Genomic DNA, 143,037 nt, shown 5'->3' on the forward strand with positions numbered 1-143,037 from the left:
TAGTGTGTGCTCCACTTGTTGCTGAGGGGTCTTTTGGCTTTTTGGTGGTCTTTTAGAGGAAGGCTCACCGTCTTCCTCGCTGCCCTCTGAATAACCTGGCAGGTTGTGCATGTGCATTAAGCTTTGTTTTATGGAAGTAAGCATTATGTTCCAATTAAGCCTTATTATTTCATAGATAAGACTGCTACTTTACATTCCCTATCTGGAATCATCCCAACTTTATTCATCCCAAGTGTTGGGGAAGATGAAATAGCAAGGCCCTATAAATATGAGGGCCTGGCAAAAGAATCAGAGAATACAGATATCGAGATGAAAACAAGGTTTGAAATACCAAACCTTCATTACTGAGCATCCCGAAAACAATAATGCAATCCCCCCTTTCTGATAGATCCTAAGGTCAAATGGAATGTCCTGTCTCACCCCCCAATGTATGGTTCATCCCTCACCTGTAACCCTCCCCTGAAGTATCCGATGTCTGTAACCCCATTGGCCCAAGTCCTGTCCCAGCCCACCTTGAAGCCCCCTGATAAGGTGTGGCCGAGGGACCGGACGCTCTCTCTCTTGGACCTTCCTGCTGGGACACCCACCTGGCACCATCTCTCCCCCCGCTCTCCCTGGGCCTGCCACGAGTTGCGGCTAGCAACTCTAAGCAAGGCCCTTCATCCTTTACAATAAACCCTATGCTCTAAAGACCGGGCCTCAGAGATCCTTCGTTACCACCCACCCACATCGTCCTGGAGTCCAGCAATCCCCGCAGATTGGCGCCCAACGAGGAAGACCGACCCCCACAGACCGGCAACCCCACGTGTCTGAAGACCTCTTCAGCTTTTCTACCTGTGGGAGACTTCTCCATGGACGGTAACTAAATAACCAGTTGTAGCCTCCCAATCGGTGTCGTGAGCACGGCGTATCGTTGCTGAGCAACGTGGAAGCCGGAGCTCTATAACTTTGCCGAGGCAATCCTCGAGCACGGGAATTCGTTACAAGGTAGCGAGTACCTGGAGCTCTTGGAGGAATTCGCCTGGCAATCCTCGAGCATAGGCGGCCGCTGCTGCGCGGCAGCTACCTAGAGCTCTCTGAGGAAACTCGCCGTGGCACCCCGCCACGTGCACTGAGCACAGGCGAGCATTGCTCTGCACTGCCCGCACTGAAGCTCTGAGTGGAGTCTGGAGGCCCCGAGCACGGAAAGACGTTCCTGAGCGACGCCTGAAACCGGAGCTCTGAGGGGGACCTCAAGCAGAGTCCTGAGCGCCGACTGGAGTGCCTGGCCAGCCCCCCACGTCGGAGTTCTGAGTGAGGACCCTGCCCCTGCGATATCGAGGTGAGCTACACTGGTGTAAAAATGGGACAATCCCACTCTGCCCCTGATCGGGATCTCTATAAGGAACTTAAGCATTCTTTACGCTGCAGTAACAGTACTTTACCTAAGCAAGAGCTTAAAAACCTTTTAGAATGGACTTTACTTAATTTCCCGAATGCGGACCGTTCAGCCGTCTTTACCAGAGACTTTTGGGACTCAGTTGGAAATAGACTCTTTAATGATATTTCACGCCGGGATTTGACTGGCGTTCCCCTTCTCCCGGCGTGCAGAGCCTTGGTTGAGCTGTTTGCTGCACAGCAAACGCCCGCGGCAGCCGCTCAGCCTGGCCACGCTGTCCCTGAAAATCCCCTCCACGCTGCCGCGAGTCCGCAGCGGGGCACGCCCCCCGCCCCCCCCCCGCGCCACGCGGCTGCGGCGTCCGCGGCCCCTCCCCCCGCCCATGCGGTCGCGGCGTCCGTTGCCCCAGCCCCCCCACCGGACCCCGCAGCCCCTCCCGCCGCTCCCTCCACCCCCGCACCCCCCATTCCACTAACCTCTGCTGTTCCGGTTGCCGCGGTTCGCCCCCCCCGCTCCAGGTTGGGCCCCTCCCCTGCCTCTGCCCCAGCGAGCCCGCCTACACCCCCCGCTGCTGGCGCTACACCGGCCCCGGCCCCCCCTCCCCCCGCGGCCCCGGCTGTACCCCCCCTCCCCCCCGCGAGTCCCGCCGCTCCCCCAGGCATGTGCTGTGCCTCTGTGACTACTGCCATCGCCGGCCTCCTGCAGAGTCACGCGGCCACGCTTTTGCAAGCAGCGCAGGTTCCCCTCGCTGCCGCGGCGCTGCCGCTGCCTGACATCCCGCAGGCATCCGCCGCTTCTTTGCCGCCGGCGCCTTTTGCCGACTCCGCATCTACAGTGCTGACCACGGCAGCGTCCTCTGTGCCGCGGGACGGAGCGGTCCAGCCGGCCAAGCCGCCCCGCGCCTCCTGCGCGGTGGCTCCCCCACCGTTGTCACTGCCCCCCTCAGACACGCCCACCGCCATGGTCCCTGTTCCAGCCCAGACTGCGAGCTACCAGCGGCTGAGCTCCACGGCACATACGCCGCCTAGCCCCCCGCGCCCTGTCCCCGCTCCGCGGCGATCACTGGCCAGCCCTCCCCTTCCTACCACCGCTGCAGCTGCGCCGGGGACTGCGGCCACCGCCGGAACCGCGAGAGCAGCCCAGCCCCCTGCTTCTCAGCCCCCCAGCGCACCGCTGTTTGCGGCGCCGCTGCCGGCTCGGAGCGCCGCGGTGCCGCCGCGGCCCGACCCGCCCCCATCGCGCAGGGATGCTCCGGGGCTCCACGCCGCGGCGCTGCCACCCCCTGCGGGCGGCGGCGCCCTGCCGTTCCCTTCTGTGGCCACAGAGACGGTCCCTGCTGCGCTCCCCGAGGCGGCCGCCATGATGCCTCACCACGCGGACCCCGTGACACGCCCCCCGCATGCGCAGTCCCTGCGACCCTCGGAAGACCTGCCTCACGCCGCGACACCGCCGCCGCCCCCCCACGCCGCCTCCGCCACGCCTTTGATCCAGCCTCCCGGCGCCCACACGCTCCATGCTGCAGTCCACCCCCAGCCGACATCACCGTGTTCTCCCACGCCAGCACCATCGCTCCCAATTCCAGCTGCAGGACACCCACCCGTGTCGCCAGAACTTCAGGGATCACCGCGTCTACAAGTGTCTCCGCCCACACCACCACCCCAGCCGGAGCCTGTTACAGCCTCATCACAAGTGGCCCCCACTGCAGCCCGCCTCGCACAGCCTCTGGAAACTCCAACGCTACAGCCACCAGCAGTTCCTGCGCAGACGCAGCCTCCAGCCGCTCTTCACCTGCCTCCATCGTCACTGGGTACCGTGCCACAGCCACCGCACCCTGCACCTGACCCAAGCAGGACTGGACTACAGCCAAGCACGCAAACCGTGCAACGAGAAGGGGGAGGGTCAAATGTGACACACATAGAGAACTGTATTGCATTTCCAAATGCCAACTCTCTTAATGCTGAAAAGTCACCAGCATCAATCACAAATTTAGAAAATCCCCAGAAAAGTTTTGACAATCTTCAACTGACAGACTGGAATCAAATCACACGTGACATTTGCAAAGAAGAAAGCCTAAACCCTATAGCACTGCCTGTGATATTCAGCCAGCAAGCCGGTGGTCCCAGAACTTGGACAGCTATCCCATCTCATGAGGTGAAAGAATTGCGAAAAGCAATAAAGGACAATGGTATCTCCTCTCCATATTTTAGACAATTGCTGAAAAGTACCCTGGAAGGACATACACTCACACCAAATGACTGTAAAAATCTTGCTGCTATAATTCTTACAGACTCACAGTATATACTATGGGAACTTAAATGGAAGAGACTGCTTACAGGGGTACTAAACACTTATAGACAATGTACTGATGCAGACCTTCGCGCCCTCACCCTGTCTAAATTAATAGGTGACCCACCGGATGACCAAAATGAAAATCAAGTGAATTTACCCAGAATGGTGTTAGATGACATCAAAAAGATGGCTCGCAAGGCTTTTTTGCAAGTTCAGCCTGCAGGAACTTTTGAAAAAGCCTACAATCTAATTAGTCAAGAGTCATCTGAACCATTCACCTCATTTGTGGACCGGGTGATCCAAGCAGCAGAAAGACAATGCGGTGATGATATAGCCCGTCCAATAGTGATACGGGACATCATTGAAAATAATGCAAACTTGGAATGCAAGAGAGTCATCAAAGCCCTGGGAAAAGAAAGACCTACAGTGCCTGAAATGATTGATGCCTGCAGCAAAATTGGGAGCCCACAGCATGTAGCAACAGTTCAAGTAAATGAACTTGGAGAAACTCTGGGAGAGAAAATTGAAAGGGCTCTTACAGCACAGGCAGCGCAAGCACAAGCACAAGCAGCACAAGCAGAAGCACGAGACCAAAAACTTACTGAAATCCTAACTGCCTTGCATCTAAGTTCCCAGCAAAGAGACAACACTGTGGCTGTCATGCAAGCTGCTGCACCTCCAGGACCTTGCTACTTCTGTAAAAAACCTGGCCACATCATGAGGGATTGCCCAGAGGTCACACGAAGTGCACAAGCCACCGATCGCTGCTCTATCTGCAAGAAGGGAAAACATCTTGCCTGGCAGTGTCGATCCAGACAAGATGTAAGCAGGAAATACAATCCAAAAAACTCCAAGGTGAGCGCGCAGCGCCATCGCGCGATGAAACAAGTAATGGCACCCCAAGCTCCCGAGGCAAAATTTGTGAATACCCCGACCCAGAAGCTCTTCGCTTCATCACCAGCACAATCCCAAGTTATGACCCAAGCCTACTACCCCCAGGGACCTGGTGCACTTTGGCAACCTCCAAGCCAACAACCTTTTTAAAGGACGATGGCTATGACTATATTTCAACAGGGATTACTGGGCCTTCACAACAAAGACAAGACTTTTTAGTTGTTGGTAAAGAAAGGAATAGCATCTTGGGACTGCTTGTTTTGCCTTGTGTAATGTCTGTTAACTGCAGTGAAGAATTACTGGTGCTAGCCAATGCCTGCTACCCCCCATTGCATATTCCACCTAGAACCCCTATAGCTATTGCTATAGCACTGCCTATGGGGACTATGGATCAAATGCCACCACGCTGTTTCCCAGTTGCTTCTGAAAATCCTGAAGTTCTATGGGTTCAACACATAAGTCAGCAACGACCAATGCTAACTTGTGAATTGTCAAATGGTGGGGTTCAAGTTTACATCAAGGGGATGATTGATACGGGGGCGGATGTCTCTGTGATCTCTTCTTACTGTTGGCCAACAGACTGGAAGTTGGTCATTCCCCCAGGTACTCTCACAGGCATTGGAGGTGTCACTCCTTGCTTGCAAAGTGAATCTGTGATCAACATTACAGGGCCTGACAAGAAGAGAGCGTCAATCCGTCCCTATGTAGTGCAGAAACCCATCACAGTGTGGGGAAGGGACTTACTTTCTGAATGGGGAGCAAAAATTGAACTGGGTTTTTCGTAGGGGCCACTAAAGCACTCAGCACCCTGAAACTGACCTGGAAAACTGACACCCCTGTCTGGGTCGACCAGTGGCCCCTGCCAGACAATAAGCTGAGTGCCCTCAAAAATCTAGTGGCCGAACAACTGCAAAAAGGCCACATTAAGCCCACTAACAGCCCCTGGAATTCACCTGTGTTTGTGATCCATAAGAAAACTTCTGACACTTGGCGATTGTTACATGATCTCAGAAAGATCAACGCAGTGATTGAGAATATGGGGCCTCTCCAACCTGGCCTGCCCAACCTTTCTATGATCCCGAGAAACTGGCCACTTGTCATCATTGACCTAAAAGACTGTTTTTTCAACATCCCACTGCATCCGGATGACGCTCCTCGTTTTGCCTTTTCCGTTCCAAGCACAAACTTACAAGAACCACTCCAGAGATACCATTGGTTAGTTTTGCCACAAGGGATGAGAAATTCGCCGACTATCTGCCAATATTTTGTGGCCCGCGTGCTGTCTCCAGTCCGTGCACAGTTCCCACAGTCAGTTATTCTCCACTACATGGACGATTTGCTCATTGCAGCACCAACACAAAAACAGATGGAAGAGACCCGTGATTGTACTGTTGCTGAGATCAAAAAGGCTGGACTGGTAATATCCGAATCAAAAATACAAGAGACTGCTCCCTGGAAGTATTTAGGTTGGAAACTAACAGAACAGTCTATTACTCCTCAAAAGATACAAATCCGAACTGATGTTTGTAGCTTGCAGGACTTACAACAGCTTTTAGGGGAAATTAATTGGGTTAGACCTGTCCTTGGAATCACTGCTGATGAACTTTCCCCACTTTTTGAGTTGTTGAAAGGAGACAATGACATCAGATCCCCTAGATGTCTCACTCCAGAGGCTTACAAGGCCCTGGAAAACATTACTGATGCTCTGCAGAACAGGCAGGCGCATCGCTGTGCTCCTGATAAACCCTTTTTCCTTGCGATTTTAGGAGAAAAGCTGAGACTGTGCGGTCTCATTTTTCAATGGGATTCTTCTCACAAAGACCCATTGCTAATAATTGAATGGGTTTTTATTTCTTACAGGTCGCCAAAGACAATCCTCACACCTCTAGAAATGATGTCTCAAATCATCATCAAAGGCAGAGCAAGGCTTCTTTCTATAGCAGGTCATGAATTTGCAATTATATATTTGCCCATGAAGAAAGCCTATTTTGACTGGGCAATGCAAAAATCAGAAGATCTGCTGTATGCTTTGCTCGATTTCCCAGGCACTTGCTCTATTCATTATCCATCACACAAAATGATCAAAGCTAAATTATGTTACAAAGAAAAACCCCTGATCAGTGAAGAACCCTTAGATGCGGTCACTATCTTCACTGATGGGTCAGGGCGAACGCACAATTCGGTTGTTACATGGCAAAATAAAAATACTAAGTCCTGGGAACAGGATGTTCAAAAAGTTGAAGGTTCCCCTCAGATTGTCGAATTGGCAGCAGTTGTAAGAGCATTTCAGCTCTTTCCAGAACCTTTCAACTTGATCACTGATTCGGCATACGTTGCTAATATTATTAAGAGAATTGAAGGATCTGTTCTAAAGGATGTGAACAACGACAAGTTGTGTCTTTGGCTCACCTGTCTCTATCAAACCTTATCACACAGAATTAATCCTTATTTTGTTTCTCACATCAGAGCTCATTCTGGTCTTCCAGGATTCATGGCAGAGGGAAATGCACGAGCTGATGCACTGGCATCAGCAACGTCTGATGAGGAAGGTACAGCAGGCATTGAAAATTCCACCTCAGTGCTTGCTGCAACCACCTTACCTAACATTATTGAACAAGCCAAATTGAGTCATGCATTTCTGCATCAAAATGCACAGGCAATCAAACGAGACTTTCGCATTACCCTAGAGCAAGCACAAAATATTGTACGGGCTTGCCCAAACTGTCAGCATGTTCAGCCGGTCCCCTCTTCAGGAGCCACCAACCCACGAGGGTTGGAGAGCTTACAGAAATGGCAAACAGATGTTACTAAGTACCCCTCTTTCGGGAAATTCAAAAATATCCATGTCTCCATTGATACATTCTCAAACGCAGTTTTTGCCTCTGTACATACAGGAGAAACAGCTAAGCATGTCTGCCAGCATTTTTCACAAGCTTTCTCCTATTTGGGTGTCCCCCAAGAAATCAAAACAGATAATGGCCCTTCATATGCTTCACAAGAAGTAGCTGCGTTCCTGAATGACTGGGGTGTTCGCCATACATTTGGCATTCCTTACTCTCCCACGAGTCAAGGTATAATAGAAAGAACACATCAAACCTTGAAACGCATTTTAGATCAACAGAAAGGGGGAGAAGACCAGGCTGCACCTCAAAGGAGGCTGAATAAGGCTCTGTATGTTTACAATTTTCTAAATAGCTCTGCAGAAGAGCCTGACCCCCCCATTTACAGACACTTTTTGAACAACAAAAAAGCAAAACTAAAAGAGCACCCCCAGTTTTGATTAAAAACTTAGATTCAGGACAAATAGAAGGACCATACAATCTTATAACATGGGGAAAGGGGTTTGCATGTGTTTCCACAGGTGGAGGACTTAAGTGGGTCCCAGCAAAGAACGTGAAGCCCTACTACACATCGAAGCCCACTGACACCCTCACATCAGCCAGTACTTCCACAAGCACAAACCAAGAAGCAAGCACCCAGACCTGAGCTGCGCAGAATCATCAGGAGAAAGTGATCTGCCAGGAACAGCTCAAGAAAAAAATGAAGTTTTACCGTTTGCGCGCGTGCATGTTGCTTTTGTTCTTTTGTTTTAGTTCTTGTAGTGAAGCTTTACCTGTAAGTCAACCAAAGACTAATGTCTGGGTTGCTTTAGCCAAGTCCGCAGGCTCTGATACCATCTGCCTATCTGACACAAGCCCTGACAAACCTTTTTCAACCTGCTTAGTTGGGGTACCTCTTCCAGAAGGTTTTGATAATGTTACTCTTGACAAATACTGGCCATATGACGATCATCACGTATCTCCCACTCCTAGCCAAAGACACCAAACTTATATTGATAATTCTAAAATTGATAAATCTGACCTTCAAGAGCTAGAAATCCTAGGCTCATTAACTATGGACATCTGCTACTTCTTTCATTTCCTAGGTGAAGGCGGCCCTTATTTAAACGTTACCCCTTATCACCCAGTTTATAGCAATATAACCTCTTGGTGCAATCAAACTAAGCTTCTCATATATGATGAGCCTTACGCAGATCATTTTAACAAACTTCCTATTCAATTTCCTAAAGGAATTTGGCTCATCTGTGGAGACAGGGCCTGGCAAGGTATACCTTCAAAAATAGATGGTGGCCCTTGTGCCATGGGGCAACTTACAATAATTGCTCCTAGTGTAAAAAGGGTGGTAAAAAAGAAAGGCAGGAGGATTAGATCCTCCTGGGGACATCAATATGAGAACGACTGTGATAGTGATTTTCACCCTTGGAGCTCAGGAAAATCAACTCTTATAAGTGTTTTTCTACCTCAGATAAGTTCCTCGATTGCATTGAAACAGTTAAACAAGTTAGGGTGTTGGCTCAGTAAAGAAGTAAATGCTACCTCTACTATCATCAGTGATTTGCTAACAGATGAAGAAGCAGTGAAACATGCCACTTTACAAAATAGAGCTGCTATTGACTTTCTTTTACTAGCACATGGACATGGCTGTGAAGATTTTGAAGGATTATGTTGTATGAATCTGTCTGACCATTCTGTTTCCATTCATAAACAGCTACAAAATTTGAGGGATTTAGCTAACCAAATTACAACAGATAGCCCATCCTGGCTAGACGATTTGTTTGATGGTTGGAGCTGTGCACCTTGGCTAAAGGAACTCTGTAAAGTAGGTTTGATTATTCTGATAGTGATAATTGTAGTTTTAGTAGCAGTACCCTGTATACTTCAGTGTGTGCAGAACATAATGAGTAAGACAGTATCTAGCATCTTAGTTGTTCATCAGAACGGGGGAGATGTTGGGGAAGATGAAATAGCAAGGCCCTATAAATATGAGGGCCTGGCAAAAGAATCAGAGAATACAGATATCGAGATGAAAACAAGGTTTGAAATACCAAACCTTCATTACTGAGCATCCCGAAAACAATAATGCAATCCCCCCTTTCTGATAGATCCTAAGGTCAAATGGAATGTCCTGTCTCACCCCCCAATGTATGGTTCATCCCTCACCTGTAACCCTCCCCTGAAGTATCCGATGTCTGTAACCCCATTGGCCCAAGTCCTGTCCCAGCCCACCTTGAAGCCCCCTGATAAGGTGTGGCCGAGGGACCGGACGCTCTCTCTCTTGGACCTTCCTGCTGGGACACCCACCTGGCACCATCTCTCCCCCCGCTCTCCCTGGGCCTGCCACGAGTTGCGGCTAGCAACTCTAAGCAAGGCCCTTCATCCTTTACAATAAACCCTATGCTCTAAAGACCGGGCCTCAGAGATCCTTCGTTACCACCCACCCACATCGTCCTGGAGTCCAGCAATCCCCGCACCAAGGCTTTGTTCCTGCTTTGGGATATTGCTTATCTCAATACTACATCCTGTATCCTGTTTCTCACATTTAATATCTGCAAAGAAACCCATCTGCTTTGTAACACTAATCACATATACTTTTCCAATTATTTTCTAAAATATTGATATAATTACAATTTAATTAGCACAAATCATATATATTTATCACAGTAGCATCAAGTAATTCCTCAACTCATACCCTCTTCTATGCCAACAATGGGAACTTGTTTTACATGTATGTCCATATTTACATCAAAGATGTATAACAGTTTCACGGTGAGTTCATTTTTTGCTTGAAGTTTCACATAACTTTCAGAAATCAGTAAGGTATCAACTTCATCCTTCCATCTGCCTCATTTCATGACTACTTTATTAAATCAAAAGTAAGTTTCACAAAACAATTCTAAAATATGATCCCTCCCAAATCTGGGTCTGTCAAGACGTATAAACTTGGGCTGTTGTGAACAGATCATATGGCTTGACCTGATATGCAGGAGGATGGTGATGAACACAACTTGCTATTGTTAAACTACACATGAATAATGCATTGGATTTGGGACCCGTCAGCTCTTCTGGTTTTAATCATTCATTTTCTTTTCTTCCATTTTGTAACTGGGCTGTTGATGTAATCCTACCCCATGTGAATGCTATGTTGAGGGTTTCACAATAAATAAAATGCCATCTAAACCAGCGTGAAAGAGCCACACAGTGTACTTTAAGGTGCCCACAAGAGCTGGTAGAGGATTGGGCTCCTGATGTAGCCAGTGGAGTTTTCAGTAATTAAATAATAATTAGCAATTAAATTGTCAGCAAAACATTTTAATCTTGCCCTTGGTCTCCTTGCTTGCCTGAAGAAAGGCAGTGGGTTTTTTCAGTAGAGAGAGGATGGACCATGCAACAAGTAGGAAAGCAGAGGAGATCTGGCTAGGACTGGGTGACATCAGACTCCTTGCACTGAGCCCTCTGCCATGGTTTCACCAAGAAAGGCCAAAAAGAAACATTAGGTGCGATAACTGCATAGTACAGGCCAGGAATTTTATCAAGAAGGGGTTTTATCATAATTAAAAGCTCTATTTGAGAACTTTAAAACAGTCAATCCTCATCCAATGGCTGCACCTTGAGAATCTAAATATTTGCATTCAAGATAAGAGCAAAACCCAAGGGCAACATCTGTGGCAGGGAACAAAACACTTCGTTTTCAAAGCTGGTTATGTTACTGCTTGTGGGGAACAATCCTGGGGTCGTTTAGCCAACCTGTGCCTGGGAATGCCAGGACAGTGCCAGCTGGTCCAGCCCAAATCAGTGCCAGGAACTGTTCTGCGAGTTTAGCAAGGTGAGCAGTCAGATTCCAGCCTGTTTGTGGTGATCTGGCATTGTTTAATTTACCAATACAATGGGTTTGTGTACTGGATTAAGTGACAGAATGTGGCAATTTTCTGCTTTCTGCCACAGGATTTGTGTCTTTTGCTACACTACTGTCGTGGTTCTGTCCAGGTACTATAGAATCACCTCCAGGTCCTGGCCATGCCCCTCCTGGCTACTGTAAAATTAACCCTGTCCTGGTCAGAACCAGGACACTCCCTCAAAATGCTATCAAATGGTAACCTCTCTTCCTTGCACAGACTACACTGAATTGACCAAGCTGCTTGAAACTCCCTGTACTGGGCATGTTTTTGAGACAGCAGCACCTTTTCCCTTTCTTATTCTATTCTGATAGAAGAAGAACTTTCTGTTATGATTAGCACTGTATATATATCCTACTTTCCTATGCTAAATTGAGTCTTGCTTATACACCCATGGCTCGAGAGCATTGCAACAATCACCCACATTCTTTCAGCTGAATCTCCTCTGCTGAGGAACGTTCAGTGAAGGACACCTGCACTGAGCAGCTCATGAGCAGCTGCTGGATTTCATGGGTTGGGTGGTGTCTTTGTTCCTGAACTGTGTGAGACTTAGAACAAAAAGGCACTGGAACAACTGTTGTGGAGTCTCCATGCTTGGAGATACACAAAACCCTGCTGAAACTAAAGGTTTTTAAAGTCTCCCAGATTCCTAAGTTTAGGCTGTTGCTGCTATACTTGAGCACCTAAATTCCACCTAAATCACACCCGAGATGCCTCCACGCTCTTGTGAATTTTAAAATTCCTTATCTCATAATCACAGAATGGTTTGGGCTGGAAGGGACCTTAAAGACCATCTAGTTCCAGCCCCCTGCCGTGGGCAGGGATGCCACCCAGTAAACCAGGTTGCTCATTATGGTGATTTGAGGCTCAGATATTATAAGGAGAAGGAAAACACAGAGGTGAGATGTTCCTGTGGCTGCTTGCCAAGTCAGAACTCTGGAGTGTCACAGAGTGACCTCAGAGGTTCGTTCTCTTCTGGTACACTGCACTGGACAGAGCATCCTCTAGTTCTGCACTGGAGCAGCTCAGACAGTCCTGTCTCCAGTGGTGTGACTTTGACCCTGCTAAGCCCCTGCAGCAAACACCTTTCCTCTTGCACTTCAACTCCGGGACTCCTGCCCCAACCTCATGTCTCCCATACTCAGCCATAAATCTGGAAAGCAAAACTCCCAACCTTCCTTCCCTTGCTTGCCCCCTCAGCCTGGCTTTATTTCCCAGGGTTGCTGATGGTTGAAGAACAATTGGTTTTTGCTCATCTGAGGGGATTTGCATTGTGAATCTTCCCGACAAGCCAAGGAGCAAAAGGGTGGGAGAGGAGGGGTGGGAGGAGAGATGCTCTGCCAGCCAGGCAGGCGGGATCGCTCTGGCAGTGGCTCTTCCTGGCTTTCACTCTGCCTCCCAGGGGAAAATCCTTCCTCTCACTCCAGGCTTCTGCCCTGCCACACCACAGGCAGGACAAGGAGGCAGCAGAAGGGTCCCTGCACTGCCAGCACCCAACGCCAGCTCCCACCTGCAGCAGGCAAACCATGAGGACAAGCTCTTTGCTCCTGCAGCATCTTCACCTTTGATTGAAAACCTTCACCCATCTCCACAAGGGACCATGGAGGAGCAGTACATTTCCAAACTCCACCCAATAGTGGATTATGGAGCTGGGGTCTTTCTTCTAATCATAGGTGAGTTCACAGCCTGCTCTTTTGCTTGGAGCCAGGGAAGAGGATACAGGGATTCCCTGTCTGTGCTATGGTCAGGCAGAAGGACCTGGAGGGAAATGGCAGCAAATATTTCCCCACAGGTTCCCCTATTTAGTGCCTTGGAGTTGGTTGGCAGCCAGGATTAATCTCCACTCTTGGATTTGGAATATTTTTTTTTTGATGCTGAAGAACGGCTAGCACAAGTCTGCCTCTGTGGCATCACAAGTATTTGAAATAAGTTGTGTGTCACTTTCTGTGGCATTTCAGCCCTGAGAACTGAGCCAGGGGAGCTCAGTCCATGGGACTGGTCAGGGGAAAGCAGCTGTGGGCTGACCCTTGGTGGGAGAGATGTCATTCTGCTTTGTCTGGGTAGGATGCACTGCTACAGAGCAGCAAAGTGTTTCCAAATAGCAGTTCTGGGTTTTGCAGCAGCCTGCTTGTCCTGCTGCAGGCAGATTGAAAGTTAAAAACAAGTGGAGATAGCTACCAGCCCATAGCTTCAGTTAAGTTTTTTCTTCCTTGTCCGCTTCTTGCATGTACACAGGCATTTGTTTCCTACCCTCGTAGATTTGGAGAGGAGTGGAACTTGTTTAGGCATACTTTCCACCTGAATTTTTCCTAAGATGCTTTCCTTCAGCTCTCTTGAAAACTCTGGTTGACATAAGAAAGACAAGCCTTTATTTTCATGTGCTTTAATACTGAAGCTCTGGGCAGAAGTGCTGGACTTTAGCACTTTGTATTTCCTTTTGTTCTGCACAGCAGAGCACAACTCAGGGTGAGAAAATCCCTGTCTACAAAAAATGAAGGGCTTTTTCAAGTCAGGATGATAGCTCCCATCTCTCAGAAATGCAAATACATAGATGCAGTTAAGGCACAATGGGAAGGGGCAGCAAAAAAGGGCTGGAGGCCCCCATGTTTAGTGTTCCACCATGCTGCAGTCTCACACCTCTCCTAAAGGACTCTGAGGCACTGAAACTCCAGGCACAGCTTCCAGCACCAGATCCAGAGCCCTGTGTGGTAGCCAGGTTCACTGCATCCTGCAGGGACTCTCAGAAATAAAGCAGTGAGCTGAGCTGGAATCAGGTGTTGTATTTATCCATAGCTTTGCCACCTCACTGGGCTGCACGTTTGTGCCCTGAAATGATGTTTTGATTAGGAACAAGGCCGGGGCATGGGCAGCAGCATTCACCAGCAGCTGTTTGGTTACTGTCCCACAGTTACAGTTCTGTCCTGTCCTGCCAGCTGCCCACAGGCTGTGGGATGGAGGGGAAGAGCTTCTGTCAAGGGGAAAGAGAGGCTGGGCCTGGATGTCACCTCTGATGACAGAGCTGCTTCCTGCATCTTGTGTAAGGGTTGGGCTCTTACAGAAGAAAGTGAACTGGGTTCATTTTTCCTCCTGAAGCCTGAGGATGTTCTGTTTTGGGACCCTCACTTCGAGAAACAGAATGACTGCAGAGTGCTGGACTCCATGGAAGGGAATGGAGCTGGGGAAGGGTCTGGAGCACCAGGAGGGGCTGAGGGATCTGGGAAAGGGGCTCAGCCTGGAGAAAAGGAGGCTCAAGAGGGACCTTCTGGCTCTGCACAGCTCCCTGACAGGAGGGGACAGCCAGGGGAGTTCAGCCTTTGCTCCCGGATAACAAGTAACAGGACAAGAAGGAATTGCCTCAAGTTGCACCAGGGCAGGTTTAGATTGGATGTTAGGAAACATGTCTTCATGGAAAGGACTGTGAAGTGTAGGAACAGGCTGCCCAGGGCAGTGGTGGAGTCACCATCCCTGGGAGGATTTAAAAGCTGTCTGGATGTGGCATTTGGGGACATGCCTGGTCAGTGCTGGGGAATGGTTGGACCTGATGATCCTAGAGGCGTTTTCCAATCCAAAGGATTCTATGATCCCATGGTTCCATGTCCCAGCCTGTGGAGAGTGCTCTGCCCAATGAGCCTCAGGTTGCTCTGCCAGCAAATGGCCAAGCCCCCATGGGCATCATCCCATGAGTGCAGACCCAGAGATCCTGAGAGCTCAGGGAACCCTTCAAGGGCATCCAGAGGTGGCAAGTGAATGTGTGTGGTCAGAAAGTGAATTAAGGAGGGACATGGGGTCTCAGATTTGTGTCCCCATTTCAGTTAAGCCATTCTCTTGACGACATGGAGGATTATGTACTACTTATGCCAATATATTTATTCCATTTTATTGCATGTGCCTCTGTTAAGTCCTCTGTGGGCACTTTAAGTGGCATCTGTGAGCAAATGCAGCCTTCCTGCATTCATAGCCACAAAGAACATGACAGAATCTTTTTCTGTCTCCCTCTTTCACATCTGACTTTAGAGGACACCTTCTCAGGAAAACCTTTCATCAAAATGTTGCTACAGCACCATGTTCACTTGAAAGAATAGAGAAAATTAGTTGTTTGGTGCATGTACTTGTGACACTGCTGTCACCAGCACTTTGAAGCCCCGTGGCACACCTGAATAATGTATGACTGACAGCTCCTTTTGCAAAGCAAGCTCTGGGTCTGTTGCACCCCTGGCTAAAAAACTCCCATGGTCCCACTACTCTCAGAGACCACCAGAGCAGTCATGCTAATTCTCAGGGATCAGCAAGGACTCTGAGCTGCCCAGCCAGCACATGCCCACCACCCAGGCAGTTTAGAGCCCAGTGCTGGGGCTCCAGTTGAAGATGAAGGAGGTCACACAGAGGGAAGGCTTTGGGAAATGCAGGGGAGAGGTGGCCAGGATGGCTGGAGTACTTCAGCAGGAAGGAGAAGTGAGGATATTCTTTCTCAGTGCAAGAAATATGTGGACCTGCTAGAGTGGGTCCAGAGGAGGCCACAAAGGTGTTCTGAGGGCTGGAGTGCCTTCACTCTGGAGACAGGCTGGGAGAGCTGGGGGGTTCTCTCTGGAAAAGTCTACAGGGAAACCTCATTGTGGCCTTCCAGCATTTAAAAGGGGCTTAGAAAAAAGACAGGAAGTGACCTTTCACATGGGCAGACAGTGACAGGACATTCCAAACCCTGCCATGGGCAGGGACACCTTCCATTAGCCCAGGTTGTTGCAAGCCCCGTCCAGCCTGACCTTGGACACTTCCAGGGATGGGGCAGCCACAGCTTCTCTGGGCACCCTGTGCCAGGGACACCCCACCCTCACAGGGAAGAACAACTAATATTAAATCTAGACCTGCTCTCTTTCAGTTTAAAGCCATTACCCCTTATCACTACATAATCTTGTAAGAAGTCCCTCCTCAGCTCTGTTGTAGCCCCTCTCAGGCACTTCACATACATCCAGTGCATTTTACAGGTGTGATAACCATGTGATATTCCTGTCTGTGCTGATCCTTCCCTTCCAGCCATCCTGACAATCCTTGGCAATTCAGCCGTCCTTGCCACGGCTGTGAAACGCTCATCCCTGCTGAAGTCACCCGAGCTGCTCACAGTGAACCTGGCAGTGGCAGACATTGGGATGGCCCTCAGCATGTACCCGCTGGCCATCGCATCCGCCTGGAACCACGCCTGGCTGGGGGGAGACGCCGCCTGTGTTTACTATGCCCTGATGGGTTTCCTCTTTGGGGTCTGCAGCATGATGACCCTGTGTGCCATGGCCGTGATTCGATTCCTCGTCACCAACTCATCCAAATCCAACAGTGAGTAAATCGCCCTTCTGGTCACCTGGTGCTGCTGTGTTTGGGCTGGGCTGCTCTGGGAGGTGCTTTGTAGAATGTGGCGTGGATTATCAGGTCAGTAGCAGCAGAATGAACCTCAACTTTTAGAGCAGTATCAAATCCTGGTGTTCCCAGAAGGATCTGATCAAATTCTGTATGAAACAGTGGGATTTTTCACTTCTCAGTTTAACCAAGCGAAACTACCTGAAAATGGAGAGCACAAATGTTTTCCTGGACTGCCTTCCCCTCCTATTTGTATCCAAGCAGATATACTGGAATTTAAAAGGAAGGAATATTCTTCTGGCATTCCTGGGCTGGGACCACTGCACATTCAAGGTGAAATTGATCTTGTAAATCTCCCTGCCTTACTGAGCTCTAGATGAGCACTGAGGGCTGTGTTCAGGTCTCATCCAACCCTCTGACACTCTGTTTCTCTAGAAGCCCGAAGGTTAGGGACCTGCAGCAGCAGCCCAGGTGTGTCTGGAGCCACCATCCTTCTGTCTAAGGAGAAGTTATGGCAAACCCCCATGTGGCTGGGATGGGATCCATATATGCTTGCTCTTCCTCTTTCTTGCAGGTAACAAAATCACCAAGAACACTGTCTGCATCCTGATTGCTTTTATCTGGCTCTACTCCTTGCTCTGGGCCATCCTGCCCTTGGTGGGTTGGGGCTACTATGGCCCTGAGCCCTTTGGCATCTCTTGTACAATAGCCTGGAGCAAATTCTACAACTCCTCCAATGGTTTCTCCTTCATCCTGAGCATGTTCCTCCTGTGCACGGTCCTGCCTGCGCTGACCATCGTTGCCTGTTACTTGGGGATTGCCTGGAAGGTTCATAAAGCATACCAAGAGATCCAGAATATTGACAGGATCCCCAACGCAGCCAAACTGGAGAAGAAGCTGACCCTGGTGAGTTATCCCTGTGATGGGGAGAGCATGCAGTAATCAGGAGCTGGCAGAGAGCTGGCTCTGCTCATGCACAGCCCACAGAATCATGGAATTACAGACACCTACACAGAAATTCTGTGTGGAAACAGGATTTTAATATATTAATATTAAATATTTTTTTTTTTTCAAATACGGACTTCAGTGCATTTCTTGTGGAAAAGCAGAATTGATCCAAGCTTTCTAGAGGCCAGTCATAGAACCACTGAATCATTAAGGCTGGGAAAGGTCTCTAAGATCATCAGGTCCAACCATTAATTCAGCACTGACAGGCCCACCACTTAACCATGCCCCTAAGCACCACAGCAACACATTTTTTTTTAATATTGCTAATGACAGTGACTCCACCACTGCCCTGGGCAGTCTGTCCCAATGACTGACAACCCCTCCTGTGAAGAAATGCTTACTAATATCCAACCTAAACATCCCCTGATACAACCTGAGGGCATTTCCTCTTGTCCTTTCATTTTTTACCTGGGAGCATAGCCTGACCCCCACCTGGCTTTACCCTCCAGGGAGTTGTAGAGAGTGATAAGGTCCTCCTGAATCTCCTTTTCTCCAGGCTGAGCTCCCCCAGCTGCTCCTCATCAGACCTGTGCTCCAGACCCTTTCCCAGCTCAGTTCCCTTCTCTGGACACACTCCAGCCCCTCAATGTCTCTCTTGTCATGAGGGCCCAGCAAGCACAGCTTCAGCTGTTGCAGTTCAGGTGTGGTCCCACACACACCTCGTGTGCCAGGGCATCCAACCCTGTCTGTGCCAGCTGCAAACAGCTCTGTTCCCTTGCAGATGGCCGTGCTCATCTCAGTGGGATTCCTGAGCTCCTGGACTCCCTATGCAGCCACCAGCTTCTGGTCCATCTTTAACTCCAGCGACTCCCTGCAGCCCGTGGTGACGCTGCTGCCCTGCCTGTTTGCCAAGTCCTCCACGGCCTACAACCCTTTCATTTACTACGTCTTCAGCAAGACTTTCCGCTGCGAGGTTAAGAAGCTGCAGTGCTGCTGTGGCTGGAGGGTTCACTACTTCAGCTCTGACAACTCCGTGGAGAATCCCGTGTCCACCATGTGGAGCGGGAGGGACAACCTCCGTCTGTCTGCGGCGCCGCAGGTGCAGAACCCGGGAGCTGCAGCTCCCTGAAGTGCAGCCACAGGGTCAACCTGGCCTCACTCCCAGGTCCAAAGGAGCAGGGATGCAGGAAATGAGGTTGTCACTGCATATCTTATGTCAGTACAGAGATTTAAGTATATATTTTTAAGCAACTCTCAAATATTGTCTTTAAGCCTCACAGAAAGAAAAAAAAAAACTAAAAATCTATTTTTTCCCCAAGAAATTCCACTTTAGGGGAAATAGATTTATGTACCAAATATAAAATCATGTAAATTAAACTTATTTTCAAGTAAAAAGAGATTTATTATTTTTGGCGTTTTTTTCCTATACTTTTGATTTTATTTAATGCAATGTATCTGGCAACTGTTGGCCCTAGCAATAGGTAAAATAGCCATCAGAGAAAACCATAGGTTGCACAGAGTGTTACCAAATAAACACAGCTGATTGTGTATTTTTTCAGCAATTCAGACTGAAAACCATATGGGGAGCAAGAAATGTTCACTGCCAGGAAAAGGTGAGAATGTGGCTGCTCCCAAAATTAGAGATCTCTGGTTCCTTGCTCTCTCAGAAGTGCAGCTCCAACTCCTCCAAGCTGAGGAGCTGAGCAGCCTTGGTTGGATGAGGTTTGGTGTGAAGGTGGCAGTCAGTGAAGGATGCCTTCTGTGTGTCCCAAATGGCACAGTGGGAAGGAAAGGAAGCTCTCAGCAGGAGGAACTGTGACCTTCAGCTGTTGCTGGCTGAGGTACAACAGCTCTTCTGCCACAGAAGCTGTTGGAGCACTTTGGGATCGGAAACGTTAAGGTTGGAAAAGACTTTTAAAATCATGTCCAACCATCAACCCATCACCACCATGTTCACCACTAAACCATGTCCTCCAGTGCCACATCCACATATTTTTGGAACACTTCAGGGATTGTGACTCCATCACTTCCCTGGGCAGCCTGTTCCAGTCTTTTACCACCCTTTCTCTGCAGCTGTTTTCTGTACAGGATGACACAAGGCATTCCCCAGGTGACCTTCCTAGCAGCGTCACCCTGCAGATGCAGTCCTGGCTCCCACGGCTTCCATGGGAGCTCCTGAGATCCCAAATTCCCCCCTGGCTAGAGCACTGACATGACTGCAACTGAGAACAGAGTTTGATGATTCAGTACAACCATAACACCAGGTTTGTTTGGTGGTTTTTTTAAGTTCTGAGAAGGTAATTTATGGTCAAATTGTAATTCAATGGTTATTTCCTACCCAGCCCTGGACTGTGCTGTCTTTTCAGGATGCAAGCACTGAGTTCAGGAGTGAGTCTGGGCACCTCATGTTTGCAATCACCAGTGCAACCACCTCAATACAACCAAAATTTAATCTAAAAATGTCAACAGATCAGACCTCTCACATAGTAGTTTTTTCACCACTCTTAGGAGGTTTACAATGCAGACACTCAACCTGAGCCAGCCACCTTTGGCTTCCTTCTTTCCAGTGAGAATAAATGGAGCTCCCTACTCAGATGATGACATATAAAGTTAGGTAACACAACTAAAACTCTGATATGTATTGAAATAAATTTAATTTCAATGCCTTACTTTGAAAAAGCTTCTAGGCAGTCTCTGGCTATTGAGGCATAGGAATAACTTAGAGATTTTTTATAGAAAATTTCTGTTAATGGTCAATTTTCCATCTGTAAAATTAAATGTGACTCACTTCAGAACAAAGATCAATTATTTGAGACAGGTCATTATTCCAGAAGTTAGAACATGACGATAACACTGCAAAGGCTTGGATTCCACCCCATTACTTTGCCAGTAATACTGTGCAACTTAAACTTTGTCTTGGGTTCTTCTTTCATACACAGAACAGTTTTGGTGCTCATTAATGTAAAACACAAGCTGTTTTATGAACAACTTCACAGAATCACAGAAACACAGCATCATAGGGTGGTTTGGGTTGGAAGGGACCTGAAAGATCATCTTGTTCCAACCCCCTTCCACTATCCCAGGTTGCTCCAAGCCCCATCCAAACTGGCCTTGAACACTTCCAGGGATGGGACAGCCACAACGTAACTCTCTTTATAAAATTATAGTTAGATAAACCATAATTTTTGAATTTCATGGCTTAATAAGATACAAATGCTGTAGATGGCAGTAGCCTGTATAGGAGCAGCTGTGCACTGTGCTCTGTCCCCATCACTGCCCTTCCCTGAGAAGCCACCATTTCTCAAATCAAAGTGCTGCTCGATTCAATCCCATCTCTGCTGAATGTGTGATACTGCTGGAAGACTTCTAAGTCTACTATAACTATCAAAAAATCCAAAACAAGTTCTCTGCATGCAAAAGAGACCAACCAAAGAGCTGCAGCAGTTATTTTATTTATCAGTATATCTGGAAAAAAAACCCAAACTCAGTTATTTGAATTCCCTTCACTTCCTGAAATCATAGTTCTAGAGATAAAATTTTCTTGTGGGTACCTATATAAATAATCCTCAAATAGAACAAGCAGAGAGTTTAGAACTTTCTTAGAAAGCACAAAACACGAGGCCAGGGGGCAGTGGGAGCAGAGGTTTGTGGTTGGCCATCCCTTGCTGACAATCAAGTGGTCAGTGTAAGGCTGCTGAGTTGTGACATTTCAGAGTCACATGGATTGCTGCCTCTTCTCCAGGCACTTCTCAATGTCATCCAACACCTGCACAGCTGCTTTTGGAATACGAGTGCCTGGACCAAACACATTGGCAATGCCGGCTTCATACAGGAAGTCATAATCCTGTTGGAAAAGAGATTTAAGATTTATAGTTAATAGTGAAACAGAAATTTGGTAATTGATTTATAATTGGTGATTGCTCTGTCCTCTATGCTGGGCCTGCGAAAGCCAGAGAGAGAGACGCAGCACAATTTCAAGGAAATGGGAAAAGGGTGGAAGTTAGAAAGTAGAAAAAAATACTAAAAAAATATCCGTAGGAAAGGGTTTATTTCTTTAGAGTCAGACTAATGGCAATCCTTGGAAAGTATTCAAAAGTCAACTGTATATGAGTCTGAATAACCTAAACTAAATTTGATCTAACTTCTAATTTTGAAAATACTACTTCAAACAAGGGCTTGGAGCAGATGACTGCCAGTGGTCTCTTGCAATCTAGAATGAATCTAATTTTATGACTGTCCTGAAATTTCAAAAATACTTGGGAAGCAGTTCTGTATTCTCTCTTTCTTCTATACAGGATATATTGTACCTTTACCAACCGTAGGGTATTAGCATCCCATAGAGAGATACTGGACAGAACACAAATTGTCTCCTAGAAAAATACTATGAGTTTTGTTTATTCAGTTTAGAATTCTGTCAATCCTGAATACTTACTTAAACGCCTAGAAAAGGGAGAGGTGTGGAAAAAGGGAATAACAGGAGATTTATGTGCAAAATCAGTTTGGATCATTATAGACAGAGAATGGCTGTAAGGTGATGGAGACAGGCAGATTGTGCATTAGCTAAGGAAAATTTAAAGATGAAAGCACAGATCTGACTGCAAGGGAATTCAACAAAGTGGTCAACAGTTTAGGAGAAAGCAGAGGGAATGAGAGGCAACACTGCCTGATGATGGGGAAGGTGAGGAGAGGCTGAAAAGTGAGTGAGATGTGCAGCCTATGGGTGATGGGACCTGCCAGGGCCTTAGTCACTGGCTGTGGCTATCCCAGCCACTGCTGGAAGTCAAAAGACCTCTTAAGACAGAAGCCAGCCTGTACCAATGATATGCAAGGACTGGTGATGTGAAACAACAGAGCATAAAGAACATCTCCCTGAAGCTCATCTTCTCACAACATAACTGCATAGTCCATCCCACAAACACTCAAAGTTAAACCAGGGCATGGTGTGCAGAAAATCAGATCAGGGGGATCCCACCTGGCCCTGGTGACTGTACAGAGAAGCTTTCAGTGCTCTGACATTACAGAACAGGGGAAACAGCTCAACAGCTCAGAGATAAATCAGTCTCTTAGCTCGATGGAAATGATGCTGCCCATACCTGAGGGGGGATGACTCCTCCACACATGACCAGGATGTCAGGCCGGCCCAGGGCATTGAGCTCCTTGATGAGTTCAGGCACCAGGGTTTTGTGCCCCGCGGCGAGCGTGCTCACCCCGACACAGTGCACGTCTGCATCCACGGCCTGCTGCGCCACCTCCCGCGGGGTCTGCGTGCACACAGGGCATGGGACAGGGCACGGCCACAGCCCGGGGGCTGAGCACGGCCCAGGGGGAAGGGATGCGAAGGGAATGCTCTGGGTGCTGCTCAGTCCTACCTGGAAGAGGGGGCCTATGTCCACGTCAAAGCCGATGTCTGCGAATCCGGTCGCGATGACTTTGGCCCCTCTGTCGTGGCCATCCTGGCCCATCTTGGCAACGAGGATACGAGGCCTGCGGCCCTCACGGTCCATGAACTTGTTAACTCTGGTTGAAAACACACATTCTGTCACTGCAAGTCACAGTGCAATTCCACACAAAAAAAAAGCACTTGCTGCAAGTGTAGCATAATTTCAGCAAATAAAAAAATCTTCTAAGTCATGGTTTGGCTGTGCAGTCTGCACACTATGTTAATATTCATGTTATGTTATTACTAACTCACTTCTTGTACTTAGCAGCCTCAAAAATAAAATATTATTTATTTTAAAAAATCTTCCCTTATTCTTTTCCTTTCTAACAGGTAAAATACTGAATTCTCGGAGGGTTTAACGAGCTGAATTACAACTCACCAAAACACATTTTTTCATTTTTAAGAATAATTATGCCCTATTATTTCAAAAGTACTTGCACAGAGATGGGTCCTTGACATCACATTGTGCATTATCATTCCACTGGGTAAAAATCTGTCCATGGAAGGATTACTGTATCTCCTATTCTGTGCACTCGTTCCACTGCCCCTCTTTTTTTGGATAGTGGCAGTTCATATTTCTGTTGTATTGATGCTACTGTGTAATCACAGACTCAGATATTAACCTGTCATCATACTGCTCATTATTCAAGCACCACCAGCATCTATCAGTGGTTACAGACTGGACTTGCTGATCTTAGAGTCTTTTCCAATCTAAATGGTTCTGTGATTCTATGTAAGAAAGGGAGCTACATCTTGATTTTCAAGGGTGAAAATCAAGATTATTTCAGTTCTCTTTCACATAAAAGCATAATTTAAAATAGTTAAATTTAAATAGTTAAAATAAAAGAACAATGGTGACATTTCCTAGCACAACTACTTTCAAGTCAATCTAATCATCACTACGGCAAAGCCATCAGCAATTCCCTTTCAGGAGAGCCTGAACTCTTTAACGAGTAAACCCCAACACAGCAGGGACTGATTTGTGCTGCATCATCTCCCACAGCAGCAATTCAGGCTCTGTACCCCTGAGGGCAGCAGTAAAGGCAGAAGCTGAGAAAAGACCCAAAAGGCAACTGTTTTCACACATACCAACATCTTGGGATGCCTTCTCCATCGGGGTATGAGTAATAACCAAAGACTGGAGGTTGTATGTGAATATCCAGACAGATTTTAGCATCAGTAAGAGTGAGATTGCAGGAACAATTTATGGGTAGATCAAAACAAGGTTTTGTAGTATGAACTGCTGGAAATATTTTAAAGATGACTATTACACAGCCTCTAAAAGAAGCAACCCAATGTACAGGGATTTCAGGCAATGTTTCTCAACTTCTTAATCCTGTGGCTGGTTAGGCTATTTGAACAAAACCCTCAAATCATAACTTCACCTAAGTGAATTTTATTTGCAAGTAAATACAAGTTCAGTTAAGCTTTGACTTTGTCTTATCCTTGACTTTGTACTTAATCCTTGTCATTCTACTTTCCTGCTTATGAGACTGCTGTTGCAGGTCATTGTTTTCCCCAGGGATGTTACTCAGGTTGGGGAAATGTTTTTTTAGGGCACAGTCAGCAGCACATGTACCTCCTGGATTAAACGTGAGGCTATTACATGTTTGGCTGTCGGGGAAGAGCTCTCACCTCTTGATGGCATGAAGGATTTCATCACTCTCCCCAAACTCCTGGCGATAAGCCCCGCTCACCATGCGGTCGCTGGCTTTGTGCTCCCCGAACACCTTCTTCATGGCATCTGTTATCTCCCCCACGGTGCACCTGAGGCACAGACAAAAACCATTCCTATCATCAGCAGGCTGAAATGAAAACAGAACACAGACATCACTGGCATGGGCCCAACCAATTACCTTGCTGCTGGACAAATTTACTTACATTGCTTTCCCTTTCAGTGCTGCAACTGTGAAAATCCAGCTCACCCCACTGCCACCCACTGGCAAAACATGCACAGGCATTTTTAAGAAAATACTTCATTGCTCATGTGAGAATTGATTTACAACTGGCAAGTCAATGGGGAATGGCAAAATGCTTCAGAAAATTAAATCAGATTTTCTGAATGTTTTTTTTTTTTTTTTTGGGGCTCAGACTGAAAGATCCTGCATTTGGACTCATGCTAGAATACAAAATATAAACCAAGAGGAGAAAAAAAAAAAAAAAGAAGAACACACAGAAGAGGCTGAAACCTAAAATTTTAACAGAAATTTATTTGCCTTTCCCTTGACGCTTTTATTTTAGTGTTTATTCTTCTCCTCTACTCCTGACACAACTCCTTTACCCAATAGATGCAGAAGGATCCAGGAAATTTATTTATGTGCAACTTGCAAGTTTTGTTTGCTACTGGACACACTGTAATTGTTTGAAATAATACTTCTGCTGTAGCACAAGTGAGAGAGGCAAACTAGGCTGTGCTATCTTCAAACATCAGCAATAACAGCCTCTATCCCAAAGCAATTAAAAAGTTTGTGCTGAATACAACTTGCTGCAAACTTTGTCAAAGGAAGGAAATAAAAATACTACTCTTCTAAACCACTTCAAAACTGTGCTTACAAATACAGACACCAAAGCAGTATTAAGTATATAACTAATTAAGCTAGCACATTCCAAACCTCTGGAATTCGTATTTTCTTCTGCCACATTATATTTATTCTCTACAACTCCCTGAAAGGAGGGTGGAGCCAGGTAGGGGTTGGTCTCTTCTCCCATGTAACAAGTGACAAGACAAAAGGAAACGGCCTTAAGTTGCACCAGGGGAGGTTTAGGTTGGAAATTAGGAAAAATTCCTTCACTGAAATGGGTGTCAGGCAATAGGAAAGGTTGGCCCAGGGCAGTGGTGGAGTTCCCATCCCTGGAGGGATTTAAAAGCTTGTAGATGTGGCCCTTGAGGACATGGGTTAGTAGTGGATTAGCAGTGCTGGGGGAATGGTTGGACTCAATGATCTTAAAGGAATTTTCCAACTTAAATGATTCTATGATTTAACTACAAGCTGCTCTGAGGCAAAATTAACTTAAGCATTCTCTAAAGCTTTTATATAAAATGCTCAGGAAGGACTGGAGAAGATGCACCTTGCTGTCCACACACCTCTACTGCAGTTTCAGCAGGTACTGATTCCTACCACATGCAACGTGCCACACATGACCCTAAAGTAACAAGACATGGATTTCTGCTGCATTCACTGAATCCTTCAGTAAATTTCAGAGATGTTTTACTTCTTGTGATCCCCCAACTAATTTGTTCTTTTGCTGGCTCAGACGCAGCAAACTTAGTTACAAATACAAACTATGCAAAGGTAAAATGTCAGAAATTCAGTTGTGATCACATATCTGAAATGGCCTCTTATCTCTGGTATCACTTTTCACAGTTGGCCAGCTTTGCCTAAAGACAGCATCACTCTGGAACACACATTTTTAACTCATGTTATTGATACTGTTTTGGCCATTTTTGTCATTTCTCCTTCCCTGGCTTTCTGGAATTCTGTTTGACTCACTCTTAATCGCTGTGCCATCAGGTTTTGATTTTCAGGACATCTAAATAATCTTATTAATATTATTGCTTTCTGTAATTACTAACGAAGAATGAAAAGTAAACTGCAGTAGTGCATTAGGTAAGGTGACTTCCCCAAGGTTAAAAAGCAAGTTTGCAGCAGACTTAAAAACAGTGTCTATAAATACTGACTCCTTTCAGAGTGCCAGACATCACAGATTGCAGCCCAAAATAAATACACCCCATGCACAAACACTGAGGGCTTACTCCTGGCAGTGTGGTGAAGGGCTACAGTGGCATAAAACATCTTTTTTTCTAGAGAAAACTAAGCTTAGATAAATCTTTCTCCTCAACTTGTGGAGAAGCAGTATCTGAGTATACCTCAGTATTAAATAAAGCTCAGCATGGCTGTGATGTGTTTTTCTGTTCTTATTATGTAAAAGTGTAAAATAAATTTTCATGTTACAAATGAAAAATAAATGAGGTATAACCTGGTGGCTGGGATGAAATTGTTTTTGAGTATTGTACAAAAATGAAACACACTTCTTTCTTCTAGACACTGCTTCTGAAATCCCTGTGTTTTGAAAACTGTGTCCCAAATCTCTGCAACCCTTTAAATCTAAAGCTTTTAAGTAATAACAGGAGTTTTGATTTTAAATTACTCATGAATACTTTCCTGCTGTTAACCAATAAACTTTTTTTTTTTTTAATCTCTGCCACATATGCATCCACAATGGAATAGCTGTCTCTGGAGTCAGGAATATAACCTCTTTTCCTAACAGAGTCATTTTTAATCAGTCTGTATTTGTGTGTGACTCTCTCCCAGTGGTTCACAACCAGCTGCAGAGCCTAAATACCAATCTGGAGGAAGTCAATGACCATAATGTGCCTGTTACAGCTGGCACCCTATGTCTGCTCAGCCTCAGCTGCTGCTGCTTCTCTCTGCATTTCCCCAGTAAGCAGAAGCAGCAGTGTGAAATCAGGTGAGGAACTACCATGAGGACACAGACTGGGCAGGAAAAGAAAAAGGAGAAGCACAAGCTGCTACACTGCATTTCTGCTTCCCTTTCCATCACTGAACTGCAAGTCTAGAGAGGAACACAAAAACAGCACAGCAGGTGAGGGAGAAGAGAAAGAACTTTGTGTAACCTGTCCCACTTTCCTGTAATGGGGTTTCTCAAGAGACATGAAGCACAGAAGGGAGGTACTGCTCTCATTCCCTGTAACTTCAGATCTGCCTTATTTCTTGTGTTAGAATAACAACATTAACTTTTCTACTCGTGTTTGTCAGCACTGAAATCTCTGTACTAGTCTATGGAATCTTTTCCATAGTTCAGCACTGACAATTCTGTGTTACTAATTTTATTCCAAGTGAGTTATAATACATCATGCTCAAAATTCATCATTTTCCATTGGCCAGGAAAGAGGCAGCTGTCCCTCTCATGCTGGTGACATGGATGCACTTGTTTACTGCTTGTGAAGGGTGAATGTGTTAAGTTTGAAAACTTTTCCCATGTTGCCCTCAGCAAGAAGGCTCCCTGTACATGTTCCCAGAGCTCACAATCCTCCTTCAAACACTCTGTATCAGATGCCATGACAGTTTCTTTCTGTGGTCACATCCCATATATAGTTTTGGGGCAGAATTAAGTTCTGTGGTTGGAACTTACAAAGTGCGTCTTCAGTCCATTAAAGCTTTTACAATTAACAAAAACAAGGTCACCAAGGAGAGAAACTAGGAATTAACTGGTCAATTTTGATACAGAAGATACGAATCCCTTGTAAATCCAACACTCCCCTCCACTGACCTTCCCAGTTCCAAGACAAATGTAGATATACTGCTGGAGATTCCTGACAGGCTGTGGTTAAATGGATTTAAATACAGTTATTAAGTATTCTAGGAATGAGAATGAAGGAATTTGAGACGTGACAGTAAAAACAGGGCAACACTCCAATAAGGAGTGAATTTGGTTTGCTCATATTTGGGCCATTTAGTTAATTAAGGAACAGACAGACACGATCTATTCTAGAGACTGACACTGACCTTGAAACAGGAAAGAAAACAGCCTCAAAAGCACCTTGGGTGAAAAAAAGGAACTGTTCCACTGGACTCTAAGGATGCCTCACACTGCTCAGGAACATTTTGACAACTTTGCCTGACTAAGCAAACTGATTTCTCCTTCAGCTAAAGAATGTTTTCACACCAATCTCTGGTGCAAGGAAAGATGAAGCAACAGAGCATGATAAGACTGTGAATATCCATTTTCACATCTCAGACACTTAAGCTCCTTCACCCATGAAGCAGCTGAGTGACAGAGAAACTCAATTATGTCCTGCAACTAGTAAGAATATGAGTTGTAAACAGCAGAATGTGTACAAGCAGCCTCATTTCATATCAGATTCTTTATATCCATAGTGTTCCTTGTGAGGAAATCAAAGCATTGTCTTAAGAAGTTGTAATATAACAATAGTGTGTCTTACAATGTGAAACTGCAGCCATTACCTCTGAACAAAATCCCCAAAACTCCAATCTTGCTGACACCACAGCCAAGAAAAGTTAAAAAGTGAAAATGAACCATCAATTTTTACATAAGAATTGGCTGTTCAACCCCACCCCCAGTACCTGGCACGTGCTGCTTCCACTGCCAGAGCAAGTAAGTTGCCTTCCCCAGTGGCAGCACATTGTGTGAGAGCAGCCAGAGACTGCTGGGCTGCTGCTTGGTCTCTGCTGGCTTTCACCTAAAGTGCAGGAGAGAGACACCCAGTTCAAAGAAACCACAAAGTGAAATGGGAAATCGAGTGTGGAAAACTAATTTCAAATATTAATTCTGGATGTGGAATTGTCAATATCCACTTCCTATTTCAATGAGATTAGAAGTCAAAAGGCAGCTCAGACCTTAAAATGTATACAAGTCCATAGCATAACCCTAAATCAATTTTATCTATTTTCACTGATTATGAAAGTGAATGTTGATTTCTGGTTCTGTAACCCTCAGTAGCATTTGACAAGAAGCACCCAACAGTGAGTGATTAAGCAATGTTACAGGCTTTTAGAGCAAAACATTGCATAGATCGTTTCTATCTTATTTTCAGAACATGTAAAGCTCTCAATTTTTAAAGATTGGACATACAGATATATATTCCAGTTTCTCCACCAATGACCAAAGTGGACTCTCAGAAATTGGAAGGTCAAACTTCTCGCAAGCTGTCTTTACTCAGTCTCTGTCTGCAATTACAATAAGATCCATTTTTAAGAAGGTTCTTCTCACCTTGTTGATTTTTTCGATCTGCTTGGCACGGACTGCAGAGTTATCAATGGCCAGAACTTCCACTGTCTCCTCTTTCTCTAGCTGGTACTTGTTCACTCCAACAATTACTTCTGACCCTATTTCCAGTGGAAACACCAGAAACTCAGAACACATTTGCAAATTACTGTGAAAAGATACAATGTTAACAGGACAAGAAAATTTTGAGCATTATTATGCATTGCTTTACTTATATAACCATACACATTTCAAATATGTAAAATCTGCTCTTGTAGAATGGATTTAAGTCTGTATTTTCCAGATTTTATGACGAAAGATTAAATGCATAAACATTCAACTCAGTGAATACTGCAGCAGAAAAAAAATATGAAATAGCACAATATTTATCTTGCAAACTGATTTAGTAATGAGTCCCTAAAATACATTGGCTATTTTTCTCTTTTTAAGCTTACATAAGTGTATCTGACAGAACTATGCAAAAGTGCTCGTCTCCTGCTCTGCATTTACTTTTCTGATTTAACAGAAAGTGAAGTTCCTACCTAAAACTACTCCATGTGCATAAAAATTAATTTATCATGTTGGAAAATTATATTTTAGGTTTCAAACATTATGGACTTATCAGATATTTTTATTTGCAGTGTCTGATAACATTAATACACTCTTTGAAGCAACATTAAGTAATTTACCTTACAAGAGAAAACACAGAACTTTACTGATTATTCTTTATTGGTATTAATTAAGACCTGCTTCAGATTTATCCTCTATATAAAGAAGTCCATATAACTTCTTTCATGTTTGAGTTATCTCTAGTTTCTGTTCCTGGATTACAACTGGAATGCAGATTACAAAAAGTGGAATAGAGTTTTAAGCACATATGTATAAGTATCTCCACAGATACTTACTCTATGAGTACAGATACATATGTATAGCAAACAGGGAGGTGTATAATCCTCTGCTATGATCTGACCATTCAGGAAAAACCGGCAGTTCTCCAGAAAACCCAGGAATTTTGCCAGTTAAGGTGAGTATCGCCATCTGGTGGCATTTCTGCTTTTAAACTCAGGAATCACAGCATAGCGCTCCTATCAGAAATCAAGCCATTCACCATTGAATGCTCTAAACACTCCTTTAAAATGCTGTTTCTACTGCTTTGTCTAATCTAATCTTGAACATGTCAAACAAGACTTTTCACACTGGTGCTGTATTTTGTACACTCTCTCTCTTTCCAGAGCTTTCACTGACATAAAACTGTCACCATTTGTTCTAGCACTTACAATATGCTACTCTTAAACTGAGAAATAAAAAAATCACAGTGAACATGTCTGTAAAAAACCTCTATACTGAAGTATTCTATTGGCAATTTTCCCTTCTTTCATCCCCCTGCTCTTACCAGAGTCAATCCTGGCTTGTCTCCGGGCTGCACACTCTTCAATACGAAGTTTGGGGATCCCCTCAGCAACAGCTTTGGCCATTCCACCCATTTCTTCTATCTCCTCAATAAGCTGAAAAATTAAGAGGATTGAGATAGTGAGTAGCAGCAAGGTTTAAAAATTGAGCTTTGTACCTGTGCTACCACTCACATTTTCATTAAACTTTTTATACAGTTTTGTGCTCTCAACTGTGTTTTGTACAGTTTATTTACAAAGACATCACTGAAGCAGAAGTGTAAAAAAATCCCTTGATTGGAAGTTACCAATTTATCAGTCACTTAGAAGACACTTCTCAAAACTCCTATCCCTAAAATTTTCCCAGAGAAGGTTTTGCAAACTGACCTTTAAAGCAGCTTCATAGACATCGTTGGTGAGGCACTCCATGAGGTAAGATCCCCCCCAGGGATCTGCCACTTTGGGAATCCCTGATTCCTCCTGGATTATGATCTGTGTGTTGCGGGCAATGCGAGCACTCTTCACTGTGGGCAGCCCCAAGGCTTCATCAAAGGAATTGGTGTGCAGAGACTGTGTCCCCCCGAACACTGCAGCCATGGCTTCGATGGTGGTGCGGATGACGTTGTTGAAGGGATCCTGGAAGGAAAAGGGGAGCTCTGAAGCTCAGTGGTTCTGCCACGGGGCTGAGGCAGGTTAGTCATCATTGCAAAGAAACAAATGCAAAATTCCCCACTGAAACATTGTAATCAGAACAAAAACTGAAAAAAACCCAAATCAAACTGATTTATCACTTGTCGATATCTTAACAAAGAGATTAATCCATAAAGAAAGCCAAAATTATCACAGTGTGAGTAAACTGCTCACAGTTACAAATAAAAGCCTAATTTTTATTTAGTGGTGTTTCAAAGAATTGAGTGAATCCAAATCAGAGAAGATGGAACAGTAGGTCTGATGTCTTCCATCCTCCAAATCCAGAATTCTTGGAGCAGTGAACAGTACATGTGACTGACAAATTACTTGTCAAGATGTGTTTTGGAACTAAATGTGCTTAAATATTTTCATTGATGATGGCATCACATAAGGTAATTATAGAAAACTGTGATTTGGATAGGTACGAATGTAAAACATAATTTATGAGTAGATACCTATCTAAAGGCATGTTAAGTATATTTGCCCTCTGAAACCTATACGGAGAAAATATTGCACACTGAGAAACTATACTAAGATAAACCACAATGTTTAGACAAAAAGGAAGAGTTATGATCTAGCCAGAAATATATTTACACTGCAATTACACTATATTTACATTGCAAGACAATTGAAAATAGTTTTGGTAATAAAAACATTTTTGCACTATCACAATACTTTTAGCTGGATGACCCACAGAGACGACTGTTCAGAAAATTCCATTGTTTTAGTTTTACTGTGTTGTTGTAATGTAAGTAAACATCCCATTTACTTAAAAAAAAAGAAAAAAAAAACCCAAAAAAACCAAGGCATAGAAGTCAACAATACTTACAATCATAACCTAAAAATAACTCCTATTGCATGACTTTGATTGAGCAGCAGACCTTGGGATCAGAATTGGAACCCAGCTCTGACCTCACCTGGGAAACTGTATGCACTCCAGTGATTTATCTCCTTGCTGTAAGGTAAATCAGCAGGAAGAGCAGAGAGTGCATGCAGTTTCAAAGGAGCAGATGAGCTGAAACCATTACTTCTGTTTTCAGCCCTGAGCATCACAGGCGTGAAAGACTCCCTTGGCTGCTCAAATGAATTCTCAAGCCAATGATCCTGAGAAAAAAGTGCCTCTATTTGCTGACTGCACTGCATTTTGGAAGGATAATTCACAGGACAAATCCAAGAGAGAGCCTCATCCTCTGAGTCCTGAATTGACGAAAAGGTGTATCCAATGCCAGTGTGTGCATTTGTCAGAGTGAGAGGACAGCTGCTGCACCTTTGTGAGTAACACCAGCAGCCCCCTTTAAGACACACACCATGAGAACACCTTTAAGTAAGGAGGTTGATGAGAGTCCAATTTCTAACCTGCTCAGTGAGTGACCAGCCCGAAGTCTGACAATGAGCTCTCAGCAGAAGAGATTTGGAATCCTTGGGCTTAAACATTTTCTCAATCAAGTGAGCCCACAGCCGCCTCCCAGCTCTCAGCTTTGCTATTTCCATATAGAAGTTCATGCCAATTCCCCAGAAGAAAGAGAGCCTGTGAGAGGAGAACATGTACAGAATATAACATCGAATCATTCAGATAACTCTGGATCAGTAATGTAGAAGCCCTACAGCAAGGTCTTTGATTAAATTACTTTCACAGACGATGGGAATGTTCCTATTTGCTTGTATGTGTAAAAATACTGAATTTGATATTAAACTCTATAGAGGTTTTACCAAAAGTGAGTTTTATACTTGCAAATTTCTTGAGCTCACCTAGGTGCAAATTCATCAATAGTGAGGCCAGCTTTAAGCCCAGTTCTGCAGTACTCCAAGCCATCTGCTATGGTATAAGCTAATTCCAGAATGGTGTCAGCTCCTGCCTCTTGCATGTGGTACCCACTGATGGAAATGGAATTAAATTTTGGCATATACTGAAAAAAAAAAAAAAAAAAGATACAACAGGATATAAGAACAGAAGAGAGTATCAAATACTTGTTCTGTCAGTGTTAACACAGAATCACAGAATGGTTTGAGTTGGAAGGGAGTTAAAGGTCATCTAGTTTCAACACCTCCTGCCATGGGCAGGGAAACCTTCCACTAACTCTAGTTGCCCCAGGCCCCTCCAACCTGGCCTTGGACACTTCCAGGGATGGGGCAGCCAAGCTTCTCTGAGAAACCTATGCCAGGGCCTCAACACCATCACAGGGAAGAATTTCTAACATCTAATCCAAATACTCTTTTAATTTAAAAATGTTCTTCCTTGTCCTGTCACTATCTGTGTAAAAAGTTTTCTCTATTGGTGTAAAAGATTGCTCTCAATCTATTTTATAAACCCCCCTTAGGTACTGAAAGGCTGCAATGAGGTTTTCCTGGAGCCTTCTCCAGGCTGAATGTCCCCAGCTCTCTCAGCCCATTCTCTGAATTCCTTGCTGACTGCAAATACAACCCATCTCTACAAAGATGTGTTTGCAGATCTGGTCAAACTTCAAATTTATATTATAATTGATGTTGGATCTTAACTTCTCTTACTGGCGCTTTCCACAACCTTCTCTATGACATGTCCTCCCATCTTTTCTTTGTTCTCCAAAGTGTCCCATAAACACTTAACCCAGTAATAGAAGTTATACATTTAAACAATGAATACCTTTGAGGTGTACTGGAAGATGTCAGCAATGATCCGCATGGATGGTTCTGGGGGGAAAATGTAGGTATTTCTGACCATGAACTCCTTCAGGATGTCATTTTGGATTGTCCCTGTCAGCTTGGCCTGAGGCACTCCCTGCTCTTCCCCAGTCACAATGAATGTAGCCAGCACAGGAATCACTGCCCCGTTCATTGTCATGGAAACTGACATTTTCTCCAAAGGAATTCCATCAAAAAGGATTTTCGTGTCTTCCACTGTGTCAATGGCAACTCCAGCCATTCCAACATCTCCGCGAACTCGGGGATTGTCCGAATCATAACCACGGTGGGTGGCTAAATCAAAAGCAACTGATAATCCCTGCTGGCCAGCTACATAAAAAAGAAAGGAAAAAAACCCAAAAACAACAAAGAGAGATAGTTAGAAGTGTTGAACAGACTTGAATTAGGATGGGATCTAAATTTATTCACTCTATTTTACATGATTCAGGCTTGGATGGCAAACTAAATTTTGATATTACACACTGTTCCCTCCTCAAACCTGTCCAAGGTCTAGTAGTCTGAAACTTTAAATAAACAAGTTTTTAACTGGGAAAAAAAAGCCATAAATGTAGTCCTTACTGTAGTCCTTAATGTAGTGCTTTAAAAATTGCTGAATAACAGCTCACCCACAAGTTATAAATATGCCTAGACAGGCAGTATAAGAGCTTATACACATAACTCAGCTTGGCTTAGCTGGGAACAGAAGTGTCATAAACTCTGTCACGTTACCTTCTCTTTATCACAAACTAAACACCACAGACTGTTCCCTGGCTCTACTGACACATGTTGTTATTTGTTAATCTGCAGTAAGAGAAAATTATTCATATAAAGCAGGGAACAGGACAGCCAGAGCTCTTGTTGCTGCAACCTATAAGCAGAACCCAAAACTCTGCTGTCCTGAGGCATTTGCCCCTCTGACCAGTGACTGGGCTGTGCTACCAGCTAACCCAGGTTACCACTTCTGCTTCAGCTCCTTGATCTCAGCTGCTTGAACCCTGGGATGGATGCAAATTATGTCTATGTGTTAAGGTGCAATAACTAAAAGCAGCATTTAACACATTCATTCTCCACAGCAAAATGAAACAAAGGCACTTCCAGAAACGATCCAATTTCCCAGTAATAAAGAAAGACAGTACCACTGGGATCAGAAATCCAAACTCCTGGTGTAGAATAATCACATTTTCCATGTAACTGACTGAATTGATGTCCCCCATTGCTTCACAATGTGTTGTTTCCCAGACCAGCTGCCCTACCTTTGATGTTGTCCTTGTAGAACTTGTTGCTCTCCTCCACTGTACTGAACCCAGCATACTGGCGGATGGTCCACGGCCTGTACGTGTACATGGTGGGGTAGGGCCCTCGAGTGAAAGGCTTCACCCCTGGCAGCTCCTCAGGGAAGTCCTCCGTGTCCCTTTTGGAGTATAAAGGCTTGATGTCGATCCCCTCTGGGGTGTGCCAAATTAAATCCTTTGGGTTCTTGCCTTTCAGCTGCTTCTGAGCCAGGACAGCCCACTCGGGGTGCAGCGGCTGTCTGTGCAGGGCGCGCCAGGCCAGGAGCGCGCAGCGGCGTGGCCACAGCCGCAGGACAGCATCCCCGGCCCTCAGCATGGCTCTCCTCGCAGGGTGGGGCAATCTGGACAAAATAAAAACATCTCTTTTGCATTATCATATGCACCTAACATAGCAGATATGAGGATGGAGAGGTCATGCAGTTTGCTAAATCCAAAACAATCCCTCAGGAGAAAAATGAAATGTGTTGGTCACGCACTGATTTGACAGACAGACCTTCCTCTTGCCTTTCAACCAGGAACAGAGTTCAGAAAAAATCCTACATTTTCCTCTAACTAAGGAAAACATTCCCTCAATTTATCAACATCCACATCTGAAATGTGTTACTTATTTCAGTCCCTCAGCATCACTGTCATTAATCAATCACTGAAAAGCCAGTGTGAGGCATGAAGATGGCATGGCCAGCTACCCTTTCACCTTCATATATCTCTCATCTAGGAATTCCTTCATGTCAAAGAGCGATGCTTTTCCAGGGATGGGGCAGCTACAGCTTCTCTATGCAACCTATGCCAGTACCTCACCACCCTCACAGAATTTCTTCCCAGTATCCAACACCAAGGAGGCACTCTGCAAGAAGTAAACTGTCAGAAAATTGCTGATATAATCATACTCTTTGGAAAAGATGGCTTGGGTTGGATGGAAACTAGAGAGAGGTTGAAAAAGAAAGGAGAAAAAAATTGTGGTATGTGAGAACACAGGCACAATACAAGCTGCAGAGCTTGTGCCACCATGCATGAGACTGATAGGGGCAACAATGTGAACAATTCCCTGTGAGGGTAGTGAGGCCCTGGCACAGGGTGCCCAGAGAAGCTGTGGTTGCCCAATCCCTGGAAGTGTCCAAGGCCAGGCTGGATGAAGCTTGGAGCAACCTGGGACAGTGGAAGTTGTCCCTGCCCATGGCAGGGGTTGGAATGAGATGATCTTTCAGGTCCTTTCCAATTCAAACCAGTCTGTGAGTTCAGTACCTCTTAAAAGTTGTAAGCTCCTTTGCCTCTGCTCTCCATACCCTATCCTTGCAGTTCCTTACAAAAACAAAACCTTTACAGCTTGGCTCCAAGGGTCAGTCACTTCCTCACTCTCTCATCTCGTTCACAACTCCCAAGAAACACATACTTCTCTGACATCTTTAAGAGAAATCCTGCATAAAACCGGAAAACACCTGTATCACTGCAGCAACACCCTCCACACATGTGCTTCAATAATATTTATTCTAAGTGGGGTATGCCTATAACCTGAGGAGCACAGAGGAGCTCCTGAGGAGCACTCATGCCCTGCGGGGATGTGATGCTGCAGCCAGGATGGAAGGCAACCTGTGCCCACACCCCTGCATGGGTCACAGGATGGGTCAGGCTGGAAGGGACCACAGTGGCTCATCTGATCCAACCTCCCTGCTCAAGCAGGGTCATCCCAGAGCACAGGGCATGTGTCCAGACATTTCTGGAATATCTCCAGTGAGGGAGACTCCACAGCCTCTCTGGTCTCTGTTCAGTGCTCGGTCACTGCACAGGAAAGAAGTTCTTCCTTGTATCCAAGTGGAACTTCCTCGGCATCAGTTCCTGCCCGTTCCTCTGGTGCCATTGCTGGGTCCCTGGAGCAGAGCCTGGGCCCTGCTCTGACCCTCCCTGCACACAGGAACACCCAGGGCTGAGGGCCCCTCTCAGCTCTGTCTCCTCTGGAGGCTGAACAGCCCCAGCTCCCTCAGCCTTTCCTGGGCAGGGAGATGCTCCAGTCCCTCCATCACCTTTGCCAGCCAGCACTGGACCCACTCCAGGAGCTCCATGTCTCTCTTGTCCTGAGGAGCCCAGAACTGGACACAGCACCCCAGATGTGCCTCAGCAGGGCAAAGCAGAGGGGCAGGATCACCTTCCTGCTGGCAATGCTCTTCCTAATGCACGCCGGGATTATTCCTGCCCCGGAGCTGGACGCTGCATTTATCCTTGTTCAGTTTCAGACAGTTCCTCTCTGCTCATCTCCCATTCCCGCCCTGTCACCCCCTCTCCACACCTGTCTCCCCACAGCACCCACACCCGGACAGGAACGCTCCGCTCTCCGTCCCGGGACAGCGCCCGCCGCCACCGCCCGCCCCCAACACGCCCCTCAGGCAGCCAATGGGGACGGGGGGCCGGGCCGGGAGCTGGGACAGGGGATAAGGACAAGGACAGGGGCAGGGCTCGGGGTTCCGGACATGGACAGGGACATGGAAAGGGACGGGGATCGGGATCAGGGATGGGATCCCCCGTTACCTGTCACCGGTCCCTCCGTCAGCGCGCGGTTCCCGCGCACGCGCGGTGGGCGGGAGCGGCGTTGCGCGTGCGCCGCGGGAAGCGCGGGTTTGTTTTGTAACGTCCCGGCGGGCTGAGGTGGGACCGGCGGCAGCGCTGAGGTGGGGGAAGCAGCGCCAGGAAGGTGGGGACTGGGGTGACATGAACCGGGAGGAGAGGAAGGGTTTTGTGGCGCTGTTATCCGCGATGCTCTCCAGAAGCACCGGGGAGCGGGCATTTGGGGATGTGAGATAATGTGAGTGGGGAAGGACTACAACTCCCAGCATGCACTGCAACTGAAGAGTGTGTATTCTACGCGGCGGTGGGGAGCGATGCATGCCGGGAGTTGTAGTCCATACCTTATTTGCGGTCCGCTGTGAAAGCTGTCCCACAACATGGGTAGTTAAGGAGGAGGGGACATGCAGGACTGATTTACTTGGTTTAGGGCTTATTTAGCTGGTGTGGAGTTTGTTTACCTGGCATATGCTGTCTTTACCTGTTTTAGGCCTCACTAACCCGGCCGGGGCTCTCAGTTTCGACACTTGCCTGGTGAGAAGTGACAGCACCTGTGTGAGGAAAAGAGTGGCCTGAGGGAGTGAGTGAAAAGCTGAATAAATCTGAATCATGGTGTTTTAGAGGCGAGAAGGGTGGTGGGGTTTGTGGCTACTCCCTTCTGTGTGATGGCTTTTCCCTCTGTCTCTATAGTAAGAAAAAAATCTGTTGGTTTAAAGTGCATCAGAGACCACTGTGCTAAGGTAAAAAGTTCTGGTAATTGGATGAATGCACTGAAAATTAGAAAGATGAATCACAGGTTTGGGTTGGAAGAGACCTTAAAGATCATCTATTTCCAACTCCCTGTCGTGGACAGAGATATCTTTCAAATGGGGATGCTTTTTTAGTGGTCCTTCATGTAGGTAAATTTACAGGATTTGGGCTCTAGGTTAGCAAATATTCAACCATTTAATCTCATTTAGGTTCATTTGGGGCTTATTGGGTTGAGCCTAATTTCCATATTTTTTTAAAGTATGGTTTGCACTGTATGGGTTATAATTGCTGGATTTTAATTTTTTCATTGTTTCCTCCTGTTCCCATAGGTTTACAGATAATGAAACCCCGTCACACATCTTCCAATGAAATGGAGAAACCAACTGGTGGGAGATCAGCAAAAAATCCTTTAAAATCCCAAAATCAACAAGCGCCTTCTAGCAAAAAAAAGGGAGCAGATGAACAAGGAAGAAAACAAGGTCAAAAAAGACAGGTATTCATTATTTTGGATCAAGCATGTAGGAAAGTTACTGGGCGTGGGGGCAAGAGGAAAGAAGTATTTTTTCCCATTTTTAAAATTGGAATTCATAGAGAATAATTCATTAACTAACAATAGCTCTCTCAAGGAAATGCCCAGTGTGAAGAGCTATTTTGAGCAGTCTTCAGTAAAGCCTTTTTTTTTTTTTCCTGTGGTCAGAAACTTTTGTCAGACACTGGCACAGGGAGTTCATAGGAGTAGATGAATGATTGCACAGCAGAGGATGTCTCAAAATTGCCACATTTGTGGTAAATTTTTCCCTTCAGCAGGTCCCTCAGACAGGCAAAAGGGAAGTTAAGGATCTGAAGGACTATTCCCCTGCAGGTAGGGTCCTGTTCTGTCCTGTTAAATCTGAACTGTTTTACACCTTTGACTCTAGTCTGACTGCATTGAGTCACAAAGCTGTCTGTCCAGGTTTGACAAGTCATCCCTTTCCCTTTTTTCCTTTGTGATAACAGGAAAAGATGGTTCTTCAAAAAAGGTGAAGCTGTCCAGTGCTACAATAAGATCTTGGCAGCCTCTCTCAGAGAACAGTAGGCTGTTCCTGGAAAATATAGTGGATTCAGTAGTACTGTAAGTGCCAAATATCCTGGTGGTTCTTCTTTATTTCCTCAAGGAACAAAGTAAAAATCATAGTATTACTTGAACGGGAAGTCAGTGTGTTTTTTGATGTGTTCTCTGTGCTTGCACACTTTGTGATGGAAATTCTGCCTGTATTTTCTTTCCAGATCTGTTTTGTCCCAACAGAGAGAGGGAAAAGATGATGTTCAGAAGCACCTCAATGTACTGAAAAACAGGTAAGAAATTATAAATTAAAAGAAAAGAGGGAGACAAAAGGTTCCTTCTACCCAGTTGCTTTGTACCATACTTTGAGGGTGAGCTAAAATACTCTCTCTGACATATCTATATATATATAAAGCTATGTATCATGTTTCATAAAAGCATTTCCAGGTTTTATTAAAATGATCATCATTTGGAAGCAGTTGTGAAGTCTTCTTTTAGAACTTAATTTGAAAAGCAGAAGAGTCAGAACTGGGAAAATATTAGGAAAATATTAATTAATGTTGGTTTATAGTCAGGGAGTGTAGAGGCCAGTGGAATATAAACCACACAAGGTCAGTGCAATAGCAAACATGAGGATTTTTGGGATTTCTTGTTCCTGGTTCTTTCCTTGGACACCTACTCCACATGATTTCGGAAAACAATGCAAGGCAGTTTTTCTTTCCCTCTGCAGTCATTTACTTCACTGACAGCAATTAAGTTTAACACTTTAGTGAGATTAGTTTTCCCCCAGAATTTTCTTTTTACTTTGCAAAGAACTCCAAACAAGTCATACTTTCCTTTTTCTGTAATTGAAGGGTGCTGAGAAGTTTCAAGACTTTAAACGTGCCTCCAGGGAAGCTGGGCAACCTGAAGAATATCCTGGGCCTTCAAATGGCAGAGAAACAAATGCTTGAGACAAATGAGGAGTCTTTGGTACAACTGCAGGTAGGAAAAACAAGGAAGGGAAGAAATTACCTTACCACACTGCTGGCCATGCTTTTGCTCTTGTGGAGGAGTGTCCAGTGTTCATCATTGTCAGCCACCTTTGCTGGAAAGCACTGTCTCTTTTGGGATGTTTTTTCAGTCACTCAATGTGTTCTGTGGGAAAGATTCTCCATTTCTAAAGTAAATTTTCTTCCAGTTTTGTGTTTGTTTTGTTTTAGGAAGAAATAACTGAAGCAGAGAGATCAGCAGAGCGCATTGAGGAAAATATACAGCAGATGCAGTACAAAATCCAGGTGCTCAAGAACCAGTTAGAGAAAGATGAAAAAGATGCCAGGAAGGTATTTCTCATAAAAACTTGTGTACTCCTGTAACCTAGAGGAATGGGCTGACTTCCAGACCTTTCTCAAACAAGCTGTTTCTCAGGCAGTGTCATTTAAGGAAGGCCTCATTTGCTTTTGGGAATGGATCTTAATCTTTCCAAATTCAGCTGCAGAATTGAGTTTGTCTTCAGAAGTTGGATAATGACAGGTTATTTTCCTACTTGTGTGCCTGATATTTGGGGGATTGGATTGTTTTTTCATTCTCTTCTTTTTCTAGGTATTCCAGGAAAATGGCAGTGGAGCACTCCAACTTCCAGAACTCCCCAAGTGCAGTTTGCAGGCACCTACTTTGCAGGTGAGTGTGGAATATATATTTATCTTTTCAGAGACACATTGGTTATGAGGAAGAAGGCAAGAGAATGTGCTTTTATCCCTTAACTTTTGCCAGAGGGGGCAATTCTGAAAATTCAGAAAATTTGAATAGTTTTTCATTTTTCATGTTATATTTTTGTCCTTTTCCTTGAGATCTATATGCTTATGCTTTAAAACAAGAACAAAACCCTAAACTCTCCTCATCCCTGGAAGTGTTCAAGGCCAGGTTGGATGGGGCTCTGAGCAGCCTGGAATAGTGGAACCTTGTGGAAGGTGTCCCTGCCCGTGGCAGGGGGTTGAAGCAAGCTGATCTTTAAGGTCCCTTCCAACCCAAACAATTCTGTGATCTTGCGATTTAAAACATTGCCTGTCTTTTCCTAGAAACCCTATGGCCCTAGGGAACTTGTAATTTCTGAAATATATCTATAATTGCTGGAGGGAAGACTCATTCTGTGACTTTGTATCTGTTTTTGTTTGAGCTGTAGCTGGGCTGCTTGACAGTGAAATTCCTCTTGCACTCAACAAAAGCTGTTTTTTTATTTGTTGTCTATGATTCTTTCCTTCTTTAGGAGGAAATTTTGAAGGTAAAGAATCAGAAGGGCCTTTTAAAGGATCTGAATGCTATTCAGCAGTCAGCTGACTTGAAGAACTTGTTAACCCTTGTTGAAAAGACCTATGAGAAGGTGGATTTGCTGTGAGAACCCAAAATGTGTGGAGTCTCCATGCTGAGTTTGGAATCTGCTTTCTTGCTAATGGCCTTCCTGTTGTGACTGCTGAATTTCTGTTAAAACATTTTCTATTAACACTCATATATAAATGTGTAGATACATTTTGGGACTCAAGTGATTTAAGTCATCTGTCAAGGTTTTTTGGGTTTTTTTTTTGACCTGTGATGACTTCTAATGATGATATATCCTGTCTTAGGAGAAGGGAGGGAAATGGATCCTGGGTTATTTGGGTGTTTTTACAGAATAAGGGAACTATTCCATTCTATTTGCACTTCTTTATCTGTAAATCACTGAAGACCGTGTCTTCTGCAAAAGTAGTTTTTATCTGGGAGTTAAATCTGAAACAGGTAGTAAAAATAAGCTTATCTAATACTCAGTTGTAAATCCCCTGTTCAACCTTCTTACTATTTTTTTAACAAAAACCCTCAATTGAAGAAAATTGAATAATTTTTATCGAATGTACAAAATAGCTTTTACATTTTCATTACTTAATACAAAAACTAACATCAAACAACATAAAGTACTTTCTCAGGTTAAATTACCTGCTGAAAGATAGCAGTGCTCTTTACACTGACTTGCTTAATAAACTCTTTGTCTACTGTTTGCAAGCTGCTGCTACTCTTAATGAGACAAAAGCTAATTATCTCTCTTCTATGAGAGCTTGAAAGTCTCTCTGTAAGGATCTCTGAGTCCAGCTCTCTACTCCTCATAGGATTACCTAACCCATGTAGGATCAGAAAAACCAGACTAAATATTTGCTTCATGATGAATCACAGGAAAAGGAATATAATTACTTAGAAGTATTTTTCAGATTTGTTACCACTTGGCAAGGGAAGCAGTTACTGATATAACCATTACCCCAAAAGAATTTCATCCAGAGCATGGGTTAAAGATTTTCCTGCATGCCAGGAAGAGGTTAAGTAAAGATATACTCCTTTGCTTTCATTAAGGGTGATTTACTCTGTAGGTTTTGAACTTCTTGAACCACATAGAGACCTTTGCCTTTTTGAAATTTTTTTTATTTTGAAAAGAAAGTGTGGAGAAGGGCAGTGAGTAGGAGTCAGATTCAGCTTCCACACAAGGAAGTTGAAATAGTAACTGAAGAATGAGCTTCTGCATTACCGTGCTGAATAGATACAGAGGCAAGTTGTAATTACTTTAATTTAGTTTTTTTCCCTGAAACTGGTGATTTATGATAGGCTGGCTGTGGATGTTGTTACTTTTGGGTTATCACGCAGACACAAACAGGGAGGGTAACATGAACCAGGGCATAAATCCAGACATTTAGGAGGTGGTCTTATCTCGACAGTCGATACTCTTGGACAAAGTTGCAGAATTGGTTTTGATGAGATTTGAGGCCTCTTCCAGAAGGTTCACTGTTGATCTGTGTGTGGAGCTATGACCACAGCTCTGTGATTTGACCAGGGAGCACCTGAAACTTCAATTTCACAAACCTTGGCTTTAAGTAGGTAAGATATTTTCCTCTTTGTGTATGCTTTATGTACTGAGTTTATCCATTTAAGGAATACTCAGGGAAAATCTTAAAGAACTTCTGGATTCAGATCAATTTGGCTTAAGGTTTTTCCTTAGAAGTGATCTACAGCAAGTACAGAACTGTGATTTTTTTGCATATGGAAATGGAGTAGGGAGAAGAGCCAAGGGAAGAAGCTGCACTGAGGCCCTAGGGAACATCAGGATATCCAGCCCAGCTTTAAACCCAGCTGACTGCTGAGGTCAAACAGCCCTTCTGTTCTGACAGCCTGAAACTCTGAACATCCCACATTTATCTCCTTGTACAACCTAAGCACAGCTTCATAGTCCCTATGTCTTTTGGGGAAAAACCTGGACTTGGGAGCATTTTTTGGGCTATGCTTTCAACAAACGCTGAACCTGGCAGCAAGAACAGGAAGGCTGAAGGCCTGTATTATGTAGCCAAGATTAGGTGATCTAAGAGATTAATCCATGAGCCATCAATTACTTCACACTTCTGGTCCATTTCTACCCTCTCCCAAAAAAATAAAAAATAAAAGGACACTACTTTGGTTTAGAAGTACTGGAAACCTTAATTGAAATATGGATTGTTATGGTCAAAGAGTAAGACAGATGTCATGGAAAAACGATTTCAGCATTTTAGAAACGCAATGGATGTTGATTAGAGCTCTAAGAACGTGCTACAGCACACAGTTTGTAGGGTTTGGGGATGACATTAAATGAAATGGCAGGGCTGAGGTCCAGGTCTGAGCTGGAAACGCCAGGTGGAGGGTGGAAGTTGAACCTCTGCAGGAGACTGGTGAAGAACAGGAAGAGCTCCATTTTGGCAAGAGTCTCCCCAGCACAGATCCTCCGCCCTGGAACAAAAGGCAAAAGGACCACAAGACAATCAGTGAGAGCTGCTTCTTCAGTACTGGAAGAAAAAAAAAACCCTTTTATCAGCTCTTGACCTGAAAAAGGTCAGGGGGAATCCAGAATATCTGAATGTTATACTTAGGTATGAATAAAGAACACAATAGATTTTAAAACTCTTGGATACAAGTTAACAGAGAGAGAGGAGTTTTGATCTTCAAAGGTATCATACCAAAGCCAGGTGATGGTTTTTTATTTTCCTTTGTCTAAATGCTTGCATTTGGAGAGAAATGTATGGAAATGTACTTTGAATTCCTTAACTCCAGTTTTCAATAAAATCTGAATTTTTACTTCATATTTTTCCTCAACTTGGCTCAAATTTTGGATCCCAAACCAACTGGTTTAGGCTAGACTTTAGATCTGTTTTTTTTTTATACTAAAATTTGTCAGCAAATTCCTTAAGGATTCACAAATGCTGGCCAGAGTGAGAAGCAAGGTGGAGGAGATATTCTATGAATATTCAAAAATGCTGTAAATGTAAGTTCTGTCAAATCCAGTAACTAGTAAACTGCCTTATTCATAACATGGTGATTCAAGGCCAGAACTAACAAAAACCTGAACTAAAATTTGGTGTTAACACCCCTGTGTGACCAAAAATGGAGAGCTATTGCATGCTGTGATATGAAATAAGCCCTCCAGGGACTGCCCAGACCTGACACTCCCTGGATGTGCTTTCAGCTGGGACATCTAGACTTAAGTCTGAAAAAGAAGATCTGGGAACTGGAAGTGTCATAAGTTCTAAAAAGAAAGAATAATAAAAAAAAATTACAGTGTACAGAATGGTGAGTATGAGAAGAAAAATATCTTATTCAAAGGTCATACAGAGTTGAAAATATAGGGTTGATAAAAAAATAGAGAGTATTGTGGATATGACAGATAAATTAGCGAGAGACTGATGTATGGGAATGTAAAAACATCAATTACAGAGCCTGCAAAGCAGGAGAAATGCCAGAGGAGCAGGGTTGGAATCCCCCATGATTTGGCAAATGGTGCAGGTGTGTAAATTCAGGTGAATGTCACACTCTGGGGAAGCCTCAGAGAGGAAGCCCCTTCTGTCCTTTGATTTTACACAGAATTTGGGGGTTTCTTCTTGTCACACTATATGAAATCTTGATCCACCTAATATTTTTGTGACTTTTTAAAAGGGATATGGGAAAATTAAGTAGGAAATGCACAGAAGCATCTTTGCTGTGTGTTCTGTGCAAATGTAAAAGAGAAGGCACCTGCTGAGAAAGGCATGAAAGCATCTTTCTTCATAAATTTCCCATTGGCATCAAGGAAGTGCTCAGGGTAGAACATGTCTGGTTTCTCCCACTGCGACTGGTCTTTCAGAACTGAGGTCAGTAAAGGGATTATGTAGGTTCCCTGCAAAATAGGACAGAGGAATGAATTCCTGGACAAATGCAGAAAGAATAAATGTTAGAAGAAGCAATCCTCTAGGCATCTTACCTTGGGGATGAAATAGCCTTGGAGGGTGACGTCTGCAGTAGTCTCATGAGGCAAATTGAGTGGCAGGATATCGGTAAACCTCTGAATTTCATGGATGACAGCATCTGTGTATGGCATCTGAGCTCGGTGTTCGCTCCGTGGGGGGTTGGACCCTATCACTTGCTCTATCTCTTCTTGGACCTTTTCTGAAGAAAGAGTCAACTCTAAGATACAAAGGCTCATTCACTCCTAAGACACAGCGTGCTTTACTGATGTAAAGTCAACTCTAAGATACAAGGGCTCATTCACTCCTAAGACACAGTGTGCTTTACTGATGTAAAGTATAATAGATCTGGAGTACAAACCATAAATTCTCCAAAAATCTTTTTTTCCTTTGAGAAATGATGGGAGGTGAACAGGACCACAGCGTTTGATTGATTCTTTACCAACAAGAAAAGACTTTTTTTCTGCCATCTCTCTGTCTAAAGATCTATGTTCTGCCCAAGGGTTGTCTCGAAACCCCCATTTGACTCCAAACAACCCTGTACCATCAGCTGGAATGGAGCTGCCAGACAAGGGCAATTCCATGAATATTCTCAGGTCCCTAAAGCCTCAGTACAGTCCATTTAACATCTGCACAGGCCTTTGGTTTATTGACAGTTTCTGAGGGAAACCTGGAACAGAATCATTGACCAACACAGATCAGCTTTTTACTTACTAATTAATGAGATTTCCATAAGCAGAGGGCCTGGCCAGTATGAACCCTGTTGTGCTGACCAGTGTGACCCTCATTGGATCTGAACCACAGGGCACAGAGACAATAACTGGCTGGAAAACTCAGCTTTTTGTAACTTGGCCTATTAACAGATGTGGTGATCCTCCAGGTTCCAGTTTGGTCACTAATACCCTGAGTGTAACAGTATCTATCATTAAACCACTTACTCTGGATTTCAGGGTACTTTAGCATCAGCAGAAAGCCCCAGTTTAGTGTGGTGGAAATGGTCTCAACACCAGCAGCAAATAAATTGGTCACCAAGCTTAGCAAGTTGCCATTATGGAAATATGCACTGGTAGTGGATTTCTCCTGAAAAAAGTTGTGGAGATAAAAGGATGAAAACTCAAAGCTTTCCATGTGAAAATGCAATTTTTGTAGATAAACATTTGCTAAGATATAAATCCTGTATTTTAAAAAAATGTGAAAGACAAGGAAGAGCTTTGGGCTTGTGCCTGGAGGAGAGTGCTGACATATCTTTGTGTTTACTGGGACCATCTGCAAAGGGAGCTGCCTTCCCCATGGGGAAGGTAACCCAGCCATAACAGAGACCCCAAATAAGTCCCACTAAAGCCCAGGTAGTGATTAAATTCTGTAATGTGTTATGTTTTCAAAAGAGCCAGAAGATCTGGGACAACAAAGAGAGCAGATAAAAAGATGCAGCCTTGGTAAACATATTCGTACAGTCTGAAGAAAATAAATAAGGATGAATGTTCACTGATTAAAAGAGGTTGGAATTTCAACAGCATGAAGTTATCTGTTCAACTCTACCACTTTGTCATATGTATTTTCTCAAAGACAGCTTCCCTAAAGAAATTCAGCTGAAATTGCAAGGACTGAAAGAAAATTGCAAATGTCTTCATAGAGCTGTAAAAGATGGAATCAGCAAGAAAATGCTCAGTTACCTCCTGCTGTTTAACCAGAAAGGCATCAATAAAACTTCTTTGGTCATTTTTGTCCAGGCTTTTGAGGTGCTCTACAAAAGTAACTCGTACAAAATCATGGAATTCATCTCTGTTTCGAAGGAGAGCCTTGTTAGCCCTTAGGAGGAATCCAAGATAGGGGAAGATATTGTACATCTAGGAGAGTGGAAGTTGTTAGAGTTTATCAGCCAGAGCTCTGAAAATACTATAGAAACAAATTAGCAACATATGGACTTCCTTGCAGATACAAAGTCAAAAACTCAAGATTAATATATATATATATTTTTTTTTAGAACATGAAAAAGTGACTGGATGAATTTGTGGGAGAAAATTCATCAAGGACCACCAAATAGATGTAAAAATCTTGCCCCAAATTACTATTTTTCAGGAGTAGTGTAGGTGTCAGGCTAAAACAGCTTCCAGCTGCCACCAGGCAGATGGAAATGTTGGCCAGCCACTTTTTTTATTGTTTCGGTCAGCCCTTCCACTAACTTTTTTTTTTTTTTTCTTTTTCAGAACCTAGATAAACATAAATCAATCCAGGGTGTGGCAGCATTGCATGCAAGTATCTGAAGGTATTTTTCACTCACTAGCGCTCTTCAAACTATATCTTAAATACGTTTTTGAGAGACTGGGGGCTTGATTGTTGACTTCATGATTCCCAAAATGTCTCTCAAGGTATTTTTGTCCAAGAAAGTGCTTTGTAAACCAATTATCTCTCAAAGTCTCAGATTTTCCTGTTTAATAGAAGAAAGTCATCACCAGTATTGCTATTGGCATGTATTGGAACAGCAACATAAACATGTGAATCGTTACCGTGACCAAAGGATTCCCAGCAAGCCTCGTGTTTTCATTGGTCAGATTTATAAGTCTCACAAATCTGGAGTCTTTGTAGTCAAATCGTTTTCCAAACAATATTGACACAATTATATTAGCAACTGCTGCATTAATTATTTTGCTGGCATCAATGGGATTTCCTAGACAAGGAACAAGAGAATTTATGACATTTTAATAAAGAGACGTAATTTGTAAATGTAAATTTATTATTAAATCTTGCTATTTATTTGTTATGATTGATTGCTATAATTGATTATTATCCAATGTCAGAATACCATACCAAGACACAAAAATGCTAGAGGAGCCAAATTCATCAAACTGGTGTACATTTCATAAAAAGGTCTGAACCTGAGAAGGCTCAAAAAGCCTCTGCATACTTGGACAAATCCTTAGAGGTAGTAAGGACCTGGTACAGACTGCCCAGAGAAGCTGTGGCTGCCTCACTCCTGGAAGTGTTCCAGGCCAGGTTGGACAGGGCTTGGAGCAGCCTGGGGTGGTGGAAGGTGTCCCTGCCCATGGCAGGGGCTGGAGCTGGATAAGCTTTAAGGTCCCTTTGAACCCAAACCATTCTGTGACTCTGTGATTCTATGGGTTTGCAGAATGAACAATCCACCCACCTCCGTGTGAGGCGATGGAGTCTGCCAGGTGCCCGTACTCCTCCACGATTCGATCCTCAATGGCCTTTTTGCCCATCCCAAAGTCTCGTAAGGCTGTGAGGGTAAACCTTCGCATCACCTTCCAGTTTTCACCATGGGCAAAAGAAACCCCTGAGAGCAAGAGAACATTTCAAGGTGTCAGAAGATGTTAAATCATTTTGTAGGCATAGAATAGAGCTGTTTAGTAGCAGTCACTTTTAAAACAAGTAAAATTGCATCCAGATGAGGAAACACACAACTGTGCCTTAAGTATTTTCAATCCTCAGCAACAGGTTCATTACACAAGCAAAGGATAAATATTTAAGGTTTATTTCATCAAATCTTAAGAAAAATATATATCCTCAAAGACACTTGTCACTGAAAGAAAGTGGACGTTGGAAATTCAAGTTCAAACTGCTGGTCATCATAGTTTGGAAGTGGAATTGAACTAAGATCTCTGATGACTGCAGGAAAAAAATTAAGTAGAAACTAATGTCTTAAAAAATTAGGTAATGTCTTAAAACCTCCACCATCAGTTTTTTTCACTGAAATTGTTACATCATTTAACTGATGACCTCAACTATGGTTTTCTTTTTCAAATTAAAAAATAGAGTGAAAAGTAAGCTTCTGTGCAATAAAATGAACAAAAGATGCAGCTGTTAAAAATGTTCACAGAATTATTCCTGAATTTGTGCAAGAATATTTGCAGATATAAATATGAAATTCTTATGCTAAATTAGAATGAAGTTTGGGTGTGAAATTCTTATTTTGAAACCCGTTCAGTAGACAGTATTCTCCTTTTTAAAATAAATCCACAGTTCTCTATGTGCTATATGCTATCTATTGACACATTCTGAATTTAAAAGCACAATTTACCACTGAAATTATGAGCAACAGTAGAATACTAATTTCAGAAAATTTCAGGTTGTTCTATGATAAGCCCAAAATCCCACAAGTTCAGAGCCATATCATGAGAGCTAGAAATGCTTCTCTAGGAAGGATGCCTTGTTCTAGATCCTGAAAGTGTGTCACTATCCATTTTCTGTTGCTGTGATTATTTTTAGAGTTATGGTTGTTTTGTTGCCACTGTCAGTAGTTTCAAAGTTGAATAAGTGTGCTAAAGTCAATGAAATTGCTCCCTATTTCCAATGCCTTTTGTGATCTCTGATCCAAAGTGTTGTCCCAGCTCCTGCTTTGTCCATGGGGAAAAAAAAAATGAGTAGGTCAAGCTGATAAGGAAGAATAAGACCAGCTTACCATTTCCTTTGGTCAGATCTTCAAAGACTGGGATTTTGGGTCTCTCTGCAAATGCGTCTGCCTGCTTTACAAGAGCTTCCTTCACTGTCTCATAGCCAGAAATCACTACAACTTTCCTGTGCCCCATCTGAACACTGAAGACTGGACCATATATTTTGGACAGCTGTCAGGAGAAGAGAACAGTGATTTACAACTTCTACAGCGTACAAAGAAATTCATCACTCTTCCAGTGCTGCTTATTTTCCAGTCCTGCCCCTGGGTTACTCACATGGTAGATATTTTCCTGACTACAGGGAAAGACACTTGATTTAAATGATGGGAATGTACCAGACATTGTGGTGGATAATGACCAAATGGAACAGTTGGGAGAAGAGTTCTGTTGTGCTAAACTGAGCAGAAATGTCAACAGCTGAAACCCAAAGTCAGCAAAGGATTGCACTGAGAGTTCTGTCTTCCCTCAGAAACCCTTGTAAATTCAATTTTTGACTCATGTTTTCACACTTAGTTCTATGCTATTGTATTTCTTTTGTGCACAGGCTACACCTGAACAACCTGTTCAAATGTTTGGTACCATTTATTAAAAATAAATTTACTTATTATTAAAAATAAATCAGTTTGTTTCTGGGCCAGGATTTAGCATTAGATACACTCAAACTTTTTATACATCATTACATGCACCATGAATCTGTCTCAGAGACAATTTGGCAGCTTTTCATCTCGAACAGGCAGATTTATTTTTATGTAACTCGATGTTCTTGATTCTTCTCACAACTGGAGGGGGGTTTCCTGACTGCACTCATTTTCTAGTAGGTTTTTGTAGCAGGCAGAGGCCCTGCAAGGCCTCCCTGGCGGCCTAAGATACGAAATGCCGAGTCATGATGGCTACCAAAGTAGCCCCACTTCTGCATTCGGACCCTCGTTATCTCTCTGTAAGACCATCAGTCATATTTGCCTCAACCCTTACTATTGGACAATTTCCAACACCTCTGTACCCTATATAAAACCTCATTTCTGCCCAGTTCAGGAGAAGAGCTGTCACTGAAAACCCTTCGCAGGAACTGCCAATAAAGACACCGCTGTGGAACCTCACGCGGCCTTCTCATCTCTCTATCCCCACGCGTTTACTGAGGCACTTAGCAAGCAAAGAGCTGAAATCACTAAAGAGCTGAATTCACCAAAGAGCTGATCTCTCTTAAGAGCTGAGCTGCTTGCTAAGATTGCCTGAGGCTGGGAGCTTGTCTGAGGGACCTGGACAGGTTGTGCCTGTCAGCCCAGTGCTATCCGGGACACCTATGGCAGCCAGGGTCAGATGGACCCCCGGAACTCCAGGCCGTAAGAGGTTTGCAGAGAGAAACAGAAAGCATCTATTTAGCATCAAGATGCAAAATGTTCAGCAAGTGGTAAGCAAGTACAGCCAGCAAGAAATAACAGAATAACAGAATAACAGAAATAACAGGAGCAGTGGCCCATATCTGAATTGTGCTCAAGTCAGAGAACCAGAATGAGAAAGGAATCACTGAATTACAGCACATACATGTTGGTTCTGTTGGCCTGAAAACAGATGGAGCTTGCTTTTGTCAACATGATTGGGCTGTGTAGGAGGTCTACAGTGATACTCCAGATATTGCATCTAAGCAGTCTTTTGATTTATGAGTATGTCGGAACCCAGACATTCTTGGATGTTCCGGGCCCAGGTCAGAAACATTTGAGACCCTGGCATGCAGCAGGAAACCCCTGTAGCTTTGAATCTGATCCGTGGAACAATTTACCAACGTTGCAGGAAGAACAAGAAATCACAAAAGTTTAGATATTATAGTAGAAGTAGTCACAAAGTAAAAAGAAGAATCTTTGAGTGCTGTACAGGGGGCTTTTAGGCCTTGTACAGAGGGGTCTGAGTTTTGTACATGGGGGTCAGAAGTTCTAAGATGGAGGGATTTGGGCGTGCCCTGTCCTCCTTCTTTCTCCTTCCTAACCTCCATGTTCTTAGTGATATTAGCACTCACAAATTGGTTTAGAGTAGAAAGTCACCATTCAATATAGGTAATAGGCATTAGGGAAAAACTATAAACATTTAACATGTAATGTATGATATAAAAGATGGCACCAGCCCCCTGGGCAGTCAGAGAGGGTGTCAGAGACAGTGTCAGTGTGTGTGTGTGCCTCTGTCTAGCCTGCTAAATAGACTGCAGCAGTTCAAGAAAAAAAATCTTTTAGATAGCATACAATAAACTACCTTGAGACCAGATGACTGAAGATTACTGAGTCTTTCTTTGAAGGCACGGATTAGAAGAGAGACTTTTCCATCTTTCGGCGTCACCCCAATCCAGGGGTGAGCCCTGGCACCAGTACAACATCCATACAGGTTTGTTGGTGCAAATATCCCTTTCAAAAATCATCAGCAGGGAAGATGTGTAATTTTAATGTCTAAGCAGAAAAAACTCTAAGAAAGGAGCAGGTTCATAGAATTCTTCTCACTCAAAGTCAGCAAAGCCCTGCAATAAACTAGGTAACGAAAGCACTAGAAGAAAAACAGAGAGATTTATTATTTTGGCAAAGGTTGGCCCTGAATATTAAGAGTATATCTTCAGCTTTTGGGGAAGAAAAGAGGAAAGGGAGATGAGAACGTTGATAAATCAGTGAAGCCAAGATGCTGCAGTCACAGCTCCAGGTACATCAATCAGTGGAAGGCAGAGAGGGTTACACCAAATATCAAAATAATTCCTTATTCTGTTTTCTTTTTCTCAAAATTACCACAAAAATAGGGTGGATGCTATAAATATTAAATATTAATTTGAAAGTTGTTGAAGGCTGAAACCTGGATAAATATTACAGTAAAGAAACCATGCTGCATTCAATATTTTCTGCTCAAATAACCATCTCTGGGTCACTTGCTAAAGGCTCATGCATGGATGCAATACATTGGGTGCAATAGGAGAAACTCTCTGACATCTTGGACTATGGGGCTTGGTTGATAGGACCAACAGAAAAGAAAATGAGTACCTGTAGGTAAGTCCTGTAGGGTCTCTTCAAGTCAAACAAATGAAGGTTTCCAATTAGAGGTAATGGTCTTGGACCTGGAGGAAAGTTCTGTCTTCGGTTGTTGTTCCAGGAACCTGCCATTTTCAAAATGGAGAGAAAAGCCAGGATCAACACTAAAACAATGGAAGTGCTGCTGTTCCAGAATCCTGCTGTTTTCAAAATGGATAGAAAAGCCAGGATGAATGCAAAACAAATGGAAGTGCTGCTGTTCCAGCCCATCTCTATTCAGCCAAGTATTTGTCACAGAAAAGAGAAAATGTGGACTCTGGATTTCTGACTTCCTGGAATAATTTAACTTGAGAGGCTCTTGTGTTAGTCCATAAACTTATTTTCTGCTGAAGAGTATGTTTTAATCGTGCCCAGTGACTTGTTCCCTTCCCATGTGCTTCCTAATGAATCCTCAGAAGGGTACAGGGGCATATATACGTTTGCTAACCCATGTGACTGGATGAGAGTATAGGTCACTGCACAAGTGTGAAAGTCCAAGAAACAGGTCATCAACCTGGAATTTGCTACAGAAGGCATAAAGTCTGCTCAATCTGTCCAGGTTACTGATTAATCATGTTTTTACCTTTAGCCTTTTGCCTTATACTCCTTGATACCCCTGAAGAATCAAAATTCCACTGCCCAGGGGTGTAGCGCAAAGAGATTTATTTTTTTAAAGTGTGTGATGTATGAATGCAAGACTTACAAGCTGAGAGCAGATGTATCTGTTTTTGCAGAGTTAAGACAGCATCTGCATTCAAGTGTATGTATGTAGGATACACTAAGTGTATTTTAGAGATATATATTTTAAGATACTCTTTAATATCTTATTACTAATATTTAAAATGTATTTTAGTGCATGCTAGTGTTATGTACTAGTGTATGTAGTGTTTGAATCAGTATATTTAGTGTATGAGTCAGCTTACAAGCTGACTTATTCCTACACTTGGCAGTAGATATGCTCTTGGAAGTAGGTAGTTTTTGCCCAGAACAGCCCTTTAATAAATTCAGACCTCTAATAAACCCATCAGCCTATCAGACTGTTATTTTTCTCAGGAATTGCTGGCTTTGAGGAAACAGGATGCTGTTCCCGTTTTCAGATTGTGTGTAATTGCTTTCTCCTGTGCTTCCCAGGGCTTTTCACTGCTGTTTCCTCACAAAACTGTTTATGGGTGGCATAACTTTGATTCCATTGAATTCATCATTCATTGATTCCATTCAAATTCATTGGAAATTTGAAATCACAGAATCACAGAATTATTGAGGTTGGAGGGGACTCTGGAATTTGGTTCAATGCTCCTTTCAAGCTGGGCCACGAAGAGCCACTTGCCCCAGCCTATGTCCAGACAGGTTTTGAACATCTCCAAGGGCCTAAAAAATTCTATGATCCTAAGGAGGGACTCTGCATCTCCTGGGCAACCTGTGCCAGTGCTTAGTCACTCTCACAATATGAAAGTGTTTCCAGATGTTCAGAGGGAACCTCCTGTGTTTCAGTGTGTGCCCATGGCCTCTGGTCCTGGCACTGGGCACACACTGAGGGGAGTCTGGCTCTTGACTTATTTGATCCTTCTCCCAGGTGTTTATACTGGTAAGATCCTGCTGAGCCTTCTCTCCTCTAGGCTGAACTCCCACCTCTCTGTATTTCCTCATATAAGAGATGTTGTAATCACTACAGCATCTTTGTGGCCTCTCTCCAGTCTGCCCATATCTTTTTGGTACTGGGGATCCCAGAACTGGACACTGCACTGGGAAAAGTTGTCCTCTGTTGGCTGAGGTACAGTCTAACTCAGGTGTCTCAGAGTCTAAGAGAGTGAACAGCAGAGAAGGAGGTGTTGAAAGAACAAACCAAGGGGAAAACTGGACAGGAAACTTGAGTCAGAGCCCACAGAACAGTGTTTGGAAGAGTTTTCTAGCAGAAATCTTGAACACTAAATTGCATGTGGCCTTGAGGCCAGAGCCTGAATGTTGTGTGAGGGGAAGTGCCTCAAGGCTGAGCCCCTTGTCCTTCTCTCCCAAAAGTGTCAGGTCCCTGCAGAGACATGGCCAGAGACAGAGAAGAGGAGGGAATGGGGGAATTCCCCAGGGAATGGAGGTACAGAGACCTAGAGGAAAAGAGCCCTGGCACATGGCTGGGAGCCTGGGAGAGGGGTTTAACAAGCCTGGGAGAGGGGTTTGAGCAAGCCTGCTCTTGGCCTGGCTCACCCTGAGCCTGCTGCTGACCTCAGGGGCTCCAGAGGAAACACCAGGACATTTCACCTACCTGGAAGATGTCCTGAAAGAAGTCCAGGGCTAGAGTCCAGCTGTGCTCCAGTTTGCCTGATTCTATTTCACCTTTCCAGAGTGGGTAAAAAGGCACTGAAAATGTCGAGTTTTCCACATATATCTGGAATTTAACTAATAGCAAGGAACCGAGAGTGGGCTGAAATGTGAAAATTTTGAACATTTTGCAGGAGGCTTGAGAAGAACAGGAAGAGCACTCCTTTGGCAAGAAGAGACATATTTTTTTATATATTTTGAGACGAGGTTAATCCCAGTAAGAGAGAAAGAAAACATCCCCAAGAAATGTCAAACAAATACAGCTGGTTATATGATCATTCAATCAGTGCATTTATTCAGCAGCAGATTTGAGCACAAATGTTAAAAGAAATTTTGTAAGCAAATATTCAGCCAATGGCTTTCAAATAAATTTTCTTTTTAGTAATGAAATACAAAGATTCTGCTCTGACAGAGGTAGGAATGGAGAATTATACGACAGCCTTCAAAGCTATAGTCACCCACTGCATATTCTGAAAAGAGCTGACAAGTAAGCTTGACCTTTAGTTAGTTAAAAAGTAAGCTTTAATGACCTCTATGTTTAAATGACCTTTAATATGTTTAATGACATTTAATATAACCTTTAATTAGTTTAAAGAAGATATCACTGAAGTTTTACTCATTAAAAAAAAAAACAAAACAAAAAACAAACAAACAAAAAAAAAAAACCAAAATGCCTTATTTAAGCTCTCTTAATGTAAAAAAGTCAAAGTGAGAACAAAGGTAAGTCAGAAGGGATAAAACATTGCCAGTTTTATAAGAAAGAAAAGAAATGCTGATATTGTGAGCCTCAAATTTAGAGTAGTTGTACTTTAACTTTTGTTTAATTTTCAGTCCCATCTTTTAAGCTCATCCTCCACTCCATGTCTTATTTAACTCCTTACTTTCTTTTCCTGCCAGTGTAAGGCTTCCTCATGGAAGAACAAAAGGGTTTTTAGCAAAATATTTTCAGCTTCTGTCTTTTAAGCATCCAGTCATGTATTACACAGAGATTGTAACTGATTAATAATGAGGCTCTGCTGATTCAAGGTATTCAAAGCTCTGATTAATTGGGAAATAACCAACCAAAGAAAATACCCTAAGCCAGACAACCAAATGCTACTGGCATCTGCAATGTGGATGTGAGCAATTAGGGTAGAAAACCTTTGGAGAAAACAAGTTGTATACTTCAAGAGTACAGTCACATGGAAAAGAAAATAACATTTAAACCTCTGGTAAGACAAAGGGATTCATCTCCCTACTCTGTTTTTTGAGAGATCCTAAGGGACTGATTTCTCTGGGGATGGAATCTTCTGAAAAAGTAGTTCAGGGACAATGAGTACTGAGAGGATGAGAGTATGGATTACTAGGGAAAGGTTATAAGAACTGGAGAACAAAAATTTATAGTTAATTTTTTCCCTTTTGGATTAAAAAAAAAAACAAAAGAAACCCTAAATGTTATTATTGAGGGCATCAATCAACAGGGAAGTTTTAGGTTGGATATTAGGAAAAAATTCTTCGCTGGAAGAGTAGTTAAACACTGGAACAGGCTCCCCAGGGAAGCAGGGGAGTCACCATCCCTGGAAATGTTCAAGAAGTGAGTAGACACGGCATTCTCAATGTGGTTTACTGGCCATGATGATAATCCATCCAAGGTTGGACTTGATGATCTTGGAAGTATTTTTCAACTTAAGGATTCTATAATTCAAATTATTAATTACTATAATTCAAATAATTAATTTACTGCCAGTGGGTGGTGCTTCTTCACTCAGGTATTCCTGTGTGGTCAGGACTCAAAACTAGTGAAATTATCTCACTCTCTTTAAGGTGAATGAAAGACCCTCTGAACTCCCAAGCAGGAATTTGAGGGGTGAAATTCATGTATTGAAGATAAGATTTTTACAGGCTGTCCAGAGATGGAATATTTTTCAAGTACTTAAACACTTCATAAATTATGCACAAAATACTTCTAAAATTTTTGCAAATGCAATGTTTAATGCTTCCCCAGTTTTTACAAAAATTAATGTGTGACAGCTTTGAGAGGATAAAGGTCATCTTACAGCCAACAAGGTGAAAGAGAGTCAGTCATTGCACAACTGCAAAAGAGCTTATCTGAACTGAAGTGTGATACAACAAATGTATTTTTATTCATGGGTAGAAATCTGACATATGCAGCAGTATACAGCAGGTATAACACATGGGACAGCCCTGCCTAGTATATTTCTAAAGATTTTAAGGGAAAAATACATCAGCAGAAATGAAAATATATGTCCTATTTTATATGGGAGGAGTTTTCCCATTAAGTCTGATACGTAAGACTTGAAAAAAGATTGTAGTATAAAAAAAAAAGGTTGAAAGTTCACCCACTTTGGCCTGTTATTCAGACATCAGGAGTAGCTTTCCATGAATGATGGATTGAGGCACTTGTTCCTTCTGCTTGATTTCCACTTCCCATCCATTGTCTCTCAATGGATTATCCCATGCACGAAGGCACCTCATGGAGTTCCTTCAGTTACCTCAATTTTTGTCTCTGAACTGAGCAGCCACTGTCATCACTTCTCCAATGAAGTTAATTTTCCTTAATTTAGCTTCGGTTTTCTTCTTTTTGCTTTCACTTCTTTTAGGAGAAAGTGACTTCAGAGTCAGTGACTCGCCCCATGGAAGTTCTCTGCCGAGTCTTCTGTAGGTTGAACATAATTTCTTTCCAATCAGTTCCAAACAATTCTTGTTTTTCTGGAGCTGGCATTAGTTCAGCTTATATTTCTTGCCATTAACACTGCTACAATCCACTCATTACTGTTGAATAGAATAAGACCTATTATGCAATCACTTGGTTTTCATAGCTCCTACTTAGTTCCCTTATTATGTCCTTGAAACTAACTAAATTTATGAGAATAAATAAATAGATCTATGACAATAATGAATTTTTTACAATTTCACTTTCTTTTCCCTTTCAATAAACATATTAATAATGAATTTTGATACTCATATTGCCTTATCAATCACTGCATTCTGTGCTTTGCCATAAGAATTATTTCAACATTTTGCTTCCTGTCATGATCAAACTTCAAAATACAGCATGTTTTCTCCTCCATCGGAAAACAGGACAACACTCTTTCTTAAGAATTTAAGCTGGGATACTCTGGTGAAAAGTTTGTTCAAATCCATATAAAAATATAAATTAATTTCTTCTTGATTACCCCTATACAGTTGAAGGATGTAACTCAGAAATCTCACTATTAAATATATTGTCCTGTAATAATCTTGAAACCCAAAGTTTATTACAACAGCTATATTGTTGTCAGTGACAACAAAAGGTAAAATATAGATAATTTTAAAGAGTAATTTGTGGTGTCTTTTTCTGATGAACAAATATATTAGAAGGACCTAATTTATTCACCTGAGCTTGGCGTAATGACTAAGTAATCTAAAATCAAGCCTGTTTTCTTTTACAAAAATATAGCTATCTTCAGCCTTTTCTTAAAAACCTGGTGTGGTTGGGACAATACTTGGATGTTGTTTCGATGTTTCTTAGCATTAGAAACAGAAAAGAGCATCATTAAGACAAATACTGCAGATTAATTATTTTTCTACATGGCAGCTTCAAATCTGCTGTGCTCATCACGGTGGCTGGAGTGAATTTCAGGTACTATCTCCTCCTCTGGAACCTGACATGAAAAACAAAGAAGAGCTCAGTTAAGGATATATATATTTGCTTTTGCCATATAAGAAGACTAAAATGTGCCGAGAATGTAATTCTATTTGTATATATTATATGTCTGTTTATTAACATTGACACAGCCTGACATGAGTTATCAATTCTGGATACTGAGGGATGAATTCAGGGTTTTCTTCATATAAAGTTTCTTTTAACTTCACATTTTATTTACAAGGAATGTATATTATATATTCTTGCCTTGCCTTTTTGGGTTTGTCCTGGCATAAAAAGATAAAGTTCAGATTGCGTAAATTAAGAATATGTCATCAGCCTCTAATAAGGAAGAGGATAGCTGAACACGTAAGAGAGAGATAAAGGCCTCCACTGTGATATCCATTTGTAGTCTCTCTTTCTGCTTTTTGTTCAAGGTGAGTCCAATGAAAAAGGCATGATTACCTAAGAAGGCCAAAAATTATCCTGAACGTGGCCTGGCCTTGATAAATTCACAGCCTGAGGTAGAGCAGCATTTTTGAATTTTGAAAAGGCAGCCTTTCTGACTCATGTGTGCAAACCACAAGGTCCAGGAGAGCGGGGTTGCAGTGACTGTACATCCTCCAACATAATGAAAATTAAAGGAGATTGTGTCTTACCTCCCAATAAGCAGAATCATCAAAGCAGTTCTGGTCAGATACTTGTCCCAAGAAGGGGAGCTTTAGAATAGCACCTGCAGGAAAACCAGCATCAGAGATTTAAAAAATGAAGAAAATGGCCAAATAAATGTCCCTCAGCTGTGCCCTAGGCAGCCAGCTACATTTTCTGACTGATTTCCTCATCTACAGGAGTGCCCAACCATCCTGGGACATCAGGTCAATTATTTTGAGGAGTGATGCAGATTTTGTCATACAAACATAAAATAAGAGCATAAATAACAGCTTGCCTTGAATTGACCAGATATCAGACCAAAATTTTCTATTTCAGCCTGACTTTCTGTTTGTTTGTTTGGAAGTATTCACAAACACATGGAAACACGTGACACCTCATTGAATAGGTCTTGATCTTAAACTAGTTTCTGTTCAAAATTTAAAGTGTCTGAATCTGGAGAAGAATTCCTTCCAGAACCACACTTTATTAATCCTACAGATATAAAACTCAGGATATTTGGAGCATGTATTCAGCAGGATATATAGAATCACAATATCACAGAAACGTTAAGGTTGGAAAAACTTCCAAGATCATCAGGTCCAATCATAGACCAAACACCATCTTTGAGCTCTGAGTGCCACATCCAGTCACTCCTTGGACACCTCCAGGGATGGGGACTCCACCACCTCCCAGGGAAGCCCCTTCCAATGCCTGACCACCCTTTCAGTGAAGAAATTCTTTCCAACAAACCTGAACTTCATTTGAAGACAAAAACATTGGAAAACTGCTTTTCCATATTTGAGTTTCTGGAATCGGGACCCATTATTTCAGTTTTGTATTATTCACACAAAATTGTTGATACATTTAAGTTCTTCATGGAAAAACCTCTAAATTCACATGTGTTTTTAGTCACTCTAAGCATCACACTGACCTGTGAGTGCTCCTCCCACAATTGCAATTCCAAGTGTACTTCCCAGGGCAGCAGCCTGCAGGGCAGGAGTAAGCACTTGACCATTCCTGAAAAGGGTAGAAAACCAAACCATTGCCCATCAAAAGATTGTTACACTTTGAGACTGATGATCAGTCTTACAACTTCAGTCTTACAACTTGTAGTTGCTGCATGCTGGACAAGGTGACTGGTAGAAAAATATCCTAGAATCTTTATGGTTGGAAAAGATCTCTAAGAACATCAAGTCCAACAAATCCTGCCATTGCTGTATACAAGACAGAAGTCATGACTTTAATTTAACTTTGTTTTAGACTACAGATGAAAATAAGTTATTTGAGAAGGTTATTAATGTCCTGTAAATCATTAGAGAATACTCCCTGTTGTCAAAACGACCAGCATTTCATCTTTTTGGAGTCTTATGAGATAGTGGAAAAAAGCCATTTTGCCTTTTTTTTTTTTTTTTTTTTTTTTTTTTTTTTTTTTAAATCTTACAAATACCAGCACTGTAATTGTAGAGTCATAATAAAGATTTTTCTATGTTATGGTTCAGTGTGCTGTTTCTTTATGATGTTTTAATTTATTTATTTTTGAGCTTTTAATCTGCAACAAGCTTGGCATTTAAACAGTGTGTTAAAGGCAGGAAATCAAGAAGAACCCAAATTAAATGAGAATACAATGTCTGACATCAAATAAATGATGAATTTCTGAAAAAAAAATCATAATTAGATCCAAAGAAGGTAGCAAATTAGAATAGACCTTCAAAAATAAAAAAAAAAATTCTTTCTCTCTTCTCTCTGTAACTCACCTACTTTCCATTTTTACTGCAGCCACTATGATGCCAGCAATACCCCCCAGAATTCCAGGTAAACCATGTAAGTTATGAACTCCACAAGTGTCTTGAATTTTCAGCTTGGTTGCCATCACAGGCTGAAATGAGGGGAAATAGGAAGTTTAGAGTGAGTTTATAGTTTTCCATGATCTTTAGATGGATATGCAAAAGAAAAAGCAGAAGTACAAGAATCAAATCATTATGAAAAGTCATCATTACCTGGATTTACCGTATCTATCCTCCCTTTGTAGCAAACCCAGGGAGCTCCAGGAAAGCCAAAGAGAAATAAAAAATGGGAGCAGAGCTGGGTCCCCAATACTTACAGTCAGGAACTGGAACCCAAGGACAGAGACAATTCCAGCAATGACCCCAATGAACATGGCAGAAAAAGGGTGGATTTTCAGGTCAGCACAGGTACCCACTGCTACTCCTCCTGCCAGGGTGGCATTTTGAATGAGAACCTGCAGAGGGGACACAGAGCGAGGCAGAGGTGACACATGAGGAGCAGTGGCTTGTTTTAGGGCTGAGTGCCTCTGAAGGCTCCCTTGCACAGGCTGGACTCAGACAAATAACTGCAGCTGCTGGAAAGGAGTGGGTTAAAACTGAGCTGGATTTTAGGGCAAGGGGATAGAAGCTGGTCTGGTTTTGTCTGTTGTGCAGCTGCACTGAGATTTCCAGGGAATGAGTCATTTCCTTGAGAAACCTTTTGGCTATTGTAATAAGAAAAGTCAAGTAGGAACTTCTTTGGAATAAGATTCAAAAGTCCACCTGAGCACTGGACTAATGTCTCTATGGTTCTTTGAATGAGAGGGAATCATCACAGAATCATTAAGGACAGAAGAGACCTTCAAGATTAATAAATCCAACCATCAAACCAGTACAACCACCATGTTCCCAGTCTACTACACTGCTTTCCAACCTTTTCTGTGAAGAAATTTCTTCTAATATCCAGTCTAAACCTGCCCTGATGCAACTTGAGGCTGTTTTCTCTCTTCCTGTCATTTGAAGAAGAGACCAAACCCCACTTGGCTGAACCTTTCTTCCTCAGGGTGTTGTAGAGAGTGAGAAGATCTTCCCTGAGCCTCCTTTTATCCAGACTGAGCCCCACCCCTCCCCAGCTCCCTCAGCCACTTCTCATTAGACTTTATAGGTTTTACAAGTATAATAGCTCTAATTCTGGCCATAGTATGGGGAAAGGCTCCAGATAGCCTGGACAGATAGATGGACACTGGGAATCTGCCTACTCATCCTTATTGAAGAGGGTTGACTCGATTTTACAAGGGTTATGATGTGATTCTTACCATACTGAATTTGCCTCTTTTGTCCACCAAGCTGGAGAGGGCGAATGTTACGACAGTACAGGCAGCCAAGGAGTAGTAAGTGTTGATAATGGCTGTTACCTGGGCTTCTGCAATGGCAGAGTTAAAACTGGGCCAAAAAAGCCAAAGGAACAGGGTACCTGCATGAATAGAAGTCAAAACAAAGCAAAAGCTGTTTAGCCACAAAAGTAAATACAACAGAGTGAGCTACAGGAAATGAGGACGATGATTAATCAGAAACATGGAATGGCCAAAATTCTGGAAGAAATAATAGAATATGCAGAAGCTTTTGACAATGTCAGCTGGGATTTTGACACATGGTCTCTTGTCAAATATTACTGGAAGGCTTTAATAACCCCTTGTCATGCCCCACTCACTGTCAGAGCTCACCACCACTGTGAAACCCCAGCCAGAACAGGAGGCACAGGCAACACAATTCACATGCAAATCCTTCATCTTCTATCAATACAACTGAAAGTTTTAGCTGTGCATTGGTCTATGAACAGTTCTCATGGACAGAAGATATATGGTTTCTGACATTCATTACCATGACAGGCACAACTCAATCCTTTTAATTATGGACAATTGCTTTGGAAATACTGCTGAAAAGCACAAGATTTAACAGAAAGGAAGTCACTATTAATGTACAGTGAAAACACATTTTATATGATCTTTCCATACTTGGAAGCAAAGAAAAACTGTAAAAATATGTGTGCCACAGAAAATACGGTGCATGCATGAGACTAAAAGGAAATTGCCTCCAGAAGTGTATTTAGGAAAATGAATGTAGCATAATAATAGGTAATCAGAAAAAAATAAGGATGGGAGAGGGATGAACAGCTGATCAGCTCTCGATATTACTTCACTTACCAATCATGGCAAACATGTCTGAGTGATAGGTGGATTCATCATTTTCATGTTTGTTTGTCAGACCAGGACGGTACAAGACGAAAGCTGCAGCCAAACCAAAATAAGCTCCAAAAGCATGGATAGTCATCGAAGCTCCAACATCTGTGGCCTGTAACAGGGACCCAGAATAATGCCACAGATTTTATACAGCATAAAGACAAGGGTCTGATGAACAAGAAGTCTGGAGGACTTAATGGTTTAATTCTGTGGTGGAAACCAGAGCCTAGCATAAGCAAACTGGAAGTATTACAAAGTGAAAGCATTTGTTATAAAGAGAAAATAATGATTGCTAAATAGTTGTACCTTGAATACTTTGGTAACTAGGTGTTCATTGCATGCAAACATGGTGATCTCCAGGAGAGTCAGGATCAGCATCTGAATGGGACTTGTTTTCCCCAGGAGTGCCCCAAATGAAATCAAAGCAGTTGCTGTACTGAAGTCTGCATTTATCATGCTGAAGTTAAGAAAAAGGAAAAAAAAAACACAAAAAAACCAACCCAAAACACATTTAAAAAAAGAGAAAACTAGTTTAAAAGCTGTAATATCCAACATGCCATTAAAATGATATAATTAAAATTATAGAGCTTTAACTCTTCAGATACAAAATTAACGAGTTCATCTTTATGGACAAAAAATGAAATCAAACATTTCCAGATGGGTTTGTAAGGATCTTACCAGCTAGTGAAGAGTAAGTGTAGAAGGTTTCCTCCTGCTTACACCATACATGTGCTTAGCTGGTTGGAATTATGATGAAAAGGCAGATGAGAAGTGTACGGGGATGTGCAGGGATGTCATGAAATCACAGAATCATTTAGATTGGAAAAGATCTCTTAGACCTTTTTTAGTACTGCCAAGTCCACCACTCAACCATGTCCCTCAGTGCCACATCTGCAGGCTTTTTAAAACACTTCCAGGGATGTTGACTCCACAGCTTCCCTGGGCAGCCTATTCCAATGCCTGACCACCCTTTCTGTGAAAAGATTTTTCCTAATATCCAACTAAACCTCCCTTGTGTTTCTTCTTGTCACTTCAGGCCATTTCTTCTTGTCCTGTCCCTGTTCCCTGGGAGCAGAGCCCAACCCCCACCTGGCTGTCCCTCCTGTCAGGGAGTTGTGCAGAGCCAGAAGGTCCCCCTGAGCCTCCTTTTCTCCAGGCTGAGCCCCAGAAGCTCCCTCAGCTGCTCCTCATCAGACTCACACTCCAGACCCTTTCCCAGCTCCTTTGTCCTTCTCTGGACAGGCTCCAGCCCCTCAATTTCCAGTCCTGACTGCCACTTAGGCTTCAAAGATGACAGTGGGATCTTTGGTCAGATGATTTATATAATTCTGGAAGCCTTGCACACCTGTCTATCTCTGTGCACCATCTTTGCATGAGCTGTCAGGCAGGATCAGTGTTAATACGTTTTGGGGATTGGCAAAGGTAAATAAAACCAGAAACTGATCAGAATCTTATAGCACAGAGAGGCACTAACCTATGGGACCTTCTAAAGTTGCCTGCCTGTAAGCATTTGGGAGCTACATTCCTGCTTTCCCCTCAGTAATGTCTGGATGCTATTCATCTCAAAAGTGTTTACAAATTGTCTCAGAAAACAGAACTGCAGATGTGGAAAACACTCTGAGACCTTGGGAGAGGCAGGACAGATGAGGAGGAGGGGCGTTAAATGTGCTTAGAGGCAGTGCCCATGAGGTCTCTTATTCTGTGATTGGTGTTCAGACCCTGCTGGAGTATGATGCTCATGGAAATCATTCCTTGAGAAGTAAGAGAAAACCTCACGAGTGCACTGACACGCTGCTCCAGGCCTTCTTCTGTGACCCCATGTGTCATGGAAAGACAGATCTTTCCATGCCTGCTGGGTGCAAGATGTGCTGTGCTACTGCTGGAAATCTTCCATCTTCCATCTTCCGCAGCTTCAGAGATTCAAATAAAATCTCTCTACAGGACCCATACCTCCCACACATAACACAGCACCAAAAATTTCTTCACAAACTTTGGTCACCTTGTCCCAGTGCACCAGGAGTGTCCCCCCCTAATAGGTGAAGGGCAGAACGATGTGGAGAGGTGGACAGTAAGGCTTACTGAAATTTAGGTTAAGTCTGACCCCACAGATGTTGTGGTTTATGGCTTCTCCTGATAGCTTTAGGGATAGAAATATCAATTTTTGTGAATTCACATATACCTTTCGATGTTAACAGAAATTTTCCCTCTTTCCATATGCCAAAATCCTTGCACCAGAATTCCCCACTGGAGACCGAAGGCAGCAATGAGCATGTTGAAACCAACACTGCTGAATCCATATTTCTTCAGAAAGGTCATCAGGAAACCAAATCCAACAAATATCATCACATGGACATCCTGAAAGTCTGAAGGGAAAACACATCTATGTAGAGACTGCGAAGAGTGACTGGGAAGGGTAAAAATCTGGGGACAAAGGGTTATGCATGTGATCCATTCTTCCCACTTCATGACCAGTCTACCAGCTGAAAATGGAATGTCTGGAAAATGCCACACCTAATTATTCATTATATTGATTCCTAAATCATTATGGAAACCCACTGGATCTCTATACTTGCAAATTTACTTGTGTCTGTCACTGTCCTCTCTTTGTGAAGCTACCTGGCACATCATCACAGCTTCATGTCCTTATGGAAAAGTTATCTTCCCCTTCCAATCAAGGTGGTCAGAGCCAGTGTATTCTGACTGACTCCAAAATGGTACATGAGATTTGTTTGAGTGAGTGCTAGGTGTCCCAGTGCAAAGGAATGCTTGGGATCCCTAAAAATTACTGTCCAAGACATTGATTTTTTAACATGGATAAAAGAAAACTTAATTTTAAGGCAAAGTTTAAATTTAAAAATTAGTATAGTTAATCAGCATACCATTAGTCTTCCTTCAAATATTTGGTTGTTTTTTGAAATATGAATTTTGTTAAAATATGGTTAGTTCTTTTTTCCTACTTTTTAAAGTTATTACTTTAATTTTTTTTATGATTTTAATACAAACTGAGTCTATCACCACAACATGGATACTTTATATTTTAAAATATTTTTTACTTTTAAGCTTTATGTGATTTAATTGACTCTAAACCAGACAGGTTTGAGTCCTGTAACTGCATTTTTTTTTCAAATTTTACTGTTAGTAAGAACCTCCAGCATAGAGAGACCGTTTTTAAAAAAAAATATTTAATTGCTCTTGCATGCCAATAAACATGAAAAACTTGAGCTGGTTAGTGTAAATTTGGCTTGAAGTTGCAATTCCCACTACTTGAAGCATTCCCCAGTTTTGCATTACCGGGCCTAGCCAAAAGAGGGCCCAGAAGTATAAGAAGTTACTGGGATTCTGAATAAACTCTTTTATACTTGCAGTGTCATGTTCCAGCCCTGCCCTAGCACTGAAATAAGCAGTAAGAGCCTTTACTTTGCGTTTAAGAAACAGCATCGTTGGCTGGTTTGAGATTAGATTATAAACTTTAAGGTCCCTTCCAACCCTGGCCATTCTGTGATTCTATAGAAATGCAGGTGGTTCATAAACACCTCCAATCCTTTTGCTTCCTCTTCAGGCTGCACATTTTAAAGCTGCCTAAACTTATTCACACAAAAGGTGAATAGTTAAAGTCCTGGTTAAAACTAGGTTAATTCATGTGTGTTGAGGATCAATTCCTTCTAGTTTAGCCTGTACCTTGAACTTTAACTATCTTTTATGAATGATTTTAAAGAATAGGTCTGGAGTAACTTTAAATGATGAAGAAAACAGCCTGATTTGAACTGAACTGTTTCAGTAACTAGTTGAGTTTGACAAAGAACAGCACTTCTGGGAGAGAGGAAAATAAAGACTGGGAAAAACACTCCAGCAGATCCTGAACAAAGCCACTACACAGAATTCTGCAAGGCTGGCCAAGACCAGCATATTAACTCCACTGCAAGGTGGTCAGTCTCAACACAAAGATGCTTCTGACATACTCTAAAACTGATCTTGCTTGACCTAAAGTTGTAAACCATAGAACTCTGAACAAGAGGGATGCATAAGTTTTCCGAAGCCACGAGTCATGGATGCTCACAGGACAATGCAAACAGGATGCCAATACAAAAGAAATCCTCTTGCAGTGCTCTAAGAACCACCACACCCCCTTGTTCGCCCATTTCGGTGGCACAACACACCTGAAATTGTCCATCTAATTTGCCATGCCTGTACTTGTATCCACTAGAAACACATAAATTGCAAAGCTACGCTTTGGGAATGATCTCAGCATAGCCCTCCTTTAACAGAGTGCAAAGCTATGCTGATCCTCCACTACTATTTTCATTTTTCTTCTGTCCAAAATCACTGAAACAGCTTGAATTCATAGTGCTAAAGTGTCTAAGGCATACAAAATCAGGCCTTGCACTGCAGTCCTGAGAATACAAATTACCTCCTGCATGAAAGAACTAAATCTCTGAGGTACAGATGGGTTAACATCCTAAGGCATAGCATGGGAAGCAGTTTGATCCCATCCTTTTAGGGACTCAAGGGAAGTACTGGCTCAAGACATTCCCTAATACACCTATACAACTACAGCATTAAATTTCTGCCAAGTCCCTAGGCAAACTGCACTTTTGTCTCCACTTTGTACAGGTAAATTTGAGAGTAAGGGGTCCTAAAAGTGAAAATACAGGTATTGTGAAATTCTACTTTTATTCCCATTCTTTGTTGGGAATGACCTCTGTGAGACCAGTGTCTAAAAATTCAACATGACATTGATAGTGCTTGCTTGGTTTATGTCTCTACTGGCAATCTGAACAGCCTGGCCAAAAGAAATATATGTTCTTCTCTCCTAAAACACTGTTCCCAGCTTAAGAATAGTCCCTTACCCATGCAATGCCTAAAGCCATGCCTAGCAGGAGGTCAAGGGGCCAGTTTGCAGGAGCCCAAACCATTCCAGAGGGCAGCTCACAGGTCAATAGTGTGGGCAGCTGAGGGACAAATGTGCAGGAATAACACAGTCATACACTGCCTGTGCAGGGAGAGGTGGGAGTCAGCAAGAAATTCCTCCCACACTTTTTAGACACTGATGTTAATGAAAAAAAATAAGCATGAGTGATCTCTAACTGTGTAGGTTACATTTGAAGATCTATACTGTAGTGTTAGTACAATTTCCTGTGCTGTCAAATTACTCATGTGGGTTTTGGCATCACTTTTGCCTAGGCCAGCAATCACTTCCTGGGTGACAGTGGACCAATAGTAATTCCCAATACACTGTCTAGACAAGGCCACCTAATTTAGGAACTTGGACAGTTCAATAAAATTGGGATAGTTTAATATGACACCAGCTAAGAGAGCTGCATTTGTTCAATCTAGAGAAGAGAAGGCTCTGGGGAGACCTTGAAGCACCTACTAGTATTTAAAGGGGGCTTATAAAAATGTGGGAGAGTGACTTCTTAAATGGGCAGATAAAGATAGAGCAAGAGGGAAAAGTTTTAAATTAAAAGAGGAGAGATTTATACTGGGTATTAGGAAGAAATTCTTCTCTGTGAGGGTGCTGAGGCCCTGGCGCAGATTTCTCAGAGAAGCTGTGGCTGCCCCATCCCTAAAAGTGTCCAAGGCCAGGTTGGACAGGGCTTGGAGCAACCTGGGATAGTGGAAGATGTCCCTGCCTATGGCAGGGGTTTAGAATGAGATGATTTTTAAGGTCCATTCCAACCCAAACTTTCCTTTGGCTCTATGAACCTCATTGACGTGGCCGAGCTGTGTCACGGAGAGCAGGCTCTGGCACAGCCCAAGGTACCATAGCTCAGGGATACTGCCACATCTCAGTGGAGCTAACCTAAATGTGAGTAATTAGCCCCTGATGTCCATCAGCAGCCTTGCATCTGGAGCTGAATAATGCCTTCATTTGCTGTTCTCTGACCCAGACAATGCTCTCTGTGAGAATAGACAACACAAGATTACTCCAACCTGAGATCACATGCCCCTGTAAGAGCCACTGAAAGGACAGTTAGGATGAGAGAAAAAGAGGGTTCAAAATTACAAAATTACATTCAAAATTACACAGGTGCTACCTGCAGGCAGGGAGTTCTGTACTCTGGGATCCTCATCAAGCACATTGCAATCAGCGCTTCAAGTCATTGAGGCCTCAGAGCCAAAAAACTGAACAACAAGCCTTCAATACTGCCAGGATAACACAGTCTGCAGCTCTGCAAACTTTGTTTTCTATTAATTCACAGTAGTCTTATCTTTGCATAAGAGAAGTGAGTAACTGCTTCTCAGGACAAGAACTTTTTCTGATCTTCACCAAGTATTTGCAGAGCAACAAATCAATAGAAATATTTTCAGGCTAAACCATTACTGCCTAATGGAGCCAATTCTTTGGAAGATAGCAGGGGGTTATCCACCTTGTCACCAAAACTATGGCCCTTTTTGGAGTCCAGATTTCACAAACATTTTATAGTAATGATGTATATACAGCTCAGTTTGTCTGTTCTCATAAGACACCTCTTTCAAACCTGGATGGTAGTAATGAAATGTTCTATTAATTTTAATTATTTAATACATTAATCAGGATAGAAGGTCTAGTAGGAAACACCCCCATCTGTCTCTGGAAAATGCTGGACTCTTTCAAAGCAATACACAGTTCTCCAAGTCTTAACCTGCTGTGCAAACACTAGAACTATTTCTCAGGTTCTTCTCTCCCAGAGAAGCAAACTTCTCAGCAGTGAGGTGCTTGCAGAATTTTGTATCTGCTTAATTTGGATTTGTCTTTGAAGCCTGCTTCTTTCACACCTCAGAAAAATGTGTTTGCCTCAAAACACAAATTTATTTTCCAGCTTTATCAGTAGGTCTCATAAGTTATTCAGAAATCTTGCTTAGGATCAGTTTAAAGAAATTTCAGCTTCTATAAATCTTAGACAGAAGTACTTACGTGGGTATAACTTTGCAGAAGGATCTGGGTCATAATCCACAAATATCCCATACAAAACAATGACAATCACTTCCAGAAGAAGCGCCAGGATCGAGAACTTGAACTTCATGTTGGTGTCAAAGTCTGGAGGCATTGCTGGAGAGCAGGTGGCTGTGAGAGCTTGATAATGTGTGTTTGCCTTCAGAGGAGCTGGCTAATTCCGTGGATCTGGGTGATATAGTAAAAAAAAAAAAAAAGAAATAGAGACGTGAACACACTGTCCCACCCACTATGGGAGGGAAAAAGTACAGGTCAAATAGTGATTTCGATTTCCCAGGGTACTTCTGTCTGTGAAATGTTGGCTTGTATGCAGGTTTTTTTTTCAGTTTGTAATACAAACCATCTCATTCAGCCACAGTTGTACTTCTCATTGCCTATATGTATTTTAAGAAGGAAATAGCCTTCAAGAAAATCTCACAGAGCCTGGTTTGCTGCACATAGTAAGGAGCAGTTCAATTGTGTTCGCTGTAGTCAATAATATTTTCAAGTTGTAGCTCTTCTTACAAAAAGTAAATAATTTTGCATTGCAAATAAAACATGGAAAATCACCTCTCTTCATATAGGCTGTGAAGAGAATCTCTTTCAACAACCTGAAGACATTTTTTTTTTTTATTTTACAGTGAAGTACTCATTCTCAGAGCACAAGTTCTCATTGTAAACTTTTATTTAAAAAGGAAATTATTGTACTTCTTTAAATGTAAAAAGGATATTCATAGTTGTTAGAAAGGAAAGGTGCAATTACTAAAAAGAGGAATTTGAAGAGAGCAACTCCATTTTTCATTTTTAATGATTGCTTTTTTTTTTTAACATTCCTCATAGCTCAGACAATGGAAATAGATCAGAGACCAAATCTATTATATGGTTTAAAAAGCTTAGTTTGTAAAATTTCTCACAAATGGAGGAGAAAATTAAATTTCACAAAGTTTACTGTTGGATCATCTCTTGCTCTTGAGAGTCACATTGCTTGTCAAAATTTGTCATGAGTCCTCAAAGTTTTGTGGATAAAATATTGAATTGATGTGAGCAAATTCACCTGTTAATCCAGTAGTCAGAAAACAGGGCAAAATTGTACATCAGGAGATTTTATTTCAGTAAAAATTGTATCTATTTAAAAGAGGGATGATACTGTAGTAGCTGAATAATTGGTCATGAAGAAGTAGTGCCAGGGTACAGCAGTAAATTGCTGTGTCAGTCCTTGCGTATAAAAACCAACTTAATATAGAGATGTTGGGAGATGATGCTAAGTTGAGCTGCTGTCCTGGTGAGATACTGCTGGAAAACTGCTCACAGGCTATGACATTTAAAAAACCCAGTTATTTTTTAAGGTACTTCTATTCTGGTAAAAGGGCAGTGCTGTGACCTCTTCTCTGTTCCTAAGTCAAATTAAAAATTCCCTAATATAAAGGTAGAGTTAGACCATTATGCAAACGAAGTTTAAAGTTATCACAGCTTTTTCTCCCTGAAAATGAGTCTGTGCATTTGGAAGAGAAAACAAAGTATTTATCAAGAAAACACTCGTCTATCACATAATCAAGCCTGCAAGTGGCAAAGCTAAAATAAACACATATGTGTTTTTTCCTTCATAGCAACTGTATTTCATCTGAGCAGCTCAAAGAGAGGAAACAGAGCTTTGTTAAAAAGCTATCACTCATCCTTACTCCACCACAGGATAGGACACAGAGCCAGCTTTGATGGTGAGGACCTGTGAGCTCCTACATTTGCTCAGGAGATGATTAAAAAAGGAAAAACTCATGAGCAAAGCTCATTGTTTCTTTTTTTACTCATAGCTCAGCCACGAATATCCTGTGTATTCATTGCATAAAGGTTTTCCTAGCGAAGATCTCACATGGCATACATGCAATCCTTATTGCATGTTAAGATGTTTTAGGGGTGCAGAAAAGTTTCCTTGCTGAAATCTTATCAGGAGAAGAGCCTTTTAATAGTGTTTAGAATTTAAAATGGGTCAAGTCCATTCAATCAGGACTTTTTCTGGGGTTATTATTTTATGTCTTAAATCTCATGTAGGTATGTACATGGACAGAAACACACAATCTGTATTGGGAGAGTATTCATCCATGTCTTTTTCCTTTTTCCTTGTCCATGAAGAATAACTTAGCTATTTTCCCAGTGAGGTGAACTAATGCCCAGCAGCCACATAATAGACCCTAGACACTTACAGGTGATTTATACACAAATAGGGATACTGAAGAAATTATATTCCAATAATTATGCACTCTAATATTTGTTCTTCTAAATAAATTAAACATTTCTGTCTCACCACTAACAAGGTTGAATCTGTCACAAATTATCTTCAGATATTTCCAACTTTAAGCTAAAAGGACTGTCAACACAAATTGCCAGGAAGAAGGTGCTTTATCCAAGGGGTGAAGCTGGACTATTTTCCTCACTGGACCTTTTGGTAAAACCCAGTTGGGCCTGACTTACTGCCTCAGCTTTTGCTTGCTGAGATGGGCTTTGGCCATATTTAGGTCTGGGCATTGCTTCAGGAAATGACAGGTGCTTTGGATATTCTCCTCAAGGCTCTGCAAGGGAAGAATTGTGAATATCCATACCCTGGATACATACACACCCAGTCACACCATCTGTGGGGAGTCTGGAATGTCTGTCCTGTTAAATCATGAAAGCAAGGTCTGGATCTTTCAGACCTACATCACAGTGGAAACTTTGTACATAGGAGGTCCTACATTTTGGTCTGATGTATTTCCCAGCAGAAGCAATTGCCTCATCAATGGCTGTCTGTCATTCCCATTTTTTCCTGATTGCCTTGTTTCTGACACAGGCTTTCCACATGATGGGGAAAAGCCACCTCCAACATCTCCTTTCAAATGCCTTTGTGTGCCCACCCAGTTGCTGCATAGGGCAATCAAAATGCACACAACTTTAACTGTTTCCCTTTAGGAAATTTCCTTATGTCTCCTTATTTGCTTTATCCCAATCCTGGTGGCTATTAATGCAAAGGAAGGAGTGAGGGTGTTTGGCAAATATTGTTGCACACCTGGATCTACTAAATAGCTTTACATATTTGCCATTTAAATAGCTGTAGGATTTTTTTTATCCAGCTTTCCAGCTAAATAGGACATTGGTGACATATCAAAAACTTTATGTAAATAAATGTGCACAGTTATGGCAGAGTTTTGCGCTTCTGGAATGATAAAAATAAGAAATAAAGGGATTACTTGGGCAGTATCTTACCTAAAGAATGAGAAAGAATGTGCATTTAATAATCTTCTTACAGAATGCCCTCAAGCATCATTAGGAGTGGCATTCAACTGACCAGACACGCTCTGTGCATTTCTGTACCTGGTCTAACCTGCGATGTTTTCCTTTTAAATCATAGACCCATGGAATAATTAAGGTTGGAAAAGACCTCTAAGATCGTGAAGTCCTACCATTAACCCAGCACTGCCAGGTTCACCACTAGACCTGCACCACCAACTCTACTCCCTCAGTATCATATCTACAGGTGTTTTCTATATATTTTCTAGAAGAAATAGAAACTTCCAAGAGCAATTGTTTTCATGGTAAAGGAAGTTACCTAAAATACCTGGCTAAATAGGCCAGATGAATGGAAGCGCCCTTTTTGGTCATGTTTGTTGGCTGACACTAGTTCAAATCAGGTCCAGGATGTCTCCTAGAAGAGGCTGATGTTATTTAAGACTCTGAGCTCAGTTCACTGAAGTCTGAGCTACAACGATTCCTCAGTCAATGTGGATTTACAAAGCGTGACTTGGGTGCACATTAATCTTCAGTTTTCTTCCTTGGTGTGTGCACTTCTTGTAGACACAGCTGTGGAGACCAGGGAGGTGGAATAAAGTTCATCTTGCCTCCACACTGGGACAGAAATATTTCTTAGATCTCCTGAACTTTGAGCTAAGTTTTTTTGCGAACATTGACATTTATCCCATTTCTTTGGTGTTTCAGAAGAAACATTTTTTTCATTAAACATTAACCTCAATTCTTTGAGTCAGCAGACCCCTCAAGTTGAAAGCTCAGCCAAGAAAATGCAGTTTGTCCATGCAGTCCTTAAATAGGCTCCTTCACCTTAAAGAGAGAAGTAACATTCAGTGGATTTTCCGACTCCTTAAGATAGCAACAATAAGATCACAGAATGGGTCAGGCTGGAAGGGATCACAGTGGTTTATCTGGTCCCTCCTCCCTGCTCAAGCAGGGTCATCCCAGAGCACAGGGCACAGGATTGTGGCCAGACAGTTCTGGAATATCCCCAGTGAGGGAGACTCCACAGCCTCTCTGGACAATCCATTCCAGTCTCGGTCACTGCACAGGAAAGAAGTTCTGCCTCCTGTTCAGGTGGAACTTTCTGTGCATCAGTTCCTGCCTGTTGCCCCTTTGTCTTGACTGCATCCAAATCACCCCCACCAGCCTCTTAGCTGACTTCTTGTAAATGTGGGTTGATATTGTAGTGTCTCTTTCTAAAATAAATATGTTTTATTTTTCCATTTGAAATCTCACAGACTTTGTTGTCTAAGATCTTATTTGATTACTAGACAGTATTTTTAATCTTTCCAGTACACAAAGAACATCAGTAGAAGGTAACACTAGAAGGAATGAGCTTTTTTTCCTTCCTCTAAATAGAATAGGCCAAATAATTACATCCTGTTAGGCTGTGTTCAGCTAAAGCATGACTTGTTGAAGAGGAGCATGTTTCACTTAAAAACTGCACTCTTTCATTTCTGCTTTTATTGCACACATGTTGCAAAGCAGAGGTTAAATGCTGAAACAGAAACTTTTGGTGGAGGTGTAACCCAAAGTTGCAGGAAAACTGTTTACTAGAGATAACAGGGTTCTACTCCCTTCTGCAAGAGCCAGTGGGCCTGTCTGAACTGCTCTTGTGATAAAAAGGAACCTCAGCTAAGATGGATGCTTTGCATAACACCTAGGAGCTCTACCTATTATTTTATGAAAGCAATAAGAAATAATAACAATTAGATGTCTGTGTTTCAGTCTCAGATGGTGTGAGTGCTGAATCATGTCTTTTTATTGACTTTTCTTATGTTAATGTGTTTTTCTTGCTCCCCATCAGTCCCCCGTGCTTACTTGTTACAGGGCACTTGATGTGGCTTTTCCTGCCTATGTGAAATCCCTCACAGAGTCTGGTTCTAAAAGCAAGAAGGTCTTAAGCTTCTGAAAACGAACAAGGACATGACTTCAGACATGGCAGTGAATTATTGTAGTTGACTTTCCTTACAGGGGACTGTCTGAAGGTGGAAACCTCTAGGTCTCAAAATCCACTCCATAGCTGTGAGTACACCTGGATTTGTATTCACTCTTTGCATCATGTCAGAAGAGGACTAGGAAGGACACTTGTAAAGGAAGGTGAAGACAATTGCATTGAGTCTTGGATATTAGGAAGAAATTCTTCGCTATGAGAGTGGTGAGGCCCTGGCACAGGTTACCCAGAGAAGCTGTGGCTGCCACATTCCTGGAAGTGTCCAAGGCCAGGTTGGATGGGGCTTGGAGTAACTTGGGATTGTGGAAAGTGTCCCTGTCCATGGGAAGGGGTTGGAAAAGGATGTTATTTTAGGTCACTCCCAATCCACACCATTCTGTGATTCTATGATTCCATAAGTCTTTTGTTCCTCAGTGACCTTTCATGATGTATTCCTTACTTAAATCAGCAGACACAAGCACAGGTCAATCTGAGCAATCCCAGAAAACCTCCTGCTAAGTGTGGCTCTTCCATAATTTATACAACCATCAGCCTCTGGAGGCTGAGCTGGGATGTTCTCAGAGGTACAGCATCAGGGTGTGGTTTAGTGGTACCATGAAATAGCTGGTCTGATCCACACAAGGATTTGTCAAGCCAGAGGGAGACAGTAAATATAAAATTTCTATGACTCAGTGAGTGCTGTAAACTCTGAGCCACAGCACAAGTTAAACCCCAACATAAACTGTGCATTTTGTACATGTTTTCACACTGACCCACAAATTGGAATCATTTTGACCTTGGCACAAGTTGCAAATGTGGGTAGAACAATTAGTACATAACAAATTCCTATAAGAAACTCCCATATTGTTTGTTTTTCCTGTGTACAAGTAACATCTCCTCCAGCTGGCTGAGGAGGTTAGGCAAGTGGGGACTTCTTTGTTTGCAGCTTGAATGCTGACCTGATGGAAGACATGATTGGTCACCTTCATAATTAATTTACATGACTGTTTTTCAATTGTCAGGAAGTAGGTGCTAAATCACTGAATATCCCAAAGTAGTCCTGTGCTATTGAACTGACAAGATGAATTTATTATTTCCTAACAATGGGCCAAGGACAAATTCAATGAACAACTACAACTCAACTTACTATCTAAAATACAACGCCCCTTCCGGGACAAGCCAACACAGGAAGTACTACAATGAATTGGGAGCAAATAAATATGAGTATGGAAGGTAAAATTACCTCGGTGGAAAAATCCAGTCTCTGAAATATTCATACCAAGCTGTGAAAGGTACAAGTTTTTGTGCTATAGCTCCTTAGATGCTACATTCTCCTTAGATACCTCTCATTTACCTCTAAAGCATGCATAGTGTTGAAAAACTCATACAAAACTGGATAAAAATCTTTACACTGGTTTGCAAAACTGATCTGTCTAGATCTGCAAAGACTCTTAGTGCAAGGCCTCCGGAATAACCTAGGATCCAAAGATTTAAGCTTGGTTTATGACACGTTATGGTTAATATTGTGTCAAAATGGTCTGGATTGGTTTTCTGTTTCCCATGCACCCATCCTTATGTTTATTGATTACAGAAAGGATGGTCCAAAGCTCATCCAGGAGGCAGGGCAAAAAGCAAGACCAGAAACAGAAAGAGCCAAACTGATGCTCCTGGACCATGGGCAGGTGGTGGGAGAGGCTTCAAGGAGGCTAAAACCTCCTCAATGCTCATTATTAAATACTAGGCTTGGTGATTGTTGATATTTCTGGCTATTTTTACCTGCCCAGCAAATTTCCACATCTTTGGGTGGCTTCTCCCTTATCACGAGGTTTGTCTCCCTGCCTTCACACTCTACAACTTGTTTTCATTTTACTTTTCCCCTCCAGATTCTTTACACTTTTTTTCCATTGCCATTTTTCTCCTTTCCCATTTATAAGTCGATTTCCTCATGAACACTGAGCCGCTGCTATCTATGGAAAAAGCATGATCACTGCTTCCAACACCTAATTTATTGACTGACATTTTTTACCTATTCAATCACCAGCATTAGTTTCTTCAGGAGCATGGAATTTTTAGGTCATTGAGGACTTTTCCTGCAATTGTAGGTAGGTTACCACATAATACCTTCAAGAAATATTTTGCTCTATGTAAAATTATCTCCTGCCATAAGAAATAGTGGCATCTGCACAGGAGTCACTCCTAGAAAAAAGCATCAAATTAAGAGTCTCTTTTAGGAAACATTTTCTGGTATGTTGTTGGGTGAGCCTGGAAAATCACCTCCATCATCTGACTGGAGTTGCACAGCCACATTTACATAAGAGGTGAATCCATTCTCACTTTCAATTTACTGAAATTCTGTAATTTCTGTGCTTCAGAAGCAGTAGTGCTCAGAAAATGTCCCTCAATGTGTCAGTCCTGTGCAAAAATCACAAGGGTTACAGTTCCATTTTTGCCAAAATAAGCCTCTTTTGACCCTTCAGCAATCACTTAGTGGGAAACTTATCATATGTGCCTGCACAAAGAATGCTGTATATCACTAAATAAAAATAACATGTTTAATAGAAGATAACACTTCCTTTGTTATCTTTAGTGTAGTTTTCTGGAATTTGTTTATATTGGGAAAAGACTTTTTAAAGAAGATAGATGAATGGTTTTGAATGCCCCAAAAAAAACCCAGGTGGTTTAAAGTCAGTACTTGAAATAAAAAATCTTCTGGTTCATTCAACAAAATAAATAAAAGCCATGATTTGATTTTCATGTGGCATCCAGGACTTTCCTCTTTTACTTTCAGCACTTCATGGAGTGGTGTGAGAAGAAAAGAGAAGAAAGCAGAGGAGTGTTAATGATGCAAAACATCAAGGGAAAAGCATAATTTAATTTCAGATGGTCATTTCTATGGAGAAAAACCCAATAATCTGATGATAATAATTTTAAAGAGTAATTTCCAGTTACTTGTGTTGAGTCTTGGGCTTTCCATCAATGACCAAATGAATATTTAACATGGCTCTTTTCCATGCCAATTTGCTACCTCAACTTTTCCTAAAATTTGCCTTTCTTCCAGCGTTGTTATTGATGTTGGTTTCAGAGTATCTGTCAATCCTGGGGAGCAGTCTGAGGCTGGCATTTCACAGACCCCAGGGCAGAGGGTTGAGCCCAGTGACCAGCCCAGGAACCTCAGGCGTCACCGGTGGGTTGGGAGGCAGTGTCACGTCCTCGCTTCTATCTCCCAGTGCCCCCTGTCCCCTTTGACTTGTGGTTAAACTGAGATATAATTATGCTGGAGGTGTGGCTATCAAATGTGATATTATAATTTACAGGACCTAGAGCTTTGTGGGCTCTTTCTCAGCGTTCACTAATTAATCTTCCTTGCCCCTGCAGTGTGAGTTTATCTCTTCCTTGCAGTCGGCGAGGCTGAAGCTCGCAGGTCAAATGTCTTGCTTGGGGGTTAAAAGTCTTGCTCACAGCCTAGAGTGGAGACAGGAGCTGTCAAGAAAGTTTTTAATCAGAAAGTGCATCTCCTGTTTTTCACAGTTTAACCGTGGCCTTTACATTAGAGGAATCCCATTTTTGGCAGCTTGTCCTGGGGTGATGGGAGCAGCCCAGGGGTGGGGAACATCCTTTCCTGTCCCTGCTCTAATGGACCTTTTCTGCTTGGGCTTGCTCAAACATCTTGCCATGAATTTATTTTATGGAAATAAATTGGATATTCTGACAATAAAAATTTCAAATGTCATGTAAAAATTTCCAGCCCTTGCTTTCTATTTAGTATGAGGTCTTGAGGGAGTAGCCTCAAGTTGTGCCAGGGAAGATTTAGATAGGGTATCAGGGAAAATTTCTCCATGGAAAGGGTTGTCAAACATTGGAATGGGCTGTCCTGGGAAATGGTGAACTCACCAACCCAGGAGGTGTTTAAATGGCATGTGGAAGTGGCACTTGAGGTCCTGGTTTAATGATGAAGGTCTTTTCTGTCCTTAATGATTCTGTAATTTCATGCTAACCTGTTGGTGAGATTTGTCAAGAACAAGAGTGAGGCTAGTTTTGTGGAAGATTTGCTCTAACATATCAATAGATGGAGAAAAACGGGGGAGATACTGGCCCATGACACTCAGCAAGACATTGGGATACTGAAAGTGATGACCTTCCCTTTGGTTTGGCCCAGAGGCCAAATTTGGGAATGGAACTGCTGCCGTTGGGGCATTTTAAATATCAAAAATATTCTTTCTTCAGAAACTGCCACACTGTTAAGTTACTTCATAACCTTTGTTCAAAACTGTGTTTAAGGCCCTTGTTATGTGAGTTAACAGCTGAAGAGCTCTTACACTCCTCTCCACAGATAAGGCTTAGACTTGTTCTGTAGTAGTTGCTCTTATCATCTCTCAGCACATGTGCTTCTTGTGAACCAGAATAGAAATTGTAAGAAATTCCTACTGTTATTTGCTTCTTGTCTGGACTAACAACTAAAAGGTAGCACAATTCAGGACAAACCAAAAAGCACATCTTAGTATCAAAAATGAAGCCTCTGTCAAGACATCAGTATGAAAAATAACTTTGTGAAAATACAGGCAAGTAACGGAGGGAAAAGTCATTTGACATGCTGGATCTCAGCAAATGTCAAATTGCTTTTACCCCATCTGTGTGTGATAAACCCATATTCAGCAGCGTCTCAGCTTTCACAGGTACATGCACAACAAAGTGAAGTATCCCAAGCACTCCTTGATGTTAGCTCTGAGAAACAGGAACACCCAGGCAGCATTTCCAGCATTTCATTTCACCTCCTATTTGTTCTATTCCACATCAGTAGGGAAGCAGAATCGTTTGAAATTTCTTACAAAAGCACAAAGGTTGTGCCTGCATACCCTGCAGTAACCCAGAAGGGTGCCTGGTGCTCCAGGGTGGCACTTCAAGTTGCAGGAGAGCCTTTCCAGCTCCTGCTGCTGCCATGCTCAAACATCATAGCTGGATATCCAGAACATGAAACTTGGCTCTCTGGGGAGGGAGCTCTATCAGAAATCTCTGATAATAAACTAATTCCTTGTTAAATATTCATTGGCCCAGATAAAGGGGGAGGAAATAGGAAAAACATGGAAAATAACCCAGAAACCACCTGAGAGTTTTGCCAAAATTATGCATCCCCCCCATAAGAGTATTGGGGTTTTACAGGTTAGTGTTTTCTGAGGAAATTTTTTTAGGAAATTTTCACCAGCATTACACTCCCTAAAAATCATATAATCCAAGTTTATGTTGGAAGGGAGATAAAAGATCATCTTGTTCCACTCCCTGCCATGGCCAGGGACAACTTCTACTATCCCAGGGTGCTCCAAGCTCCATCCAACATGGCCTTGAATACTGCCAGGGATGGAGCAGCCACAGCTTCTCTGGACAATCTGTGCCAGGGCCTCACAGGGAAGAATTTCTTCCTAATATCCAACCTAACCCTGCCCTCTCTTGCTTTGAAGGCATTCGCCCTTGTCCTACTGTTCCATGCCATTGTAAAAAGTCTCTTTCCAGCGTCCTTGGAGCCTTGCACAATGGCAGTGGTCATGAAGGTGAAACTGAGCTTCAGGAAGGTACAAAATCAAGGCTACCAGAATTAATTTATGTCCTGGAAACCATAAGTTTCCCTAATACGACACTCTCAGTTGTTTTAATATGATGGTAATTTGACCAGCAGAAACAAGATGAAAGAATAGAGGGGAGGAAATCACTGCCAAACTGTTTCTATATGTTTTAATTATTTATTGAGCTAATATTAGCTAAGAAACTTTGTGCAAGCAAGACTAGGCCCAGAACTTTAATACCTAATAAAAGGAGATATCCAGGCCAGACTAGGAACAGAATTAATAGCTAATAAAAGGGGATATCATTTATACAGATAGAAAAATGAAAAGGCAATGCAGGTTCATTGTCTGGGTATAGCTCACCCTCTTGTGTCTTTACCTAGAATTGCAGTCTTGTGGAGAAAATTATTTTTACTGGCCTGAAATAAGAAGGGAAAGTGGTAAGTGAGTTCTGCCCTGCTCAAGGCGGGTTTATGTGATTCAAGGGCTATGGAAAACCTGGACCCTTTCAGGGGCAGCTGGAGGCCTGGTGGAACACCTGGTGTGGTGCAAGGTTAGTGGGAAAGAGCCACAGGAATAAAGTTATCATTTATCACCTTAGTTATCATTCATCAGTAGGCAGATGTGGCAGAATTTTTGTGATTAGGTCACAGGAAAAGTTGCAGATACAACGTGTGCCTCTTATTTTGCATGTACAAAAAATTGCCTCCCTTTTTGCTTTGTACTTATTTTCCTTTCTCATCCACACTTACATGAAGTATAAAAGAGCCTTAAAATATACATAAGGAATTTTCCAAATTTAAAAAAACCCACCCCTTTATTTATAAATAACTTTAATTAAAAGCTCTGTTTGTGAACTGGTGGTAGATCACATGTTTATTTAGCAGGAGGACATTCCATTAATGATCAAAAAAAAAGTTAACAGAAGAACATTTAGTGGCATCTAACAAATTATGCAAAAAAACCTGAAATGTTTTAAAAGTGGGTTTCCCATTAAAAAGAAATAAATCAGTGGCAGATCCACTGAAAGAAAAGATGCAAAGTAACACATCAGTAGCTTAAAACGTGATTTCTACAAAACCTAAAATAACATCAGAGGTTATTTTGAGCTACTAGTCTAATTTAAGACTGAAGTAATGGTCAGATTTCAGATAAAATTATTACCTATAGATCAATCTGAGCAGATGCACTGAGAGTGAATATGCTTTACAGTGAGTTCTACTCTTTCCTTATAATCTCTCAGCAGCTGTAATGGAACCCAGCAGGACTTTAGATGATTTGAGTGGTGCATTTGCAGCTTGCAGGACACTGCTTCTTCACCAGTGAGTGGCTACAGCCAAACAACATTTTCAGATTTTTGCAGTTTCCAAGGAGGTCTTGATACTTGCAAGGGTTGGCTGAAATAAAAGAGAGAGAAGCAAACACATGAAATATTATATGGAAACTGAACTCTGGTTTGATGATTCTGCATTTTCCAGAAATTTCAGTTGTCCATGTCTATGTAAACTTTGTACTTTTGTTCTGCTATTAAAATGGCTCGAATATTATAGAATGTGGGTTTTTTTTAAGGAGAATGGAGTGACTTACTGCAAAGTCCTTTGTCACAGTGACCAGGACAGTCAGCACATTTTGGTCCACTTCTGTAAGGCATAGCTATTTGCATTGGGTTATTTCCTCTGAAATTTGAAAGAATTACAAAACAAAACAAAATCAACATGAAGCTCTGAGCCATTAACAGGAGTTGTTATTTCTTGCAGTAAAAGGCATCTAGAAGTTTTTTTGGATAAAAATATTTTTGTAAGCAGTCATGTTTTAATTTCAGATATTTATAGAATAAAAAAAAGAATTTATTTTAAATAAGAGGGACAATAAGGTTTAGAGAAACAAAATTAATTGATTGATTGTATATGTATAGCATTATCTACCAAAAAAATGCATGTGCTTCCTATCTCTGCTTCTCTAATAGATTTCAACTGATTGAGGTAATCATAGAATCACAGAATCACAGACTGGTTTGTGTTGGAAAGGACCTTAGAGATCACTTAGCTCCAACACCCTGCCATGGGCAGGGACACCTCCCACTAGACCAGGTTGCTCCAAACCACAGCAAAACCCATCTGAAATACAGTTCTTTACCTCTGTGAATATTCATTTGCTGTTGGCTTCCACTTTACATCTGATTTTCTCCTTTGTGGTCAAAGTTACAACATTATTTGTGACTGATACCTGATTCTGACAGAGATAAACCCTTGTTCATCTACTAAAACTTCCCTAATATCATTTTCAATGTGAAATAAAAGAAATACTGATATTTAACATGCTGTGAAACCCGCAATTCACATTAGTATTTTCAAAAGTACAAATGGTTAAAGTAGATTGCAATTATTTTATCCTATAGCCAAGGATGTTTTGGAAACATGTCCATAATCACCATGACTCAGTAAGACGGCAGTACGTACGCAGGGCAGTATTGGCAAACGTAAAAGTACTTGTACGGGCCTGCGGGACAGTAGGAAACTCCACATCCCACCTTGTAACTGTTGTACCAGATTAGCTGTAGATTAAAAAACAAACACATTATTTCAGAGTCAGTTCTTGTAAAAAAACCCCAAAACCTCACAAAGTGACAGAACCAGAAAATAATTTTTTTTCTTTTAATTTTTTTTTCTAGTTAGCTTTTAAATGTAAAGTTTAGCCGTCATAAAGAATACATAGAAAAATGAGTTTCCTCCAATTTCCAAATGTTTTTGAACACAAATTCTGGCAGGGCACTGAAGTTGAAATTCAAGTATTTTCATCATAGGTATTTTGCTTTGACACTTCTTAATCATGTATTTCAATGCCTGTATAGAAAATATGTATTTCTAAATTAAAGGTTTTTCTACAGACTAATATTTTCTTTTTGGACAGCTCTTCAAAAATACTGGTTCCATCGCCTCCTAATTAGATGGAAAAGAATTTTAGCTTATCATTCATCTTTGGATCAGAGAATGAATTATAGATAATAGTTTGATGACTGATCATTTTTTCCTGATTATAAATTACTCCCAGCTGGCTTAAGTGTACTCCCATGATTCTGGTGTATCCCTGCAGTTTCTTTCAAGTCTCCATACCTGAGTGTAGCTCTCAATATTGACATTTTTTGAGATTGGTCCATATCCATACTTGAAATTGGAGGACTGACTGTACCAGACTTGAATTGCATCAGCCCATGTTCTTGGGTAGGATGACAGTAACACATTCTCACCACAGGTGACACCTGGAGTAGAAGTAAATCTATTTTATTAGGAGAGAAGCAAAGTATAGAGCAGAAGGTGGGACAGAGGGGCAGTAGCTATATGCTAAAAAATATGCCTATGATGCCATTCATTTTGCCCTGTGATTTTAAGGACTTGCAAAAAGTCCTTAACACTCTTAACACTCTTTCAGAGTGTTTATCTGACAAAAATGATGTTTTTGTGTTTAATAATCACAGAATCATAGAATGGTTTGGGTTGGAAGGGACTTAAAGATCATCTTGTTCCAACCTCCCTGCCATGTACAGGGACATTTTCCATCTAATAAACCTAAAAAAGCTATTCTACAACAAATTAAAGTCATGCTTATTTCTATTTCACATTCACGGGGGTCATCTGCAATCTGTCATTAACCCATCAGCTCAGGCTCCATGCTTGTCAGTACCATTAATAACTCTCCTGTCTCTTGGACTGATTTTCATCCCACACTGATTTGCCCATTTCTGAGCATTTTTGGCAGTTTTCTCACTCCACACCTGAAAGACAAAAAGGAAGAAGTATCCAGGTCACAGATAGGTTAGTGCAGCCCATGAGAAGGAAAAAAAAAAAAAAACAACAGGGAATGGCTTGGGTGTTGAGCACTGAATGCCATGGCCCTCAACAGAAAGGAATTGTGCTGATTTACTCTTCTGGGGCACAGAAACTTTCTTCAACTCTCAAGAAACATTTCTTCAACTCTTAAAGGTTTCAGAGCAGGTTATCCTGCACAGTTCTATCAAGCAGTCTTGATCTCCAGATGGTGCTGATTAAAAGGGTTTTTATAACATACTACTGCTTTCCTTCAGCTTTGTGTCTGAATGAACACTGTAGGGTGCACTGGACTAAATGGTATAAATCTTATTTTCAGCCCAGGTGCAGCTGAGTTGTGGTGATTAACATCAGCTGGGCTTTGAACCTGGGGAATGTTTCAGGCCTTGCTACGCAGGATTAACCACAAAGCACTGACCAGCTAATCTGCTCGTGGGACAGGGATAACAAGGACTATCAGAGGTGACAGGGGTGGGAGAAGTTTTGCAGATCTAGGTCTCTTTTGCTCTCCTGACAGTGTGAGATTCAGAAGATGCTGCTCAGGCTCCCACTCCCTCCTTGCTTTGCATGCTCTTTCCTTCATCCAGGGTTTGTTTCTCTTAGATTCAGAGAATCAGAGATAGTGTGGGTTGGAATGGACCTTGAAGGGTCATCTAGTCTAAACCTTGTGCAATGAGCAGGGACATCTTCAACCAGACCAGGTTTCTCAGAGCCCCATCCAATCTGGTCTTGACACATCCAGGGATGGGGCAGCCACAGCTTCTCTGGGCAGCCTGTGCCAGGGCCTCACCACCCTCATCATAAAAATCTTCTTCCTACATCTAATTTTAATCTACCTGCTTTTAGCTGAAAACGATTAACCCTTGTGCTATTGCAAGAGGCCCTGATAAAGTGTTTTTCCTCATTCTTATAGAACCCCTTTAAGCACTGGAAGGGGCTCCAAGGTCTCTTCGGATCCTTCTCTTCTCCAGGCTGAACACCCCCAGCTCTCCCAGCCTGGTTCCAGAGCAGAGGTGCTCCAGCCCTTGGAGCATCTTGTTGGCTCATGTTGAGTTTCTCATCCATGAATACCTCCAAGTCCTTCTCATCAGGCTGCTCTTAATCCCTTCATCCCACAGCTTCCTTTGATGCTAGGTTTGCCCCATCATTTCCTTTAAGGGAAAAGCAGGCTAGCTGTAATTCATAGCTCACCATCTTCAGCATGTTCCTGGCTGTGGGAATTACAGATCTCCGTATTTCATTGTGTAGCTCAAGGATCTGTTTTTCATTTTGAGACTTAAAATGAGGAAAGGAGAAAGCTTTCACATTTTTATACGGAAGATCCTGGAAAAAAATAACAGTGAAGGTCCCAGTTAACAGAAGTATAAGAAACAAGATAAATTATGAGCTTCTTGTCACTTTTGTTTGGTCAACTGAACCTACACCAATAATTGGTCTCATAAATCTTGTTTAATTTAGGACATTTATGGTGGTAGAAATAATATCTCAGACAGTAGTTTTAGGCTGTAGCTATACTCAGGTAAAGGAAAGTATCAACTTACAGCACCTCAGTAACCACCTCTGAGGTTCACCTCAGATTTATTGGAGAAAATGATAATTTTCTTTCCTAAAGTACTTGTTTCTTTTCATTCATTAATAAAATAAGAAGATCTTGATAAATACCTCTCATGCAAGTACCTTCATAGCAGGTATTTTACAAACCTAATCCTATCTAGGAGATTTATGAATCAGATTTCTGAATCTTAAATTATTTATTTATTTATTTAAAATGTCTTTTTAAAATTAGCCCCATGAAGGAAAGAGTATTTTGATAGGCAGGATCACAGAATGATTTGGGTTGGAAGCTCAGCGAGCCAGTAGCTCCGAAGCCCCTGTCTTATACAGGGACACCTTCCACTAGACCAAGTTGCTCAATCAGAACAACAACAACAACAATAATAATAATAATATTCTGTTCAAAATGACAGTTCATCTTCATTAACAATATGTTAATATGTTAACATATTAACATTTCTTGCACCCCATAATTCTAAATCTCTAGAGATCACAAGGTCGGACTATATCAGGTCAGATTTCTATACAAAGGAGTCAATTATGGATGTTTTGCACAGGTGAATGTTCCTACCTGTCCATCAGAATGGTGTAACAAAGCAGCCAGGAGAATAACTGCAGTTACTAGATCCATTTCTACAGGGGGAAAAAACCCAAAAACAACCCCCCAAAATCCATTAGTCTCTGTTGCATACATTTTATAGCATAATGTGATACATGAGCAAGATACAAAACCGTTGCAAAGTAAAGCCTGCATAAAGAAGTTTATTTTAGTTGATCCTGAATATGGATGTGTTGAAACTGTGCATGGGCACCACTGCCTCCTACAGAGACAAGACTCCACCTTGCATGGAAGCAGGGACTGTAAATAGCATAAAGTTGTGTGTTATTTGGAATAGATGGATCAGCCCCCTTTTTTACCTCCTTTATTCAAGGTATCTTGAATTTGCATAATTTCCTTAATGTCTGCCTCCCTGTAGGAAAAAAACCCCATTAATGTGTTCAGCACTGTTACATCAGAGTCCTTCTCAAGCCTCATCCATAGTGAAATTTGGTATTTTGGAGTGGAGCACTGACCACATGGACTGTAATCCCCATTTCTTTCCCACTTCCCTGTTTCCTCATTAAATCAGCATCATAAAGGCTCAAGAAAGTGGTGGTGATCACCCTCATGTTTCATCTAACACCTAGACATAAAGAAAACCTTCAAATATGATGTTATTAACAAATAATGTTTGCTACTGCACTCTGATTCCTGAGGCACCTCACAGACACTCTGAAACCCACTCATATGAGCAGAATGCTTTTTCTGCACATCAAAAGAATCAAAAGTTATATATCTTTGTATTGATGAGGATATACAGGGAAGAGTCTTTTTGGTTGTTAAAAAGATGTGGCAAAATCCCAAGAAAGATTAGCTTTGAGCTCAGCAGGCTGCCTTAAACCAGACAGGCAAGAGGGAAATAGAGATAACAAAACCCTACAAATAGCAAATGCCTTAGAGCTGGCCTCTCAGAAAAATCCATGGTGTGAGCAGGACAGGTCAATAGAAATCTAGGAATTTCTGCTTGATAGAGAAACTATAATTGTAAAAAAAAAAAAAAAAAGTCCCCCCCCTTTAGTTTAGAATCACTAACCCTTGTTCTATCAAGTCATTTGGTATTCAGTCTTTATCTTGTTTTCCTATGATTTCATGAGGAAATAATTTGCATGAGGTAGAGGCAGAGATCTCACTGATACTAATGAAGAATAAATTCTTAAACTGCAGGGATATTTTTAGACACTGAGGAGCTGTCTTTCCCTTCCATACACACAGAAACAAAGTCTTATTGGGACTTCCCAGATTAAATGCTGCAACAGGAAACATAAAATATTTCTAGATCCAGAATTAAAGTTGATTAAATACTACTGCACATCTGCAACTGCCAGACTCTACCATCAAATCTGTCTCTTGGATTAAATGTGTTGGGCTTTACTTTTAAAGTCAAAGATGATGGTTCCCAGATACAATTATCCTTCCCTGTCAATAGTGCTCAATCCACTAAATCACTTCTATGCTTCTGAAAAACAAATGCCAACAATGCACTTTTAGGCTGCTCTACTTGAAAACCTGAGGTTTCATGAAAATTTGAGTGTAAAAACAAATTAAATAAACATTGATAGCTTCAAAAGTGTAAACAAATTTCTACTTGGAAAATATGTCTTTATGTTTAATCCTGGTGTTTCATTCCTCTGTAGAAAATTTCTCCTGCCTTCTGATACAGCTTTCAGGGCATAGCAAGTATGATGTTTGGCAGAGTGGGAATATTGTCTTTTCACTTACTTTGATATGTTTTTCCTCTACCTTCTCTGAATTTACCTCTTTAAATTTCATTAAAGTAATAAATTCACTCTCTGTGAAGAAAAGGTAATCAGCTTATTACATACTATAATATATATAATAGACATTTCAGCAGCATATATACCTGAAAGTTTGGACAGATAGTTAACATTTAGAGATGACAAAATTCTGAGTTCAGCTGTACTGGTATATCCCAATACTCACATGAAATAAATTTAGCACCAAAACAATTCAAAAGACATTGGAAAAGCATTTCCCATGACTGACAACCCCATGCAAAACGGATTTTTTTATGTTCACATTTGTAGGAAGAAGCAAGTGGGTCCAAGTGTTACATTTTGATCTAAAGAAATGTGGGAATTAGACTCCACTGAAGCAATTTTTCATCCCTACTCATGGAAGGTTTGGTTTCAGAGAAGATATGTTTTATTTTACATTCTTTCTCTGAGATACTATAAACATAAATTTTCTTTCAATTATCACATTATCAATTATTGGTACAACTTAGCTACTACAATTAACTCCACTAAAATTTGTAGCACAATGAAAAAGAGACTGTATGGATAAAATCCCTAAGGCTGAAATTCAGTTTTGCATACATTACCTTCATCCACCAGAATCCTCCTGTATCTGAGGAAGTGGCAGGAGAGTGAAAGGCTCTCCCCAGTCAAAGGTTGTATATATATACACATTTCCCCCCCTTTTTTTTTTTTTTTCCTTGTCAATATTTATTGCTGATAAATGACATCAGCTTTGGGGCTGCCCATTCTGCAAGAAGAACTTTTCTTAAGGAACAGGAGACTGAAAATGAACCAATCCAGATGCATTGTTCTGGATTTTTTCTTTTTTCTTGTCTCCAGGGTAAGGAAAAAGAGAAGACAGAATTCCTGTCCTTTTGCAGAACTTCAACTTCTAGTCTGATCAGCAAGCTACAGTGCTAATGTGTTCACAAAAGAAAAGCTTGAGTTCCGAGCTGGTTGTTTTACAGTTGTGTTTCCTGTTTCTGGCAAAAGAGTGGGATAGTATTTTGAGGCAGAGACATAAGTGAGCATCTTCTTAGCTGTACACAGAACAATCTGTACTGCGGGCAACACGGTGATGTTTTCTTCCAAGTGGTTCCTGAACTTCCATTTGCTGAATAAAAGTTATATTCCATTAGCTCACTGAGGCTGTGGCACTGGGCATCGCTTTACCAGCACATGTAACGATAGGACAAAGGGGGATGACTTTAAACTGAAAGGGGGAGGGTTTTGAATAGATATTAGGAAGAAATTCTGGACTATGAGTGTGATGAGACACTGCAAGAGGTGGCCCAGAGAAGCTGTGGCTGCCCCGTTCCCAGAAATATTCAAGACAAGGTTGGATAGGCCTCTGAGTAATCTGGTCTAGTGGAAGGTGTCTCTGCCCAAACACAAGGTGATCTTTAAGGTCCCTTCCAACCCAAACCATTCTGTGATTCTGTGATTATTGTACCCGTCACTCACCCCAGATGTTGCTCAAGGTTACGTTACTGCAGAATGGCTGCAGATGTTTCATGTCTTCAGTCTGGAGAGATGTGTGGCATGTGCTCGGCTCTAGGGCAGCATAAAATGGTCAGGGTTGAAAAGACCTAAAAGATCTCCAAGTTCTAACCCCCTGACATGAGCAGGGACACCTTCCACTAATCCAGGTTGCCCCAAGCCTGTCCAACCTGGCATCATTCTTCTCATCCTTCCTTTTTGCAGAATCTTTGTTTCCACTCTCTAAGGTAAAATATCACAAAGGCAGCTTTTACAGATCCTCTTTGTTCAAACACAACCTTTCTTGCTTCCTTCCATGCAGTCTGTTGTCTATTAGAAGACATAAAGCATCTGCACATCTCCTTATTCCTTTCTTTGTTCCCTTCCTCATCCTTGCCCTTGCTGTGGTGTGTTGCACACTGAGCACTCTTTTCACCATGCTGGGTGCAGGTTGCTGCCCACGCTGCAAGTCAATATTGCCTCACTGTTTCCAGATTTCTACAGAATTCCTGCAGCTGTCTGCTGTTGCCAGAATTCTAATATTGTATTATAACCCCTGTGTTGGAAAACACAGCTGCCTTTGTTCTTTCCTTGCATAGCGGGCAGCACTCACGGGAAGTTGCCTCTGATAAGGTCTCCCATATCCTTCCATGTTCTGAGATAAGGGCACAGTTACTTTTTTATCTGAAGTGCTTGTGACAGTTTTGATGAGACCAGGGTTATCACCATCAGAAAGCCTCATGAGACACCTACCATAGTTATGGACTGAATTTCTATTGACTGTGAGGAGAGGCAGTGCAGCAGCTCCAGATTCCCTATGTCCTGGGAGATACTTCCATTCTTTTACCCCATCCACCATACTCAACAATTTTCATTCATTCACTACAGTCACCTGAGCTTTATTTGAACTGTTAAAATGAAATTATGCTACTACAAGTATTTCTTTAAAGCATGCCCCACCTGTTTGAATAGTGAAAACAATTTGTTCTCTAAAGGATGACTGTCAGATATGCTACAATTCTTGGTCTGTGGGTGAAATAACTGGGAAGAAAGAAAAGATTAATAAAACTGACATCCGGGACCATGGCACAAGGAACAATTTAGCATAGCAATTCCCACTTCCTCATGTGGATTACCTGAAGGGGTGGGGTAATTTAATTAAAAAATAAATTAAGAAATTATAGAGTTCTGCAAATGTATGTATATTTTTAAAGATAAATCTATGGAAAGTTCTTAAAAAAAGATCAGCCTGAGTGATTTGACTGTGGAAGTTCTCCTCCAGGCCTTGTGTAAACCTGAACTGCAGGAATCTGATTTATCTCAAAAAATGAAGACAAAAATCCAGTTTCTTCAATTCTTTATTTCCACTGAAGTCAATGACAGTAAAAGTAGCACTTTAGATTAAAATCCATACAGTTCTGTGTGGTTCAGAACATTGCACAGATCTTTTTTCTTGGCTGTCAGAACACCTTGCAGACCTAACTTTGTTTGGCAAAAAGGAACAGTACTGATTTCTTCCACACAACCCAACTCACCTTCCACTCCAGATTATTATTATTGCTATTATTAGAGAGGGAAGCAACAGAGTCAATCAGTCAAAAAGTTGCTATCAGAGTAATTGTACATAAGCACAGTATAATGGGATAATGAAAAAAAAAACTGTTATCTGCAAAATTTTAGAGGCCTAGTCCTTCTCTTGTGCTCCTAGAAAGTGATCTATAAAAAATAGGCTGCTCCTTACAGATGCTTCTCTATATGTTTCTAGAAAGTTTGCAACAAGGAGATTTCATGGTTTCCTCAGGTGATGAATGTCATTCTTTTATAGTACTATTATTCCAGAGAGCTTTTAAAGTCTAACATACAAAATTGCAGGAGGGATTTTGTGTATGTATGTGAAAGTCATTTTCATGAAGCCCAAAATGGATTAGCAAATGATTCAATCAGAACAATCATACACTTCTCATATCAAAGTTCAATATGTGCCTGTGTTCATGCTCCTTTCAATCTTTGCTGAAATGTGCAAAGCTGAGCACTATAAAAATGCATAATTGTCCTTTTTTAAGCATATAGGGATTGTTAATTCAGCTTCACTTTAGATCTAGTAAGTCACTATAAACATTTTCTAAATCTCTGCTATGGCACATCAAGAATCTGACTTCAGAAAAGAAATCTGGGGTAAAACTCATTCCATCTCCTGGGACAACCCAATAGTGAAAGCACTTGCATTTCAGCTCAACTTTTTCTTGCAAATAGATAAAAGACACCTCAGAAGCCACCTTTGGGAAGCAACATATCTAATATATTTAAAATGTTAGATTAGAATAAGAGAAAATATCAGATACAGGTCAATGAGAGAGATGAGCTTCATCACTTCAATCATATTTCTCCGATAAACCAAATAAACAAATGCCTGTTGTAAGTGAATTATAACAGTGTGGAAGGATACACAGAGAAGAATTCTGTGTGGAAACCATTAGAACAACACAATTTTTTTTCAGATATGTGTTTCTCTGTGAGAGTCAGGTAACGAAACCAAAGCCCAGCTGATCCTCCAGAACAAATCCCTTATTTGAACGAAATCTGGCCAACAGGAAACAGAGCAAACAAACCATAATGACTTTTCTTAGAATTCAAACTGACTTTTGATATAGGTGATTTATTAATTTTTATTGTTATTTAAAGGAAGTGTGAATACACCCCTTCCTCTCTAACTAATAATGAAAGACACAAAGCAATGCAGACTCAAACTATCACAGATATCTCAAATGTAATGATCATCTGGAGGCATTTGTTTATTACCCATGAATAAACCAGGTTTTATGTTCAATTTACATGGTTAATAACTTCAGACATACTTGTCTGAGAAATACAGGCTACACAAAGTGAAGTTTTTCATGAACACCCCTTTGCTGCAAGTATTTGCTGGAAAAAGATTTTCTATAATTTAGCAGTAGTGACAATATGGGACCTATTAATGCGAAATCTTTTTAAAAGTATGGGTGTGAAACTTATTCCTTAAAATTCTTATATTCCTTAAATGTTTTATATAAGAGCATTTTGGTCTTTCCATGCATTTGACATAAAAGTAAACCAGAGTTGTTGTAGAGGGTGCAGAAAGAAGGCTGATCTTCTTGTAATGGTTTTCAGGTAAAGGTAAAAAATACCTTGAACCTGTTGCAATAAAAATTAATGTTAAAATGGAAAACCTGACTTCCAAGTCAGTGAGTCTCACAGAGAACATTCTATTGGACTGGTTGCAGTAAGTAAATGAGAAATATTTGAAACTGTGAAAAGAGGCATTTATAGAAACTCCACTTAAAATCCTAGCTTGAAGAGTCATTTGGAAATTATATTGCTGATTAAATACATTTTGACTTGTAATAATTCCTGAACCAACTGCATTTGGCCACAGCTAAGCTTCTTTGTGGAGTGACTTCTCACCTTTTTTTACACTCTGAAGCTGGAAATTACTTGATAGAAGATGAATAGAAGCTACATAACCAGACAATATTTTAAATACTCATTCAAAGCATATATTGACTGAGGGGGCTTTCTACACACCTCGCTGAAGCTGAGCCTTTCCACAGCCTGACTTCCAGGAGTCATAGAGCTGCTGATGGGGAAAAAGGGAAGAGGGGGCATTTATTTGCTGGGAAAGGCCCTGAGAAAAAGTGTTGCAAAGGCAGACACAGATTCCTGGTTTCTGCATCCTGCAAAATTTTTCCATTTAGAGAGATGTGATGTAATAGAAAATGTATACACAGTCCAGAAAGATGAACCTAGAACACACTGTTCTGTAATGACTGGCAGAAAAGGATTGCTAAGGAAAAAATATTTCCTGATTGAAACTGATACACAACTTTTACAGCTTTCTGCTTTTGGAAAGTATCCAGTTGTTCACACGAGTATCGATGATATCTCAGTATGCATGCTTATGATAGTGCTTTTCTATGGTCAAGTCAGGGAAAAGCAAATAGAATGCTGTTCTTTATGAATCAATGAACAAAGTCTTTTGAGGTAAGTCATAAAATACAGTTGAATGATACAGTTGTCTAACTAAAAGAGGGTACCTGATGTGGCAGCAGCTCTCTGGCCACAGAGAGCAATGCACAACTTTCCCAGGCATTGTCCTGGGGAAGGCTGTGAGAAGATCAGAGAAGGGAATGATAAACAATTCTTATCTTCACTTGCTGCACCTCTTGTTGTGCACATGTAGAACGTGTTATGGGGATTCGTTTACCAAAGGGCGGTTTCTTAATTGGCCAATGGTGATGGTGTTTGGATTCAAGGACCAATTGGGTCCACCTGTATTGTGACTGTCTGTAAGGGTGATGGGTTTCTTAATAAGTGTAGAATAATAAAGTGATTGATCAATCTTCTGAGAAGCATGGAGTCAATGCTAATCATTACATGGCTGGGGGCCTGTGGTGACAACCTGAAATGTAGATTTCTATTATATTTTCTACTTAACATCTAAGTAATTTCTTCCACCAGAAGGAGGGAGATCTTCTAGGTTAGTGAAGACCTAAATTTCAATGTAGCAGCCCACGAAGAGACACTTGGCACCATCTCATATAAACCAAGACACCTTTGCAGTGCTAAGGATGTCGCAAGTGCATACAGGACACTTGTGCCTTTCTAGATTTTATCTGGAGCCCTGGCAGGATACCCTGGACAATGTCAGGAAGATGCAGACTCACAACTCAACTAAATGCTTTGAGGAATATGAAAAGCTGAGAGAATTGGAATTGTTCACTCTGAAGAACAGAAGGCTCCAGGGAGACCTTTCAGCACCTAAAGGAGCACCAAGAGAACTGGAGAGGGACTTTTGGCAAGGGCATGGAGTGACAGGACAAGGGGTGATGACTTCAAACTGACTGAGGGCAGGGTTAGGTTTGATGTTAGGAAGAAATTCTTTACTCAGAGGGTGGTGAGGCCCTGGCACAGGTGAAACTGTGGCTGCCACATCCCTGGCAGTGTCCAAGGCCAGGTTGGACAGGGCTGGAGCAAACTGGTATTGTGGAAGGTGTCCCTGCCCATGATAGGGAGTTGGAATGAGATGATCTTTCAGGTCCTTTACAACCCAAACTATTCTGTGATTCAGCAATTCTGTGATTCTGTGAATATTAATTACTGCTATGCAGGCATTTATGTGCAACCATGAAGCTATTAATTATATCTCTGAAATGCAAATTGAGATCTAGATCCACTTTCAAATTATAATTCTATAAATACTGTGACTCAGTTCTATTCCACTCACCCAGACACTGACCTCATGAAAACTATGCTGGATTTCACAGTGGGTGGCCCTCAGCTGTCCACAGGTTGGCATCACTGATGTCTGAGCATGTCCCCTTTCTCGTTGCCAGATGATTTACTTCCTAATGTTCTTTGATTTTATTCTTAATTTTCCCTTTTTCTTAGTTAAAGCCCATCTCCTTCCTTCCTTCCCTCTCACCCCTTTATCTCCTTTCCTAATTCCATATCCCCCTCTGAACCTAGTTTTGCTCCTGGTCTATCCAAACCATGATATTTCTGAGTGTTCCTGTGGTAATCTTGTCCGTGTATGGCATTATTGACATAGTAAGTGTGAGAGTCACTGCAACCCAAACCTGCTCTGCCATTTTCCACGTCACATTTACTGTATTTACTTTACCATACCCAGCCACTTGATGTAATTTTTCTGTTTTAGCCATGATTCTTTCAGCTGGATACAAGAAGGTTCTTATCTTTTTGTGCCAGCAGTTTGCATACTAGAGCAGCAGAGTAATAGTTTCACATTTCTGCTTTGGGTATGTAAAGAGAAATGTAAAAGTTCCCTTTTAAGGACTTTGCTACCATAAGGCCTTTTCATCTCACAGGCTTGCTTGATGGAAGTTTGAAATATGAGATGTGTTTTGCCATCAGCATAGCTTCCACGGATTTATGCATTGGTTTTTCAATAATTTGATTCACAATTTTTCCCTGGATTAGATGAGGTCAGTAATTCAAATGCTCCCTTAGTTCCCTTTTTTTTGGGCAGAAATTTCATATCCATCACCCCAATTCTCTAATGACTTTTGTGTGATGATTGTCTTCATGAAGTGGATGTTAAAATCACAGAATCTCAGAACTGCAAGGGACCTTAATGATCATGTAATTCCAATAGGCAGGGATGACACCCACTAGAACAGGGTGCTTAGAGCCTCATCCAACCTTGCCTTGAGCCTTGATCACGGTTCAAAGATTTGTTCAATTACTTCTTTAATATTGGAGGAGAATTTCATCAGCCTTGACTCCCCCTCTGTCATCCCACGGTTCTATTGTAGTGAAAATCATTTACATGGACATTTATTGCATTTTCCTGTGTATAAAAAGGGGTTTAAATTTCACTGTTTGGATTATCTCCATGTCTGTGTGGCTTTAGAAGATAAATATAAAAAAAGTTTTTACATTGTGACATTCTCATATGACAGACCTGCAGATTTCAGTCTCACAGACCTTTTTCTTGCTGGTCCTTTGCTCTATGGAAAGCAAACACTTTGGGTCAGTGAAGTACCACTCCCACAGAGCCAGAGAGTGTTTACCAGGAAACTTGCTGTTTGCCAAAGTAATTTTTCTTTAACATTCCATATTGCACAAGCAGAACATTTTTCATCTGCACCAAGGATACTTTTATTGCCAAGCAACAAATCACAAGCTCTGTTCAGGCTATCAAATAATCAAGTTAATGTATATTTATCTTAAAAGAACGTCATCACCTGAGAGCCTGAGTTTTTTAGCAACTTACTACTCCTTTCCTTTCCTTTCCTTTCCTTTCCTTTCCTTTCCTTTCCTTTCCTTTCCTTTCCTTTCCTTTCCTTTCCTTTCCTTTCCTTTCCTTTCCTTTCCTTTCCTTTCCTTTCCTTTCCTTTCCTTTCCTTTCCTTTCCTTTCCTTTCCTTTCCTTTTCCTTTCCTTTCCTTTCCTTTCCTTTCCTTTCCTTCCCTTCCCTTCCCTTCCCTTCCCTTCCCTTCCCTTCCCTTCCCTTCCCTTCCCTTCCCTTCCCTTCCCTTCCCTTCCCTTCCCTTCCCTTCCTTCCCTTCCCTTCCCTTCCCTTCCCTTCCCTTCCCTTCCCTTCCCTTCCCTTCCCTTCCCTTCCCTTCCCTTCCCTTCCCTTCCCTTCCCTTCCCTTCCCTCCCCTTCCCTTCCCTCCCCTTCCCTTCCCTCCCCTTCCCTTCCCTTCCCCTTCCCTTCCCTCCCCTTCCCTTCCCTCCCCTTCCCTTCCCTTCCCTTCCCTTCCCTTCCCTTCCCTCCCCTTCCCTTCCCTCCCCTTCCCTCCCCTTCCCTTCCCTCCCCTTCCCCTTCCCCCTTCCCCCTTCCCCCTTCCCCCTTCCCCCTTCCCCCTTCCCCCTTCCCCCTTCCCCTTCCCCCTTCCCCTTCCCCTTTCCCCTTCCCCTTCCCCTTCCCCTTTCCCTCTTCCCCTTCCCTTTCCCTCTTCCCCTTCCCCTTTCCCTTCCCTCTTTCCCTTCCCTTTCCCTCTTCCCCTTCCCCTTCCCCTCCCTTTCCCTTTCCCTTTCCCTCCCCTTTCCCTTTCCCTCTTTCCCTCTTTCCCTCTTTCCCTCTTTCCCTCTTTCCCTCTTTCCCTCTTTCCCTCTTTCCTTCCCTCTTTCTTTCAGCACTGTTGTGGTACCAATTTCCACCAGCTCTGTGGACATAGATGGCTCTGATAGCTCACCCCAAAACCTGGGGATTCCCAATTAGCTCCTAATCCAATTTCATGGCTTTTAAAAATATTTTTTTCCTTTTTACATTTAAATGGTGGTGTTTTCCTTTTTAAATCATTGAGCTAATAATACACAAATCTCAACAGTACTTAATTTCTTTTTCTCAGCAAACTTTCCAACTGCTCCTTCCCAGTAGCAGGAGTCGAGTGTGAGCGCTTGAGCCCTGGATATCAGGAACACAGGCAGCCAAGCCCTGGCACACATCTGGATGGAGCTCCAGATCGCAGCAATGGAATTAAACTCATTCTTAGAGGAAAATTCAGAGCTGGCACAGGGTGTCCAGAGAAGCTGTGGCTGCCCCATCCCTGGCAGTGTCCAAGGCCAGGTTTGATGGGGCTTGGAGAAACCTGGGACAGTGGGAGGTGTCCTTACCCATGGCAGGGGATTGGAACCCGGTGATCTTTCAAGTCCCTTCCAACCCAAACCATTCCTCTGATATTTTCACCAAACCACTGCTCCTGGTTGGAACACCTGGAGCCTCAGGCCTCTGAAGACTTCCTTGCAGAATGACAAAGCGCAAAATGATGAATCGGGCCTTGAAATATTCAGTGATGTAACTAAAACCTTTCGGTGTACCAGCAAGAAATTGGTATTTTCATTTGAGGAAAATGCTTATTTTTAGTGACACCGGAGCTTCAACTGCTCTGTTTTCCACCAGGGGGCACTCCTATATTTTCAATGAAGGCAAGTTTGGGAACAAGACTGAGCAGTTTTGTGTGTACAGTACAATTCCAGCTGTGACAGAGCAACGGGAAAAATGCAGGAGCAGAATGACCTTGTTGCACATCTGCCAGCACTGTCCATCATCTGGGACCCTCCACTGGCACCCGATGGGTCACAGCCAGGCTTCAGAACCCCATGTGTGTGAGGCTGATTTACACTAAATAAATAACCAGTTCATACACAGTGTTTGATATAGCCCCGTTTAATTAAGGGATCTGTGTCTTCCTCCTGAGGAGCAACAAGGCCACTTGTGTCGCCAGAGCTGGTACCAGATTTCAGTATTTTCCATGGAATATTCCATCCCATACACAGTCCTGTGGTTTTATCTTCCCTCATAAAAATACGCATTGTTATAAAAATCAAATCACTTCCACAGTGGATGCAGTTTGGGTTGATTGTGTAGTTTTGGTACTCAGGAGTTTACATCAAAATACAATGCAAAACAACTGTCTGCAGTCAAATCTGTAAAAAAAATGAAGAATCTGTTGGTTTAGCTGGACTGTGTTCCTGTTAGAGATATATATGTATACCCCTACATATGTGTCCCTATCATATATACATATATATCCCTATGTATACATATATATATCCCTATGATATATTACAGGGCTTTTTGACTCTTTTTTTATCTTTTATAACTTAGAATGGTTTTCAGTAATTAAGGTAATATACTTGAATGAAGAAAATCCAGGTACTTTGTTTTTCGATGAAAGAAGAGAAAGAAGAGAAATCTCTTACTTTCTGATGAAAGAAGAGAAAGCATGATTTTGTGGAGATAAAAATAAAAAAAAAAGCCAAAGCTCTGAATAAAATGTTTCAGAAAATTAGTAGTTTGCTTTATTTATGCATACAAGAGTAAACCAAATTTCTGAATAGGCTCTCTCAAGTCTGAATTACTTCCTAAAGATGTATTAAATCAAGTTTATTCTTTAGTTACTGCAATAGTTGGAAAAGGTGGTTTAAGAAGGAAGTAAGACTTTCCGGTAATTTGACCAAAATATAGATGAACAGGGTAAACAGAGATTGGGTTTATGATGCGTTGAGCAGTTTAGAGGTTCTGGCACCTAAAAGTGATTCTCACAGCTACTCATAAACTGATCAGGTAAATACTTTTACCTTCCTCTTAAGTCAGAGAGGAGGAACAGCCTGAAATCAGACTGTCACACTCAGCTCTGCTCCAAGGAAGCATTTCTGTTAAAATGCACCCAGATGAGACAACTAAGGGCAGGGCCAGGCTGAGCAAAGTCAGAGGAGAGCCAGGCTGAGCTAACACAGGTGCATGTGCCATTTTTCCAATCCTTCCTTCTCACTTGTATTTTTCCTATGAACACGTTTGGCACAGTTTTTGTCTGCCAGAGATTTTTTTTTCCCTCCAGTTGATTATAGCTCTGCATTCTATGGCTGTATAAAGGTGACTTTGCCTGCCTGGTTATGTGGTGACTCCTTTCCCCTGTGATCCAGCAAATCATCAGCCACTGCCTTCTCTGCCAAATCCATCATTCCTAATGTAATCATAGATCAAGAATATGGATCTCTTAGGAGTATGTGGTGTAGCAGATGACCTCTGTGCCTTCAGGAGTTGAATGTGGGGAAACTGGTTCATCTAATGGAACCAGTCACTTCAATTCTCTGCAGTGTTTTGTGACTACTTATCTTAAATACTTCTTAAACTTCTTCTTTTGTCCCATTGCAGAAAATGCCTCAGTGCTTAACTGACAGCATCTCCACTATTCACATCTTGGCTTTTGATTCAGAACCTTTTTTCTCTGAAGACCCCTTACCTTCCAGCTCCACCTCAGCCAGGCCTGCTGTCATCAAAATCAACCTCATTATAGCTACAGGTCTCTTGAACCCGCAGATGGTGAGGAAAACCTGTCCCTGCCAGAGCATGGTCCAGACTGCTAAAGTGGTATTTTTCTCACCAGGGCTCTACTTCAAAGCCATTCTCCTTATGCTGCCTTTAGAGGTAATAGAGGTTCTTCAGGTCTGTATTTCACCTTTCCTTCCTAGAGCAGATGCCTGAAACAGGCTGGATGAGCAGATAAGGCAAATCACTGCCTTGACATCACCAAGATTTTTTTAAAAAAGCATTGCATGAGTCAAGTCAGTCACTATTCTATATCTCTTTCTAGGTAAGGTTGAGGAAAATAATTTTTTGGGAGAGATGTAATAATATGGATGGTACAATTTGTCTATGATAACTTTTTAGGTCTTAAGGCCACTGGTTTGGCTCTGGTCAGTAGAGCTGAACTCTGCTTCTTGAATCATGTCTTCCAAGATGCTAAAGGGTCCTTGGCATTATTGACGTGTCAAACATACCAAGGTTTTCCTGGAAGGCTATGCTTTTTGGTCTAAGCTAAAATTAGTCAAGGACTGAGATTATAAAGGCACAGAAAACTTTTTCAGTGCTCAGACCTGTGTCCTGACTCTGTGTAACCTGTCACTACAGACAAACATGAAAAAAAAAAAAAAAAAAAAAGAATGGATGGAAAGGTTTCAGAGGAAAATCTATTTTAAAAGGCCTGAAATTAAGAATCGGTTCAGGTCATGCCACAGAAAATCACACCTCTCCACTTCTTCAGCTGCTTAGCTACTCACAGCTCCCTCATGCACACAGGCACACGTGTACACACGCATGTCCCGTTCCTGCCTGGATCTCGGGGCTGTTTTCAGTGTGCACTGCAGTTGTTGAAGTGTTTCCTGGTCATGAGGAGGGACAACAGTGCACAGACCATATGTATTCCATATATGTGGAATATTCAGGCATTCTGCAAAATTGCTGTTTTGTCTTTGAAACTTGCCTGCTGCTTCCCCAGAACTGAGTGGACACACTAATTCATATTGATATTCCTGAGTTTTCATGGGCAAAGTAATTTGCTTTGGTTGAGCCCAGCAGGTGGGCTGTGTGGTCCATTTTGGCTAAGCAGAGCCTTCAGTGCTCAACCTGTACAATCTTGTTTCATTCTTGTTAACTGGTAATGGATGGGCTAGCTGGCAATTATGGTTTAGCCTAAATAGCCTTGTTACTTGCTGCTATTTCCTTAAATTGAGCTGAAAGGGATCCTATGCATTGTGCATCACCTCCTGGCAGGATGAGCCTCTTGCTCCCACCCACTGCCAGCAAAGCAGGTCTGATGCTGCAGTTCATGAAGTGAACAAAGACTGCAGGGGCTCAGGGGAGATGCTTTATGCAGAGGATAAGATCAGGCTCAGACACTGAGCTGCTTGGGGCGATGCATTATTAAATGCTATCTACTGATACATTCCTTCTGTAGAAGCCGATTAATGACATCCCACTTTATTATTCCTTATCTTTTATCTCCACCTTGTTTCACAAATGTAGCCAGCAGTACACAGCACTAACCAGAGACCCATGGCACTCATTAAATGGTGGCTGCTCCTCACAAGTGCCATCAGAGGTGCAATTCCCATCCCTGATTTTGCTAACGACTCTGGTTAACACATTGCTGTGTCGCTGTTCAGGCAACCTAAACAACACTGTCTTGTCAGTCTCAAACTAGCTTATCTTTTACTTATTGATTCCTTTGACACCTTCCTCTGATAAGTTGGGAGATAAACAGACAGACCCTGCAATGTATTCCCCTGGCACTAAAATCTTAGCAGTAGCTCTGTAGAGGGGTTTCATCTAACAAGTACTTCTTTTGACCTGTTTTCTGTTTTATTTGAGCATTGCAGCTGCAGATCTTAAGGCACGTTTAAACCAGAAACACAATCTAATTTAGTTGCTCCCTGTACCTCAGGAAGTGTTGTGTCTTTGTGTGAATGTGGGTGTTTAATTCCAGCAGCTACACGGTACAGGAAAGTCAAGCACATCCAGTTGCCTAAGGTGCTGCTTTTAGCTTTGATGCTGTGATTAGAGGAGAGCAGTTACCCTCTCTAAAAGAAAACTAACCAGAGGAATATTTTTCTGCTGGGTTAGTGTCCTGGTTTATGTCAGCAACAGTTAATCAGGCACAAAGACACTTTTCTTGAAGACAGCTAAAACTGCCTTGGTTACTTATCACAACCAGATATGGATTTGGTGAGGAGGGAAAAAAGCAGTGGATTAGGGAAAGGTAGCATCTTAGTACTGGTGGTAATGGTGTCAGTCTTGTGTGACCAAAGACTCAAGGTCTGTCCCTCACCCTGAGGCTGCACCTGATCCTGGAAGCTCTATGTTCACCACCAAACCATGGCCCTAAGCACCACATCTTCACATTTTTTGTGATTTCATCATTTCCCTGGGCAGTCTGTTCCAATGCCTGACCACTCTTTCAGTCAATAAATTTTTCCCAGTATCTAATCTAAACCTACCCTGGCACAACTTGACAACATTTCCTCTTGTCCTGAATTGTCCTGAATTATTTCTTTCTGTGGCTGGCTGTCTCAGTACCAGCCAGGCTGTGGATCATTTTCTGACAGGTTAGGAAGTGAGATCAGTTCAGTAAGGAGGAAATGGTAGTGGTGGCACTGGAGATGGTCTTTCTCTTCCAACATGTGCAACCCACCTCAGGTAACTTCACTTCTATGGTGAGTTTTAACAGCAAAACTTATGGGAAAATTGAGAGCTATTTTTTGATACTAAATGATAATCCCAGCAAACTCTGGCCAAATTTATTATAGGCAGAGTAATAAACAGGCAGTGTCTGATACTTTAAGCTGAGAAAGTAAGAGGGTTTTTATTAACATATTACAGTGAGTGCTGGTTTGTGGACAGGCTGAGACTGAGATTAAAGGATCCCTACAGACAGCTCAGGGAGAAATACAGCTACTTAAATCCAAATGTGTGGTCCTAACTGCCTCTGATAGCACTCTGCCATGCCTAGGGAAATCTTTAACCCTTGTGTATACCCCAGCATGGAGGGAGGAGGAGGATTAAAACTTTGATTCTTATTAAATTGAAATAGGTCACTTCTTGCTCAGTCATTTGTTGCAATTAGCATCTAATTTGGAGACACTTCCCTCTCGTGGAAATCACTGTGTGGACAGCCTGGGTGCCAAACAGAGGGTTGTGGGTGCCACAGATGGATTTCAGGGTGCAGACATCAGGTTCTGGAGCATTTCTTGTATCAGCTGGGGCACAGATGTTCTCAGGCCCCTCTATGATCTTGACAAGCATCTCCTGAGAAACCTGATGTTTCCTTTTCCAGCTACAAAATGATAAAATGATAAACTACAAACATATAAAACTATCTATAGATTATTTCTGTTTTCTTTAAATTTTATCTTTCTTACCTGTTCAGCAATCTGATACAGCAGAGCAGATGGACAGTGACATAAAGTCAGGAAATCCATCTGAAAGTGGCCCAGAGTTAGTACAATGTTCATTTCTTCATTGTATAGCACTTGTCTAAAAAGCTTATCTGCGGCTAAATGCTGCAGAGAAAATCAATAAGGATTATCTCCATACAAGTAGAAAAGGCAGCACCTTTCTGCTCAGATGATTAACATTTCAAGTGCAACAGTCCCATTTTTTTAAGGTCATTATAAAGGACATCAAATCTAGAGAAAGAAGAAATTCAGTTCTGCCTGCCACAAGATTTTTCCAACTGCATTAAGGGACATTCTCTTTGTAATGGCAAGAGACAGGGCACTGCCTTGGCTGAACTGTCCACATCACCATGTTCCTCTTAAACCACTGCACAAGTGAGACGATTCTTGCACTTAGAGAAGAAGTTATTCCAAACTAATCTTTGGTCAGGAAGTTGCACCAGGTAGGTCCCCTCTAGCTGAATTTATCCTATCCTATCCTATCCTATCCTATCCTATCCTATCCTATCCTATCCTATCCTATCCTATCATCATCTTGTGTACTTTTCCACAATGAACCAGGAGGTCCACCACATGGAGGGATGTAATTCAGGCCCTCTCCCAGAGCAGCCAGCGCTCTGCAAGGAGCTCCCTCAGGAGTAGGTGAGAAGGAAGAATAGGAAATAATCCCTTTCCACAAGCCTTCCCATGGCATCTCCTTGTTTGCTCTGGATCCTTGCTAAAGGTAGGCAGGATATCAAGGGTTTCTCCTTGAAAGGTGGAAGGAAGCAGGAACAGGATGTTCTAGGAGGAAAGCCTGCTCTGCTGTGGGATCTCAGTGATGGCAGAAGCTATAAGGGATAAGGCAAAGAGCCTTCCAATATGCACTTAGGAAGTGTATATTATAATGGCTGTTAAGTCTTTTACCAGCACTGATTGCAACATGATCCTTTGGTATCATAGTCAGTCACTAAATATTTTTCATGCCCTAGAGACATCAATAGCTGGGCCTCACACAAAGTAGTGGTTTTAAAGCACATGGAACAAGGTTGTGTTTCTAGACATTTCTGGAGAGAGACTCCACAGCCTCTCTGGACAATCTGTTCCAGTGCTTGGTCACTGTAGAGTAAAGAAGTTCTTCCTCCTGTCCAGGTGGAACTCACTGGGATCAGTTCCTGCCCGTTCCTCTGGTGCCATTGCTGGGTCCCTGGAGCAGAGCCTGGGCTCTGCTCTGACCCTCCCTGCTCACAGGGACGCCCAGGGCTGAGGGCCCCTCTCAGCTCTGTCTCCTCTGGAGGCTGAACAGCCCCAGTTCCCTCAGCCTTTCTTCAGCAGGGAGATGCTCCAGTCCCTCCATCATCATTGTCACCCTCCACTGGACCCACTCCAAGAGCTCCATGTCTCTCTTGTCCCAATGAGTCCAGAACTGGACACAGCACACCAGATGTGCCTCATTTGGTGTCCTTGCTCACAGGGCACTCTCCTGGGTCATGGACATCTTCATCCACCAGGACCCCGAGGTGCCAGAGGCCTCTGTCTCCTCCCCAGCTCAGGAGCATCCATGGATGTGTGTGTTCAGCTGCATGGAGGTGCCATGTTTTAGTACTTTAATCTGAACCACACCTCCCGAGTTTGTTACTTAAGCCATCACAATGTCTTCTCATCTGAGTGACTCACTGAAGAGAGTTTGTTTTGACAAGATCAGCTCCTGAAGGATCCATGCTGATATTTAATACTCTACTGGTTACAAAATGACAGGTAAAAAATTTGTTCCACTATCTTCCTGGAGATCTAAATTAGGTTTATGGACCTTTATGCCCTGGGTCAGATGTGTGATGATTGATTTTTACCTTATTACACTACTTTTTTCCTCTTAGGAGTGACTGAGAAATGAGTTCTTGTGGCTTTGGTTGCAGAAATCACTACAGGAAAGACATTGAGGGGCTGGAGCGTGTCCAGGGAAGGGAACAGAGCTGGGGAAGGGTCTGGAGCACGGGACTGATGAGGAGCAGCAGAGGGAGCGGGGAGGCTCAGCCTGGAGAAAAGGAGGCTCAGGGGGGACCTTCTCCTTCTTTACAACTCCCTGTAAAGAGGTTGTAGGCACCTGGAGCTTGGTCTCTGCTCCCAGGTAATAAACAATAGGACAAAAGGAAATGGCTTCAAGCTGTGCCGAGGGAGGTTTGGATTGGACATTGGTAAAAAATTTCTTCACAGAAGGGGTTGTCAAGCACTGAGCAGGCTACTCAGGGAATTGTTGGAGTCACTATCCCTGGAAATGCTCAAGAAATATGCAATTCTAGTTCTTAGGGACATGGTTTAGTGGTGGACCTGGCAGTGACAGGTAAATGTTTGGACTCAATGCTCTTAGAGGTCTTTTACAGCCTTAATGATTCTCTGATTTCTTGACCCATTATTCATGGTAAAGGAGTCTTTGGTGATTGAGGGTAGTGGTTCTGCCCACTTCCTTATTGATAACAACACTGGATTAACTATTGCAATATAATCATTCTTACTTGGACCTGTACTAATTATTTAAGAGTGTAATAAGTCCTGTTCCAGCACTCACACCTCTGCCCTGGCATTGCTTAATTTACTTTTAGAGCTGACTCCAGCTGAGAGGGCAGTGTGCCATGGAGGGGAAAAGTGGTGGAGATGAAAGAGGAAAAAAAACCAACCCAAATAATAAGCACTTTGAATTGTGAAATTGAACTTTTAACTTAATACTTGTCTTTCACACTAGAAGAAATGCCACTGGAATAAAGGAGTCAAATGTGTGATGAAATTATTCTGTGCCAAGGGCTCTGAGACTTGAAATCTTAATTATGACAGCAGCTTCCTTACTAAAAGGGGACTGGAATGTGCAACCTTTGTAAGGTGAGACTGAAATAATATTTTACCCCATTGTTAACTGCACAGAAAAAACACCTGTATCCCAAAGGTCACCAAGTGGGGATTGCAGGTTATTTATGCTAATTGTTATTTCTCTCTGAAAGGGAGTCTGATGAAGGGTTCCTTGCCTGACTTCTGATTTTGCTTAGGAAATCTTCTCACATAACCTGATTCTGCTCATCCTGTTAAATATTTAGGCTCCCTTCAACACCTAATGCTAATAAAGTCACAAGTTTGGTGCAGTTTAGAGAATTTTATTTCATGGTAATAAGAAAGAATGAAAATTATGATGAACTGGTCAGTGAAAAATGAGTAATTTAATGACTGATACAGCAAAAGAAGTTATTAAAAAATTTGAAACACATGTCTACTTGTTATGGAAAACAAAGTTTCCAAATGCAGGGATCTTCCCCCTTTTGACTATATGTTATTGTGAATTAAGCCCTTTTCTCAGACAGTCCTTTTTCTTTAAAAGGCAGGTTTGGTCACCTGTATTTAAATGCAATCTTACACTACAAACAGGATTCTTAATTTAAATTAACTACATTTGGTTTGGTTTTTGGGGGTATTTTTTGTGTTTTTTCACAACTGAGCATTTTACAGTAGAACATATGTCAGCAACAGATTCTAAACCAGAATAGATCTACAGGAAACTGCTCTTCTCTCCTAATTTCTTTTAAGAATTACATATTTCAAGCAATCCTGTTTATCTTCTGGTCCTGTTAATAATAGTTTAAATTTTCAATCAAGTTAAAAGCAGTTACATGACCAAGCACTATCCATGTATGCCAAGAACATAATAAACATATGGAAACACAGACCTTTCGAAAATGTTTATTAGATAACATTCTGGGAAAAGAAAGATGAGAAAAGCTAATAATTAAATAAATCTGGCAAACAAACAACAAATTTAAATTAAGATTTCTACCATGCTCTAGACCATTATATAAATAGAATATGTACATCATGCTCCAGATTTTTCCTGTGTGAGTCACTGTACTGAAGTCAGTCTTTCTGCATATGTTGGAGAGGCAGGATGGAATCGGTGGTTGTGGAAGAATTCATTAAGGAGTTGGATATCCAGGAAGGTAGAAGTTGAACCTGCTATTTTATTTCAGTTTTGCATTGACAGAAGAGCAGTGGACTTGATGAAGCTCTGGGCACATCCTGGACACTTTGCCAGGAGTGTTGGAAAAAAGCATCTTCAAACTTTCAAGGCTTGGCTGAAAATGATTTGAAACACAAAATTAATCATAAGTGGGAAGTGAAAACCCACATCATGTCCTTTCAGAATAATTTTTCATCAACATTATTTTCTCTTTAATGTTTTCTTCTCTGTTGCTATTTACTCCCCAGCAGCATCCCAACCACTAATTTGACCACACATAGAAAATAAGTGGCATTCTCAAGAAGATTTTTTACTTATCCATAAAGACATTTTAAAGCTTTCTTTCTTTATGCTACAACCTGTGATGAGAATTTGGTTAATTCAATAACAGAAGATATGAATTAAATCTTGCATTGTGAGACTCAGCCCATATGTTTTTATTTCCTATTAGAATTCTAAAAACTCAGGTTTGCCACTTGCTCTTATCAAGTGTGCTGCTACTTCTATTTGATTTGCCACCATTGTTTAAAGGATGAAGAAGAAAAAAAAAAAAAGGTAAAGAAGTCCCCTCCTTCCCCAGAATTTCTTAGGTTCAAGGATGAGATTTATCTCTCCTGGGCATGGAAAAGTGTTATCTCAGCTAGGTAAAGCAGACAGCATGGTGAAATGTAATTCTCTGATAGTGCTTTTGGCCTAGTATTTCAGCAAATATTTTTTTTTAAAATCAGTTTGCATAAATTAATTGTTGTATAGGGGTCTTTTTTAAGCATCAACTTTACCCAGGTCGCAATTAAAATGCTTGGAACTTACTGCATAATCCATCCTCACAAGCAGTGGGGCAATCCCCACAGGGCTCTCCTTCCTTGTAGGGTGTCTTCATTGAACTTATTAGGTTTCCCCTGAAACATCAATGTTACCAACATCAGCTGTGAAGTCCCTGCACCATATCTAAGAGGAAAACTAATCAGTAAAGATGTTTAGATTTACACTCAGTTACTTATGTAATTTACTGCTACATTTACACTCGATCCTTGGTTATATGTCAATTTTTTCATGTGTGCTGGGTTTATTTGGAAATGCTTTGGCAGTGGGCAGAGAGGGGGAGGAATTTGCAGGGGTGGCTTTTGTAAGAAGACACCAGAGGCTGTCTCTGCTCCAGACAGGGCCAGTGCTGCCCAGCTCCAAGTTGGACCCATGTGATGGTGATTGTGGCTCTGTGATAACACATTCAAGGGAAGGTAAATCTGAGGTTCCCTGGTGCAGCCCATGGAGAGGCAGCTGTGTCCCTGCTGCCCATGGATGTCCATGGGGATGCAATGATCCACCTGCAACCTGTAGAGGACCCACACTGGAGCAGGAGGATGCCTGAAGGAGGCTGTGATCCCATGGGAAGCCTTCACTGGATCAGGCTCCTGACTGGACTTGTGACCCTGTGGGGGACACACATTACAGCATTCCAATCCAAAGGAATGTGGGTCCTTCCAACACTGAAGTTCATGGAGGACTCCTGTGAGAAGGACCCCACAACGGAGTGGAGGAAGAGCATGGGGAGGAAGGAGTGACAGAAATGGCACATGATGAACTGACCAGAGTGCCCAGTCCCATCCCATTGTGCTGCTGAGGGGGAGGAGGTAGAGAAAATCAGGAGTCAAGCTGAGCTTGGGAAGAAGGTGGGGGCTGGTAGAAGGTGCTTTAGATTTGGTTTTACTTCTTATTACCCTAGTCTGATTTGATTAGTCACAAATGAAGTTAATTTTCCCAAAATGAGTCTCTTTTTTCCATGACAGTAAGTGGTGAGTGAACTTCCCTGACCTCATCCTGACCCATGAATTTTTTGCCATATTATTTAATTAATCCATCCTGTTGAGAAGAGTCAGAGAGGCTGGGTGATCTACTGGTGGTCAGTCAAGGTAAACCCACAACAAGATATTGTGAATGTGGAAATTAATTTTAGGCACTATTTGAAATCATCACTTTACCTTAACATTCCCATTAAAGGATTTTAGTATTAACTATAGTCTTCACTGTACTGTACATATTGGTATGCCTTTCTGTACTGACATTTCAAGTAGAATGTGCAAAATATTTCTAATTAACTATTATGAAAGTTAGGATTTTTAGGCAAGTGATATTTAATCTGAAAATCAGTGTCTTTTATATATTTTATGCTTTTTCTTGTTTGACAACTCTTTTCATGAATATATTTCTGTCCTTTCATATTCCTAATACAGTCTTCAAACCTGTTTCTCAGCTATTGGTGATGTGCCTTGATACAAATTTCTCTAACTTCTGACTTATTTTGGCAATGTAATAAATACCAAAATCAGAATCAAAACGTACGCGGGGCAGTACTGGCAGACATAAAAGTAACTGTACGTAGTGTTGCTGCAGAAAGCGAAACCACATCCAATTTTATAAGAATTGTGCCAAACCATCTGTAAGCATAAGAATAAAAATAATGGGAATATGAAAAATATACATTTGAAAATCATTTAAATACAATATGCATCACAGAAATGTTTGCAATGATGTTAAGTCACTTCATTTACCTTTTGTATTACAAATATGAGCCCCATTTTATTGAAAATCTGACTTCACCCCTATTTAACCAATGAATATTGGGGATAGAACAATAATAATTCAAGACAAATGTTTCTAAAACCTTTGATTTTGTATTTCTGTCTTCATTCAATTGAAACTGTCAATGTAGGAATGATGATGTAAAATTTTGTATCCTGTATTTTGTGCAGTTACCATGGAAGTTTAGGATAAGCCATTGTCCAGCTCCTCTGAGTCAAAAGAACTTTGTTGACTACAACAAACCTGTTTATATTTCCTTGCTGATACTTTAATAACCCTGTTTTTCCAGCATCTGGGCAATTCTCAGATGCTAAACAATTAAGTTGTTTCTTCCTGAAGTCTTGAAATACCAGTATCTTTACTCCTACATACACTTAGACCATTATTTCCATTTTAATTTTGTTACTTTACCTCTTATTTTCATTCTAATTCTGTTCCTTTGAATTTTTTCATCTTGTTTTTGTTAGAATAACTCCCATGTCTCCATTGTATTTATATCCTTTAAAGATGAGAGGTAAAACTTGCTTAGCTAACATTTACTTGTTCAGCCTGAAATATAAATATATATATAAAAAATACATCTACCTGAGTGTAATGGCCAAACATTGCACCTGTTGTTTTTGCCCCAGTTCCATATTCAAAATTCTTCTCCTCATTGTACCAGGCCTGAAGAACATCTGACCATGAGAACGGGGCAGAGGACATGAAGAGATTTTCACCACATAGTACATCTGAAAAGAGAGTGGTGCTGAGAAATGCATAGAGAATCCACGCATGAGAAAAAAAACCCAACAAAACAAACCAGCAAAAGGTGGGACGATTTCCATAGGCATTCTTATCCTAAATGGGGCAGCAGGATGTTGTTTTTTTCCAGTTGAGTGACATCACCCTTTGTAAATTCTGAAGGTGTCACTTGGCCAGTTTGCAGCATGGCCTGTTTGGCTGGTTGGTTGTTGGCAGACATTCTGCAGGAACACCTGCACAGATTCATGGTTGTAATTTTGCTATTTGGAAGTTGCCAACATAAGAATTACCCAGGTCACAGCCCAGTAATCTTGGGAAAATCCCAATAATCCAAATTTTACTCCTGGCACAAAATAAAGTGTGTATACTGCCCTTATCTACTGTTTTTATTCAGGTCTAACCCCACTGCATTGGTCCTCAAATGGGATTCACCCTGGCAAAAAACAGAGGATTTGAATTTTAGGAAAAAATATTGACAGGACTGTCCACATCTTAGATATGGTGTGGGCAGAAGTCAGTCAACAGCACCCTGGTACAACTGTAAATTCAGTATCCAGTGACTGACTGAAGTGTTAATCTGAACCTCAAAGACAGTTTTCGGTTGTAATTTGCCAGGGGATTTAAAAACTCTAAGTCTGGTCTGAGAAACTATGCTTAGCACCACCAGCCAGTTTTACACCTTTGTCTATTGCCCCTTTCTTCCCAGACAATTCAAACCAGCACATGTAAACTGGTTTCGGCACTTAACTGGCTCTAGATCTCTAGATTTGGGGTTTTGGATAGATATTTTAGGAGAATATGCTTTATCACTATGATTTAATTTTTTCATCTGCTGTAGAAATAGGATATACCTATGTAAAACCGGGATGAGAATGGCACTGAACTTTTCTCACTTGCTGGGCAGATTTTTACCTAGAAATTTCCCTTTGTCACATGGCAAAAAAAAAAAAAAAAAAAAAAAATCAGTATGGAATTAAAATTGCATCTCATTTCCCCCCAGCAAGCAAAACCCCAAACTGGCCACATCAATAACATGTGATGTTGCTCAGTTCCACTAATGCTTCACTTACTGGTTCTCCTCAGATTAGGAGGACTGTGCCTTAAAGTACATTGATTGGCCCAGTTTTGGGCATTCTCTGCTGCTGCAGGACACCATTCCTTAACGAAAGAAGAAAATATCTGTCACATACCCATGAATAACCCCTCATACATACCCTTCATAAAGGAGCAATATTTAGAAATTACATTTAAATAAGAAAAAAAGTAAAATGCAAAATCTTTTTCATCCTATTTTTTGAGGGAGGAGGGAGGTAGGAGCAAAGTTACTGTGCACCATGGGAACAGAAACTGTGAAGTCTGATGAAGAATGCATCAGAAAGAAATTAATTTTGCTATGAATCTTTCTTCTCCTTTTAATTTTACTTCACAAGAGACATTACTGTTGATACACCCCCAAATTTTCCAGTTTTTTTCTTCCACCTGCCCAGCCTTATGTTTCTCTGGATGCTGGCTGTGCTCAATCCTTAGAAAAGGTCTGGAGAAGGAATCTGTGGCTAAATAAAATAATGTGACCCTGAATATAGTCTTGTATCTCTCATAGAGTCCACTACACATTAAAAATAGATTTACAGCACAAAAACTTACCATCTTCATCATGTTGCTGGCAGTTGGTTTTACTCCTCTCCTGAGGGCATTATGTCTGTCAACAATCAACTTTTGCTGCTCTGCTCTGCTGTTTGACAGAGCACTGAGAGCTGCAGTTTCCTAAATTAAAAAAAAAAAAAAAAAGAAAAAAAGAAAAAAGCTGCATTTCTGATCCTGCATCCTGTGTAGGAAATATTAAAATATCAAAATTTTATTATCAACCAAGGAGATAATCCCAGTGGGGGAGGAAAGACTGTGGTCCTCTTTGTCTCCTAAGTGTCTCCAGGGGTGCTTCCATGTGGAGCAGCATTTCAGTGGTTCCACAGTGTAGAGGTTAGCAGTAATAACACAGATTCCTGTATTCTATCTTCTAACCCTCTATGGAGGACTGAGATATCCTGGAATGCCTCTGTGCCTGTAGACTTGTACATTTAGGCAACAGAACCAGACTTATTTGCCAATATAATAATTTCCTAATGAGGTTTCGTGGAAAGAGTATCTAAAAATCATCAGAATGTATGAATTGTGTTTATGATGTGTTTCTCTTCTGTCTTGTTTTAAACATCCCTATCAATGTTTTTCTATTGAAGAAATCTGTTGTTTAATCACAGGATCATCTCAAGCCTCTTGTGGTACTTCATCAGGACATCCCACTGAACAGGAAATGTTTATACCTTTCATGCCATAGATTTTCTTCCAATTCTGTCATAACTGATAAAATTTCTCATGCCTTTCACATGTTCTCTAATTAAAAAATAGCCATGTGAAGAACTCAGCCTCATCTTTACATGCATTCTCAACTAGTCTAGACTGCAGCATTGAGAGGAGAAATTGAAGAATTAGGGGGAAATGCAGTCAAGCCATTGGTCACATGATGCAGAAGTAGCAAACTACAGATTTCAGACTAAGTCTGGGTTGGGAGGAACCACTCTGTGTGTGCATTCAAAGTGTTAATTTGGCTGATGGAGGGAAATCAGGGATATGGGCTGAGTGGATGGGATTGTGAGCAAAGGGAGAGGCAATACCTCAGGACCAGTAGGATGAGAAAGGAAGGGAGGTAAGTAAATGATATCTGTAAACCTGTGTGGAATTCATGGGAAAAGTACTTGGTCTTTAAGAGGTCCAGATTATTGGATTTGTGTATGGAAACTTCTGGAAAATACAAGTAATGCTGGATCTTTAGATGTTTTTTTGTGCAAATGTGGAACCAGACAAGTGCTTTGAAATGAAGCAGACTTCAAGGATAAACGCTTTCCAGATCCTATATCTATTACTTCAAGAATAAAGGCTTTCCACATCCTAAAAGTCTCATCAAACTCTTTCTGCATATGTTTGGTGTACATAGGAAAAGCCATATTCAGTCAGTCTACAAGTGCCTCAGGGCCCACCCGAATTTTACAAATAAGAGATATGTATTCTACCTGTCCAGTGGATGGAGGCAGCACAGCTGTGAGACACAGGAACACCACTGGCAGAATCATGTCTGAAAAGGTGAGAATAAGGAATTAATTTTCTTTTATGGAGCTTTCATTTCTCTGAATACAAAATACATTTTTCTCCTGTGTGTTTGCTGGCTTCTGCTCAAGTTCCTTCCTTCCTTCCTTCCTTCCTTCCTTCCTTCCTTCCTTCCTTCCTTCCTTCCTTCCTTCCTTCCTTCCTTCCTTCCTTCCTTCCTTCCTTCCTTCCTGCCTGCCTTCCTGCCTCATCCATTTTTAGAACTAAAATAATAAAATTAATTCTCTCTCTCCATTTCCAAATTTCTATGAATCAACTGCTTTTTACATCTCATACTTCCTGCTGTAGCCCTGATGGAATATCTCCACAGGTATTCACAGGTACTTTTGCTGCCCTTCCTGCAGGAAGCCTGTTGCTCATTTTCAAACTGCAGAATGGGATGGGATGCTGCTCTCAGCCTGTTCCTGTGCCTTGGTGAATCTGAAAATTCCCCTCCTCCCCTTTGCCTGCTCTGACTGGAGTGCTTTGGTTGAAAAGGGAATTAGAGACTGAGTCTATCTGATCTTTACAGTCAGGTGTAGGAGTCAAAATCCAAAAACTGTTTAAAGCTTGATGACCAGCACTATGAAATCTTGCATGTGAGCTGGAGTAGAACTGGGAAAGACCTGATTCAGGAGGATGTTTTTGTTGTTGCTGTTGTTGTTTTTATCTGTTTTAAGACAATTCTTTATTATCTTACAAGCAATAAGAAATTACAACAGAAATTAGAGCCTTCTCTAACATTGTGATTCTTGGTTTTTCCTATGTGGGGCCAGGAGTAGGACTTTGATGATCCTTGTGGGTCCCATCCAACTCAGGTTATATTCTACAAATTTCTGATTCTAATTGAAGAAGCATACACCAGACCCTGGACTCCAAGAGTCCACTTGCCTGGGAGGCTCAAACACCACTCAAGCAACCAGGGAGGTCACTGCAAAGTTCAGGTATCTGCAATCAGTCACACAAATTACATGTAGCTTGTTTCTGCTCACCTACCTCTGGCAGGCAAGCAGGTGACTAGAGTGGAATTTACTTGTTCTGGCAATTTTCCCAGCCTCCCACTCCGAGGGAATTTATGGGCATGTTACCACAGAGGTATATTATTAGCTTACCTTGTTTGGTTTAGAGGGGCTGCTGATTTTAGTTTTAAATTATTCTTGGGGAGAGGCCAGTAGGGTTTGCTGATCCTTTCATATTCAGCAAAGCCCCTTTGCCTCGAGGCAGCCAGTTTATATAAAACACAGAGTGCTCTGGAGGACACTGGTACTTGTGGAGAGCATGTGGTTAAGAGAAACTATTTTTTTCCACCAAGGCCCCAGTTCTTCATCAGCCTCTTACCTTGTGCTGGGGGTGACCCACAGTGCCCAGCCTTAGGCAGGGATGCTGCTCCAGCTCTGCTAAACAACAAAGCCCATGGACTGTGACTGTGGGCAGCTGGAGCTCAGAGGCCAAAAAACTGGAAAGACTGGTCACATCTATCCAATTAAACTCTCACAGCCTTCAAAATAGGGTGGCTTATTCCAAGCACTTGTATTTGAGGGAAGATCCAGTTGATCCAGGGGAAAACATATGGATACTTAACAGAATAAGTCATTGATCTCCTGTTCTTAGTACTGGTTTATGTCCCTTACTTTTAATTTTGACATCACCTGTGCCTCCTTGAAATGCTTTAGAATCACAGAATGTTTTTCTTATTAATTTCTCTAACATGTATTTCTCAGAGTTGTTGCAAAACTTTGCACTTTGTCTGACTTAGGTGTTTAGCAACAAAAGGTTATACTCCCATTATAATGAAAAAAGGTGTTTTTCACTTAACTTCTAACTAGAAAGTAAATAGTATTTCAGCTATTTTTAGCTGTACACAAGTTACAAGCAAAAATATGCCTTTTGAGTGCAAAACATCATGAGATACAAGTAGAAAGCAACTCTTTTTGTGCATAAAACATATTAAAGGAAAAAAACTCTTCACTGAAATTATGAAGCTTTCTATTTTGCAAACCAACCTGAAGAAGCTAACTTAGAGACATGGGCAAAGTATTCATTCACTGTAATATTTTCTATGAATTAACTTACAATTAAATATAATTGGTAATTTAATACATGATACAAATATCAAAATGCCATTGGAATGCTTTTTAAGACCCAGTGGGTTTCCCACTCCAAGATATTAACATACTTTTGGCAATCCCACTGATTTCAACCAAATGCTTACAGTTTATGAGATGTAAATTTAATTGCTCTGCATTAATTTCTAGGCACCAGTCCTAAAATCAGTCTCTCTCTCCCCCTCCCCTGCTCCCCCTCAATCAAACATAAATCAGGACATGTGCCAAGTCTTACTGACTTTCCTGCAAATCCATCTGTATACCAGGATCTGCCGCTGAAAGATGGTGCTTTAGCATCCCTAGTTTGTATGAGTTTGGCAAACTCATGAGAATATGTTTTTCCCGTCTCTCCTTCTAAAATAAAAAATAAAAAGGTGTATCTTAAATTATTCATTTAATTGGATAACCATTACAAAAAAAATCCCAATTATTGTTTATTATCCTTGAAGAAGACTTGAAATAGAATAAAGTTTCTGTTATTGCACTTGTGCAGCATTATTGCACAATGGCTACTTAGCACCACTTTGCAGAAGAGGAGCCAATTAAACAGGGTGGTAATTTTCCCACTCTGAAAATAGGTGGTGATGGAAACATGAACCAACAGAACTTACTGAGGTGAATATATATTCCATTCAATGTGTTTTACTGTGTCTCTGTTCCTTTTCCTACGTACGTATAATTTACAAAGATGCTGCTCTCGATACAGGTGGCATTTCTGGTATTTTTAATTGTTCATCCATTTTCTCTACCTTTTTGTTTTAGCTCATGTTACACTATTGCCTATTTAAACCTTATTTTTCACTGAATAAAATCCTCTTCTGTGACTAGTTTTTCAAAAAGTCTTCTGATGATAGGTTCTATTTTAATACATAAAAAAATCACAATAATTTAAGCCAATCAAGGTGAATCCTACCTTTTGTTTCCACAAAGATCAGAAGTTTCTTCTATCCTTCATCAGGTAGTTGTGGAATTGGCTGGAATTCTTCACTGGAGGGTGATTTATAGCTCTCCTGTTTCCTGATATGACAAGGTGATTCAACGTCACAAATATTACAAAACTCATGTAGTGACCAGATAGAACAGCATACTTTTCAAGCTTAAATTCATCCAAAAAGGAGGTTGTTTTCTTGTCTTCCATTTTAGTTTCCTCTTACTTCTTGCACTGGAATAGATGGAATAATCTGAAATGATTTTTTTGATGCATTACATCTTAAATTTGGAATTTTCAGTCAATGGACAGGCCAGGTACAACACTCTCTGCTAATGATTGACACATCCAATTGTAGTAACATTTGATCCTAATCTCCAGCAATGCAAATAAACTCAGCTAGTTACTGAGTTTATTATTATTATTATTATTATTATTATTATTATTAATTTTTTTAAACAATGCCTCCAGACTGACATTGTTGTAACCAAGATGGAATCTTGCCCATTGATTTTTCCATGGGAGTTTAAAAAGTCTTGGGCCAAGTTCCTGTTCATGCTGTGGCTTCTTTACATTGCTCCTATAGTGTAAAAGCCAAAAGAGGAGACAAGGATGTTTCTGTAATTTATATTTTTAATCAATATTGGATAAAGATTGAAAGATTACCGTGTGCACTAACATTAAAACACGTATTTGTTTTGGCATTTCTGGGTACATGGGGTCTGCCAGATCAGAAGGGCTTTTGTGTGTGCACTGACTGCTTCTGTCCACATTCAATCTTCAGTAATTGCTGACCAGAGCAGCTGTCATTGTCTGCTTTTATATCAAAGGTTGCTGTTTTTCTATTTCAATTCAGATCTTCCCTCTTCATAGTTACTCAGCTCCTCCCTGAGAAATCATGTTGTGCCTTCAGAACAGGTCTTTGCTTTTCCACACCTGGGAAAGCAGAACCTTGGCTCTGCCAGATGAAATGACTATGGGGTGATTGTTGGTTTGTAATTATGTGGAGAGAATCACACTGTCAACAAGTTTGGGGTTGACACCAAACTGCAGGGAGCAGTCCATATGCTGGATAAAAAGGCTATAATTCAGATGAATCTCAAAAAGCTGGAGCTGTGATTTGACAGAAAAGATCTGAAAGCAAACAATTGAGAGACACCAATTGTCGAGGGAACAGCTCTACAGAAATACATTGGGGGTTGGACTTGATCATAGAATGATTTGGGTTGGAAGGGACCTTTTACTTCCAAGCCTCCCACCATGGGCAGGGATGATCTGAGAGGTCTTTTCCAATGTAAATGATTCTATGAGAAGTTGCACAAGAGTTATCATGACAATGAACTGCACTGCATTAGGCACTGCATAGTGCACAAACTGAAAATAGTGATTAAACCCAGTTTCGAGCAATTCCGAAATGGTGTTGGGACTGCTTTTAGAGTTTTAGAGTCCCCAGTACAAGAAAGGTTTTAGCAGAGTAAGCCCAGCAAAGGGCTGCTGTGTTGGAAAGGGAGAAGGCAGAGATTGACGCTTTTACAACACAGACTTGAGGTTGAACATGGTGTTGGACTAGAGGAGCTTCAGAGATCCTGTGCAACCAAAACTATCCTGAGGTTGTGTGATTTTTATGTTGCTTACACTGGAGAGGAACAAAGTGAGACATCTTATTCTATTTGTTGACAGATACAACAGTTCAACACATTACAGTGGGAACCTCTAATTGCTGTATGAGAAAACAAGTGTTATTAGCATAATCATTATAACCATTGCTAATGAAAAGTTCTATGCATGTGATCAGTGAGCAATGGATCATAGGACAAAGACTATATCCTGTTATGTTTGTCAGTCATCCCTCTGCCTAATATAGACCGAGACCTCGTGAATCAGCTCCCCACTCAAGTGTAAGAGCTGCCTATAAACCTGAGGGAATTATTCAGAGCAACAACCTATCCCCTGACAACATTTCTGCAAATATTCTGTCATGACACCTCATAGGTTGTTCCCATAGTTTATTTTCATAGAATCACAGAACATCTCAGGTTGGAAGGGACCTCAAAAGATCATTTCTCCAGCCTGTTGAGGTCCCTCTGAACAGCAACTCAACCACCTGCTGTAGGAGCCCCTCCTTTCAAGGTTTACATCACCTTCAAACTGGCTGATTATGTAAACCTCACTTCTATAGCAAATCCCATCAAATCTCAGGCATTTATAGTCACGTTTTATGCCTGGCATTGCTAATAAGAATACAATTCCTTGTCTTTAAATTTTCATGCCAGCTCCATCTCATTAGTCATAAGCTGCTGTTTCCATTTTTCAGGCCCCTCTTTGTCTCCTGACATTCATCTTTCACCCAGTTTTCTGATTTTGACCATGATTCCTTCAGTGCCTGGTGATGAATTTAACCTGTTAATTGGTATATCTTCAACATCTTTTGTTTTGTTATGGGAAAATGATCAATAAACATTTGCAGTTTCATCTGGATTTTCTTTATTTTGATGCCTATGAAATATTTCAGTGCAGTAAGCTAGATCTAGTCTGTGGATATTGTCTTATATATAGATCAAGCCTATTTTGGTTTTATTTTCTCCATTTACTATTCCTATTTATCTGTATCCCTCTTTTATTTTGTATCCAGGCATCCAATATCTAGGAGAAAAAGCATCTGCCCATTCTTATTTATACAGCATCTTCTAGAGTTCCCAGGGCAGGGTTCTAACCCTATCACTGCAAGAACAAAAAGCACTAATAAACTATATAAATTATTTAGATTCCTCTATCTTTAGATGCCCAGCTGATACATATCTAACACAATATAGGTGTCCAGATTCTCTCAATGTTCAATAGACAGAGACACTTTTCTGTTTTCCTATCTTAGACTCCCATCTTAGTAAATTAACTTCTCAAAGTATTGTTCTGTTCTTGTTGGCCACACAGTGACCCTGACTAAGAATAAATGTCACAAACGCCTCTGAAACTCCACTCTGTGGAGTTATTTTGTATGTGGGAGGCAGTCTCCAGATATCTAAATGCTCCTGGTATTTTTCTACTTCGTGGTTGAAGAGAAAGAATTAGAGGCGAAAGAAATTAGCTTTTTTCCAGTGTAGGAAAAATAATTGTTATTATAGATTAGGATTAAGCCAAAATAATCTATCAATCTAAAAATGATTTTTAAATCTTTAAAGTGGTTGGTAACTTCCTGCTTCATCTTACTTAGAGACCAGCCTTGGGTGACATTCCTTTTCATTGAATAAAGCAGAAACCTGAATTAAAGATGTCAGAACATTTGAGATATTTTTACCTTTACAACACAATACTCCTTTTCTGTTTCTCAGTCCTAAATGGGTGGAGTTTCCTCATTTTCTGTCCACCACAAACTGAAAACCCAGATGCTCAGCTGGAATTCCATTCCTGTTACACAAATGGAATGGTCAATAAATGCATTGCTCTTAAAGACTTTCTTGGCAGTTTTCCCACTGGAATTTGAGATATAATCAGCCACATTCTTTTCTCATATTCCATATGATAAAATTTTTCTCAATTATTAGAGCATATCATTCTTTTATTAGCCTGAACAAAAGTGTGTTTTTTTTCTATGTATCATCTGTATTTATCTCAGGGAGGTAATTCAATGCAGCCTCAGGTTACATGGCTTGATAAATATTTTGAGTCCATTACGGAGATTCCAAACTATATTAATAATCCTTAAAGAAACTTAATGCCCCATCTTTTATTTCTACCTCAATTCTGTGTTTCCCAGGGCTTTAATTCTCCAAGTAAACTGATGGAAACACTGAAAACTTTGGAAAACAGTAACCTGAGGGCTCCACTCTGTATCTCTAGGAATAGACAGATTGCAAAGTCAGCCACTGAGGTTTGGTACTTCCATCCTAAAAATCATACTGGTTCTTCCAAGAATCAATTGCTCTTTCATCTTTAACTTCAACTGAGGGCACAAACCCTGGGCTCTTCTGTAGCTCTTCCCAGAGCCAGTAACTCTAAGCCGGCAGGACTCTGAAGAAGATTAATTTTTTTAGTATTTTCAGATTTCTGCCATAGCAAATGCATTTAGCAAGACTGCATTTATTTAGAAGTATTCTGTTGCAAGGATTGACTCAACCACGCAATGACAAGAGAAATGCAGCTAAAAATGAAATTAAATTTGCATAATTTATCTGAAAGAAGTGTCTCTGTGTTTAGGGTGAGATGTTGTTTGCCACTATCTTAGCAGTATAGCAAGGCTGTGTAACATCCTTATACCATACCACACTTTTCTATAATGTCTCCTTTAGAACTTTGGTACAGTTAATTCCCAGCATGCCTGCTGTTACCAATTCTGATTTTAAAATGTCAAGAAGAAAATGTTAGATGTCATGGAAGGCAAAGTTTATGATAAGTTTTTTGTGCCGGGGAAAAAAAAAAAAACAAAACCAGAAGCATTCTGTGGATTTTAATAAATGTCTGATATATATTTCATAACTTTTTTTGAGCATGGATCAGTGAAGTACATCCATGGAAAAGTTCAAAAATTCAGTTTCATCATTGATTGATGCACTGAAATAGTAGAGTCCTTGTTTTTCTTCTTTCCAACGTGATTTTCCAGGTCTTTAGCCTGATCGAACCCTGAGGTAATCTAAAACACGAGTCCTTACAAGAGCAGCAGTATCTTGTGTTTGAGTAGTGATATACATTATAAAGAAAATAGAATTAGATTAAATAAATTTACTCTGTTCAGGTATCTAAGTGGCAGAAAATTTTGTTGCCAAGCTGTATTACTGTTTTTCTTTATCCCTGTGTGTGTTTATTTAACTCTCCTTGACATAGAGAAGAAAATGCACTGGACAAGGAGAATTTTGTTCACAGTGCAAATCTGTTTTTCCCCAGTACTTGTAGTTCTCCAGGCACTGAACACATTTAGGTCCTCCTTAATGGCAGTGCAGAATTACACATTGTGGCCTGTCACAGAAAGGGAAGCCCCAAAATCTTTTCTATCTACCTCCCCAAAAAAGGCCTTGTCTTAACACCACGCACAGGAAATGTTCAAACACAAATTTTCCACTGTTGGGGAGCTCAATAATTATTTCTATGAACAATGTACTTCCAGTTTTATTGAAAAACCCCACAATATTTGGGACTAATTCCCTTTTCTTCTAAGTTTGAAATCATATACTGCTATCAAGTACCTGGACATAATCCCAAATGGCTTTGAAGTAATATTGTCATGCTAAATCCTATGCATATAAAGATAATAAAAGGTAAACCTTCTTGGTCAGGTATTCTATACACAATAAACTTTATCAGCCTACAGATCTAAAGAACTTCTGTGTCAAAATTAAGTTGTGATAGCAGTGTAAGGAAGAAATAGAGATAATTCTACCAAATTGTGCATTTTGATTTTTTTAAGAAGTAAGTATTTGCAATCTATACATTATATCTGTGGCCATATCCTGCATTGATAGCTTATATAGTCACATCCATTTTGAATCCACCTAAAACCAAACTTTACCAGGAAAGATGACAAGACATTCTGAAGAAAAGAATATTGCAAAGACCATCAAGACCACTTTCTACAGGTCATTTATGCACCTGAAATGTATTTAATTTAAATAACCATGGGCATCTACATTTGAGGAAGAGTCCTTTCGCAGACTTTGAAAATTAACAGGTATTTCTGGGACCTGTTTCCTTTGATTCCAAACTTAACATCTAAACAAAATCATATGTTGTCCTAGAAGTACCTGTAATCATATTATGATTATTGAATGGCCTTTTAAAAGTCTTATATATTTTTAATTCTTTTTATTTTAATTATTTGTATTTAAATTACTAATGAAAAGGATACTAAAAGCTCACCTTACTGGGCTAAACTGTAGCGGGAATTCTGATGAAATTCTGGTGAAGTAAGGGAATAACTAACAAACATACCTGGAGAATTCATCTTTTCTGTTCTTCTCTTCACAGAGAAATTCTGCAGCTCCTCTCTGGTTTGTGTGGTTTCTCATGCTGGGGAAAGACACACTTTTAAAGACAGACTGAGAAAGGGTAGGCTTCAGTCAGAGTCAGAGCAAGGGGAAGAGAATACTAAATGCTAAACTGTGGAAGAGAAAGCAAACTGTGTTATTACATGAAGGCTGAATTTGTGGAGATGAACTGGGGCTTCTCGGTGTTCATCATGAAGAAAAGTAAGAAGGAACAGAGAGGTGGAGAGAAGTGGGAAAGTTCAGCATTGTCAGGAGGAAACTCTATTATCTCTTTGTCAAAAACCCCCAAGAATTCTAAAAATTTCAGTGGTAAAGATATTTCTGGACATATTTGATAAGCATCAATGGATGTACCACTCAAGTAATCTCAGAAAAGGGGAAGTAATGTTGATTACAGGATGAGATGGAAGGAAATAAGAGGGAAAGAGTTGGTTGTCATAGCCAGGAAGGCTGTGGCTCAGTCACAGATGGAACTCAACTTCTGCACACAAAGCCAGGATTTCCTTTCACCTTCTCTTGAAAAAAATGTCATTATGGGGAACTGCATGATGCACATCTCAACTTGTATGCTGAACATGCACCAGAAGGGTCTAAGCATCCTCTCTGGATATGTCCTCAGCATTAAGTGTAGAGAGCACTGAATAAGCTTGGATTATTTGAAAGAATCACAGAATCATAGAATTGATGTGATGTAAGTTGGAAAAGACCTCTCAGATCAACAACCAGCACTGACAAGGCTTTTACTGAACCATGTCCCTCAGTGCCATGTCTGCACATCTGTTAAATTCCTCTGGGCCTGGTGACCCCACATCTTCTCTGGGCAGCCTGTTCCAATGCCTGGCCACCCTTCCAATGAAGAAGTTTTTCCTAATACCCAATCCTAACCTCTCCTGGTGCAATCTGAAGCCATGTGCTGTTGTCCTGTTGCTGGTTACCTGGGAGAAGAAAACGACCCCCCCATGGCTGGAAAAGAAGGAACAAATGTCTCCATTCATGGAGCCATGTGCTCCCACTGCTTGGGGATGAGGGTATCTTGGATTGCACACCAGACTGCACTGCTCTGTGCCATCACTGGCTGACGCTGCTCTGTGCTATTTGGGTGACAACTTGCAAGGTGGGGTCTCCAAATGCTCAGGGAAGTTGGAAGTGCAGGCGCAAGAGAGGATTTTGTTGCTGAAACATGGACGTCTGTTGCCAATTTTGCTGTAGCATATTTTAGACATATGCATGGTACTAACAGGTATTACACAGCACTTATGGGAGACTCCCCTTCTGGAGTGTCAGATGGAGGCAAGGTAGGACATTCTGCAGTACTTAAAATAACCCTAAATGTCTACATGGAGGTAAATGAATCACATCCCCATTATTTCATGTGTGATGAGTTCAAATTGCCTGGCCTCAGTTATGCTTCCAGCTCTGGGGATTTACCAGGCATTGCTTCCTTTTTCTGTTTGAGTATATCCAGGAGGTAGTTGTTCTGGTGTTTTTGCCTGCCTTCCTCTTTTTTTGGGGTACCTGATACTAAACTCCAAAGTCTGGGCAGCTGAGTATAGCCCACTGTCTGATTCAGTCACTTTCCTTCAAATTTGATTTCATTTGTCTCCACTTCAGTGCCTGGCACTGTCTTGAGATGCTGTAAAATATTCTGCCTCAACATCAGCTACTGGTTCAGAAAGTCTGAGCTTCCCATTGATGTTTTGTAATATCTGACAGCCCTGGGTGGCTGTCCCAGACTTGACAGGGCATCTCAGAGAGCCTAGAATAACCCTCAGGGAGAGGAATGGACACTCAGCTGTCTAAGTGGTAGCCATTTAGTCCATTTTATGGCTCAATGAAGATAAAATTCAGACACTTCTATGAAATTTATATTTGACATGTTTTTTTTTTTTTCAATCTTAAAAAGGGTGAGCTACCCACTGCAGGTGCCTATATCTCTGCAGTGACAAGGAGTGAGCCTATGTCAGGATTCAAATTCACACGCCTAATTGTAAATGTCTACACTTGAGGAACATATCCTGACTCCTGTAATCCCTGGCAGTAAAATTCAGTTTTCTACAGGCATCCAGAGACATTAGGAATACTTTGAATATTAGATGTACTCATGTGGGTCATGGTTTTTGTTTAGATTTATAAATTGTACTGAAAGAGTCCTGCAGCCCAGGGGATCAAAAATATCTCTCTCAGAGTCAAAAACAAATCATGGAGTTTGTGTCATCTGTGTACTCCAGCCCAGATGCTCTATTTGGTGAGATTTTTAACAAAGAAAGCTTTTCAGGATCTGATCTCAGACTGAATCCACCTGGGATGTTTCCTTTGGTTTCCCTGAGTACTGCATTGTGTTTGCAGGGTGCTGTAGGAGAAGACAACATTTTTTTTTTTTTTTTTTGTTATTGTACAGGGTCCAGAGAGGATATTTCACTCGGAGCACAAACTAAAAAGTGATGTGGAATGACCCTGACTGATCAGGGATGTTGGAGCAGGTGACCCACTGTGCCCCTTTCCAACCTGACCCATTGTGTGTGATTCTGTGAAAACCATAAAATATGCCTTCTTTGTTTGCAAGATCTCAGACTTATATAGAAGCACTCTCTCCCTTGGATTTTTTTGAGGGGGGGTTTGGTGTGTTCTGTTGTTTTTACCATGCTTGGACATGAGCAGTAGCCAGTGATGGCTGTTTCTCTCTCTATGTGTGTGTGTGTGAGCCCAATGCCATATTTGAAGTCTTTCACCTCATGCTTGTCTGACAGCTGACCAAGTACTGAAAGTGTCTGTCACAGACAGATTTTCAGTGCAGTTCACAGCTCACATAACAGAGGGAGAGGGGAGGGGAAAGACAGTTCACAAAATGTATGAGGAAACGTGTTGGGAAGATGCAGGATCTCTGTGCAGACAGAGTGTCTTTTGTCTCTCGGGCAGAATGACTCCCTGGCTCAAAGCCCACCGTGAAGCAAATAACAGAGCACATTCTCAATGCCCTAATGTTGCTACATAGCAGTGTATTTGGGACTCAAATTATAGACAAAGGTGTGCTCTTTCACTATTACTTTTTTTGTAATCCCACTTGCTGTTGTCTCACCATTCAATAGGTTCTTTGTACTCACCAGACCTGCACACGCAGCCCAAAATTACCTTACTCAAAATAAGTTACAGTTGCACTGAAAAATGTTTCTTCATATTAGTTTTCACTCCATTTAGAAAAGAACAAGGGTTTATTACTGATCAGAATTATGCAAAACAGATGGTATTTTTCTTTTTTATATCAAAGGATAACATAAGCATATTTAGGTATGAATGGTGAGATAATTTTTCAACAAAGTTTTCTTATTTTAAAGCCTGGCATCTGGTCTAAGATAATCATATAGATGTCCTGCAGTGATTAGACTGAAAAAAGACATAATTGGAGCAGGATTTAACACACTTGGACAACTGAAGACCAAACCTACTGCTTTTGGAAATGCTTGCACTGCTACATTGATGGCAGAGCTCTTGGACACAGATGTCTGTCTTAAAAATCGCTGAAGTAAAAGACCATAATTTCTTCTGAACTCTCAAAATTTTGACTTTGGAATGAAATTTTTTCCTTCTACTTAGGTTTGGAGAGATTTTGTTTGTTTCTTTGTTTGTTTGTACTTTTGTTTGTTTTTGTTAAACCCAGATGAAACTCCTTTTAATAATTTTTTTTCTGGAGTAATTAATTAAAACTTTGAACAAGGTTATGAAAGAATCTGTAAACAAAGAAAAAAGAAAAATCTTGTTCATATTAAATAGTCATGTCAACATTTTTATAGTTATTTACAGGTGGAGTGAAACATTTTCACCATTTTTCTTATCACTGTTTGTACCATTTCCATGCTAGTCCTGCCAGCACTGATAAATGTCCTATTTTCTTCTGAGGTCCTTGACACTTTCTGCTCTTAATTAGTTGCACAACCTTGTGTCATTCAGCTGCAATGTAATAGTGAATTATTTTAGGAAGCAGTGGATCTGCTCAGAAATAGTTCGTAGTTTCAGTAAGATAAATCTCCATGAGATTTGATGTGTCAAGGGGAGCTCACTTGGTGTTACAACTCTTCCAGATGACTGATTTCTTAAATACCCAGCAAAATCTCAGGAATTGCCATTGATTCTGCATTGATTACCACAATACCTCTGATTCTTGCAGGTATACAGGAAAAAACACACAAGGGAAAGGTGTTGTAAATCGAGGTGGGACAAAGAGATGTAGGGGAAAAAAGGTCCCATCTCATGGTTCATGTATTGTGTGAAGCTTATGAGGAAGGAAAATGAGATCTTCATCAGCATTAATATTGTGGAAGAGAGTAATTCCCTACACTGATAAGGGAAAGGTTCAGTAACAACAGAAACACATTGGTCATATATTAGTTTTCCTGAGGAAACTAGAGCACCATGACATTCACAGAGATCACAGGGATTGATATGAAGGATTTGGGTTATTCTGCCTTTTTTCCATCCCTCTCTTTCCTCCAGGTATCTTAAGGAGAGATTTATTAACTTGATTCTCTTGCAGTCTAGAGATGTTCACAGAGGATGAGATCTTCTGCTTTTGTTTGTTGTTTTATTTTTTTTTTTTTAACTTTAACTGCTTGAATAACTCCTGCATTTCTTCTCAACATTTTCTACTTTTCATCTTTCTGACTTTCTTACTGCCAGTCTGAAACAGCTTTAGTTACCCAGGATAACCTATTTGGCAGTGCCTGTTGGGGGCACACATATGGTCCATGATGGAAACCTCAGGTTTACGTTCTTGAAAATTTCCATACTCTGCTACCTTTTCAAGCTGTCCCCACCTCTGTTCTATGTAAATGCATGTCCTAAATCTTGTCATTTCCAGATCAATGGAGCAACAGTCTTAGTGAAAATCCTCTTCTGCCAGTTGTTAAAGTGTGCAGCTGACTTAAAACAGAGCAGCTGATTTTCTGGGGACTGCTCAAATCATAATGTTAAATATTCCTTGCTGAGTAGGTTCACATTGACTATGACTGTAGGCAATTAATATGAGTTTCCCAAATGACAGCCATTTTCTCTTGGTAGTTTCTTTTTTTTGTTGTTGTTGTTGTTTGCTTTTGTCTCAGGAATAATTTCACATGGGCAGACTAAGACAGGTTGCTATTGTGAATCTGCTGCAATGCTTCCAGGTATTCATAACATTGTTTGCATTGCTAAGTACTGTGAGGGGAAAGTATCAAAGTTAAGGGATTATGCTCTGCTGAAGCTGATTAAACAGTTCCTCCAGTTTCAAGAGTAATGACAAATGAAAACCTCTTACACACAAACCCGAGCTATCCAGGTTGTCTGTTAATGAAACAGATGTCAGTTTGCTTAAATGCCAGGCTTCCTTTTTTTTCCTGTTCTTCAAGTCCTTGAATTTCTGCATGAGCAAAAGTTAGGAGTGTGCTCCTGTGCAACGTTTGTCTATATGGCACAAAAATTCCTTAATTTGACTCCTCCAGAATTAAAAAGTGGATTTTTTTTTTTTTTCAGAAATTAGATCACATTTCTTTGGTTTTCATCCGATAATAATGACTCCATTGAAATGCAAATATACCGTAGTTCAGCAGGGGGTAGAATTGATCTGACCCATCTTAATCTTCTCACATGAAATGTCCAATTTAACAGGTTCTGTAGCCTCCCCATGTAGTAGATGAAGAGAGATGGACAACTGCAAGAGGGGTCCACATCACTGCAGATATCTGAAAAATGGGATAAAACATTATCTGCGGTAGATTTTTTTATCCAGGGAAAATGAAAAGGCTACACTGGATCATCTCCTTAAATTTTAGAAATCTGATGTTCGGCAAGATACCTTGAATTTTCTTTGGATGTTCAGAAACCTGGAAAACAAGACATTGCAGATTCTCTTAGAATTCAATGGTGATTAAAAGCTGGAAGCAACTTCGTAACAGTAGCATCTTTCTTGAGCTCTCTCAAGTGGTGTCAAGGCAAATAACACCGAGAAGAAAAATATTATGAGAGTCTAGCTATTTCAGTAAGGAATTAGATTGGCAAGGATATTTGAAGGGGATATATTTCTAGTTAATAGGCAGCAAAACTTAATAGAAAAGAAAGGCCAACTGGAAGATTATAATATGGCCACAGTGTATCTATAGAGAAAAGCAGACATAGTTTTTATAGATTTGGAAATAGTTTTTAATACAGATAATTTGCATTGTTCCACAAGAACTAACCTCCTGTATGCCAATTGCATAGCACTCTTAAAGTAAGTGTTTTTTAATCAGTGATGCACTTACAGGAACCAGTTCAGTGTTTTCAGACACATGTCTGGTTTTACTTCACAAAGTTCTGTTCTGACAGGATAACTGGCAAAATATCTGCACCTGCTCCACTGAAATTGGCTCACTTGATACTGCTTTTGTAACAGTTTGACACTACTTTTGCACCAGTGGTGTAAGTCCACATCACGTTTGGGCAGTGGGAAGCCATTGCACTCCCAGACATATAATTTGCCCCTTACCACTTTTATTCCCTAAAGAGACATAAACTCACATATCTTCTTCATTGAAAAGGCCATAACAGTATGTCCCATCTCGGGTGATGTGTCAGGTAGTTCTTTATGCACTGAATATGAAGACATTGGTAATACAAACACTTTTTTTTTAAAGCAAACACGAAGACAAATCCCCTTCCCTGGACCTGTAATGGATTCACCAGCTCAACACTACTAAAGCCACATCAAATATCCACAAAAATTCCTATCAACTCTTCACTTATTGCTTAGTTCATTGTTACAAATGTGAGGAGAGTTTCTGCAGGAGGTTCTTTTGGGACAAGGAGTGTAAAAATAGCTCATTAGTTACCCTTTGAAATTTTGAAATGATGTAAAATGGAACAAAGTCTTTTCTTCATAACTGTTCCAAAGAAGACAAGGAATAATTTTCTCTGGTACTGCAGCTGTAACCCAAAGAGAGAAACTAATATCTAGTACTTACCTAATTTTCAGACAGCTGAATTCTAACTTCCATGAAGTGTTGGGACTGGAAGAGAAACACTGGTCTCACTCATTTCCATGCCTTTTCTGTTGTAGGAAAAGCTTAACTATAGCATAATTAACAAGTTCTGAAACTAAGTGTAGGTATTAATAGTACTTAGTAGCACAAAGCTTTTCTGTTGTAGGAAAAGCTTAACTATAGCATAATTAACCAAGTTCTGAAACTAAGTGTAGGTATTAATAGTACTTAGTAGCACAAAGCTGTTGAAAATCAAAAAGGTTTGGCACAGTGAAAGGTTTTTTCTCCCAGTGCAGGATAATTTTTGTAGTCCAAACAATATCTGGGATTGATTTCTCACTACTGTCCTGGATGTTATTGGTCCATGAAGGTTTGAGTTTCACCAAACCAGTCCTGGATTGAAGACGATCACGAGGTGTGCCCACTTGCAACAAAGGATTTTTAGCCACATGAAAAATACAGATTATACATATTATGAGAATTTTCTTGCCTATGTCAAGGAAAATTTCTGAAATCATTGAGACCCCTACAGAATTAAAGAGCATAGCATACAAATGAGACAGGGCCAGTGTTTCAAAGTATCATTTTGGACACACCTCAATGATTCTTATTAGCTTTAGGTTAATTGGTCTTGCATGCCTATATGTACCTTAAGCATTTTGACTCTGCTCCAGCACAGCAGGTAATTCAGAATTCTTGTATTTTTGAAAATAATGTTTTTATACTCCTGCTCTTCTTTTCCCTACATGCAAAAGGATGTCAAGAATCTGAGAAAAGTTAGGGAATACTTGAGGAAAACAAACAAACAAACAAACAAACAAGCAAGCATATTTGTACTGTCTTGCATATTTAAAACTACAAAATAAAGTGCACTTCTCTGCTTAAGGTTGAACATTCTTTGCAGCAGCATCATGTCATACATCAAGAAAATAAGGGGCAACAAATACTATTAATTCAAACAATAAAAGAAACCACTGAAGGGATTTTGTCTCATTTGGTGGCTTTACCTAAAGTTGAATATTTATAATATAAATATAAAGTTGCATATAAAGCTGCTATTTTTGATACCTGCTGAGAACGGAGTCTAAATCCCTAGAACCTGTTGCATTTCTTAGCCAGACAGTTCTTGTCTGCAGAACAAGTGCTTAGTTTCTTATATCCCTAAAGGAAACTGCATTTCTCTGGATCTACAAAACAGGCCGTGTAATCAGGTTTCTTGCTAAGGAATTAGATCTCCAAACACAGATATCTAATCTTTGAAAAACAACATGTTCTTAGTCACTTAGTATACCAAATGTCTCATGAGATATAATGATAAACTTTTACCTTAGCTAGCTGATTGAATTTTTAGTTAATATATACTGACCTAAAGCCACATTCCTCGGTTCCTTGTCAAATTGGTTGTTGTTTTCAATTCAGTACTATTTGGGGAACTGCTTATTGAATAAAGAAAACTTCCACAGAAGCACAAATTTCCAGCATTATTGGCTAATTAAGGCCTTGTCTACGCTGGCAGCTGGGGACTTTAGGCAATCTCATGCCCATATGCACTAACCATTTTACATTGTAAATCTCTTGGCTGGGTCTTAAGTGACAGTCTTGCCTGATGCTGCAAAAAATGTTGGCACGAGGCTGATCTGACCCCTTCATACCATGTGCTTTGAAATTATCTGGGCACACAATCTGTAAGCGCTATAAATCGATATGCTGCAGTCCCACAAATCCTTGCTTCTGACTTTTTGCAGTTCCCGCATATTCTTTCTTTTCTTTTGTCACCCTTAAGCACAGACAATCTCAGGAAAACCCAGAAAATTCACAGTCGGCTGCTAAAAAAGCTCATTTTCACATGCTGTAAAGGAAACTGATTCACCTAAACATTCAGTCAAGTAATATGAAGCAGCAGATCTATGGTTTATAATCCTTGGGAATGTGGGGGAAGCAGTCAGGTTCACTGTGGATAATGCAAAATTGGTCATAAATATCAGGTAAGATTTCCCTTGTGCATCATGAGGACAGTGCTTCAAGGCAGCTCACGGCAGAGGCAAAACATTTAAAAGGTTAAAATAAAATTTACCTTAGAAATTTGTTTTATGCATGGATTTTTCCAAGGCTTTTTGCAAGGATCTTGCTTTTGTTATATGAGCACCTAAGAGCATATGAGCCTTGCGTGCATGTGCAATACATATTGAAAAATATTTTCAGGTTAATAGTCTTGAAAACTCAAGGAATTCTGGAATTCTTCAGGCCACTCAGAAAGCAGATTGGTTTTATTGAGTCCAAAGCAAGGTGTGTTTTTTTTTTTTTTTTTTTTTTTTTTTTTTTTGTTTGTTTGTTTGTTTTTTTTTGTTTGTTTGTTTTTGCCACTCTTGACATTTTGTTCAGTGGCTAACAGTAGTTTCAGTCCTTAATTTCTGCAGTTCCTCTCCTTTTTTTTTTCTCCAGATTTTCTGTATTTCTCATCATCATCAATACTATTTATTCTTCTGATGAAAAGGATCAATGATGATTTATAACCTCTATTTTCTTGAACTCATTCAGCACCACAGCATCATGAATACATATGTAGTATAGCCAGCCTAAATCCCGCTTAAATTTGAGTTATATCTTAGATTTTTTTTTTTTCAGGAAGTCTTCCTTTTCCTAGGAAGAAATAGAGGTGCTCACACTGGAGGAGGTAGATATTTGCACTAAGAGAGCTGCATTCTTTGAGGAGGGACTGAATTTCCAACTGGACAAGGAAAGGAAAGCAGTTGGGATAATGAGACTGGATCTTCTCTGCAGAGGCTTCAGTGTGAGCAGCCTTAAAGGCGGCCTGAGTTAGAAAGAGAAAATTACTGAGCAGAAGAAAATGTCTGCTGGAAAATACTGGCAGAGATATTCCCAGCCAGCCTGGCAGCTGTGAGCCTGGGAACTAAACTTTCATGCTACAAACATCCCTGACAACTGCATCTGGCCTCCTTAAAGTACTGCTGGGGTTCCCAGAAGCCAGAGACATCCTGAGATACAATCGATAAGCACAAGAAATTGTAACAGCCATTTATCGGCTGAAAAAGTGGAAACAGTCTGGGGACATGATTATGAAAGAACCAAAATTATCATAATCTATTGGCTGGTTCAGGTGAAAAATTGAAATTAAAAACATCCATTGGCTCCTTGAAGTGGTGATGTCCTGTGCCTTCTTACATCTCTATGATATAAAAAGGACTCAATTTTTAGCCAAACTGGAGCCTCTGGGAACTTTCTGGAGCTTTCTGAGAACTTTTTGTTCTATATCCCTTCCCTTCCATAAGAGCATGGATTCTCAACAGGAATATTTCATGAATTCCAGTCTCCATGAGACTCAGTTCATTGCCATATTGATCCCTCTTTGGTTCCCCTTTTGAGATAATTTTTAGGAATTGTTTTATAATTCAGCAGATGTTATAATATTATAAATATGAACACAAGGAAAATAAGCAGCCATGTAGTTTGGTGATCTGGAAGACACAATATCTTAGTACAGTTGGGGTTGGAAAGGACCTCTGGAGGTCAAAGGAGAACTGTGCAAATCCAGTTTCCCAGATGGCCAGATGGATTTTGAATAGCAGGTCACAGTTCCTGGTGCCAGCCTAGGAGAGATGTTTGCCAGCAATACCTGAAATGTTCCATATCTGCTACAAGTGTTTCTTGTGGCCACATGTTGGACCTCCTCAAAAGGCTTCTAAGGAAGTCTTAGCTGTCTAAGGGGTACCTCAAATCTGAATTTTATAGCTGTGTAAGGTAGAAGAGATCCAGCAACTGCCTAGATGAACAAGGTGGTAGACTCATCTCTGAAAAGGAAAAAAAAATTGAATTCCCTGAAGTGTTGCAAGTTGCATCACCTGGAGAGCTTCCATAAAACCCTCTGACAAAGTAATACAATTAATGCATCAAAGAGTGTGATTTTATTGAATGATTAATTAAAAAAACATATACAAATGCAGAAAGGGATTACCTAAATCTTGGCAATAATTTTTGGCTGTGGATGCTCATTTTGAAATGCTCCAGTGAAATGAACAGCCAGGGCACTGGTGGAAATCTCCTGTTCTTCCTTGATGAGGATGAACAGGGACATGAAGAGTAGATGACAATGTTTGGACCTCAACCATATCAAATGAGTCTTCAGATATTTCATATTTTCTTATACTTTTTAATATAGTCTTATCTCTGATGTAAATTAATATCAAATTCTATTCCTAAATTGATAGATATGGCTTTTCCAACACAGTGTATGATAACATATAGTTTACCCCATAACCAGGGCAAATGTTTCCTATTGCTTAATGCTCCATTCTTAGAGATGATGCCAGACATGGGTATTTATAAGCCATAAAATCTCTGTCAGTATTCCAGAAAACTACTGACTACTTGCAGTATTACTCCAATGATATTGGCTACTGAAACCATTAATTTCTTTTAGCTGGCACTGAATGAACCAAATGATGATAATACAATATGTGACCTCTCCAATGCTTATAAATATTATAGATGCTCTTGCAGAAGTTTCAGCACTGTGTCAAAATATTTACTTATTTATTGTGGAATTGGGCTTATAATGAGCTAAAGGATCCTGCCTCATTCATCCAAAATAATTAAAGAGATAATTGAGTGAAGGCAATTTCTCCCAGCCACCTGCATGAGGAGCATTTGCTGAAATTGCCTTTTTTTCTGTAACCAATTATCATGCTGGTTACTGACTGTATCACATTGAACTTCATTAACCAACAGCTCCTGGATCCTGCAAAACTGAACATGCTTAATTATAATCCCAGTCTACTATGCTTATTATTGCTTATTATTGCAAACGCGTCCTAACTATAAAAATTAGATTTATCAATTGCAGCTTTAATGCTGAATGAAGCAATAGCACAACTAGATTTTTTTAGCTTGTGTTTGTCTACACAAGCTTGGAGCTTGTGTGGTTGGGCAGGGAAACACTATATTGATAAGTGAAAGGTGTTTTTGTTACCTTTGTACTATCTCTCAAAACTGAGAGCGGTATTGCTAGTTGACAACTTTGTCTTGCAGCACTTTCACTACTAAACAACAATTTTGGGGGCAGTGGAACTGAAGCAGCAGATGTAATTTAGCTGGCAGATAAAGACACCTATATGTCATTTTAGAATAGAATAATATAATAGTTTGGGTTGGAAGAAACATTTAAAGGTCATTTAGACCACCACTTGTGCCATGGACAGGGACACCTTCCACTGTCCCAGGTGGTTCCAAGCCCCACAGCCTGGCCTTGAACCCTTCCAGGGAAGGGGCAGCCACAGCTTCCCTGGGCACCCTGTGCCAACCTTACCCATTCTGCAGTTTTGTGGTTTATCTGTGTAAATATTGCAAACCTCATAAAAAATATTGACATCATCACAAATAAAAGGAGTGGGATAAAATTGGGGCAGGACACAGCAACAGAGCTCACAACAGAAGTATTATGGCATTCCTGTAAACACAGATGCCTGCATCATAGTTGCTTGATTTCTCTTAGAAATGAATGGGAAAAAGGTGGCATGACTTGACTCTTACTGGAGATTTCAGTATTTCCCAAAGGCTAAGATGAACTGAAATCTAGAAATACCAATTTCTTCTTTTGGCCACAATAGGAAGACTAGTAGGCTTCCAAATAGATTTTCACTTTATTGTTTTCCAGAACTGCAGGAGCTGGACCTTCAGGTTTTACTTCAATGTACAACTGTGCAAGCAAATTACTTGAAGAGTAGCATCTAAGAAGAGAGCAATTATTCTCTTGTGCTTCCCTCTGAATCATGTAGCAAAAGGACAGAAGTTTAAAGGAGTAGCTATTCTTTTTTTCTACAAGAGAAATTTCATTGAACATCAGCTTGCTAACTATAAATTAAATATAGTCACCAGTATGTCTGTATGTGTATATATATGTGTGTATATATATATACTCAAGTATACATACATGGAGTTTACAGTTTCCTCTTTACTGACATTTTACATGGGAGTTTTTGTCCTTTTAATCTCCACTCTTTTAGTTCAAACATTACTTTTCTTATAAAATGTAACCACTAAAGTTTACAACCCTCCCTCTCCACAAAAAAAACCCACAAACCTCTCAAACCACATTTTCAAGATCATTTTTGGTAGGGACTTTCTTTCCTTCCAGATTCACCATCATTTTTCATTGCCTTAATGTGGAGAATAGCTCCTTCCGAAATCTGCTTTTGTTTTTTGGAATTGGGCTGCAATCACTGCAATGACACGCGTAGCAAAAGGCCATTCACCCTCATGGCACGAAACTTTCCCGATGTGGGAAATTTCTGGATGAACAAGCACCATAATTTAGACTCACGATTTTATTTTTTTTTCATTCTGCTGCTAGGAAGAAAGTAAAAAACCATTAAAACCTCCACTAAATTGGTATATTCCAGAACTACCAGTGACACTCCTTATTAAAAAAAACCCAAGGAAACACAATTTAAAAGGAGATACAATCATCTGTGTCAGCAATGTGGTGCTCCTAGGCCACAGGAAGAAGTGTGAGGTAGGAACAGTGACTAAATCACTGAGGTGGAAAAGGAACATCAGATATCCTGGCTGACGTCTTGCTTGTTTGGATGAATGTTCTCTGGAGGTATTGACACAAAGAAAAAATTCTGGAGTCATGTGATCCAGCCTCCTACTCATTGTGAATTGAGCAGGAATTTTCTCAATGAGAAAAGTTTGTCTCTGACCCAAATCTTGGAGTTCTTGACTCTAATAAGGCTTTAAAAAGAAACATTAGTAATGAGCTATTTCTGTTTAAAAAGTGATTTATTTAGTAAGATATTATTACTCTTTTCCTGTTTCTATGTACACAGAAATATCATCCACATATTTGATATCTAAAGATCCTCAAGATATTATGACTTTATGTAGGAAATGAAATATGGTTGAGATCAAGGTTTGATAACCAGAACAGTAATGTTAGGGGCCAGACAGATGACTTTTAAAGGTTCTTTTTCTACCCAAGCCATCCTATTATTCTAAGCTCAAAACTAACAGCTTTTACTATCTAGATAAGTGTGTTCAACCCTACAAGGAAATTATAAAAATGACAAAACTCTTGTTGTCTTGGTCACTGAATTTAGCTCACCTCAGTGTTGACCATAATTTTAACTTTGACCAGTCAATGACTTTGAGACAGGAAAACATAAATTGTGTCTATTTTTAAGCATCAACTTGGTTTCTACAAAGTCAGTGCAAGGAAAACAGAGTCTCTTCTTGCTTAATCACATAAGAAAACTGCTTGGATAAACCTCTCCAGCTGCAGATTTATGTGATTTTTTTATATTAGGAATTTCTTCACTTAAAGAGTGGTTAGAGATTGGAACAGGCTGCCCAGGGAAGTGGTGGAGTCACCATTCCTGGGAGTGTTCAGAAAACGAGCAGATGTATATGGTTCATGGTGATACTCAGTCAAAGTTTGGACTTCATTTATCTTGGAGGTTTTTCCCAGCCTTTATGATTCTGTGATTCTCTTCTGTAATTAGAACTAGGAGGTGTTTTAAGGGATTGGTCCATTATAAAGTCTTGGTCCACAGACAACAAAATCTCATTTGTGTTTTAAGCAAAGCCAGTGGGTGTTGGCACACACTTTGTTTAACTGAGAAAGTATTTGGCATATATAAATTGGAACTTACAAAGAATCAGTGGTTATATTTTAAAAATTCTGTTTTCCAACTCCTCTAGCTAGCCATAAAGTAATTTCAGAGCTGTAGATGCCTCTGTTTTGTGACAATAAAATTCCCCAGAGGCTGGTACACCATAAAACAAACAAGTAGATAAATGTCCATTTCATAGAATCACAGACGAGTTAGTGCTGGAATTCATGACTAGGTTTAGGTTTGACTCACAAATATGTCATTCCCCTGCCCTGCCATTTAAGGAAGCAGACCCCATCATCATCCTCTGAATGTGCTTTATGTGCAACACAGAGAGTGTACTCCACAGGGAATCCTGGGTGTTATTTTAATGAAATAAAGTGTAATTAATGTAATAAATATCAGCAACAGAAGCTCCTGGATGCTGCTGGCAATGTTCCACTTCCTCATGGCACCTCAGTGACTGAAATACATTGAAAACAAAATATGTAGGGAAAGGGCTGTGTTTCTCTTCCTCCTAAATGGAAGGTCAAATGTTTGGTGTCTTCAACCCCAGCGCAAACAACTTCTGCTTTTGACTCCTGATTTATTTTCGTCCTGGTGTCCTTGTAGAAACTTGTCCCTTTGTTTCTTGCTCAGTGCCCATCTCGAGTGAAAGGGATTCAGTATTGCAGTAAGGATGAATAAATTAACATCAGGAAGGTGCTCAGCAGAGTGGGTGGATGTTAGGAAAGAGAGGGAAATATGGATCATTGACCAGGGCTTCCCATTTAATTGTAATGTTTGGTTAATCTGTAACAACCTTCTCCTTTCTGGAAGAGCTGCTTCATTTTAATGTCATTTTACTTCCACGTAGCCATACTGTACTCTGTGCCTATATCACCCTATATAGCAACAAACTACTGTGTATACATAAATATATATCTATACAGAGAAAGAGGGAGAGCAAGAGAGAGGGTGTTTTTGACAACTACTAGAATTAACTCAAATATTTCTCCAGCACAGTGAAATCTGGGTGAGTGGTTCTTCATGTTAAATCCTTCTAGAAAACCTGAGGCTCTAAAGACAAAGTAAGCAATACATATTATTGTAATAAAAACAGAATATTAGTGGTTCAATCATTATTAAATTTAAGAAAAAAGAGTCAATTAAAGTCCTCATATCCTATTACTTTGGTGATATTTCTTCCATCCTCCCATTTTTCTCTCATTTTAACATATCTATGCTATAGCTAAATTTCAACTCGCTCTTTTGAGCATATTTTTAAGCATATATCTCTAGTATAGAGGCTGAGAATTGAACATCTGTGGAATTACTTAAAGCAGGATCCATTTCCTCTACTTTAGACATGGACTATAAAGCTCTTTTAAAGTCTTCTTCTAGACTCTTTTTACAGTCAGGGAGAGAGAATTCCTGGTTGCAATTAATCTCATCCTAAGTGGATGGTTAATAAAGTTTATGTACATCAATTTAAATTTTCTCTCAGTTTTAGTTCAGTCAGTGTTCCGAAAAGAGCTCCTGTAGACTGGCTGCAGTATCACTGTGAAAGAAATATTTCCTGGAGCACATCTGATTTGGTTTCCTGTATTTCTCTGTCCAGCCACAGAAAATACACCTGGAAGACTGAAAACAAAGGGAATGAAACAAGTCTGATTTTACCAACCATATTTTCTTCCAAACTGAGACCAGTCCCTTTTTCAATGAACTCACATGCCTTAATCTGGGTTTTGTCATAAAGAGAAAAGTCAAACAGGTGCAGAAACCATCGCAATTTCTTTTACTACACAATACTTAATTAGAAAGGTAAGGCAAGTCTTGGAGCAGTATCAGTCTCTGCCACATAGGCTGTACAATGCACCCCACTGTGCGTGCACACATACAAATACAGATGTTCAGGAGCACTTGTACTCACTTGAAATCCCGTGTTTGCAACTGTTAGTGATTTCTCCAAGGCTGTTGTGGCATCTTAAATCTTTTTCCTACGCCTTGTACGCAGCTGATTTGACATGTCTCAGGCAAAAAAATCACATTTTGCGGCTGTGACAGAAGTGTGAAGGTTTTTATGGAGATCAATGTGATGATGGGTGACAAGAAGGATCAGTGGGGTTCTGAATGAAGATGTGGGTTTGCAGGAAGTTTCAGGGATGTGAAGGGGGGCTTAGGGGTAAGACCAAGAAGTTATGATGAAGATTTGAAGAGCAGTGAATGATTTCAGGAAGTTATTTCATAGTCAAAACTGCCTTTCCCCCTTCCTATCCTTTCCTTAACTTCCCCCTGACAGCTGATCACACTGTGAAGTTGCAGTGGGACCACAGAACACTCAGGAGGCTGGCAGTCTCTTTGACTCCAAAAAGCACCTTCCATCTCTAACATTCCTTTATAAGAATATAGAATCATAGTATGATTTAGACTGGAAGGGACCTTAAAGATCATCAAGAATCACAAAATCACATACCAATCATGGGCAGGGACATCTTCCCCTATCCCAGGTTGCTCCAAGCCCCATCCAGCCTGGCCTTGAACACTTGCAGGGATAGGGCAGCCACAGTTTCTCTGGGCAACCTGTGCCAGGGCCCCAAGACCCTCATTTTTAAATATATCTTTTTCATATTTCATCTAACACTTTCCTCCTTTAGTTTAAAACAATTGCTCCTTGTCCACTTCTTTTCCTGTCACTAGAGGCCCTCATGTAAAAACTCTCTCTGCCTTTCTTATAGGAAAAGGACCTCTGGACCCTCTCCAACAGGTCCATGCCTTTGCTGTACCAGGGAACCCAGATCTGGGTGCAGTGCTCCAGGTGTGGCTCTCACGAGAGTGGAGTAGTGGGGGAGCATCCCCTCCCTTGACCCTCTGGTCACACTTCTTGTGGTTTAGCCCAGAAGGCAATTGCCCAGGATTGACTCCCTGGGACTCTTGATTTTCCATCACTCCAAGGAAGACTGGAAAGGATCTGCCTGGTCCTGCCTTAGGACAATGGAATGGGGAGAAGGGTTGCAGGCAAAGCCTGGAACAGCCCTGGGAAACTGGGCTCAGGGCAGGAGAAGGCATGACAAAGACAATGGCACCGCTGAGAGGGACATGGAAATGCCTCTAGACACTTGTTCTACTGTAAGGCAGCAGAAAGGGAAAGAGACATTTGTCTCAGAGTTCAAAATCTGGTTGTTTTTTCCTCCATAATCTCAACCTCCAAACAGTTCAGGAGGCTGAAAGCCTACTTGGACCTGATGAACTCTAAAATCTACTGCAGTTTGTCTGTTATTCACTGGGATTTGATAAATTGCATAATAAGAAAATAATAACTCCCAAAAGTGTCACTGCATTCAGGGCCACAGTCTGGAATGACAGCACATATAGCTCAGGCTCCTGGTGCAATAGGTGATCTCAGCCCCATCACTGTCCTCTGAGGTAAATCTTGACAAAAATAAAAATTTGGTCAAAGGGGAAAGATGGTTGTGTTAAGCTTTTTCCATTGTGCCTTCAGCTGAAAGACATGGAAAACTTACATTGAATAACAGGAGGCAAGGGGAACGTTCTACAGGAGATCAATCCTGTAACTCCGAGAAAGTTAAAAACAAACAAAAAAACAACAAAAAAAAACCCCAAAATCAAAAACAAACACCAAACAAACAAAACAACAACAGCAACAAAACCAACAGAAATCAGCATCTGGAACTATTTAATGTCTGACTCTTTTAAATGGAGGAGGCCAAGCTCCAGGGTCCAGTATGTCACATACCAAAGCATTCATGTGTTCAGCTTTCACATCATGGGATCAGAACATGGTTATGTAGCCAGATTCCTGGACTATTTGGCAGTGATAGTTTCAGCAGCTTCCACTGGTTCATTTGCTTTCAGCAGAGCCAGATTAATTAGCAGTGCTAACCCAGCACAAATCCATGGCAGATTAGGTGATGTCTTCAT

The 143,037-nt window shown here is 41.2% G+C and overlaps 6 protein-coding genes and 1 long non-coding RNA gene across 17 annotated transcripts; 3 read left to right on the forward strand and 4 right to left on the reverse strand.

The window, feature by feature from the left end:
* The first annotated feature begins 240 nt into the window (after window positions 1-240).
* On the forward strand, window positions 241-1,462 carry LOC128786339 (uncharacterized). Its single transcript, XR_008430250.1, has 2 exons — window positions 241-858; window positions 1,154-1,462. It is a non-coding gene; the product is annotated as an uncharacterized LOC128786339 (long non-coding RNA).
* Window positions 1,463-12,894: 11,432 nt separating this feature from the next.
* Window positions 12,895-18,838, forward strand: LOC128786307 (opsin-5-like). The gene is made up of 4 exons (XM_053939506.1): window positions 12,895-12,967; window positions 16,326-16,619; window positions 17,215-17,546; window positions 18,370-18,838. Exons 1-4 carry the CDS (start codon window positions 12,895-12,897, stop codon window positions 18,715-18,717), a joined length of 1,047 nt encoding a protein of 348 aa, XP_053795481.1. The 3' UTR covers window positions 18,718-18,838.
* A 2,182-nt stretch (window positions 18,839-21,020) lies between these two features.
* MMUT (methylmalonyl-CoA mutase) lies at window positions 21,021-38,378 on the reverse strand. 2 transcript variants are annotated; one of them, XM_053936808.1, is made up of 13 exons: window positions 38,324-38,378; window positions 35,765-36,144; window positions 34,474-34,841; window positions 33,603-33,760; window positions 33,210-33,381; window positions 31,551-31,799; window positions 31,169-31,280; window positions 29,782-29,897; window positions 29,136-29,251; window positions 24,664-24,795; window positions 22,958-23,105; window positions 22,682-22,849; window positions 21,021-21,432 (listed from the first exon to the last, which is right to left on the reverse strand). In XM_053936808.1, exons 2-13 carry the CDS (start codon window positions 36,117-36,119, stop codon window positions 21,304-21,306), a joined length of 2,223 nt encoding a protein of 740 aa, XP_053792783.1. In that variant the 5' UTR covers window positions 36,120-36,144; window positions 38,324-38,378; the 3' UTR covers window positions 21,021-21,303. The 2 variants fall into 2 exon arrangements, with proteins under 2 accessions (XP_053792783.1, XP_053792784.1); XM_053936809.1 differs by lacking the exon at window positions 38,324-38,378 and adding an exon at window positions 38,085-38,210.
* A 17-nt stretch (window positions 38,379-38,395) lies between these two features.
* CENPQ (centromere protein Q) lies at window positions 38,396-45,250 on the forward strand. 9 transcript variants are annotated; one of them, XM_053936814.1, is made up of 10 exons: window positions 38,396-38,463; window positions 38,847-38,936; window positions 39,436-39,599; window positions 39,911-39,968; window positions 40,103-40,217; window positions 40,373-40,441; window positions 41,003-41,132; window positions 41,351-41,470; window positions 41,730-41,807; window positions 42,394-45,250. In XM_053936814.1, the coding sequence occupies exons 3-10, from the start codon at window positions 39,447-39,449 to the stop codon at window positions 42,520-42,522; spliced, it is 852 nt and encodes a 283-aa protein (XP_053792789.1). In that variant the 5' UTR covers window positions 38,396-38,463; window positions 38,847-38,936; window positions 39,436-39,446; the 3' UTR covers window positions 42,523-45,250. The 9 variants fall into 9 exon arrangements, with proteins under 9 accessions (XP_053792789.1, XP_053792793.1, XP_053792791.1 ...); XM_053936818.1 differs by having other exon boundaries at window positions 38,847-38,890; XM_053936816.1 differs by having other exon boundaries at window positions 38,424-38,440.
* LOC128784911 (cytochrome P450 2K6-like) lies at window positions 44,591-54,243 on the reverse strand. Of its 2 annotated transcripts, none has more exons than XM_053936810.1 (9): window positions 53,808-54,243; window positions 50,808-50,970; window positions 49,533-49,682; window positions 48,895-49,055; window positions 48,061-48,234; window positions 47,326-47,467; window positions 46,405-46,589; window positions 46,179-46,320; window positions 44,591-44,900 (listed from the first exon to the last, which is right to left on the reverse strand). In XM_053936810.1, exons 1-9 carry the CDS (start codon window positions 54,063-54,065, stop codon window positions 44,713-44,715), a joined length of 1,563 nt encoding a protein of 520 aa, XP_053792785.1. In that variant the 5' UTR covers window positions 54,066-54,243; the 3' UTR covers window positions 44,591-44,712. The 2 variants fall into 2 exon arrangements, with proteins under 2 accessions (XP_053792785.1, XP_053792786.1); XM_053936811.1 differs by lacking the exon at window positions 53,808-54,243 and adding an exon at window positions 51,983-52,082.
* A 2,536-nt stretch (window positions 54,244-56,779) lies between these two features.
* On the reverse strand, window positions 56,780-71,527 carry RHAG (Rh associated glycoprotein). Its single transcript, XM_053938591.1, has 10 exons — window positions 71,322-71,527; window positions 66,606-66,789; window positions 64,733-64,883; window positions 64,391-64,538; window positions 63,503-63,660; window positions 62,525-62,662; window positions 62,178-62,299; window positions 61,355-61,440; window positions 60,432-60,505; window positions 56,780-59,791 (listed from the first exon to the last, which is right to left on the reverse strand). The coding sequence occupies exons 1-10, from the start codon at window positions 71,452-71,454 to the stop codon at window positions 59,714-59,716; spliced, it is 1,272 nt and encodes a 423-aa protein (XP_053794566.1). The 5' UTR covers window positions 71,455-71,527; the 3' UTR covers window positions 56,780-59,713.
* An 11,845-nt stretch (window positions 71,528-83,372) lies between these two features.
* Window positions 83,373-118,681, reverse strand: LOC128785780 (cysteine-rich venom protein kaouthin-2-like). The gene is made up of 8 exons (XM_053938592.1): window positions 118,513-118,681; window positions 115,422-115,483; window positions 114,001-114,120; window positions 113,427-113,514; window positions 112,198-112,343; window positions 111,373-111,467; window positions 109,843-109,931; window positions 83,373-83,500 (listed from the first exon to the last, which is right to left on the reverse strand). Exons 2-8 carry the CDS (start codon window positions 115,479-115,481, stop codon window positions 83,373-83,375), a joined length of 726 nt encoding a protein of 241 aa, XP_053794567.1. The 5' UTR covers window positions 115,482-115,483; window positions 118,513-118,681.
* Between the last annotated feature and the right edge of the window lie 24,356 nt (window positions 118,682-143,037).

This window comes from Vidua chalybeata, chromosome 3 (genome assembly GCF_026979565.1).
Source record: "Vidua chalybeata isolate OUT-0048 chromosome 3, bVidCha1 merged haplotype, whole genome shotgun sequence".
Classification (NCBI taxonomy): domain Eukaryota; kingdom Metazoa; phylum Chordata; class Aves; order Passeriformes; family Viduidae; genus Vidua; species Vidua chalybeata.

Coding starts and splice junctions, on each gene's coding strand:
- LOC128786307 (XM_053939506.1), top strand. CDS start 12,895: ATGGAGGAGCAGTACATTTCCAAACTCCACCCAATAGTGGATTATGGA. Junction 12,968..16,325: donor GGTCTTTCTTCTAATCATAG/GTGAGTTCACAG, acceptor CTTCCCTTCCAG/CCATCCTGACAATCCTTGGC. Junction 17,547..18,369: donor TGGAGAAGAAGCTGACCCTG/GTGAGTTATCCC, acceptor GTTCCCTTGCAG/ATGGCCGTGCTCATCTCAGT.
- MMUT (XM_053936808.1), bottom strand. CDS start 36,119: ATGCTGAGGGCCGGGGATGCTGTCCTGCGGCTGTGGCCACGCCGCTGC. Junction 29,898..31,168: donor ACAAGCCAGGATTGACTCTG/GTAAGAGCAGGG, acceptor CACTGGAAATAG/GGTCAGAAGTAATTGTTGGA. Junction 29,252..29,781: donor AGATCGAAAAAATCAACAAG/GTGAGAAGAACC, acceptor CCTGCACTTTAG/GTGAAAGCCAGCAGAGACCA.
- CENPQ (XM_053936814.1), top strand. CDS start 39,447: ATGAAACCCCGTCACACATCTTCCAATGAAATGGAGAAACCAACTGGT. Junction 39,600..39,910: donor AACAAGGTCAAAAAAGACAG/GTATTCATTATT, acceptor TTTTCCCTTCAG/CAGGTCCCTCAGACAGGCAA. Junction 40,218..40,372: donor ATAGTGGATTCAGTAGTACT/GTAAGTGCCAAA, acceptor TTTTCTTTCCAG/ATCTGTTTTGTCCCAACAGA.
- LOC128784911 (XM_053936810.1), bottom strand. CDS start 54,065: ATGGGCTGGAACAGCAGCACTTCCATTTGTTTTGCATTCATCCTGGCT. Junction 49,683..50,807: donor AGATCTGACCAAAGGAAATG/GTAAGCTGGTCT, acceptor TCTTGCTCTCAG/GGGTTTCTTTTGCCCATGGT. Junction 49,056..49,532: donor CTCCATCGCCTCACACGGAG/GTGGGTGGATTG, acceptor TTCCTTGTCTAG/GAAATCCCATTGATGCCAGC.
- RHAG (XM_053938591.1), bottom strand. CDS start 71,454: ATGCCTCCAGACTTTGACACCAACATGAAGTTCAAGTTCTCGATCCTG. Junction 64,884..66,605: donor ATTTCTGTTAACATCGAAAG/GTATATGTGAAT, acceptor TCTTAACTTCAG/CATGATAAATGCAGACTTCA. Junction 59,792..60,431: donor ATGATTCTGCTTATTGGGAG/GTAAGACACAAT, acceptor TTTTCATGTCAG/GTTCCAGAGGAGGAGATAGT.
- LOC128785780 (XM_053938592.1), bottom strand. CDS start 115,481: ATGATTCTGCCAGTGGTGTTCCTGTGTCTCACAGCTGTGCTGCCTCCA. Junction 113,515..114,000: donor CCAGCAACATGATGAAGATG/GTAAGTTTTTGT, acceptor TCTTTCGTTAAG/GAATGGTGTCCTGCAGCAGC. Junction 112,344..113,426: donor TCCTAATCTGAGGAGAACCA/GTAAGTGAAGCA, acceptor CTCTCTTTTCAG/ATGTACTATGTGGTGAAAAT.